This window comes from Chenopodium quinoa, unplaced genomic scaffold, assembly GCF_001683475.1.
Source record: "Chenopodium quinoa cultivar QQ74 unplaced genomic scaffold, ASM168347v1, whole genome shotgun sequence".
NCBI classification, from domain to species: Eukaryota; Viridiplantae; Streptophyta; class Magnoliopsida; order Caryophyllales; family Amaranthaceae; genus Chenopodium; species Chenopodium quinoa.
The window spans coordinates 1,984,309-2,100,698 of record NW_018744537.1 but is presented as its reverse complement, the minus strand read 5'-3'; the positions used below and the strand labels follow the sequence as shown (position 1 = coordinate 2,100,698).

Below are 116,390 nucleotides of genomic sequence, written 5' to 3'. Positions count from 1 at the left end.
GGTGTGACAAGAGAAAGTGGAAGAATTTTTAACTTGAATGAGAGAGGGCCCTAGCTCAATTAGTTTTGAATTATGATGGTGAAAGTAAGATAAAGGTAATAAAATTGTAAATAGTTCGTGCCATAAAGGAAACTTATGAATATTCATATTACGCACTAATCAATTTACCTTTGACCTAAGCAAGTCGCATAAGCTACACAATGAATTACTTCGTGGATTTTTTTTTTATTAGTTGCATTTTTTCGTAAACATTTAGATTGTACATTCTATTTGTCACAATAAGATTGCTGTTTCGGGGTTTTTTGATGTGTCCTGCGGGAGAGTTACAACACCGAGACTGACCTCCAGCTGTCTGTACCTGCAAAACAACGGAGACTCCCAAGGGTGGGAGTTCCGCCTCCGACGATCAAGTTAGAACGTGTTTGAGGAGTATAGTGCGGAAAGTAATAACCCCTCCTGAGTCGGGAGGGTTCTGCAATGAGGATTGCTCGGTTTATAACCCCTCCTAGGTCAGGAGGGTTTGGCAATGAAGATTGCTTGGTTTTTGAGAGTATTGAATGTGTATTCAATGTATGTTCTCTATATTGTGTATTGTGTTTTTTTATCTTGTATCCTTATAAATGAGGATGGCTCCTCTATTTATAGAGAAGGAGTTCAATCCCTTTCTAAGGTTTGGTGACACGTGTCAGGAAAGGGTTGGTTCCCTTTGGGCCTCTCTAAGGGTGACACGTGTCAGCAGGCTATTGGGACACATGTTGCGTTAACAGTGGTCCGATTGTTAGGGGGTTTTTTACCCCCAAACATTAGCCCCTCGGAAGGAGTAATCTCACTTAGCAGTGGGATTGCTTCTTTCGAAAACGCGACTGCCTGAGCCTCTTTGGTCAGCATTTGTCTAGTTCAATTTGGGGAGAGATTTGATTGACTTGGAAAATTTGATACCTTGAATGGTATGACATTTTCCGAGTTAATCAAATCATAATAATGATTGCCGCTGAACTAGACAGATGTCGACGATTATTGCCTTTAGCCTCACTATGCTGATAGCCCTATCCTAGGCGGATTGTCGGCCATCACGTGGAAGTTTTGCAAGCAATATTATATGACCGTTGGCCTTTATTTTGATCAATTAGGCCATTGGCCGCTTGTTTGATCATACGAGGGCATAACCTTTTGGGATGCTTTGAGCAACGCTGGTTATGACATGACCAAGATTTGATGTGCCGGTTGTACTGTTTTGCAGTGAGGAACCGGTTATATCTTGGTTACAAGGATCATTTCAAACAACCGGGAGTTATTTTTAACGTTAGCCGGTTAAAGCTGTTTGAGTTATGACCGCTAGAACAATGTACCACCCGGAAGGGAGATGTTCTCTTCGACGAATTCACCCGAATGGGCGTCGCCGGAGGCCTGAGTTTTACAGACAAATTTTTATTTTTGATCATCCAGCTGTTTAGCCTTCGTTTGATCATTCAAGTGCATAACTGTTTGGGATGCTTTAAGCAACGCTGGTTATGGCACGATTCCGGTCGTTGGCCTCAACAGGATCATCCGGCCATTGGCCTTCGCTTGATCGCTCAAGTGCATAACCGTTTGGGATGCTTTAAGCAACGCTGGTTATGGCACGATTCCGGCCGTTGGCCTCAGTAGGATCATCCGGCCATTGGCCTTCGCTTGATCGCTAGAACAATGTTCTTCCCGGAAGGGAGGTGTTCTCTGCGACGATTTCACCCGAATGGGCGTCGCCGGATGCCTGCTGGAGCAGACGATTTGTTTTAAATTTTGTCGCCTACACATTGCACAGGCGGTGGTTCTACTTGAGCCTGCTCAACATACTTTTTTAGACCTTTTGCGATCAGTATGCTGCCGTTAAGGGAGACTTGAACCAATATCAAATGTTTTCGAAAAACCAAGTAAAATGCGGTATTGAAAACTAAGTAAGGATGTACACAATACTCGTACTGAGTCTGTTAGAATGGTACCTTCCGGTGGAGAATGCCAACATGCTTGACGGCATTGAAGTGCCTCCTGCTAACTCGTGATACCAGGCTCTTCAAATGGTGACAGGCGGCCATGAAATGCCTCCTGGGTTAGCAGGATCCAAGAGATGGATTTGATTCTCCGAGAACACAGGCGACTCTTTGCTGAGGATGGTACCTTCTGATGGAGGATTTTCGTTAATATGCCGGACGATATTGATATGCCTCTTGCTGATTTATGATACCGAGCCCCTGAGGGCGTTGGACGGCCATGGGACGCCGAGAATTTGAGCTCAAGAAACATTTTTGATCCCAGATGATACAGGCGGGTTTCCAGGCCAGCTGCTTGCTTGGCACCCAGGCGGCACCCTGAAGCTTTGCTTGATGATACCCCAGACGGCTGATTCATCCGGCATGGGCTTAACCCAATTTTGCTCGGCTTCAGCCCATATACATACAGTCGGCTTTTATGGGATGCCTTCTGCTAACCGGGCTACACCAGGCGGAAGTCATCCTGGTGCTTGCTAGATACCCAGGCGGCACCCTAAAGCTTTGCTTGATGACACCCCAGACGGAAGTCACCCAACTGCTTGCTAGATACCCAGGCGGCACCCTAAAGTTTTGCTTGATGACACCCCAGACGGCATGGGCTTAACCCAATTTTTTTTTTTTTTTTTTTTTTTTTAATGATTTTGATAAATCATTATTTTAATTTCAATAACAAATCATAATAATGATATAGTAGCACATGATTTGATGTAGCATTACATTAATAATTAATAAATTACGGAAGTGGTACTTAAATCATAATAAAAATCTTAATCATGATAAAAAATCATGATAACAGATCATCCTTTTTTGGTGCCTTAGCTCATGCCAAGACTGAGCATTCACCACCCATCCGGATTGAGATATAATCGCAAGGCTATGCACTCGCCACCCATCCGGATTGAACACGGCCGCATTGACTATTCTACAACCGGCTCTTGAAGCAACACAAGTCCGGATGCGTAAGCTGGGAAGGAACTATATTATTGCTGCTATCACTCCCACGCACCCACAACCGGATGCTCATGGCTGATTGCTCTTGATGTCGGCTGTGTAGGCGCTAGGGGGTTGTGGTTTTGAATACGCACAGGCAGCCGGAGATGTTGCTAAAGCAGGCCGGCTGCTGTGCTTATTTCTAGAACACTCATAGCACTTGCGGAGAATCAAAACCACGAGACTTTGCTCATGCGCATACAGCCGGTTTTAGCCTCTTGGGCGGATGCATGGTGGTTGGGTGAGAACCGGCTGTGTCTATTGACAGCAATAGCATTAGAACCGTGGTGCTTATGCGTGATAATTCCAGCTGCACATGCTTATCCCGTATATACACAGCCGGATGCGCGATTAGAGTTGGTCGGCTGCTGTGGTAGGGATTGTGCCGGTTGCTGCACCATATACCGGCTGGTATTGCTGCCGTCTGCCATCTTATGGATTAAAGAAGGTGCAGCTTTACCAATACCCAAGATCAAGGCGCTGGCTACTTAAGCTCTAGCATCCTTGTACAGCCTTGCCTAATTACAGCCGACATAGGGCCATGGGATGGTGCTGGCTAGTTACAACTGGCTTTAGCGTTTGATAGATTCCCTAGCTTGTTATCCGGAATTGAAGCTGCATAGACCTCCTTGCTGTAGCACCATGCGGCTTCCATGCCGGTTGTATCTAGCCGGATGCCATGTTGCAGTTGTGGTATTGAGACATACACCCACAGCCGGCATTAATGGTGTGATGCATACATGTATCACCCTTCCGGACAGCTCGCGGCTCTACTCACATTAATACAACCGGCTTGGCATTGGGATAGTGCCGGATGTACCCACTGAGTACAAGGCCGGACGCACTACTCTGAGTACAAGGCTGGCTGTAATACTTGAGTACAAGGCCGGCTGCACTACTCGAGTACAAGGCTGGCTGTAATACTTGAGTACAAGGCCGGCTGCACTACTCGAGTACAAGGCCGGCTGCACTACTCGAGTACAAGGCCGGCTGTACTTCTCAAGTACAAGGCCGGCTGCACTACTTAAGTACAAGGCCGGCTGCACTACTTGAGTACAAGGCCGGCTGCACTACTTGAGTACAAGGCCGACTGCACTACTTGATTCCTATTATTTGCTCAAGAGTAGCTTCCATCAAGCGTGATAAGGGGCGGCTGCCCTTCAACGGAAGATGCCGGATGCCCTCCTTAGGGAGGAGCCGGGTGTATTGTCTGCTGTAAAGGAGCTTGTGTTGTGGCGCTTGTGCTCAATCAAGAGGCTCTTCTACGATTGCCGCCTGAGATGTCGACATTGCCATTTATGGGAATCAAATGCGTGCTTTGACTTGCAAGCACCCAGCCGGTGAATGCCGCTTGCAATACATAGAGCTAGCTGACGTTCGCAAGCATGCTTGAGCCATGCGGTATAATGCCACTCGTGTATGCTCGAAACAACAAGCATGTTGTAAGCATGCTTGAGCTTTCCAATGATTATGCTAATTTCAATCAAATGCCGGCTTGTTTACGCATAAACCCACAGCCGGTTTTGCTTGGGTGTCGATTGTAAGCTGCTTATACAAAGCATACACAGCCGGTTTTACTTGGGTGCAAATTGCCGGTTGTATGCATATCTTGTTAGGTGCATGCTTCTCTCATGGTTGGCTTCAAGGGCTGCTTCCACACAACCAAGCCCCATACAGCATACGCAGGAATTAAGCTTATGGCTGCTTTTATGATTGCCGGCTGGCTTTCATTGCAATGGAGAATGAAGACGGACGAAGCACATAATCTAGCTCTCATGTACACAGCCGGATGCTCATGTTGCCGCTTGACTTGCTTGAGCTATACTCAAGCCACACATGCGTAAGTAAAACAACATGCGGCAATATCCACAGAAATCTCCACACATATGCCGGCTACATATGCGGCAATGGGGCTGATTGCTGCTCTTATAGTGCCGCCTGACCCATGCTTATGCTTTACAATATTGAAACATGCACTTATAATCGGTTGTAATGGCGCAACGAGTGCCACCCAACCAGTTTTGCAAATTAACTTGCAATTGTGTACACACAAGTGGCAACACTGCCGTGTGCTTGGTTAGGCATGCGAGAGGTTGGATGTTTCATAGCCAAGTCCTTCACAGCCGGTTTAGGAGCTTGCCCTGTGTATGCCTTGGATTGAAGCATCATGATTCAAGCATCCACAGCCGGAGAAGTCTAGTCGCCTGGCTGCCGTTGAGCAAAGTGCCGCCTGACTGGTACATCAGCCGGGTACTTGGGTGCCCAACTCATGCGTGATGAAGATTGGCTGACATTCGCAAGCATGCTTGGCCAGGCGGTGTAAGACCACTTGCGTGTTCTTGAAACAAGCAAAACGGATGCATGGCTGGAGACGAGAGTTGCGTTGTGACTAACGCTACAACATTCTCAGGAAGGCAAGACATGCGTGGCTTTTCCGCATGGGTGGGTAGTGCTTGGCCAAGCGCTTAGCTTGCTAGGAGTCATTTTGCTCAAACACTCACAACCGGCTTAGCTTGAGCATACCTACAACCGGATTGATCAATTCGATACTCCAAGTGGCTTTGGTTTGTACACAACCGGGTTTAATCGTTCAATACTCCACAGCCGTATTCATCCATTGCCGGAGGTGGAGGCTAGTACGGCTGCAATTTTGCAGGCAATGAGCCTGAGTTTCTTTAGTGTTTGATTGCGAAGACTCAGACGGTAATGGTACCGGCTGGGTTCTCTTATCTACCCTCACAAATTTCTTTGCCTAGCTTCCGAAGACACAGACGGTAGTGATACCGGCTGGGTTTTCTTGGCTATCCTCGCAAAAATTATTATACAAAGCCGGCTTGCTGCTTGAAACAGGGCAGGTGACGCTTGTGCATGCTGCTTGCTTGCCGTTTGCGTGTGAGGAGATGAGGGATGGATAGTTGGAATGGTTGCCTGGTTGAAATTGCCGCATGAGGTATCACTACGGAATTTTATTATAAATGGGCATGACGTGTTAGCTTGCACATGATGCAACATATGCATACGCAAGCAGTTGCAAAACGAACAAGAGAGGGGGCTATGTGCACATTGCCGCTTGCATAGGCAATTTTAAGGAACATTCGGCTATGCACATAGCTCATCGTTTACATACAAACATCAATTACACCGGTTAGGTTGGCTTGCGTATTTGTGCTTGGAGCTAGCTGTGCGTAGCCTATTCTTCACACACACAGCCGGAGTGAATGTGATGCAATATATGCACACACAGACGCCTTGCAAGCAGACGGAATAGCTGGAAGGTTGGCTGCCTGGCTATGTGCGTGAGCTACTTGCTGAAGGTGAGCAACCATACACTCACAGGCTGCTTTTTTTTTTTTTTTTTTTTAAAAAAAATAATCATAATAATGATTAATCGATAATCATAGTAATGATATGATAATCATAATAATGATATGATTACAAGTATAGTTAACAAGCTTGCCGGCTGACCCTTGAGAGTTGGTCATATGACGCTTATAACACTTGACACAGTTCATATTACGCCTCCTGAGTCAGGAGGGTTTTATATGACGCCTCCTCTACTAGACAGTCGGCCTCACGACGTCTGAGGTACTTGACCGCCTGTATATAGCCTGCTGCGTCAACATGCCGACTGATTGAGAGGCTGCCTGGGGCATGATGCCGCCTGACCCCTGAAAAGGTGTCGGCTGCATGCATGGCTGTCCACACGGCATGTATGGCTTGCTGAAGCACATTGTACCGAATGAATTCTGAGGGCCAGAAGGGACGGGCAGGCCGTCTGACTAACCCCCTCGGCTTGATTGTGAATGCCTCATTTGAGGTTTTTTGATGTGTCCTGCGGGAGAGTTACAACACCGAGACTGACCTCCAGCTGTCTGTACCTGCAAAACAACGGAGACTCCCAAGGGTGGGAGTTCCGCCTCCGACGATCAAGTTAGAACGTGTTTGAGGAGTATAGTGCGGAAAGTAATAACCCCTCCTGAGTCGGGAGGGTTCTGCAATGAGGATTGCTCGGTTTATAACCCCTCCTAGGTCAGGAGGGTTTGGCAATGAAGATTGCTTGGTTTTTGAGAGTATTGAATGTGTATTCAATGTATGTTCTCTATATTGTGTATTGTGTTTTTTTATCTTGTATCCTTATAAATGAGGATGGCTCCTCTATTTATAGAGAAGGAGTTCAATCCCTTTCTAAGGTTTGGTGACACGTGTCAGGAAAGGGTTGGTTCCCTTTGGGCCTCTCTAAGGGTGACACGTGTCAGCAGGCTATTGGGACACATGTTGCGTTAACAGTGGTCCGATTGTTAGGGGGTTTTTTACCCCCAAACAATTGCCTTGAATGTAAGAATTGAAACTTTTGACCAAACTCGTTTCATGACTTTTTAAAAATGATAAGAGTAATAATAATATTTTATTCATCTAAATTAATTGAAACAGTTTGATTGACATACGTAAACATGTATAAATTTGACTTTTAATATTTACAATTATATTATAGTACGAATTATTAAAATTTTTAATATAGTTAATTTATACATTAAGAATAATAAAAATAAATAAATATAATATAAAAGTCAAATTATTACGATTAATCTGAAACAAGAGTGGTAATAGAATTTGCATGTGTAAATGTATGTGATCAATAATACAATTACTACTTACCACGTACAACCCTTTATTGGGTGGAAGTAGCTATCTAATTTTACTACTTTATTATTCTATTCTTTCTTTCTTTTTGGTTTAACTTATACTTTACCCAAAAGTTTTAGAAAATTAAAGTAAAACCACTACCAATCTCAATGGATACCAAGTTACCAACATAGAAACTTGGCCCCAAATAGAAAGACAAAGTTAAAAATATAAATAAAAATAAATAATTAATTTTTTCTAATGGAAAAAAAATTCAAAATTCAAGTATTTACTCATTAGATAAGAAGAAAAAAAAAAAAAAAAAAAAAAAAAATTCTCCTCCTTCAATAATGGGGAATCGATGACTTTATTCCAACATATAAGTATGGAAATTAAATTCTGGAGATTTATTACACTTCACTCGCTTCAATTGATCGTGAACCATTCAAGTCAAGAGGACCTTTAAGAATTGGGCATGTGAGTATGTGACCATCGATGAAAGGTGGACCATGAAAGAGACAGGTGCCCTAATTGGAGAATAAATAATGAACACGACTTTCATCGTACCCTCTTCTTTTTTTAATTTAATTTAATATTATCAGGATTTTTATTTGCTAATCTTACCGATAACTTATTACTCCATCTAATTTTTTGCCTGAGCTAACTACTCCCTTTATCCCTATTTTTTTTACTCCATTTGACTGTGCACGGTCTTCAAAACGCGTCTTAAAACGTCTATATCTTTATTTCCATGCACGTAAAAATTATAAAAATGTGATATTAATTAAATATACAATGAGACAAATATAACAAGACTAATCATGACTATGTTATCTTTAATAGATTAACAGTAATTTATGGTTAATGTTTTCAAAATTTGACCCAAAAAATGGCAATGGGGTAAATATAAAGGGAGGGACGGAGGGAGTAAGAGTTAGTTCAGTTCACCTAAAATTTGCACATCTGATATGATATGAAATTATTTGAAATGATCTGATATGATATGATGATATAATCTGATTAATTAATTTGATCAAACTTTGACCTTATGTAAACAATAATCTATAAAGAAAAAATATGTAAATTGTGTCTTATTAGATTCGTATCGTAATAATATGTATTTCATTAATATGTAATTTTTATAATTTTTTAAATCACGAAATTAAATATATTTAGCGATAAAAACCACACATAAAACGATAAAGTATGTCTGAACTTACTTTGTCTAATCTGATTTGATATGAACTTATTTTTTTAACCTGATCTGAAATAAGTAAAAAATAAGGTGAATTAAACATCACCTTAGCTTTATTTTAGCTTGTTTTTCCTAGAATCAAATTTTCTTTAAAGATAAATCATGTCAGTGTATTGGTAGTCATAGGTTTTAAGTAGTAGTAAGACTGTTCAATAACTTTAGTAAAAAATTGAGTCAGTAAATAAATACGGAGTATTAAGTTCAAAATAGTCAATACAAGTTCAACAAAAACAACTAAAGTTCAATAGATATAATCATGTGAAGATACATGGTTGTAGTGGGAATAATTTATCGATTTTAGTAAAATGACCAAAATTGTATAAAGATTAGATCGAGTGGTCTTTTGGCAGATAAAGCATATTATGAAAAACACACGTTGCTCCTCACCTGATTTAATAGTTAGAGTATAAAACATATTTATTGAAAGGCAAATCACGTAGCAAATTAATAACATCGCCAATGCAGGTCAGTTAGTTAACGACCATATGGATATTTAACCATGTAATTACTAGTAACTGTACGCATGCATGTAGCCTATTTTCCATTCTTTCTTCCTAGCACATTAGGAACTTCCTTTGTGGGAGGGTTTTCTAATACGGTTTTTCTAATGGGTGTCCATGGGCATACATTAAGAAAACAGATTCTCTATAAATATTTGGTAATGAAGAATATTTACGAGTTAAAAAAAAAAAAAAAAAAAAAGTAGTTCTAATAAGTTTTAACTTTGTTAAAAATTCTCTATATTAAGAAGTTAGACTAAAATAAATTGAGAAAAGAATTTCGAAAAATTTGGTAAATCTTGTATTCTTGTAATATCATAAAATAATGAATAATACCTTTTTAAAACTTGTAAATATTATTTAATATCAAATTATTTATAAAGAATCTATTTTCTTAGTATGTGGTCTTGGACACACGCTAGAAAAACCATTTTTCTAATATTCTAATTTTCAATTCTTACCTTTTATACAAAATAATGAAATAGAAAAAAGATGGCACGGAGATGCATCGAGGCATGACGTTCTTGGATTATACATTCCTTAAAACGGGAACAAATTGTTAGTCCCTTTTTTCAAAGATTGCCCCATTCTCAATTTTCATTTTATTAAAAGTTGTATTGAATGTATAGGTAAATTAAATTTGCTTTCTTAACATGTGTGATGAAAAAAGAATTGAGAAAAATTAGGACATGCATACATGCTAATATAAAATAGAAATTAGACAATTTTATAAGTAGAAGTTTTTTTTATGAGATTTTTTTTTAAAGGGGTGAGTCAATAAGAAAAACGAGGGTGGCGTACTATACAAATTGACAAAAAGGGAAAATCAATCAATAATAACTATAATAATAATAATAATAACTATGTATTAAAAGACACACCAATAATGACACGTGTTATTTTCTAGTGTGTCCCTTAATTTTATTTATTATTTTTTTTTTTTTAAATTCCATATAGAAATTAAACAAATTTTATACATAAATAAAAGATTTGATATGTCCTTCCACGGTATATATTGCCAACTATAAACTTAAGTAGAAGAAACATTTAGATTTTATTAACAAAAATAAAAGATTTGATGTGTCTTTTCACAATACAATATATAGTCAAATGCGTATGTACGTTAAAATATATTTTTGGCAAATAGACTTTTTTTAATTATAGATTTATTATAATATTTATGTAAATTTTTTTATGTAGTTTTAATTTAAAATTAATTACTCGTATTAAAAACTATCGTGCATGGTACGGTACCTAACCTAGTTTATAATAAAAAAAAATAATAAAAAAAAAGAATATTAAATAATTAAGGAAGTTGGTTAATTAATTAAATTGAGGCCAAAATGACGAGCCATTATGGATTGATTGGATTCCATGTCGTAGGTGAGGTTAATAAATGTAGTAAAAAGAATTTCCCAAATAATAAATAATGTGTTAATAGGAAGATTTTTTTTTTTATTATAAAGAAAAAGAAGGAAAATGTATCTTCTAGTACTTCATCCGTTTTTTTTTTTTTTAAAAAAAAAAAAACTACACTTGCTAATTTCGTCTGTTTTTATTTTTATTTTTTTTAAGCTACATATCCTCTTTTGAAAAACTTACAATTTAATAATATATATTTACCTATAATGTCCCCACTCTCTCTTACTTTATCGTTTTTCACTACTTCAATGGTCCCCACTCCCTCTTACACCACTTTATTTTTCAATAAAATAATATCCTTATCTACCCCACTAAGGTACTAACATCTTATTTTATTAAACTTCCTAAAACTCCGCGCAATTCCAACTCTAACTTAAAAAAAAAATGAAGGGAGTAATAGAGTACTTCTTCCATGAAAATTCTAATGTAGTCTTATGAATTTTGACTACCACAATTTTTTGAAAATGGATGGTTGAGATTATTTGTTTTTTGATTTATTTTTAATTAATAATTTTAATAAAATATCATGTTTTAATTATTACATATATATTTTCTAGAATTTCAAAAATGTTAAAAAATAATTTCTAGAAGATAAAAATATATTTAAAATAATTAAAAAATTATTTTTATTAAAATTACTAATATAAAATAAATCAAAAAACAAATAATCTCAGCCGTCCATTTTACAAAAATTGTGGTAGTCAAAAGTTATAAGACTACATTAGAATTTCCTACTCCCTTCGTTTCGTAACAACCGCAACGCTTTACTTTTACTCGTTTTATAATAATTACAACATTTTCTTATTTGGTAAGGACCCACTATTATTTTATTATCTTTCTTTATTACTGTAGGGAATATCTCAAAAACTCAACTTTGAGCCCCACTGTGATCATGCATTTAAGCATGGTAGCATCCAAAGGGGAAGAAGCTAGAGCAAAAGAGTCGCCAACAAGTTTTAGGAACTTGTAAACCGTCCACGGGTGTGAAGGTTACACCCCATTCACGATCACAGAGATCGCTAACTCTATAGTGGTCCTGAACCATGACTGGATATTCGGGGATAATGGTACGAATCCAACCTAAAAGAGATTGAACCCGCCCTAAAATAGGCCTTTACTTTATTCTTATGATATTCATATGCGTTTTCCAATCAACATAAATACATTAAGTTAATCCTAAACATATTTAATCTATTTTGTTTGATTATTAATGCACAAATAAATCTATTATTGGCGATCACTTGAATTAAAATCATATTAACCTAAAACAAATTATTAATTATCACATTAGGTGTGATTTCAAGTACAAATTCCCTTTAAACCTGCAAGAAAGGGGCGTGATTAAGCAATAACAATAATATCAAGCAACATAATATTGACACAACAATCATCATCATCGTCATAAATAGCAGTATCTCCAAAATAATATTAGCAAGATCCTAGGCATGATACTAAATGGATTAATAACAAATTCTATCATGTCACTAAATAAAAATCAGAACTTTAACCTAAACATGATACTAAAAAAAGCAACATGATATTAGAACTATTAAAAGCATCCTAACATGATACTAGGAATCAAAATCAACATCCTAACATGATACTATGAATTAAAATAATATTCTAAGCATGATTTCTATATTAAAAGAATAATTTAGTAATCAAATTACTCACTTTGATGTCTCGTACCTCTTTCTATCAAAACAATACACACGTTAGTAACTTCAATAAAATAAATCAAATGATAATTTAAAGAATAATTGAAATAAGGATTTGGGACCAAACCCTCAGAAATATCAATATTTCACGTCGAGGTCTAAGGCAACTTTGAGCTTGGCTAGGTGTATTCGAGTCTCACAAAGGACGTATGGTGTGTGTTTGATAAAAGGTTTAGGAAATCAAGAGGGAGAAGAAAGAATAAGCTTTAGCTTAGAGAGAGAGAAAGAGATGATCATTGTTGGTGAATAAAAACGGAGGAAATCGGCCCCTATTTATAGAGAAAAACAACCGAAAAGATCAGAAAACGAGTCGGAATCCGACTCGGAATAAAACAGGTTTCATCGCGTCGCGATATTCCCATCGCTGTGCGATGGATCCATCGTTACGCAATGATTTTCGAAAGATAAGATTCGTATGGAATCCGACTTCCAGTCAAATTAGGTTAGTCGAATAATCGTACTTATCCTTATTAAATCAGAATTAAACCTATTAAAAACACTTGTTTTATCCAAAATAAAATTCTTAATCATTATCCTTAAAAAAAAAAGAACACAACAAGAATTAAGCCTATTTCCGACGGAAAATATCCCCTCGGAAAATAGGCAATTTCCATCGGAAATTATCATTTTCGACGGAATTCCGCCAGAAACAGCCTGTCGGAAAACCCTTTGTCGGAAAAAAGGTCGTTTCCGACGGAAATGACGATTCCGATAGAATTTCCGACAGAACAATGGCGTCGGAGAATGGTGGCTGGGGGGGTGAAAAAGTCTGTCGGAGATACTCGACGGAATGAAGATTCCGTCGGAAATTTCCCCTTTTCCGACAGAAATTATCCGCCGGAAAACTCCCTATTTTCCGACGGAATATTCCGCCGGAAAAGGGGAAATTTTCCGACGGAATTAATTCGCCGGAAATGAGGGTAGTTTCCGACGGAACAATTCCGTTGGAAATGTGGGGATTTCCGGCAGATTTATTTTCCATCGGAAATCCCAACGTTTCCGACGGAATTGTTCCGTCGGAAAGTTCTATTTTTTTATTATTTTTTTTTTTGCTTCTATTTCGTCTCTGTATATTAACCTGTTCTTCGCTACTGCAATCTGTTTAAAACATAATAACATTTCATTTGAAAATAAAGCAATTAATATAAATTAATAATTGTAATTATTACATTCAGTTTTGTTAAACAACCTACATTGTATCTCAAATTATGTACAATACGTGAAAAGAAACAAAAAGCTACATGACGGGAAAAGAAGCCGAGCCTCCCCCACAACCGGGGTCGTCGTCCCAAGGGTCTCGCGGCTGCGGCGGCATCGGCGTGGAACATGTGAATGGAGTGTTGAGTCCGGTCATGCGACTCAACATCTCGTCCATCATCTCTTTGTTCCTCCGCTCAAGTTCCGCCATCTGAGCCTGTACCTGGGCCTCCATTTGGGCCTGCTGGGCCTGTACCTGGGCCTCCATTTGGGCCTGCATTTGAGCTTGCACCCAAGCCTCGATCTCAGCCATAACAGACGACGACGGGTGGTACTGCTGAGAGGACCTAGAGACTCGGGAGGATTGATAGTACAACTCAGCACCTCGACCAAGACCGCTTACTCGGCCTTTCTTGTTACGCCCGCCTACTGCATCCCAGTACAGTTCATCCTGGCTTTTGGAAGACTCCTGACTGCTTGCTTCCTCAACCAGTTTATGATATGTTTCCTGCAGAAATTAACGAGATATATTAAGAAATAAAGATGTTTCAAGAGAAAAGGGGCCAACAAGGGGCCAAAACGGTTCTACCTTGCCTATTTTTCACATTTCTTATCAAACTAACCTATAACTTGCACTAACATACCAATATAGCCTAGTTACAAGTGTTCATGCATTGAAAACGAACCTTAGAAGCATTTCACTAAGTTTTGGGACGCTATTCGTGATTTTCGAGGGAAAAGGGGCCAAAAAGGCTTCTACCTTGCCTATTTTTCACATTTCTTATCAAACTAACATATAACTTGCCTTAACAAACCAATATAGCCTAGTTACAAGTGTTCATGCATTGAAAACGAACCTTAGAAGCATTTCATTAAGTTTTGGGATAATGTTCGTGATTTTACCAACATAGCCTAGTTACTGAATTTAAATTTTAGCGACATTAAATTAATGAATTTATTACCGCAATCTCCTTGGACTTTTTGTTTGCCGGAACCTTTCCTTTTCCCGGCACATCCTTGAAGTGCGTTTTCAGGAACAGATCAGCAGCGGATGGCAGCCTCCCTTGGTTTTCCGCCGCCTTTGCACATAAATACAAATAAATCACATTAATTTGTAAACTTAATTACTGCAAAACATAAAACAACAAATCTCATATACTGACCATCCGTTTTGCATGCTGTACGGCTGATATGGAACCTTGGAAGTGGGTTGCCTCCACTTCATTCTCCATGGAACCGCCTCTTCGGTTCAGCTTGTTCTGTGTGGACCGCTTCTTGTACGTGTCATCAGAGTCAGGAATCTCCATCATCTTCTTGTGCACTTCCTCTGACACCCAATACGGTCTCGCACCTTTCATCTTCTTCGTGACAGTGTAAAACATGTCACGAAGGCGGGTACCGGCCCGAGCTTTAAATGCCGATTGTACCTGACTGTCCAGCTCCGATGACCACGTAAAATTTTGCTGCATAATCAAAACTCGTAAAACGTAACAACAAAATATTTTTCATATAGAATAATACTATTTGTACTGGTACATACCCTAAACAAGTTCCACCAATGACTTTTCGTGGCCTCGTCAACCTCTACATAGTTCCTCCAAGGCGTCGTATAGTGCCCCTGGATCGAACCGGAGACGGCTTTCTTCACTATTTGGTCATCAAACCTGTTTCAGAACAACAAAAAGGTCGTCGGTAGCTTTTGATAATTAGAAATATGAATCACGAAATGCATATAACAGTTGATGTAATATTCTTACCAGAGCGTGCCCGGGTCTAGGCGTGGCACTACATCCCCTCGTGCGTGCTCCGACTGCCCTGAGCTCCGGGGCTGTGACAGATCCTCATGCTGAGTAAGCGAATCTGGTACCTGAGTGTCACCCAGACCCTGAACAGTCTCAGAGTCATCCTCATGCTGACTGTCTGACACATGGCACGAGGGGTAGGGCTCAGATCTTCGCGTCTTCCTCCCCGAGCTATCTCCCTTTTCTTCCTCCGGCCATGCTTCCCTACAAAACAATTCAAGGATCAAACATAAAGACATAAATAGGTTAACAGTTACATTCCTCATATCAATCAATACAGCTATTCATTACAATCATTTATTATAATCAGTAATATTTTTCATTACAATCACTAAAGCTACTCATTACTATCACTACTGCTACAATGATCACTACTGTTATCATCGGTACTATCATCAAAAACAACAATGTCTTCCTCATCCTCTTCACTGCCCTCTTCGTTGTCACTTGAACTGACGCTTGATTCGTCTTCAGAAGCAGACACAATATCATCGTCCTCACCCTCGGAGACAACAAATGCATGACCATCGTCCCCGTAGTCTGGGATATCAGTCGGTGGGCAGAGTGTACTACATTCCCGTGTTTGTGTTCCTTGCAAGAACTCCGGGTCCATAGGAGCATCCACAACGGACCTTGCCTGCGTTTTAAACATAGCCCACCATTGAAACCGATCCCGTTTGAGGCTCGGATATGGTGCATAATATACCTGACCAACTTGATAAGACAACACGAATGGGTCATATTTGGGGAATTTCTTAGTGTGATTCACGTCAACAAGCTTGTATTGTTCATGTATGTTCATACCCCTACCACTATCCATCCAACTACACTTAAACAAGATGGTCTTGTATTCACGGATCGCACCAGTGTAGACAACTTCAATAATGTCTTGTAACATGCCAAAATACTCTCCTCCATCTTGACTAGACACACACACACCGTAATTGATCATGCCCTTATGTCTGTCGTAGTCTTGCGTATGGAAATTGAAACCGCTAACAAATATTCGGCTCCAAGTGCGAACTTTCTTGAACGGACCCATAGCCAAAGCTTGCAACACATCAAATCCTGGTTTCTCTTCAATTACCTATTAGCGGTAAGATAAAATTAAAATACGTCATATTTGGATTATTAAAATTGAGCTGGATTGTACATACAAAAGTCCATAATTATCCCTATACCTTGTCCCTAAACAATTAGGGAACTGTGTTTCGAATGTCTCCCATACAGCTTCTCTGCGCAAGGTAGGATGGGTGCTAAGAATATGGTCCTCAAACTTCCTGCTACGACAGCCAGAACTTGTTAATGACTGTGATCATATGATGGAAACAATTTAGTTACTGTCATTACCTTTCATATTCACCTAATATGCCACTGTTTGATAAAACAAATAAGTGTGCACGTTGAAATTCCTTTTCATCTGACCACCTTAATTTTCCCTTAGTTGACACACGACCGGTGTCCTCCGAAAACAGTTCTGGGATGTCATTGGTGTCGAGGAAGGTGTCAACATCAGCATTCACATTCCGACCCAGATCTCGGGTTTTTGTGTCAACTGACGGCTGGAAGTAATTTGAGCAGAAATTTGATATCTCCTCAGTTAGGTAAGCGCTGCATATCGAACCTTCAACACGAGCCTTGTTGCCAATTTTCCGTTTTATATGGTTCAGGAACCTGAAATTAAAGTATATTATGATTTTAAACGGTGAATTTGTGACTACTCAAAAACTAAATCAAGGGTTCAGTACCTTTCGAATGGATACATCCATCGATACTGCACGGGTCCAGCTAACTTTGACTCGTACGGTAACTGAATGGGTAAATGCTCCATGGAGTTGAAGAATGCAGGTGGAAAAATCTTCTCCAGTTTGCAAAGGATCTCGACTATGTTCTTTTCCAGCCGTTCCATGTCACTGACTGTGACTGTGTAGCAACACAAGTCTCTAAAGAATTGACTGATCTCTGTAATTGCATTCCAGACATGAACAGGGAGCAATTCTCTCAATGCGACTGGTAATAACCTCTCCATGAACACGTGACAATCATGACTTTTCATTCCGTGTATTCTACACGCCTGCAGATCCACACATCTGCTCAAATTGGAGGGGTAACCGTCAGGGAATCGCAAGTCACGAACCCACTCACACAAAACCTTCCTCTGACCCTTATCGAGGCAAAATGGGGCCTTTGGCATGACCTCATTCCCTCTGTCATCAGCCTGTAGATTAAGTTGAGGTCGCCTACAATATTTGGCAATGTCTTTTCTGGCCGAAGGTGTGTCAGAAGTTTGTCTTCTCACATCCATTACAGTGTGAAAGATTTGATCAAAGAAGTTTTTTTCAATGTGCATGACATCTAAGTTGTTACGAATCAGCAAATGCTTCCAATACGGAAGCTCCCACAGGCAACTTTGCTTGAACCACCCTTTCTTTTCCTTTTTCAACTCTTGCAGTGATTCGGGCCCATCCATGGCCCTCGGAAGGTCTTTCACACACTCCCAAAGTTCCGCCCCTGACATGATGTGCGGCGGTGCGCCTTTTTCAACTCTGTTTCTGCAAAATGCTGTTTTACTTTTTCGGAAAGGATGATCTGCATGAAGAAATTGACGATGACAATCAAACCACGAAACTTTTCCGCCATGCTGCAACCAAAATGCCTTGGTTTTTTCCATGCAGTACGGGCAAGCCTTCTTACCAGCCGTGGACCATCCAGACAACATACCATATGCAGGGAAGTCACTAATGGTCCATAGGATGGCTGCTCTCAAATTGAAATTTTGCTTCTTTGATATATCATAAGTACTTGCGCCAACTTCCCACAACTATTTCAGCTCTTGTATCAGTGGTTGCATGTACACATCTAAATTTCCCTTCGGGTTTTTGGGACCAGGGACTATCAGCGACAAGAACATGAACTGCCTTTTCATACACATTGAGGGAGGAAAATTGTATGGGGTCAAAATCACGGGCCAACAAGAGTACTGAACCCCGAACTTACCATGAGGAGCAAAACCATCTGTACACAGCCCTAGTCGAACATTCCGTGGATCCGAGGCAAACTCTGGGAAGCAGGTATCAAGCTGTCTCCAAGCTTCAGTGTCACTAGGGTGTGCCATTGTGCCTTTGACACGAGGATTATTTTCATGCCAACTCACTTCCTCTGAAATGTTCTTCGTTGCAAACATCCTTTGCAACCTAGATGTGATCGGGAAATAAAATAGCGCATTCTTTGGAACCAAGCTGCCTTTGAAAGTTCTTTTGTATCGATCACTGCCATACACTCTACATGTAGGAAGCTCAGCATCCTCTTTCCAAAACAACATACATCCCTTGGGGCATGCATGAATCTTTTCATGCGGCAGCTCCAACCCCTTAACAACCTTCTTAACATCGTAGAATGTCTCACCCAACCGGCTGTTGCCAGGGATCGCTTTTGTCAACAATGAAACGAACCCATCAACACACCTGTGCGGCAAATTGTACTCACACTTTAAGCTAGTAATTCTTGCCGCCACCTCCAAAACCGACATCAAACTCCCTTCATATAATGGATGTTCAGACGCCTTCAACAAATCAAGAAAACGCTTTGCTTCAGCGTTAGGCTCCTCCTCTTCAGTACCCGATCGATCATAATTATGACCAACAGCATCCATAACCATATCACGATATTCATTTGATTGGCCTTCTACTGAGGATTCAGGTAACCTTTCCCCTTGACACAGCCACTCCCAATAACGAGGAGTGAATCCCTTACTGTGTCTGGATCCTGAAAACGTCTGTTATTGCATTTAACACAAGGACACATATATTCATTCTTTGCAGTCTCACGATGATCTTCGCAAAACTGTATGAATTCCTCTACCCCTTTCAAGAACTCAGGCTTAATAGAACGCCCATCCAATCTATCATACATCCAGCTCCGCTCTCTTCGTTTCATGATTCTAACTTGAACAGGTATATATTCATTTCACTCATATTTAGAAGATTGAAATACTAAACTAACATATATACATTATACTAAACTAAACTAACATACATACATTATACTAAACTAAACTAACATACATACATTATACTAAATTAAACTAACATACATACATTATACTAAACTAAACTAACATACATTATACATACTAAACTAAACTAAACTAACATACATTATACATACTAAACTAAACTAAACTAACATACATACATTATACTAAACTAAACTAACATACATTATACTAAACTAAACTAAACTAATTAACATACATTATACTATACTTAACGAAACTAAACTAACATACATACATTATAACAAACTAAACTAACATATATTATACTAAGCTAAACGAAAATAAACTAACATACATAAATTATACCAAACTAAACTAACACATATTATACTAAAGCAAACTATACTAAACTAACATACATACATTATACCAAACTAAACTAACATACATTATATTAAACTAAACTAAACTAACATACATTATATTAAACTAATAACATACATTATAATAATATAAACTAAACTAATAACATACATTATACTAATATAAATTCAACTAAACTAAACTAAACTAACATACATTATACTTAACTAATATACATTATACTAAACTAACATACATTATACTTAACTAATATACATTATACTAAACTAACATATACATTAAACTAAACTAAACTAAACTAAACTAAACTAACATATACATTATACTAATAAACTAAACTAATTAAACTAACATAAAAACATAATTAACATATCAATAACCAACATACATTATGTTAAAAATTAAACTAATTAAACTAACATAATTAACATATCAATAATCAACCTACATTATATTAACAATTAAACTAATAAACTAACATAAACATTACAGTAACATTAACATTAACATTAACATTACATATTAAAAGTTAAACTAATAAATTAACATAAACATAAACTTTAACATAAAAAAAACTAACCGGATTTTTTGGTTGTGAGTTGAAGGTGGTGGAGCTTGAAGAAGAATGAAGCTTGAAGAAGAAAGAAGCTTGAAAAATGGAGCTTGGAGCTTCAATGGAGGAAGGTGAAGGCGTGAAGAACAAAGGTGGAGGAAGGTGAAGGCGTGAAAAACTTTCGGGAAAATCGAAATGAAATTAGGCAATTCTGGTTTTTAGTGCCGAAAACTTTCCGACGAAAATTTCCGTCGCAATTCCGTCGGAAATTCCATCGGAAAATGGTATCCTATGCGCAGAACCATTTTCCGACGGACTTTTCCGACGGAAGTCCGACGGAAAAGGATATCCCAGGTTCAACCTTTTTCCGACGGAAATTTCCGTTGGAATTCCGTCGGGAAAGGGTTTCTCCGACGGACTCTTTCCCTCGGAAATTTTCCGACGGATAATTCCGTCGGAAATGCTCTAGTTTTCCGACGGACCCTTTTCCCTCGGAAAATATGCCTTTTTGCGACAGAATATTTCCGACGGACGTATTTTCCGTCGGAAATAAGCTTAATTCTTGTAGTGAGGATATATTAGAACCTTCTAGAACAAATTACGTAAAATTTATTCATCAATTAACAAATTACGTAAAACTTATAGATATATTGAAATATATATAAGAGCTTAAGATAAGTTCTAATGGCTTTCGAAATATAATTAATATTAATGAACCCTCCACATGATCATTGGGTCCGCATATAAAGCTTGGTTGGACCCAATTTAGTATTTGGCGATAACTTATTCGTTATAACTCGGAATTGGGCTTATAATATATCGTTGGAAAGCTCTTTTCAAGCCCATCCAACTACACAATTATTGGACCCAAAATAAACTGGTTTGGACGTTTTCATAAATAGGACATGAAAAGAATGATTTTAGAAATTAAAACATTTTTAGAAAAAAGGGAAATTCACGAGACTTTTCAACATTTCACCTTGCTCGATAATCAATGACGTGAAAGGTACTCATCACTAGGTTTGGTTTTTGGGGAGACACAATCAGGTGTCTGCAATTACCAACCCCACTTACACTACATTTTTAATATTTCTCTCTCCTACTAATATTAAGTATATCCTCGGTAACTATACTTTATGTCATAAAATTCTCTTTTAGTCCCATCCTATAATTTTCCTAAATTTTTTTGCTACACCTAATGTTGTAATTATTATGAAACGGAGGGAGTAAAAGAAAAGAAATGCACATAAAAGTACTTGCCCATTGCGTTTATTGTCGACACTGCAATATTGATTTATGCCAAAATCGTCTCCATGGGTCTATGTCTCATTGAGTCATTGGTAATGCTTTGTCCTAACTACACCGTGCGCAGCTACGCTAGTACCTTTTTCTCATGTACAAAGATGAAATTATGTATTCTAAGCACATTTTATATGCTAAATATTTATAAATATATAAGAGTGACAATTATAAAAAGTTGATATTGTGAAAATATTTTATAAGACGAATCTAACAAGACCCCACATGATTATACTTTACTTTACGTATAAATTATAACATGTGGTTAAATAAACGTGATAAGTAGTTTAAAATTTCAATTGTTGCAATATTACTAGAACGAAGGAAGTATATACTGTATTTTTTTTATTTTAACCAACTTATAAAGTACTAATAATACGTTACCAATGAAAATTCATTACTATTTTAGGGTTGAAATTACATTACCAATTATAGTTTTTTTACAGGTATTTATAAAATTAAACCATATACATCTGCATCAAACAAACCATATAAACATTAAATTAATTTTATTACCTTACGATTCAAAATAAGACGCAAAATTATACACTCGTATCTTCATTCTTTATTACCTTATGTAATCATCATTATTTAACAAACGGGTTTAATATAAATTTCAATTACGGAGTACTTCTTATGTTCTATATATATATATATATATATATATATATATATATATATATATATATATATATATATATATATATATATATATATATATATTTTGGGTGAATATGTTCCGATTTAGGTTTTACACTTTCCTTCTACGTAGTATATCATGAAAAAAACTTGCGTGAACCTGGTCCACAATAATATTATTGTAGACTTGAGGTTTTTACACACGTAACTGGCGTTATATTGAACATAGTGACCCTAATTATAACATAGTGACATTCATTATTCATATTGACCGGTATATAAAAAATTTCATTAAGAAAAAAAAAACCCTTTAAGCTTTTATAATACCATAATAACTTTTATTTCAACATAATAACCTTTATTTAAATATAGTGTTTTTAATTAATAACACAACCATAGTCTCTTTAATGTTAGTGGTCCACAATAAATTTATGTGAACCAAGTTCATTTAAGAATTTGTACCATGGATTTGTCTCAAATCCAGTTTTACACTTCTTTTTAAATATGTCCCACTATTATTAAAATACATCTCTCAAAAAATCATGGTACCACCGTACACTTTCTAAAAAAAAAAAAAAAAAAACAATCGCCTTTTTTTACAACCGCATCTATTGTACATTTTCATCTAAAATAATGTACCATGATAAGTGTTAAAATTAATTTGGAACGGGAGGAATAGCTTAATTAACACTTCCTCTGTTTTTTTAAGTACATCACTTTTTTTTTATTGAGCACGTAATACGCTAAAGCAAAACGTTGAAAATAATATCTTTAATTATCATAAGGTATATATTATAAAAAAAAGTTGATATTCAAAAACAATACATAATTGAGACAATTCTATCTAGTACCCACATGATCACATGACTATTTTTTCTTGTGTATAAATCACTAACGTAATATATATACTTAAAATAAATTATATGAATAGTGTTAATATAATTGTCAAATCGAAAGATTTATAAATAACAGAGATAACTTAAGGTATGACTACTATGATACTCCCTCCGTCCCAAAATATTTTGGACGTTGGACCTTTTTCGCTACATGTATTGGTTTTGACCATAATTTTTTATTAACATGATAAAAACATATTTGATTATAAAATATGTTGTTAGATATGTATTAACATAAATTTTCATATATAATTTTTAAGAAAAAATTCATTAATATTTAATTATATAAAAATAAAGTCAAACTAGTGCATTGACATGTGTGCAAAGTTGAGTATGTCAAATATTCTGAGACAGAGAGAGTACGACCCTGTTCGTTTGAGCTTCTGAGCATAGCAGAGCAAATTTCAGCACATAGAGTAGATTATTAATACTTAGGTCCTGTTTGGCAAAAGTAGCGGTAGCGGGTAGCTTTTAGCGGTCTAGTAACGGGTAGCTGCTAAGGTAGCGAGTAGCTGTCAATTAGTAGTGGGTAGAGGTTAGCTGTCAAAGTGACGATTGATAGTATGAGTGTTTGGCAAAAGTAGCGGTTGCTATACTAAAATATATTAAAATTCATATAAATATTAATTAAAAAGTAATAAAAATTTTTCAAACGCTACTTGCTACTTCTAAACGCTACTATTTTTAACATTTAAGAAAAGCTACCTTAACGCTACCTCTATCGCTAATCGCTACTAGAATCGCTACTTTGCCAAACACTCTCAAATTTTTTCTAATCGCCTACCTAAAACGCTATCACCAAACAGGGTCTTAACAGAGCAGATTTTAACAGAGTAAATCAGACCACAAACATCTTAAAAAGAATAGAGACTACATAGGAAAAGAAATTCAATTCAATTCCCTCATCACTACACCACAGTTTTTTTTTTTAAAAAAAATAAAAATAAAAAAATTAATGCATGTTATGATATGTGCACAATAATTTGGCCTAAGGCTTAGGTGGTCGAAGCAACAAACTCTAACAAGAATGGTCCCCTCACGGACCATTATTTAAATACCCTTTGGATCGTGTGCAAATTAGGCTGTAGATCCATGCACTTTTCAGGTTTTATGAACTCCACAAGCTCAAATGCCGATATTAATATGGAATTTATTATATAGTTAAGGTATAATACTCTAATATCTATTCAATTGTTTGTTTTAATTATTTTTTATGAATATATGATGTATGATTGTGTGGTCAATGATTCAATGTTCTCAGCAAAGTCGGGGCATATAATATATTTTTATATTGACAAAAGGGCATATAATTTTGAGGACCACAACTAGCTTCTTTTCGTTTGAAAATAAAATTCACGTCAAATTATTGATATTGAATTCTCGTGACGTATCAACTATATATTTATTTCATTTTTTTTTTTAATTTGTCACTTTTTTTAATTATTAAGGTTGGTTGTCAGTGTATAACTTAACTATTTATTATATTTATCATATAATTTTTTTGAAACTATACAATGTGTAGTTAAATTAAAATTTGTAAATAATGTAAAACTCAAAATGTATGTATTGAATTGAAAAAAATAGATTTTTTTTTTGTTTTGGCAAGGTCTTCTAACCTCACTGCTTCATTTGTACTGTTTTACTATATCGTCTACATGTGGGTTATACACTTTAAAAGTGAGGGGGAAGGCGCGAAAGGGAAAGAAATTCCCACCCTTTAATTGTCACTAATTACTTAATTAGTGGAGATTAAACCCCAAACTTGATGTTAGAAGGCACAATTTTCCCACTAACCATGCTTAGTTTGGTAAAGAATGAAGGAGTTGGTAAAATTTACTCGCTCCACATTGCAAATGGGGCATGTTAAAGATATACTTCGTATAGTATATATAATTGTGTGGCATCTGCAGATTGGTTCTATTTGTATACTTGGTCCTCAATTTTTTTATTTTTTTTTTTTTATTTTGTAATCTTTGTATTTTTTTATAATTTAATCAACTATATTTGTAATCATAGATTCTTCGGAAAATATTATAAGTTGAGAAATTTTGGATTTTAACACTACGAAAAAACCCAAAAATGGTTTATTTTTAACACCTCCATAAAAAAAAAAATTATTTTAACACCAGACAAATTTTACAAAAATGGTTTTTACCACTACTTAACGGTCTCCGTTCAAAAATTCCGTAAATGGGGTCCAAAGTGACATGTGTCACCATTTTACTTGTTTTAAAAAAAAATTAAAAAAAATAATAATTCCTAAATCTACCCAGCCACCCCAGCCCCACCACCACCGCCCCACCCAGCCACCTTCACCCAACACAACCGCCGGCCAAACGCCGGCGCATCCCCTCCCCCTCCCTTACCCGATGCACCTAAACCCTCCCCCTCTGCAGCCCTAATCCGCCCCAAAATCACCCAACGACTAATGGTTGAAACCCTAATCCGCAACCCTCCTTCCCCAAAACGGCCACGAATTTGGCCATTAATGGCTGAAATCGGCCGATTTTGGGGCTAAGTGTTCTTAACCGGCCGTTTCGGCCATCAATGGCCGAATTCGTGGCCGTTCTTGGAGAACGACGGTTGTAATTAGATGGTATTGGGGTGGTTTAGGGCTGCGGGGAAAGAGTAGGGATGGGTTCAGGTCGGTCGGTGAGGGAAGGGGAGGTGGTGCGTCGGCAGCTGTGGGTCAAGGTGGAGAAGAAGGTGGCAGTGGTGGGGCGGTGGTGGGTCTGGGGTGGCTGGGTAGTTTTAGGTTTTTTTTTTGGATTTTTTTGTTTTTTTTTTTATTTTTTGATTTTTTTGGCCAATAATAAAGCGACACGTGGCTTCATGGCCCCAATTAACGGATTCCTAAACGAAATAAGTTTAGTGGTGGTAAAATCCATTTTCTTAAAATTTGTCTGGTGTTAAAAATATTTTTTTTTTATTTTTTTGTGGGGGTGTTAAAAACCATTTTCGGATTTTTGTCTGGTGTTAAAGTCTAAAATTTCCTATAAGTTATGATGTCTTGAAAGTTGTATGTGCGAAACACATCTAATAAGCTCTCACGTTGTGTGATTATAAGAGCTTATTCTGTTCACCTTATTTTCAATGATTTCAGGTTTAATAAATTCAAATCAGTTTAGTTCAGGAAAAATAAGTTTTGATAAAGGTTACTCAAGTACAAATTACAACTAATATAAGTTTTAATAAATTCAGATAAGTTCATACCACATCATATTACAAGTATAGATATTTTTGCTTAGAAATATGTGTGAAAAGGTCAAATAATTAGACAAAACATTATGATACTAAGAATTATATATAAATTGTTTCGGATGAAAACAATCGAATCTCGGAAGATCCTTTTATCTTGAGGGAACTTGGTCTCGGTCCGAACGACGCAGGAGCCGAGGGTTTCCTGCACAACAAATACACGTAAACTAGCCTCGGGGGGGACGCCGAGGAAGGCCCCTCCGATGCTTAAGTCAGTATATTAGAGAGAGAAAGCTGTGCAAGAGTTTAGTTGCTTGAGGCTTTATTGTCTTACCAAGGATTGACCAAATTGTTGGCTTTTATACCTTGGCTAATGAAGGAGGCGGATTGGGCCCGGAAGTCAGTTGGGCTGGGCCAAGCTGATTGGGCCGTTGACTGACCTTGACATGGCTTTGAGGATGTTGATTTTTGACTTTAGCATATTTGGAGAGTTGAACCTTAACCTTGGGCTTTTAATTGGATCATTCAGTGACCAGGCCCAATTGGACTAAATTGGACCCAAACAACTTGCCCCCCAGACCCGATTTGGAAGGATGACGGGTCGGGTTTGATTTAATCAGAAAAGGAGGGAAGTGAATGATTTGTTGATCCAAAAATGTGAATTTAAACTGTAATTAACCCATGATTAATGAGATAACAACAGTTAATGTGGATAATTGCGGAAGTTGGACGGGTAGTGGGCGATTTAACTGCAAGGTCGTGTGTTTAACGGCTACTTAGTGGGGTGCTTGAGAGAAATTGAAACGCAGACTCCTTGAATTCCCATTTCTGGAGATATAAATAGAGGCGCGTCTTCTCTCCCCACTCACTCATCAACACAAACCCAGAATTCTCAAGAACGCTCAAGAGCCCGCATCAAAACTTCGCAAATTCCCCGAGCATTAAGCTTAGAAGCTGAGACCTGTCACTACCAATTCGTAAATCGGCGGCTTTTGCTTCAGATCAAGGTAAATTCCTTTGATTTTATTTCATTTTTCCTCGACTTTGCACTCTTTCCCCTTTTTCGACTTTTTCCTTCGAAATTCGTCGATGGTGAGGGGAGTTAGAGGTGGAGCCCGTGCTCCAAGAAGAGCAAGGCTAATCCCCGATCCCAGGGACAGGATTGGGACCTGGAATGGACGAAGGACAGAGTCTGACCCTGCTGAAGGGGTTAGGGCGACTCCCATTTCTTCGGCTCCTCCTCAGAGGGCTGAGGGGGTGAGAGCTTCAGGACGGGATGATGAAGTTCCCGCTGTCCTTTGGGATATCCTCCCAGGGTTTTCAGAGTGGGAGGATGCCGAAGTAGCTTCGGCCATGATAAAGAACCGTCCCTACTCATGGTGGGTAGAGAACGCCGATCAATATCGATTTGCTGAGCAAATTGAGTTGCACTACGGCATTTTTGAAGCTGATGGATATTGGTGCCGAATGCCCTCAGCATCCGATAGAATCCATCGTCCACCCCCGGGGTATGTGGGGGTGTACACGAGACAGCTTCAGTATGGGCTGAGGTTCCCTTTGGACGTATTCGTCCGAGACTTGCTGATCCATTACAACATTTCCCTGTGCCAGCTGACCCCCACCAGCATCCGAAGGGTAATGACGTACTTATGGGTCTGCAAATTCTTCAGATACGTGCCGAACCTGCACTGCTTCAGAAAGCTCCATCGGCTAGTGCCAAATATTCAGAGTGGGCACGGAAGCCATGGTTCTGGGTGGTATCGGATTGAGTCTCGGCCCCCGTTCCTAACCATGTGGCCGAACGACTCTTCAGACAAGGACTGGAGAGGTCAATGGATTTGGGTTAGGGCGCCCACGGAGCCGAGCCATCCTTATGTTTTCAGCGCTCCCCGGTATCTTGCCGAGCCGGATCCTGATATGGGAAGTTTAGGTCCTCCCGAAGATAGCGGGCCAGACCCGAACCTTAATCAGCAGAACATCTTCGGCAAGCTGCCGAACCGGGGAGGCAGCGGCCGAATGCAGCATATCCCGGAGACTTGGCTCCCCGATACGCACTATGTTTTCCAAGAGAATATGCTGGCAGCTGTCGGCCTCAGCCGAAAGTTTAGGGATGGTAATCTTCTTCGGCTGGGGCCGAGGCCTTTTAATTATCTCTTTTCTTCTTTCATTTTGCTTTCTTGTGATGTGCCGAACTAACTGAATTGACTTCTCCCCTTTTCTTTTTCAGAACGGGACGAGACCAACGTCGGCATTGATTACGCTCGCCTTGGCGTCAGCCGAGAACGAGTCGTAACTGATCGGGCTCCCCCTATCACTGAACCAAGGCGCCGAGAGGTTCACCTAGACTCTTCCCACTTCCAAATTGAGGCTGTTGCTCTGTATCAGAGGCAGAAGCCTTGGTGGAAGAAGAGGGATCCCTTGTTTCAGCTGCTGGAAGAAGAAGCTGAAGCTGCCCGCACAGCCGAAGAGGTTGCACGGGTACTTGAGGCTTGTGAAGGAGGAGAAGGGTCCTCCAGAGCTGCTGAAGCCGAAGCTGCAGCTAGAGCAGCTGAAGAAGACGAGGCTTTGCTGAAGACCTCGGTGAGTTTTTAGACAACTTTTTTCTTTTCTTTTCTTTTTTTTTTTTTTTTTTTACTCACACTCTTCTTCCCCCCTGTCTGTTACAGTCTGAAGAGAGTAACAGACACAGAGAAGGCAAAGCTCCTGTTCGTCCCGAAGATCAAATACAAGAGTCTTCAGATTCAGATATGGACGAGCAGCCCCTTCTGAAAAGGCGCCGAAGGATGGCCATCATCGGCCCTCATGATTTTCAGCAGAGGCCGATGACCATCGGCGTCGCAATAAGGGAACCTGAGGAAGGCAATGGATCGCCGAGGGTTCCCCAGCCAACACCCCAATCTCCTCAAAAGACCCCTCCGCCACCTCCTGAGATGGAGGTGGATCAGAGAACTCCCGGACCTAAGGGAGGGGTCCAAGAAGAAATCAAGGAGAGTGCTGCTGAGCACGAAAATAAAGATGCCGTGATGTCAAGTGCTGAAGGCTTCACGGCAGATATCGCAAGAGAGGTTGAGGCTTTCGTCCTCACCCCTGAAGAAGAGGAGGTCATAGTACTTGACTCCTCTGAGAAGGACGATGCTGAGACAACCAAAGCTAATCAAGCTCCATCGTCGTCCTTCCCTTCTTTCCAGACTCTGCATTCTGGAGAAATGGGTTTCTCGGCCCCCCGAATTCCAATCCCAGATCACATCTGGGACCTCATATGGGGTCAAAACCGAGAAGGAGCTGCAGCCTACTTCGGCAATTTTGCTGGCATGTCCGAAGTAGACAGGGCAAGGATCTGGTCGCTGAAGGCCACTGCTGGGATGGGCGAATCCAGTAGATCAGTTCCTGACCCAGCCAGGTCTAACCAACTGCTGATGATGCAGGTAATTTTCCTTGCCTTGATTTCTTTCTGAACTCAACCTTTCAGCTATTATTTTTTACTTTTTTAACTTGTGCCCCTGTTTTCAGTTCGTGCACAATCAGACTCTCACTGTAGAGCTGATAGATTCCCTACAAGATAGGGTGGACGCTGCTGTGCACGAAAGGAAGGTGGCTGAAGAGGAAGTTAAGCTTGCTAAGCTGAAGCAAGCAACAGCTGAAGAGAAGCAGCAGGAGGTTGAGGAGTACGGTAAAAAAGCTGCCGAAGCTCTGAAAACCTTCTGCGATGCTATGGAGATGGAGGTTTTTCCCCCACTGATGGAAGGGGAAAAATTCCTCCAGGAGCATATGGGAGTGGACGTCTCCAAATTCAAGGCTGCTATTGAGAGCCGAATTCAAGAAGGAACTGCTGCACAAGCTGAAGTGCAGCAGCGTCTAGAGGCTCTTGAAGCCAGCCGAATGGCTGCTGAAGAGTTGCTCTTGGCCAAAGACGTCCAACTCTCAGAGGCTGCTGCTGCTGCTGAAGCTCAAAGAGCTAAGCTACAAGAGGCTGAGGATCAGCTCACTGCCAAGAAGGAAGAAATGGTCCAAGTTCAGGCCGAGGCTTCCCGGGTTCAGCAAGAGTTTACCGAGCTGAAAGGCTCCTCCTCCAAGCTCGTCGATGAGCTGAAGAGATCCGAGGAAGACTTGGAGGAGACGAAGAAGAAGTTGGCCGATGCTGAGGCTCTACTCAAAGTCCGTATCTATACCCAAGAAGAGTATGAAATGGGTTTTAGAAACGGGTTCAGAGTGTGCCGAAGGGTCTGCCTTCATGCTGAGCCGAAGCTGGACTGGTCCAAATGTGCTGAATGGGTCCAAGATCCCGAAGACCCTCACATGAAGTATGCCACTCCAATCGAAGCTGAAATCCTTAAGGCTGAGGAAGCCGAGGAAGAAGCTGAGAGGATGGAGTTGGAGGCTGAGCAGAGGGAAAGGGAGGCTCGGCAGAGTGCAAAGCCTGCTTCTTCTGCTGCTGGAGCTGAGACCACCATTGGGCCCAATGAAGCTGATCAGTCTGATCCTCAGGCTGAAGCATAGGAACTCGGGCAGTCGTCTTCAGAATCTTGCGGTTCATCATGCGCTCAACTTTAGACTTGCCGCTTTCTGAATTTTTGCCTTTTGTTTTTTTTTTGCTTCAGCTTGCCTTATCGTACAACAGCTTATTATATTTTTATTTTGCCTGTACGTATTTCGGCAGCTGTTACTTTCCGCTTGTGGGCGGCTGCCGACAATTTTTGTAATTCAACATTTTTATTTCAAAGAAGTTCACTTTCTCAGCTTTCTCGTGTATTTTTTCCTTCGCTCTACCAGTCTTCGCACTTTACTGCTTTCTTTGAATGATCTTTCAAATATTTGCTAAGTGCAGAACTTCGGCTAGCGAGAATCATTTCTGCTGAGACTTCTTTTTGCCGTTTGTACTCGGATGTTTTCAACTTGTGAAAAAACTGACATAAGTATCAAACTTCGGCTGAGCTGAAGGGTATTAGATCAGTTGTGCCATTTCTCTATTTCCCTCTGCCCCCCCAGAAATCTGAAGATGAGGTCTTCTGAATTCTGGAATGGCTGATAATTTTTCTCGGCTAAGCCGAGGATCTTTGAACACTTTGCTTTATTTTCTACATCTGTTTTTAAAGTACTGATTTCCCACCTGAGAGTTTTCACTCTAGAGATGGTACTCTTGTGACACTTTCTTCAATTCATCCAAGGGAACAACTATCCGAAACACCATGCCGGGGCAGCAGTTTATCTGAAGTACGAGGCATCATCATGCAATACTTCAGAGTTGCAACTACCACCCGGAACTAATTCATCCGAAGTACAAGGCATCACTATGCAATACTTCGGGGCTTTATCAGTTCCTATTTTTTAGGCTATGTTTCGGATAAGTCTATGGCCTTTTTGCCCAAAGGAACAGATTCTCCGAAGTACAAGGCATCACTATGCAATACTTCGGGCTTGTATCCTTTTTTGGCAGGTTTTACGGCTTGCCGAGGTACAAGGCATCATTATGCAATACCCCGGACAGCGCCGAATGAAACCTTGAATTTTTGAAAAACCGTAGAAAGCATAAAGACTTAAAGAATACACGCAATCTGAATGAATACTGGCTCGATGGCCTTTTTGTAAACAAAATCAGTGTACTTACATAGATTGTACTATCCGAAGGATTTACACATAGTATTTTTTGAGCACATCGGCATTCCAATGGTTTTTCAGCTCGGTGCCATCCATTTGTTTGAGTCTGAAGGTACCGGGCTGAAGCTCTTGATAAATTTCATAAGGTCCCTCCCAAGATGCTGAGAGTTTGCCATGAATGTGACTTTTTTGAACAGCTGCAGCATTCCTCAGAACTAAATCCCCAACTCTGAGAGGTCGTTGATAGACTCTTCGGTTGTAGGACTTGCTCATTCTGAGCTTGTGTGCAGCCATCCTTTCTCGGGCTAGATCTCTAATCTCGTCAAGGAAGTCGAGGGACTCTTTCATGAGCTGCTCATTTTCCTCGGCTGAGAAGAGATTCACTCGTAGGCTTTCTGAGCCCACTTCCACTGGAAGCACTGCTTCGGATCCATACACCAGCTGAAAAGGTGAATGCCCCGTTGCCTCCTTCTCGGTTGTCCGGAGTGACCAGAGGGTTCCCGGAAGTTCCTCTACCCACTTGGACTTTTGATCCTCTACTCTTTTTCTGAGAGCGTTAAGGATCTGTTTATTTGCGGCTTCGGCTTGGCCATTACTCTGAGGGTGGCAAACCGCGGAGTAAGCCAATTTTATCCCGAATTGATCAGTGTATCGGCGCAAGGGCAGGTTGTCAAACTGTCTGCCGTGGTCGAACACAAAAACTTTTGGGATGCCGAACCGAGTTATTATGTTCTGCCAGATGAACTGTCTGACAGTTTGCTCAGATATGCTTGAAGCAGCTTCCGCTTCAATCCATTTGCTGAAATAGTCGATTCCGACTATCAGCCACTTTCTTTTGTATGGGGCCTCGGGAAAGGGTCCCAGAATATCCAACCCCCATTGCGCAAATGGAAGAGGATTAAGAATTGGCTGGAGATCTAGGCATGGCCGATGGATTACCGGTGCAAATTTTTGGCATTTCTCGCATTTTCTGACCATGTTCTTTGCATCCGAGATCATTGTAGGCCAAAAATACCCTGCCCTGAGAGCTTTGTGGGCTAAGGTTCTCCCTCCTATGTGGTTTCCGCAGATGCCGAGGTGAATCTCTCGGAGAATATAGTCGGCATCCGTTGGACCCACGCATTTCAATAATGGAGCGGAGAAGGATTTTCTGAGGAGTTGGCCGCCGAAGACGAGGAATCGTGAACTGATCCGCTTTATCTTGGAGGCCGAATTCCTATCCTCGGGGAGCTCGTCCCTGAGTTTATAAGCCAGGATGTCATCCATCCAGCTCGGCTCGAGTGCAGCGCAGCAGATTGATATTGCTTCGGCTACACTCTTTTCTCGGCGCACCTCCACATAGACAGAACGGCTTAACTCAGTCAGAGTTGAGCTTGCAAGTTTGGAGAGTGCGTCTGCTTGAGCATTTTGACCCCTTGGGATCAGCTCTACTTCGAAAGATCTCAGCTTCGCAATTGTCGATTTGATCCTTGTGAGGTAAGCTGCCATTGAAGGCTCTTTAGCCTCATACTCCCCCCGGATCTGATTGGCGACCAGCTGAGAATCTGTCTTGAGGTAGACATGCTCGGCTTCCAACGATATGCACAGGTCTAAGCCAGCAATGGCTGCTTCATATTCGGCCTCGTTGTTAGAGGCTTTGAATGAAAATTTTAGTGCATACTCGAAGGTTTTGCCTTCGGGAGAGGTAATGACGACCCCTGCCCCCGAACCGTTCACGGTGGAGGACCCATCCGTGAAGACGGTCCAGATTTTCCTCCTTGCATCCAGAGTCTCCTGATAGGAGCACTCGGCCAAGAAGTCTGCCAAGGCTTGCGCCTTGATGGCTGTTCTCGGCTGATAACCGATACTGAACTCGGTGAGCTCGAAAGCCCACTTTGCTAGTCTACCGGATTTTTCAACCTTGCCGAGGACTTTCTCTAACGGCTGATCAGTTAGAACCGCTATTTGATGAGAATCAAAATAGGGTCGCAACTTCCGAGCAGCCACCACCACTGCATAAGCCACTTTTTCTAACAATGGGTAGCGCGTCTCGGCATCCGTCAGGGTGTGGCTGACGAAATAGATCGGCTGTTGAACTTTTTCTTCTTCCCTTAGCAGCACCGCGCTTACCGTGGCTGGACTGACCGCCACGTATAAGTATAGGATGTCTCCTACGACTGGCCTTGCCAGTGTTGGGAGTTGAGCCAGGTGTTCACGGAGCTGCTGAAAGGCTGACTTTTGTTCGTCTCCCCATTCAATGCCTTTTGAATTTTGGAGCTTCAGCGCCTTGAAGAAAGGGAGCCCTTTGTCTGAGGCTCGTGAGATGAACCTGGACAAGGCAGCCATTCTCCCGGCTAGACGCTGAATATCCCTTTTTGTCTTCGGCTCGGGGAGGTCTAAAGCAGCTTGTACTTTGGCGGGGTTTGCATCAATCCCCCTCTTGCTGACCATGAAGCCGAGGAACTTGCCTGACTTCACGCCGAAGACACATTTCTTCGGATTCAGCTTCATTTTGTATTTTCTGAGGGTGGCGAAGGTTTCGGCTAGGTCCGTGACATGATCTTTTTCTTTTATGCTTTTGACGATTGAGTCGTCAACATAAACCTCCATGTTTCGGCCTTTTTGCTCGGCGAAAACCTGATCAACCAACCTCTGATATGTTGCCCCCGCATTTTTCAATCCGAAGGGCATCATTCTGTAATTGTACAACCCGGAACTTGTTATGAACGCTGTTTTAGCTCGGTCCTCGGGGTGCATGAAGATCTGATGGTATCCCGAGAATGCGTCCATGAAACTGAGCAGAGCATGCCCGCTTGTCGAGTCGACCAGTTGGTCGATCCTCGGCAGCGGATAGGAGTCCTTGGGACATGCCCTATTCAGGTCCGTGAAGTCAACGCACATCCTCCAGTTACCATTTGCCTTCTGAACCATTACAACATTGGCCAGCCACTCCGGATACTGACAGGGTTCAATGAACCCAGCATCTAGGAGCTTATCGACCTCAGCTGCGATGTTCTGGTTCTTTTCGGCGGAGTAGTTCCGCTTTTTCTGCTTAATGGGTCGACTGGAGGGGTCGACATTAAGCCTATGGGAGACGAAGTCCGGATCAATCCCGGGCATTTCTGCGGCTGAGAAGGCGAACACGTCTCCACTGGCCCGTAGGAGTTGGACGAGTGCCGCACGGGTGTTTGGCTCCAGTGACGACCCGATGCTAACACATCTGTTCGGATCTCCTACGGTCAGTTCTATTGACTCGGTCAGGTCATCCGTCTCCATGCTCTTAGAGTTGGATTCCTCGAATTCCGGCCTGCTATCAATATTAGCAGACTTTCCTGACCGCGGCTGGCCATCAGAGTCGTTCGGCTCTGAGGCGGAGTCAGCCTTTTGGCCCCCATCAGATTTCTCGTTGTCTGGGGCTTCATTAGCCGAAACGTCTGAGCCTCTCGGCTTTTTGGCGTTTCGGTCCCGGTGCCTTTCCTCCCCATCGCCACGGTCGCCTCGGCGAGACGTGGATGGCTTGAGGTGATTGCATCGGCGGGCTTCTTTTTGACTGCCCTTTATTTTCTCGGAGCGTCCCTCGTCTGAAACGTATATCATGATTTGATGATACGTGGAGACGACTCCTTGAATGCCGTGAATGAGGGGTCTCCCCATGATCACGTTGTATGCAGATGGAGCATCTACGACCAAAAATTCGGCCATGATATTCCTAGCTGCTCGGCCTTCGCCGATGGTGACAGGAAGTGTAATCTTCCCGTCAGGATACGATGAAGAGCCGTTGAATCCAGACACCGGGTAGGGTGCGGGGGCCAGGTGCTCGGCTCCCATCCTCAGCTGGTCGAACGCTCCTCGGAAGAGGATGTTCGCCCCGCTACCGCCGTCGACGAGGGTCCGCCAGACGTTGCGGTTGGCGATGCCCAGAATGATTACTAGTGGGTCATCGTGGGGGTATACCACCCCCTCACAGTCTTCGGCTGTGAACAGGATGTTCGGCGCCGGTGACTGGGACTGCCGAAGCTCAGCCTGATGAATCTGATGGGTTAGACCCCTCAGTTGGCGTTTGGCTGTGCCTTGCGAGATTCCCCCGGAAATAACCAGGATGTCGAGGGACTCCTTGCCCTGAGGTCCCTTATCCTTCTTCCGAGCGAAGTTGAGGTCCTGCCGAGAATCTTTTTCAGCTTTTTTCTCCTCGCGCCTGTCCGCGAGGTATTGGCTCAGGTACCCCTTGCGGACCAGATCCTCAATCTGGTCCTTCAGCTGGACGCAGTCCTCGGTGCGATGTCCGGGTGAGTCATGGAACTCGCACCACTGGTCCTTTCCCCTCGTCTGATGCCAGGGAGGCAATGGACGAGGTTTTTTGAATCTCCCCTCGTCCTTCGTCGTGCTGAAAATCTTAGCACGGGGAAGGGAGAGTGGAGTGTATGAATCGTACCTTCCCGTGTAGGGAAAGTGTCTTTCCTTCTTCGGCTCGGCAGCAGAGGACGGTTCTGAGGCCTTAGCCTTCCCTTTCCTCTGCGCCGAGACTTCGGGCTGCTGCCCTTTCGGCTTCTCAATTCTCGGACGAGACTGAGACCTGGATCTGTTCCACTCCTCGGCTCGGATGAACCTATCCGATGCTTCCAAGGCTTCCTCCAGGGTCTGCGGGGGATGCATGACCATGAAGTCCAGGAACTTTCCAGCTTGGAGGCCGTTCCGTAGCGCGAACACGGCCAGGCCTTGATCCAGGCTTGTGATTCCGGATGACTCGTTGCTGAAGCGAGTCAGATAGTCGCGGAGGCTCTCGTCCTCCGCCTGCTGCAGACTCATTAGCTCTGCAGTGGTCTTCTCTCGGCGGTTGGCCGTAGAGAATTTGCTCTTGAACTTGTTGGAGAGGTCGTTCCAACCGGTTATGGAGCCTTCCTTGAGCCCTTTGGTGATCCAGGATTGGGCAACACCTTTGAGGGTCGTAGGAAAGTATTTACACCAGGTAGCCTCAGACCTCGGGTTCAGATACATGTGCCCCTCGTAAGAGGCAATGTGATCCTTAGGATCTGAGGTACCATCGTAAGTAATATGTGCCGGGATTTTGACCGTTGGCACATGCTCTTCCAGAATCCACTTCTGGAAGGGCGAGTTCGATGGAACCATGACCGCCTTCCCCTTGTACCCGGCCTCAGGGACCTCGCTCCCTCCTCTCTCAGAGGTGGAAGTGGTTTTCGTCCCCGGCTGAGACAAGGTTGGGTGGGGTCCGGTATCCTCTGGGAAGGTGAGGCGGCTATGCACACTCACCTCCCTCGAACCCAAGCGTTCATGAACGCTTTGGCGGGCGAATTCCGGGTCCTTGGAGGGCCCCATGGAATTCTGAGCTTCGGAGTGGTCAGAGGGTTGAGGGTTCCTCCTCCTCTCCTTACTGGAGTTTCGGGTGTCCCCTCGCCACCTCTGGCCGAGCTGTCTATGTGGTGGAACTTGTCCACCATCATCCTGACCGATCCTCCTTTTCAGGTTTCTCGGCTGGTGATCATCAGGCATCTGGATTGGAGCCCCTTGAGCTTTAAGGAACTCCATGCAGATGGCCACTGCTCTGGCCACTTCCTCGGTGGAGGGTCCGGAGGGAGGAGTCTCCCGCGGATGTGACCTGGACTGCACGCTATGGCGCGGCGGGGAGTTCCTCGCACCTGAGCCACTCGGTCTCGGGGATGGCCCCGGCTGCCGAGTGTGGTGCGAGGTGTTCTCCTCCTGGAGGCTAGGACCTCTTGAGGCTTCCCTTTCCGGAGAAATGGGGGCCTCCGATTCGGAAGAGGCTTGCTCCGGGGAGGGATAAACCGGCTGGCGTTCCCTCACCGTAATCCGGCCTCCTCCCTTCTTAGCCTTCTTGGAACTCTTTCCACTCTTAGTCATGGCGACTGCCGGAGTGTTTGATGACTGACGCGAAATTTAGTAGCGCTCCCCACAGACGGCGCCAAATTGTTTCGGATGAAAACAATCGAATCTCGGAAGATCCTTTTATCTTGAGGGAACTTGGTCTCGGTCCGAACGACGCAGGAGCCGAGGGTTTCCTGCACAACAAATACACGTAAACTAGCCTCGGGGGGACGCCGAGGAAGGCCCCTCCGATGCTTAAGTCAGTATATTAGAGAGAGAAAGCTGTGCAAGAGTTTAGTTGCTTGAGGCTTTATTGTCTTACCAAGGATTGACCAAATTGTTGGCTTTTATACCTTGGCTAATGAAGGAGGCGGATTGGGCCCGGAAGTCAGTTGGGCTGGGCCAAGCTGATTGGGCCGTTGACTGACCTTGACATGGCTTTGAGGATGTTGATTTTTGACTTTAGCATATTTGGAGAGTTGAACCTTAACCTTGGGCTTTTAATTGGATCATTCAGTGACCAGGCCCAATTGGACTAAATTGGACCCAAACATAAATCATTTAAGATATTATTCAAAGTAAAGTGTGTATGCCATTAATTTAGTCAAAATGCTGTAACTAAAAGGAAGAAGCCATTGAAGGACTACTTGTCTACTTGTGTATGTATTTTGCAAATTTAAATAGCATGAGTATACTAAGGAGAATGTGAGAGGATAGATTATTTACTGACATCGAGTATTAAGGGAGAATTGTATAAAGGAGATGATAATATAAGAAGCTCTCGAAAAGGCATCAACTTTGAGACAAAGACATTTTTCTTGTGTAAACATTTATTGAGTGCAATGTGAGCAAATACTTTGCGTACACCAATTAGCTAGAGAAAAAGACATGATATGTTGTTAGTTAATCAAATGGTTGACTTAAATATTTGCTCAACCTTATATATATTTTTTCTCTCTTTTTATCAAGTTGCTTGTCTTTACTTGAAGCAAATAGAATTGTCTTCCGAAGAAAAAGAAAAAACAAAGTAAGAAAGGAAAAAGAATAAAAGAAAGTCAACACTGTAGTTAAAATTTACAACCGAGATTAGTGGATCAAAGGAAGCAATATATATATATATATATATATATATATATATATATATATATATATATATATATATATATATATATATATATATATATATATATATATATATATATATATATACTTTCTCTATTTCACAAATATTGCAATAAAAATGAAATTACGCATTATAAAGCACATTTTATATGTTAAATATCTAAAAATGGTAAATGGAAGTGAGTTGATTCTATGATGATTAATTATACGAAGTATGAGCTTTAATATGATTAGATAAGAAATTAAACGACACTGCTTTTTTATAATTATATTTTTTAATTTTGCGGGCAAAATTGTTGGTGAATAGGTCATGTTTAATTCACTTTGTTTTTACTAGAGTAAAATATAAGTTCAAATCAGAAAAAATAAATTCATATGAGATCAAATTTGAAAAAATAAGTTCTTACATACTTTATCGTTTTACGTGTGGTTTTTTAACATATTAAAATTATATTTTAATAAAATACAGATTATTAGGAATCTAACAAGAACAACTAGATATAATTTTTTATTTATAGATTAATGTACACATAAGATCAAAGTTTGGTCAAATTAGATCAGATCAAACAAATTGATATCATATCAGATAAACAAAAATTAGGTGAACTAAAAATTCCTAAGTTTATCAAGTTTGTATAGTTGAAAAACTTGTTGTGGTTCTCATGTCAACTAGGGATGGCAATATTAAGTGGATATTCGCTAAACCGCTCCACCCGCTTTAAATAAATGGACAAAAACCCAAATTAAATGAATGAGAAGCAGGTGACGGATGAAGCGGTGATGGATCGGATCGGATGTGGATGATACTTTTTTCACCCGCTAACCATCCACCCACCCATTTAACATATATTAAAATTTTAATAATAAAATATGAAATGTGCAAGAAAATTACTTTTTTTTTTTTTGTTGCAAATTAATTTTTCAAACAATATATTGTTATTGTTTCCTTTTTTATTAATAAAATAAAAAAAATTATTGCATAAATAATCGAAAATTAGAGTTTATGTGATTTTTTTTTACTTTAATACTCATCCATTAGTCATCCGGTCCACCCGTTTTATCCGCGGATAATAGGTAAAGTAGGTGACGGATGGATGTGGATGGAGCAATTAGAACCATGAATGGATACGGATGAAGCTCCATCCAATCTGAATCCGATCCATTGCCATCTCTAATATCAACAAAGCAGTGAAAGAGCTTATTTTGAAAAGAAACCTATAAAGAAGCAAAATGTATGGTTGAAAGAACAAGAAAAGGCACATGCATGAAGATGCTTTATGCTAAAACAATTTTAAAATGAAAAGACATCTAGTTTAAATCAATAATTCTTATTTATTAAATCTTATTATTAATGTAGCAATGAAGAAAAATAAATCATGCATAAATCAACCTTTTAGAGAGTACATAATTTAAATTACGCTACTAGTACGTAGTCTACCACTCAATTTAGATGTCTAAACTAAACAAAAGCACACTAATGTGACATATCACACATACAAGTGCCCATATTAATCAAATGATATTAATGATGTGTTACGTGTTGAAGCTAATATTTTTGGAAACGACCTTTTGCGTTTGTCTTTAGTATAGCATAAGCTTGTTATCATTGATAATGACGTTTAGCATATGGTAGAGTAGAATAATTAACCTAGTATTTTTAAAAGGATATAAAAAGAAAATTATGAAAAAGGAAAAAAAGGCAAAGAAAGCAAAAACAAAAATGGACAACTTGATTGATAGTGGCAACCATTATAGAATAATAAATAGAGTATAAAATAAAATTAAAAAAAAAAAAAAAATTAAATTTAATTATTGCTCCGTATTTTTTTTTAAATGTACAAAAAAATTGAAAGGAGGACTATTTTTTTACTCGTGCACCTTATCTCATGGTATAACTTTCCCTTGTTTGGCTAAAATTAAGCATGCATGTCGCTGTCAACTTTGTCAGGTTATATTGAACGATAAATTGAAGATTTAATGAGTATATTAATTTCTCATTATGAGTTGTAGATAATGGTATACTCATTTTCTCGTATCATTTCTTTTATCGTTGAATTCGTGAGAAAATGGTAAATTGAAGTTGTATGAGAAAATTTCAGATTTCTTGTGACTTTGCGTTGTTGGTTTGCTCTAGTTCATTAATTATGTGTGTTTTATTTCTTGTTTTTTTAGAAATTGTAGATTCATTTTTTGTGATTTTCATTTCAATATTTTGACTTTTCATCTTTGTTACTACTCAGCACAACTTCATGTATTTTTAGATTCCACCATTATGAATTCTGTTTATGTAGAGGAGGACTCAATTATAATGATAGATGGATGGTGATATTTGAACTTGCGATTTTATAGTAATAAAAAAATTTCATTGCCATTGCTAAGAGGGTATTTATTATAGAATTTGGTAACACATGCATGTAGCCTACTTGAATTACATGTGTATGTGTGTATTGTGTGAGACTATATGTGATAGAATTGAATCCAACCCCCTTTCCATAATTTATATGCTAAGTTACTAACCTAAACTTTTTCTCATGTTTTTAGATTTTAGATTCTATTATTATATTTTTGCCAATACAGTGTAGTGTTGGAAAACAAATAAACAATGTAAAAACAAAGGAACGCCAGCTCTCTGGGGACAAGTGATTAATCACAATCCAAAATCGTTCTATCAAATGTTGTTTTGCTTTTATGTTTATGTACGACGTTAGATCTTATCAATATCATGATGTCATATGCATTATTTTATGCATCTCATAATTAGGGTCTTGTTAAGAGGTAAAACTAAACATTAAAACAAAGGAAAAATAACATTTCAATTAACCTAACTAAAGTTATTTTTTTGTTTGAGGAAAACCTAATTAAAGTTATTATTACTCCTTTAAAGTTTGCATTGCTAACAATTTTTTATTTTTTTTTTTCTAATTTTCATGTAATTTTCCTATATAAAAAAAAGGAAAATGATAAATGCAACCTTGAGCTTATGATTGCATATCAGAAGCTATAAGTATAATGTAAGAATAACTACTAATCATTAAATGCATTTATCACATGTGTTTTTTTAGTCATAATTATAAATTTCTAAATTTATATTCCCTTTTGCTCTTCTCGATCGTTTAAAATCTCATTGTGAAATCACACAAATAAAGTCAGAGTAGAAACAACGAAATGTCAAAAAGATTAGAGCGATGAAGTCCTATTTTAGGAAATACATGTAATGTTTAAGGACTGCATCTTTTAAAAATCTATAAAAAAAATAATATTATTTTATTAAGAGGTAGGCCTCACCTTAACTTTCTATCTCAAAAACATTCAAGGGTTTGGGAGCGCTAGTGAAAGCCATGATATTGAACCTTGCTCCAATTGTGTTAAACTTTAAATACTTTAAAAATTGTTGAATGAACATATGAACTCATAATCGTGACGTACATTATACTATTTGTTTCATCTACACATATGTTTTTATCCATGTATGGTGAGCTATTGAGCATGATGAGAGGAAGGAGGTTCACAAGAAAAATCGAGTATATAAAGAACAATTGAAATCGTGAAATTGGTCATGTATCACCAAAAATTTAAATTGAGATGGGTCCAAATGGTTGTCGACAATCATAGCTCAAAGAAAACAACCGTGATAATGAGAGTCTAGCCCTTTTGTCCTTATTATTATCAAAGGTTTGGGGTTACAAATTTTTGACATAAGGTTTTGCCTCTAATTTTGAGATCACAAACTAACTCAATGAGGAGAGTACGAGTTTAACGTAAATTTTGTATGCGATTATTAATTTAACGAAAAATTAATTAAATTCCACCCTAATATAAATAAGAAAAATGATAAACATAACCCTAAGACCTATGTATAAAAAGCTAAAAAAGGAAATATTAAGGATAAATTAACATAAATTACACAGATCTGCGCGTGATTTTGTCATGAATTCCCAACTTAATTTCAGTAGCAAGTATATTTAATGCTTATATATAGCTCTAAAATAATTATATATAGCCCTAAGGGCTACATATATCATTACTTATAAATAAAAGACAATTAATAATAACAAGGTTGTTTCCCTACCTTATAAAAAGTAGGAGATTGCTCTTATGAACAGTTAATGGATCTTTATACCCCTCAAATTGTTAGTTTACCCTTTTACCCCCATATGTAACTTACACTTTTCCTTGGCAAATTGTCCGTACATTCTTGCCCATTAATGAGTTTTGAGCTTTCTCTCTCCTTGAGCTCCATATCTGTTACCTTCCTTCCTTGAAGCACTGATCACTGTTAAGCATTATTTAACTTTCTATTTCTTCTCCATCTTTTTTCACCAATAACCATCTCCATTGAATTACTTAATTCCACAATCCCAAAATTTCTAAATCAAGAACAATTAAAAGTAAATTGGGGCCGAGAAATCGCAAATTTCCAAATCAAGGATCATTAAAATCAAATTGGGGCCAAGAAAAGTTGACATAACAAGAAATAATCCAAGAAATAGCTGGAAAAAGAATAAATGACAAGGACCTTTTTGCGGTCGACGGGTTGGAAATGGGAGAGGGGAAAGGGGGAGGCGGTGGCAGACGAGCTCTTTCATACTCTCATCATTAAGATCAACAAATTCTCTCCGTTGAACTTCCACAGTGCAGTTTCTCTACTGCTACTAGAGAAAGCTCTATCGCAATACGTCCTACTAAGGATAAACAACTACATCATGAAAGAAGGTATGGGATTCGTGTGTGGTAGTCTCAATTCATTCCCTCATGCGCATCTAGTGCAGTGCCTCTGTAATGTTCATAAACCCTATCCTGTTTAGACATATAGCAGCCAGAAAGAGAAAGCAGCTTTGAGAACTAAGAAAGCAGTCTACAGGATAGACCTTTGCTTCGCTCTTCATCCTTTATGGGGCTCCGCCCTCCTGACCGGAGTGCCGTTCACTCGACTTCTTAAGCGGGAAGTACTTGTTCCCTTCACCAACCAAGCTTTGGATTTAAAAATCGTATGTATATAAGCATAGAAAGCGCACCGTTTTGATATGGCAGTTGAAAATAGATCTGGAGAGTTTCTCACTCCAACGAGCCTAGGTAGACTTTGTCCACTTCCTATCAAAGCTCCAGTCTCCGGACTTGGCGGTAGGTTCTAGGAGGTGGATCACCGGCGGGAGTTTCTATTGGGTTTCGTAGAGTCCGACTCTACGCGGAAGAGAAACCCGCCAAGACCCGCCCACTAATTTAGGCAACTAAGCATGCAATCACTAATTAAACAACAAATTAAAGAGAGAAAGAAAAGACATTCTTACCCTTGACGCGTGCTTCGCTCGATTCTCGAGCTCTTACTTGAACCCCGCAAACGCGAAGGTCTCCGACGGCTCGTACCCACGAACCCGACCCGAACGGTCCAAGTCTCGAAGGTTAGTTGGACCCGACCAAGAAAAACTAGAGTTTTACGAGCTTAAGATTTTCTCACTTTTCTAAGGAGATGCCTTTTTAGTTCCACTCAAGTGTTCTTCCCATATCCCAAAATCTCGGTATTTATAGGGATATGAACCCTTGAACTCCCATTCATGATCAATGTAGGAGATTTGCAATTTTCCCATTTTAATTTTTATTAAAACAAAAAACAAAACTGCATGCAATCAATAAGTTACAAGTGGCAAGAGTAGGGGAGGGAGAAGGTGAGGACCACCAAGGAGGGGGGGGGGGAGGGGACCAACCACCTTGCTCCCCAAGGCATTTAATATGCCTTGGTCCCCACAAAGCCAAACCGGACCACTTGCCACTGTGGCTGGCTGGCAGCCTGCCTTGGCTGCCAAGGCTCCAAGTTGGCGCCTAGCACCAAGGCTGGGCAGCCTGGCCAGGTCGCAAGAATAAGCATCAGCCCAGTGCATGCGTGCTGCTAGCAAGCCACGTATGCCTGGCGTTGATGCTAAGCATGGCGTGCTTGCTGGGTGCGCCATCGCTAGACACAACACCCACAGCCCAGCATGCCGCTGCTAGGTGCATGGTGATGTGATGCCTAGCACGCACACGCACATGCACACACACAGCTTGCGTGGTGCTGCGATGCCTAACACGCACATGCATACGCACAGGCCTGCAATGGTGCTTGGTGCCTAGCACGCACACGCACACGCATAGGCCTGCGATGGTGCTTGATGCCTAGCACGCACACGCAGCGATGGTGGTGTGATGCCTAGCACGCACACGCATGCGCTGCGATGGTGCGTGGTGCCTAGCACGCACACGCACATCCCGCGATGGTGCTGGCCCTTGCTGTGCGCCAGCGCCTAGCAAGCTAGCAAGGCCTAGCCTTGCGATGGCTGCTGGGCTAGCTGTGCGCCAGCGCCTAGCAAGCTAGCAAGGCCTAGCCTTGCGATGGCTTCTAGGCTTGCAACGCGCATGCTAGCTCGAGTTAGCCTAGCCCTCGCATGGCTAGGCCAATGTAAGGCTACGGCATGACTCGAACTTGTAACTTAATTGATTTTTCCGTCTTGTCGAATTCTAAATTCGACACGACTTGCGACGCTCGGTCTCGACGCTCTAAGCTCGATATCCGGCATCTTTGTTCGTAAAACACTGACGACTCATCTAATTCTTCGGATTGATTCGTCGTCTCGGATCGGTTGTTCGATTGGGTTCGACCCGAAGGGTTCAGTCAAGATTAAGCTGTAACATTAATTGTACATGAATATTACTGATCGAAATCGGCCTCCATCTAGGCATTCCAATCACTTGACCTTACTGAAGAATTAGCTTTCTAATAATTCTGAACCCTCTATCGGAATAATATACTTGTTGGAAGGACACCATTCCTTTCAGTTTCTGGGAGGTGGGTCACCGGCTGGAGTTTCTAGGTGAAGTTTTGGTTTGTTCACTCACTGACCGAGCTTATATGAATGTGAGTATAAATGTTTCTTACTTTTGTTTTGTACTCATGCATTTACAAAGTATTAGCTTTTGTACTTAAAATTAGAATCCTATTTTGATTTCAAAATTATTAATTGCTTAGATCAGGGAAATCATATAAATAATGTTTGCCCATTTTATCGGAGATCGATCAGTTTGATTTTGTTCTTCTTTTTTGTTATATATATATATGGAAATAAAAGTATATTAAATACGAAGTAATATAATGCAAATTACATGCACTTCGTATATACTTTGTACTTCGTATTGCTTTATACTGTTCTTCATTTCTCGTGTCTTTGAATTTATGGTTTCGCCCAAAAGTTTTGATGTTCTGGCTAGAGTATTATTTATTCACCAAAAGCACATCATTATTTACTCAAACATCAATTTGGCGAGATTCCGCTCTTTTTTATGTTTCTTTGTTTTGATTTAAAACTTTAAGCAAGTACTCAAGATAAAAGCCTTATAAGGATCCCTAATTAATTTTCTTTCATTGCATTTTAAAAGTGAACATGATAATTCAGAAGTAGTTCTATGTAATTATTGATGTATCTTGTATGACATGGATTTCATTTAATGGTTGTGTTTCATTTATTTCATCTGCCAAAGTACTTGGCTTATGTCTTTGTATTAGATTCAATCTTAGGACGTATTTTTATTGTTCCTTTGATCATATCTTTATAAATTAAAAGTAATATGCTTCTTTAAGTTTTACCCCTGCTATTGTAGTACAAATTATAGTAAGATTTTAAGAGCATTCACATTTTTAAAGTAAAGATTGAGTTGATTATCTACAAGTTTTCAATTGCTATCAATTTCAAATTGTAATACGTATTACTAAATTTAAGTGGTACTGTTAAGCTCATTTGCAATTGTATTGTTGTATTTTAAGAGGGAGACAAATGAGGGGCTTTAGCAAGGATGTGGAGAGTTAATCAGATGTGGGTACATGAAAATGATTAATTACTTGAAAGTTGAATAGTGAATAGGGATGGCAATGGATTGGATTCGGATCGGGTGGAGTTTTACCAGCATCCATCCATCATTCCAATTGCTTCATCCACATCCATCCATCACCCGCTTCACCCATCATCCATATCCGTCCACCCATCATCCGCGGATGAAACGGGTGGATCGGGTGACTAATGGATGAACATTTTATGAAAAAAAATTTCACTTAAAAATTTAATTTATGGTTATTTTTACCATGAATTATTATTATTTGTCAAATAAAAAGGAAGCACTAACTAAATATTCTTTGAAAAAATTATTTTGCAACAAAATAAAGTATTTTTACTGTATATTTTAATTTTTTTTTTAATTAAAATTCTTAGATTAAAAATCTTTATATTTGTTAAACGGGTGGGTGGATGGTTAGCGGGTGAAAAAATCTTCATCCACATCCGATCCGATCCGTCATCCACTCCATCCGTCACCCGCTTTTCATCCATTTATTTCAGGTTTTCGTCCATTTATTTTAAGCGGGTGGATCGGGTTAGTGGATATCCATCTAATATTGCCATCCCTAATAGTGAATGATAATAAGTAGAATGATGAATTTGGAATTAGGCTATTTGCCTTTTCTTGTTCTATCTCATAATCTTCCTAATAGTGCTATCTTTACTTGGTGACTCCATTAGATGGATGAATATGAAAGACCTATCAATTAACTAGAAATTAAATGGAGAATTGAATAATAAAGTTTAAATTTTTTGATATTTAATGGGGGTTATGGTTTAATTACATGACAACATTAGTCACTGGACAACGAAAAGTAAGATTGTTGGTTTAATTACATGACATTATGACAACATTAGTCACTGGACAAAGAAAAGGTTGTTGGTATTACATGACAACATTAGTCACTGGACAACAAAAAGGTTGTTGCTTTATGTAGGTGTTTTTTTTTCTTTATTTTATGAATGTCAAAATTTACAACTTACACATAATTGTGTTTAAAGGACATTAAGACTAATGAAATTAATCTGATGATTGTGCCAAAGTAGATGTACTAGGAAGAAAGGAAACCAAATTGACTACGGTGGAAAGGGGAAGAAAGCAAGAAGGGATTCAAGGGAATTATCAAGGATAGACAAAGAGGCTACAAGTGGGGTTGCATAGAGCGTATTTTACTGCAAAATTAAACCAAATTCTTGGAAGCATTTTGTCCAATTTCATTTTAAGATTATCTGATAATTTTGAGCATTGTAAAATCATGTGTATCTGAAAAATATTATATATTAATGCCATTACTATGTATTGTGATGTACACTATACTACTATATGATGTACCTTGTTATTTTTAATTAGGTCAATGAGCGCAAAAGATATATTAGTACCATAAATTCCTATATAAAGTGTTAGCATGTTGTTACTAACACCGTTTGTTATCTTTATGTCAAGTTATTGGATGCTTTCTCTTCCTCATTACTATAGTATTTGGTATTTTCGTGTCAAATTAAATATCTTGAAGCCTGAGCAGTGTAGAGAAATTCCTTTACCAATCCATTAACTCCATGTGAAGTGCAAACACAAGCCAAGAAAAATTAAGTCGAAAGGGCTGACCAAGTTACGCGCGTTGGCTGCCCTAGTTCCTAACAAAAAATTTATACATCATACATCACTCTAAAAGTACTTCAATTACATATAAGTAATAGAGTGAAAGTCAATTAATGTTTTGATTGGTGTTGGTACTCAAGAGCTAGATGTAAGTGGGGCTAGTTAAGTAGGTTACCCGCTCTAATGTGTCTCGATTTGGCGGGTGCTGGGGCGCGAATGAGAATAAAACTATACCTGCCAATCGCCATGGGTGATGGGACGGGGATGAATATTAGGTTGTACCTGCCCCATCCTACCCGCCCCAATTCGTACTCATCCCATATCCACATCCACATATTTTAAAAAATAAAATATATACTTTTATGCTTTTAAAAAAATATATTAACTAAACTACTGTAGTTATAAATATAATAGATTTTAATAGATTTATAGTTGTAAAATAAAGAAAAAAATTGCATAGTATTAACTTATTAGATGGTTTTTTTGTTATAATATATTTTATGTAGAATTTTTGTATATTGGAAGCGGGGATTAGGTGAGTGTGGATATCCAAGTAGAGGGTAGGGCGGGAATAAGTTTAAAATTGTACCCGCTTGGGTGGGGGATGGTCAATATCCGCCCCGCTCCATTAATAATTTAATATCCCTAGCTGAGTTCAAATTCCGTCCATATCACTGTCTGTTGTGACTCTTCCTGAAAAAAAATAAGGGAAAGAAGTAATGGGAGGGTGTAGGTAGACTTACCTTAGCTAGCCAGTCAATTAAAAGCCCAATACAATCTATCCTCGATCCAAGTTCATTTTAGCCCAAATCAATTTTTAAATAAGTCCAATGTTGTCCTTGGGTCGCAAAAGTCAGAAGCCTACAGGTCAAAGGCCCAAAGGTCTACGGCCCAGCCGCCCACCCAAAACATTCAAAATGCAATTTCAAGAAAAAAACACAGACCTGGAATTAAAAGATTTTTTTTGTTGTTGTTGTTGTTTATTTATTTATTTATTTATTTTTTAAATTTTTTTTTAAGGAAAAGGTGATTCTAGTAAAGCTGTATTGTAAGACTAGTCTTCACAAAATATAAAGTAAAGAAGAAAAAAACTTATAAAAAAAAGTTTATTAAATACGGTAGTAAATTGAGAAGCGACAACGAATTTACTTAAAAAGTTGTATGAAACAATGCAGTGGTGGAGCCAAATTTTTTTTGTATGGGGGGCCAAATCTTATACTTCCTTCGTTCTAGTAATATTGCAACAATTAGACTTTTGGACTATTCATCATGCTTGTTTGACCATAAATTATGATTAATACGTAAAGTAAAATATAGTCATGTGGGGTCTTGTTAGATTCGTTTCGTAAAATACTTTTATAATATCAACTTTTACAATATAGTCATGAGGACACTAAATCAAAATTAAACCAAAAAATTGTAAGGCACAGGATTTGAACCCAAGATGAGGAAGACAAGATGAATCTTACAACCTAACTAAATCATCACTACTACAACTAAGCATATGTATATTATTGCTACCTATAATTAATATTTACTGCCAAAGAGGAGGCCATGGCCCATACCAATCTTCCTAACTCCGTCACTGAGAAAATGAATTAAGAATATGTCGAATTGTCGTAAAAGTTAGGAGATATGTTCATGTCGGCCAAACATGTCAAACAATAACTTGAAATTAATAATATGTTTTATAATCCAACTAGATTAAAAAAATTAATCCTCACTTCGCACATGCTTAAACATCAATATCGCAAAAGATTCTGGCCATTAGTCTATTGTATTGTATGGAGTATAAAAATGAAATACTTGTATATAATGGACTAATTATACAATTTGGTATGATCGACCATGAAATGGATCTGCAATTTCCGAAGCTATATATTTATCAGTATTATCACTTACTTTCTTATGGTTACAACATTAATATTTGATCATATGATCTCTTATCTTATCGCGCTTAATGATAAACTATTACTTATTGTATTACTTTTAGGTAAAAGCTAACGAATGTTCTGGAGGCGTTGTATAAGATAATTTAAAGTGGAAATATCAACTTGAAATGAACATTAATAACACCAATTGACGCGTGATTTTGACATGCTTTCTCAAATTAATACTACTTTTAAAAATATTTTAAATGCTTATCCAATGCCCCGAGGACGTTCGTTAGCTAGATTAATGGATTCATGTTAATGCACACAAACTTTGAAATAGAGCAGGTGTATATCGAAAACAAATTAACTCAAAAAAAAAAAATTACTTTGATATAAAATAAAAAGTTGTCTAAATTTTTTTGTTGATAATTAAATTTATTTCTTAAAAATTAATTGTAATTTACTTGAATAATAAACAAATTAATTGTAATTTGACTAAAAGTTATCCAAAATCATCAAGAATTGTTTTGAATAACACTTGATTATTTAGTGGGAGAATTTTTTATTAGAACGGATTCACCGTGAGTCCATCCACACAAACAAAAACAGGCCCCTGCTCCTCTTTTGCATCATCATCACTTCAATGGTATGTTTTCTCTCTTTTGTTCTTCATTACTACATTTCATGATCTCTTCAATTTCGTCAACTATTACACGTTTTCCTTTGCTTTTCAGATTATGAGAAGGAAACAAATTATATAAAAGGCGATGAATCTCGTCTTCGATTGTTGCCAAACCGATCTTCTTGATTACGATTCCATTATCGCCACCGTCTTCGATGTGTCTGGTGTTTTAAGTTTGATATTTCTTTTTTATTTATTTTTATTTCTGACATTATTGTTAGTCGCTCATTTGGGATAATTAAAAAAATCATCATCTAAAAATAATTTTAATTTTCATTTTCATTTTGAAATTTTGTGATTTGTGAATCTGAATGAAGAAATTTGTTAATGACATTAGTCTTTTGAGTATGTGTTTGATGCAAAGGATTATCAATCTTATCATACCACTAACTAAGTTTTAGAGTTGCAAAAGATAATGCTAAAGCTAAGGTATATCGATGAATGTTTTTGGAGTTTTAGTTTCATTTGAAACTAAGTGATCTGAAGTTAATATATTCGTCACAATTGTTTTGTATGAAAAAAAAATAATGTTAGATATAAGATTATTTATGTCATAAATTAGGTTCCTATTGTCAGATATTAGATTATTAATGTTAGATTACTATTGTTAGATACTCTTTTCTTCTCTAAATGATTTTCCCATTTAACTTTTCACGGTCTCCAATACGTGTCTTAAAACTTCTATATTTCTATTTTCATACGGGAAAAAATAATAAAAACTTGATATTAATAAAATATACAATGTGATGAATCCAACAAAATCTCACTGAAATTATTTAGGGACGGAGGGAGTATTAGATTATTAATGTCAGATATTAAATTGTTAATGTCAGATATTAAATTATTAATTTTAGATATTAGATAATTAATGTCAGATATATTAAACTCCCAGTATGGTTTCAAGCAAAACGTTTTGTTTAATGGAACACCAAATATATGGTTTCATGTTTTCCAAAGCACGACAAAATTTGATTCATTTACAGAGTTACTCCCTCTAATTATTTTTATTATTTGTTTCTTACGCGGAATTTTGTTTTGAAGCATTGAAAAATCGTTAAAGTAGTAAAGTCCTCTTGAGAATAATGTTTTAATCTCTCCAACTTAAAATGATATTTTTGATTATTTTATATAACAAATTAAACTATGTAAATTAATAAACAATCAAATTTATATTTTTGGAGTGCATATCAGCGCATAACACCTATTGACAAATGAAGTGTATAGGAGGACAGAAGCGTAATTTACCGAGCATTAGAAAACTTGAATATTCCACTTAACTGTGCTAGTGGTATATTTTCGGAGTATTAAATGTACCATTAAAATCACATTGGTACATTTAATCAAAGTGGTACGTATGTGTTGTACTTTGAATTGTACCACTAGAAAACCAGTGTCATCTTATACACTTTCTAAGCACATAGTTGCTATGCGCTAATACTTATTCATACTTTTGTGTTGGTCAATATAGTCGTATTCGATAAAAGTATTAGTTTCAAACAAGAAAAAAGCTAACGAGCGCCCGGGGCGTTAAATAAGAGTACTAAAAGTGGAATATTAAAGTAAAATAAATATTAATTACACCGATCGACACGTAATTTTGGCATACATTTCAAACTTAATATTATTTTAGGTTATAAATAAATTAGTTATCTAACTCTCCAAGGACGCTCGTTAGCAACTTTCTTTAAACAATACAAATATACTTAGATTCGGTAAATATCAACATAACTAGGTGTTAAAAAAAATGGTCAAAAACAAGTTGGCTACATATGTATTATACATTCAAATTAAAGTATTTTCCTTGCTTATTACGAGTACCTACAATAATAACCGAGAAAACAAGTAAAGAGTAAAGTTATAGTATTCATTAGTACTTGTATATAATTCAACAAAACAAGTTAGCATATATGTGTCTGTGATTTAATTCACATGCATAAGCTCATTATGTTCAAGCAAGCAATAGTCTAAACAGTATAGTTGCACTCAAACTTTTAGCTTTGCTTCAGCATAGTGTTTTTCTTACCACTTTGTGGCTTTTACTTGGTAAATTAGACTAATCAGTTATTAAACCTTCTATGTAATCTCTATTGTTTAAAATATTGATCTCACTATTATGTAAATAACATGCACCATATTGGACAGAACTGTAGAACATATCTTAAACTAACATATAAGTATACCTTTAACTTAACAATAAGGTTTCTAATGAATCATGCATGTATTTTTTTTATTTTTTATTTTTTTTCAATCTTTATTTTTTAGGCAAATGGATGAAAGAGAAAGAGGGCATTAGTGATGGTGACAATGAAGGAAATGGAGGAGGCCATATAAGGGTTGAGGTAGCAGGAGTAGGTCAGAGGCAATAATGGTTTTTTGCTTTGCAAAATGTGGAAGTGTTTTTGAATTTGTTAAAGGTGTTCTTTGTTGGTAAAATACCTGTCGATTCTAATAATAAAACAAATAAGATGAACGAGAAAAAACTTGATTGACGATCTCAATTATACACCTGTGCCGCAGGAACAGAAGCTACTACATTAGAAGCGAAATACGCCACCACCAGTACAGGTTTTCTGATGACGCACGCCCCCAATGTTAACACAACTCTCCTCGTAATTCGTGTAACCGAACCCAAAGAGTGGAATTACTCAAAAACGATACAGATCTCAAAGGGTAGGTTTGTGTTTGTGTGTTTAGGTTTTTCAATAATGAAAAATAACGTATCTCTGAAATAAGGGCTAAGGAGTAGTATTAATAGGAGAAGAAAGAAAAAGAAACAAACAAGGAAAGCCTACCACGCAAAGCCCATACCCACGGCCAAGCGGGCTATAGCTCACTAGCGAGTGAGCTATCGCTCGGCCTTGCCGCAAGGCTGTGTGAGTAGCGAGCTATAGCTCACCCGCATGCGAGCTCTCGCTTGGACCTGCCGCAAGCTATTACAAGAAGTGAGCTATAGCTCGCTCGCACGCGAGCTCTCGCTCAGCCATGCTGCAGGCCATCCGAGCATCTGAGCTCTAGTTCTCTTGCTAGCTCGGCCTTGTGTGGTTCACTAATATTGCTTGCTACATCTTTCTCTCGCTAGCTCCTTGCACACATCGACACCAAAGGTAACACCACTCACTTAGCCACACTCCAATTTAAATTACAAGGATTATTACTCCAACAATCTCCCCATTAATGCAAAACGGTCTGAGATCATGACATCTGAACAGTAAAATAAAAGGTTAGGTACTTAAGCACTAGTATCCATAAGGTCTGAACTAATATCTTAGTGACACAAGTATTCAACACTCTTCTGGTGAGTATCCAAAGGTTTGAACTCCCAGGAGCGAGGAAGGAACATGTATCACATACTTTACCTTTTGAGCTTGAGCAATTCCGCCGGTCTTGGCCAACACATTGGACTCTCATGAGTACTTCAGGAAAACAACACCACAGTTTTCCCTTGAAGGAGGTCACCCCTCGTACTCACGTAGGTGTTCCGTCTGTGTAATACTTACATATTCCCAGCATATCTAGGGTCTTTCCCTGCAGGCTTAAAACAAATTCAAGCACCTTACAAACCCATGATTCTTTATGCAATGGAATAAGAACATTAAGAACGTAAAGTTCAACCCTGTCAACTCGACGGGTGCATCTATCAATCCATTGCTCAACGAGCTCTTTGGCTAGATGCATTAAGGGATACTCCCAACCTCAGTCATTCGATACCACTATCTTTCCCTACTCAAGCAATATCAGGGCTAGTGATCCAAGTCATTTAAGAATCACTATCGTTCCCTACTCTCGAGAAACTGGGCTAGTAGTATTAAGAGCAAGTAACGCTCAACCTTCCACCTTCTTATCAATCCTACTCTAAGAGCCACTGGGCTAATGGTCTTAAATCCGCTTAAGAACCACTATCAATCCCTGCTCAAAGAATAACTGGACAAATGACATTAAGAGCCACGCTCAACCTCACCGTATCTACCTGGTCAACAAACCACTCAAAAGTGTTATAGATTCAATACACACAAACAGTGTACAACCAATAATGAGTCAACCAAAACGAGGCTTCAGACTCATTCAGAACAAAAGTTCAAACAAATTAAAGCACTTCGGTGTGTCCATGTAAGCTGTCTCAATTGACCACCCAACTTGGGTTATGGACATATTAAGAGCACTTAAAGCTCAACCTGTAAACATCAAGCAACAAGTCTACCAAAGTAACTCATAACCATAAAAATTAGAGGGTTATTAAGCCAGATACCTTCAAAACTAGACTCAGAATTTAAAACTTCGTCACTGGAATAAATTAAAACACCACACAGGATCTTAAACACATTCCCTTAGACAATCAAGCACTCATCTGTGCTTCTTCCTTGTATAAGGACCTGCTTGATTCTTCTCTGTTTTCACTTACTCTAACATGAATATCACCTCCACAACATATGTCTAACTTTGTCACTACCTCTGTATTTCCTGACAACATACATAGACACTTGTGAAAAATAATGTAGAGAACATGAGGATCAACTTACCCCCACAATGGTCAGCCTCCCAGAGATTAATTTTGCAACAATCATCTTCTTGACACACGTCATCCAATCTAATGAACCTTGCTTCATAATGGATAGTGTACAACAATTTGTTTTGCAACTCACTCGAAACAGAGCACCACCCTTCATCATGTAAAAACCATACACTGAAGAGTTTCAACTAATTGTCGTTGTTCATTCAATCATTGTCTTTAGATCTTACCAGGACAGGTACTTGAGAATCTTTCTCACTTAACCTTCATCCTTACATTACTCAAAGCTCAAGCAATAGTTGAGTAATTCTCTCTTGACAAATAGAAGAAACGATGAATTTCCCAACAAAACAATTTCACTACTAGAAATAGGCCATTTTTCGACGGAATTTTTCCGTCGAAAACATCGAAAATTCCGTCGGAAAACAGCCTGCCGACAGAATTTCGTCGGAAACTGTCTGTCGCAATACCCTTCATAGGAAATTCAACATTTTCCGAGGGAAATTCCATCGGAAGCCACTATTCCTACGGAATTTCCGACGAAATCAATTCTGTCGGAGCTGATTTTGGCTTTAAACGAGTGTCCGTTGCAATTTTCCGTCAGAAAAATTAATAAAATAAAAAAAAAATAGCCCCACCCACCACCCCCACCACCAGCCCACCCCCCTGCCCCCCTACCCACCCATACCTCTACCAGACCACCCCCTGCCCCCCTACCCACCCATACCCCTACCAGCCCACCCCCCTGCCCTTAACCTCAGAACACCACCTCCATTATCCCCACAACCCAGATCCCCACCCACGAAACCCCCTAACCCACAACTACCCACAACCCCCCACCACTACAACCCCTAACCCACTGCCACCGAAATTCCTAACCCACAACCCACCAACACCGAAACCCCCAACCCACACCACGAATTACAATCGAAAAATAAAACCAAAAAATCGAATTACATGAAACAGGAGGAAAAAATCGTATTATATGAAAAATCGAATTAAAGGAAAAAATCGAATTACACGAATTACAGGAAAAAATCGAATTACATGAAAAAATCGAATTACAATCGAATTATAATCGAAAAAACCAAAAATAAAACCCACCACCACCTTGAGATGAAAAATAAAAAATCGAATTACATGAAAAATACGAATTACATGGAAACCTTGAGATGCTCGTTGGTTGTTGGTTGTCGGTGCTGCTGGTGTCGTTGGTTGTTGGTGTCGGTGCGGTGTTGGTGTCGTTGGTTGTTGGTGTCGGTTGTTGGTTGTTGAGGACGAAGAAGGAGATCGAAGGAAGGAAACGAAGAGGAAAGAGGACGAAGAAGGAGAAGGAAGGAGAAGGAGAAGAGAGAGAAAGAAGGAGAGAAGAGGCGGAGAGAGGAGGAGAGAACTGGTTTTAGGGTTTTGTTTTTTTATATTAATAAATTCCGACGGATTTTAATTCTGTCGAAAATGTAATTTTCCGATGGAATATTCCGACAGAATTAAAATTCGTCGGAAAGTTTATTTTCCGACGAAATATTCCGTCAGAAATTAAAATTATTCCGCCGGAAAACCAACACAAAAATTAACTCTGGCTTAAACATGATAAACATAGTTTACCAAAACACTTTCCCTACATCACGTAAAAGTGATTAATGCGTACCTTTAAAGATTCATGGCTTACCACCCAGAACCATACCGCTTATCTCACTGTCTCGTACTTCTTTCTTAGCTTTGAGCTATAACACAAATATACATCTTTATCTCACTAAACAACATGCATGTGAAGTAAACAACATATGATCATTCTAGTATATGAATACTATCAATGCAAACCACAGTAACATTATACATGCATCAAGAGGTTCAATATACACGCCAAGAAAAACTTAATGTAACAAAGTTTGGGTACTTACAGTTGACCCCCACTCACCATACATATCACAAAGGATATATCAACATGAAAATACCTCATCTTTTAAGTTGTCACCTGTGCATGCACTTTAAACACACACTCTTGATTCATAATCAATCATGCTAGGAAGCTTGAACAACCTTACTGCAAAACAGATAAGCTTAGAACCAAAACGGTGAGATACAAAAGTGGGTAACAACAGTATAAATCCTGATATCATGACATCTTACCTTCAACCTCTTTCCAATCAACCATTTCAACTCACCTTGAAAGACACTTTCAACTGATGGATTCATAATAGCTAGGCAAGATATACTATTCTCAAACATATAAGGCTCAAAAGGAGCAAACATTCGCATTAACATGCTCTTTTCCACAACTAGTTAATCATGGTCTATTCATATAGTTCAGGATTTTTCATCCACCACCACTTGAATACATACCACACAATAGTCCATCTATACCTTTCAAATAAGAAAGTAAAACCAAGACAGTACACAACTAGTTCAAGCTTTAATCAAATACACCTTAGATGATGCACTCATCAACTTTACTAGATAGAAGAAAGCTTAGGAAGCAAGAACAAATTCTATGAACGAGAAAGACTAACATGTCACATGTCATAAGAGGAAAACATATGCTTGAGACATTTCACATGATTCGATCAAATCAAGATCATACATGATAAACATAGCAGATATTCAGCATATACATCACCCACAGTCCCACAAGCCTTCATGCTTTACATGAAACACATATAGAAAACAATACTTCACAATTGGAAACCCCCACATCACGTATACCACATGAAAAATAATCATGACTCAGGTAACAAAATTAGGGAGTGACATCCAATTTCTTGGGTGAACTACTTATAAAACAAATAAATAGCTGAAACATATCTGCAACCCCTACAATACAAACATTCACAGAATATAGATATTAAAGACATACGGAATTCTAATTCCCATCCTTACCTCATTTGGGGCACTTAACACTTTAAACTTGCACGACCTTTCTGGCTTTGTTAAGTCATACATTTTTCAACTGCTAACAAGCATGGTGATAAAACCGGTCTCGTCTAGACCATCAACTAGAAAAAGTAATTGCTACACCTTTAGCAAATTAAACACATTTCAAGTTCGTGAATAAATCTAATTTAGATCACAAGAATTAATATCAATAGTTCTAAATCCCTTTTTAAACTAAAAAAGGAGACTCACTAGCTCATCACATGCTCCGTGCTCAACAAAACATTGTCCATGATTAGGATTATAACAATAAAACACTATCATAAGATAGAACACATATCATCCCTAATCCACAAGGACAAATCACATTAAAGTCCATGAACATAAATAACTTATCATTGAACAAAAACCACATTAGCAGAGGTAAATTACTTGCAAAACAACAAGTCAACAAGTAAATAGCTACAGATAAAAGTCTCTAACGGAAACCTTCCTCCTCAAAATCACTCATCTACTTGAGTATAAACAACTTACTAGTTTGTCTCAAAAATCTAACTCAACCCACCCCCACATTGCTCTGCAATACTTCATAATAATAAATTAAACATACTCGGGGCACATAATACTAAACATATATATTATGTAGAGTTAGAAATTACTTAAATAAATTTGAGAAGGAACTTATTTGATATCAAGCACGATTGACCGTGCAATGCGTCTCCTCAATTAGTTGTAGAACACTTTTACGAGTTTTCGTCAAGTCAACTGCTACGCACTAGACTCCAACCGTGACCAAACTTGCTGCTTGGAAAAAACCAAAGGGCTATTACGAGCCTTGGTAATCACCTCCTCACAGCTGCATCCTTTGATACCGTCGTCGTCCACAACACCATTGCGGAACATTGGTCCATGAATCTCATCCAAAATAATGCCATCATAAAATTCATTTAACTAGTAAATCACTATTAATAATCTAGTCTTGACACCAACATCACCACGGCATATATCTTGATTCTTGAAGCCCAACTCCAATTTTAAAGACCCCATGAAAACGGCATTGGAGTAGCATCATAACCCTTTTAAATTTGATGAAATTATGAGATTATTATCTTGAAATATGAAAACCTATGTTAAAGGTCCACCAAAATCACAAAATAAGATCAATTTGGCTTCTTTAATCAAAGATCAGCCGACAAATTAAGGGCTAATTGTCGACACTTGTCATTATCTAGATATGCAACCAATCATGATGTAAAGGCAATAGCTTCTGCCGATTAATTGTATCAATTTATCAGTTTAATAAAAAGGTACTTGCTAACCGAACATCCCCTTTTCTTGATACGATTATTCATCCGAAAAAAATATAATCTCCATCTGGAATTGATTAATTCAGAAATCAATATGATAAATAATATATTATTCAGGAATTGTTGGTAAAATATCTGTCAATTCCAATAATAAAACAAAGAAGATGAACGGGAAAAAACTTGATTGATGATTTCAATTATATAGTTGTGCCACAGAACAGAATCTACTGCATTAGAAGCGAATTACGTCACCACCGGTACAGGTTTTCTGATGACGCACGCCCCCCAATGTTAGGGAGTTGTTATTTATCGCCAACGTTTTTCTACTTAAAGCCCACATTTTGTAAAATTTTGACAATCTTGCCCTTCTTTTAATTTTTACCGAAAACGAAATTTTCTCTCACCAAAAATGTGGAGCAGCACTGGATTGCCGAGGGACACCGAAGAGCCGTCATCGTCGGCGAGATGCAACGGAGAGCAGTCATCGTCGCCGGAAAACAAGGTACGTAACCGTTTCAAAATACGAAGTGGCGGCTGGCGTCTTGCCGGGAAGCCGCTGCCGTGGGTGGGGCGCCTGGCCAGGACGCCGCCACCATGGGGATGGCGCCTGGCAGGGAAGCCAACCCCATAGTTGAGACGCCGCCACACGTGTATATATACATATATATATATATATATATATTTATTTTAATTTTATTTAAAGTTTTGTTTTTGTTTTTGATTTTTGTATTTTTTTTTTTGGTTTTTTTTTTTTAATTTTGATAAATTTGAAATTAAATGTATGTTGATAATTTTTTTTTTTTAAAAAAAAAACAAAATTTAATTTGAAATTATGTTTGAAATATGTGTGAATAATTTATTAAAAAAAAAACAAAAATATGGTTTAGTTTGACATTATGTTTTAATATGGGTTAATTATTTCCAAAAATAAACAAATGTATGTTTTAATTTGTATTTGTGTGAATACTTTTTGTTTATCTTTTTCATTTTTTTGTTTGTTGTTTATATTTTATTGTTTTTGGTTATATTTTTTGTTTTTGGTATATTGTTTTGTTTATGTTTATATTTTTTTTTTCAAATTTGTTAATTTTTTATTGTTTATATTTTTTTTCTTCAGTTATTTGTATATTCTTTTATTTATTTATTTTGTATTTACTTTTTTGAAGTTCATATTGTACGTTTTAATAAAAAAATGTATGTTTTAATTTGTATGTGTGTGAATACTTTTTTGTATAATTACGTGTTAGTTTTGTGTTAATTATGTGTAAATTTAGACATTAAATGTATTATGCGTTAAATATGGAAATGATATTTAGAAATTTAAAGTTTAGAAATTACTTTTGTGTTAATTTTGTGTCAAATGTATTAATGTAATTTAATCCTTATGTGATTATATTTATATGTTATTGTTGCAGGATTATGGTGGAGACGGAAATGATTATAGTGGGATTTTTGTACATGATGGTCTGTTCGAAGATGCTCAACAAGCGATTGATTGGGCAAAATAGGTTACAATTAGATAAGGTTTTTGTTTAGTAGTAGCAAGTCATAAATCTCAACGGGATGGTAGAATGGATCGCATTTTGAGATGCGACCGTTATCGCAAAAGGGAGGAACGAGATTTCAGTCAAGCGATTCAGTTTGATACAAAGCGGAAAGGTTGTGGGTGTCAGTTCAGAGTAAAGGTGGGACAACAGCAAAAGCGTGATGGTTGGGAAGTGAAGGGTTACGGTAAATGGGGGTATCACAACCATGAGATGATAGTATATGAAGTGGGTCATCGACAGTTAAGCGGCCTAAGTCTTGCTGTGAAACTAGTTGTAAAAGAAATGAGTGATGCTCAAGTAAAGCCTGCTAAAATATTAGCATCTGTGTTGGAGAAATTTCCTGAAGACCAGCCAAATCGAAGACATATCTACAACGTCAGACAGAAATTGAGGTTTGAACGGTAAGAGAGAAGGAACCCTATACAACAGCTCCTACACCAGGCACAAACATGTGGTTACCTGTACTGGTTTGAATCTGATGAAGACACATCGGAGGTGACTCATTTGTTCCTTGTACATCCTGATTGTGCTGATATGATTTCGTCTTGACCATCTGTGATTTTGATTGATTCAACGTACAAGACAAACAAGTACAAGTTCCCACTGGTTGAGATGGTTGGGATGCTCTAACGAACCAGAACTTTCTGATTGGTTATGCAGTCATGAAGGATGAGACGGCTGCGAGTTACCGTTGGGTGTTGGAGAAGTTGAGAAATTACATCGGCCCAAATGTTCAGCCATCGGCCATCGTCAGTGATTGTGAGGGAGGTCTCTTTGCCCCTATAGCGGAGCTGTTTCTGGAGTCGAGCCATTTACTGTGCACATGGCACATCAACAACTATGTGAAAGTCAAAGCCTACAACCTTTTCAACAAGAATTTAGATTCAGCAGAGAGATTGGTAAATGGTAGTGGCGGAAGATCTTGCAAGCTACCACGGAGGCAGAGTACGATCGAGCCTTGGATAACTTCAATGATGCGTACCAATGGTGCCCGGCAATCGTAGACTATGTGATGCAGAAGTGGGTACCTCAGAAGGAAAAGTTTGTCAAATATTTGGACAAAGCAAGTTCTTCATTTTGGAAACACTACAACATGTAGGGTTGAGAGTGCTCATAGAGCTTTGAAGGACTGGATTGATTCTTCCACCTTTACTCTGAATACACTGTTCGAGAGAATAAACAAGGCTATTGATACTCAGAAGAACGGCATCAAGAACTCTCTCAAGGACTCCAGACGGCGACATGGCATGATGTATAGCCATTCCATATTTAATATTCTCCATGGTCGTGTGTCACATTACTGCTTGGGGTTGATTCTGAGCGAGCACAACAGGATGAGGGAGTTGGGTGATGAAGTGGCTATTCGATGCGGATGTGCTATATCAGCGACTCATGGACTACTTTGTGTATGCACCATTCACCGCGTAATTATGCAAGATAGGGCGTCGTTACATGTTGATCAGGTTCATCCATTCTGGCGGACGCTCGTTATCGGAGATCATGCTGTTCCACAGATGGTCCACCGTGAACAGGAGGAGTTGGAGCAGTTTCGTTCGATGTTTGACCAAGTGTCCTCCAGCCACCCTTCAATCATTCGTAGTGCTACCCATGTACTTCATGACATGTTCAACACGTCGTGCTTGGATCACGAGGAACCTGAAGGGGTCGAGCGACCAAGGGGTCGACAACCACGGCGGAACAAGAGTGCATTTGAGTACATTCGTGGTCGTGGCCGTGGTCGTACATCGTCATCAAGTGGTAGCCAATCTTCTTCGTCGGTGAATATGCCCGGCACAGGTACGGTACTTTACTTTAATTTACTTTTTAGAGTGTTTGTTTAGTTTACTACTGACTTGTTAATAGTGTTTATTGATGTGTGCAACAAGTAGAATGGACATTGAACATTTTCCATATAAGGACATGATCGATGCCATTCTTGAACGGGTGGAATGATGTGGTTGCAGATGGTAACTGCGGATTCCGGGTTATGGCTGATGTGTTTCAGATGGGTGAAGACAACTACGGTTTAGTGCGTCAGTTGATGTACAGTGAAATCGCCTCAAACCAAGGTGTTTATCGCCATGTGTGCCAGGACTTAGATAGGTCTCAGCAGCGTATCCGGTAGGGAGGAGGACCTTGCGATCAAAATCATTGGTTCGACGTGCCACTTGATCTCTTTGCCGTTGCAAACATCTATAAGTGTGCAGTCATGCATTTCGGCCTTGGTTTGCATAGTCGAGCTTATTATCAATGTACCACGGTTCTGCCTTGGTGTTCGCGTGAGATCGTCACCAGACCGGTAAGAGAGGTTGCTATTGGATTTCTGGTGCCGTCATACAGACATTTCATCCGATTAGACCTGTCACCCGATTTTCCGATCCCACCGATCATACCAAAGTGGTACACCATTCGTAGAACAAGCGTAGAGGGTTGGGATGCGCTGTATCATGCCCAGGTGCAGCAGTGGAACAATCTAGTTGCCATTTAGGTTTTCTTGTGTACACCAACATTTTCTATGTGACCTTGTATTGTTATTGCTATTTTTTCTCCATTTATTTAATTTTCGTATTCTAATTTATATCTTGCATGCACACTAATTAGAGCTTAAAATACTAATTATAAAAACTAAAAAGATAATGTCGAATTCTAAAAACTTAAAATAAAAATTTCAAATGTTACAAACTAAAAAGATAATGTCAACTTTTACAAACAACTATGATAATGTACAAAATGTTATATAAATGCACTGCCCACAGATCAGTAATCCCTCTGTGACGCCCACTGCCACTGCTCAAGGGCCCGTTCCAAATCATCAATCGTCGCTCTGCCTGATGCATCCGTCATGCTGTCTCTCTTTTCGAAAATTCGTGGTGCCACCTGCGTCATCTTTCCCATCCACTACACACAACAAAACACATAAAATTCAATAATGACGTATTATATGAAAAAAAAACACAACAACAAATGTTTTATGAGACGTGGCCGGTGGCACATCATCATCATCGGTGTCGTCACCGTGGTGGAGGTCTTTGATCAACCTCGGGTGCGAGTGCTGGTTGTACCACTCCATGTAGTGCTGGTCACACATGGCAGTCACCCCAGTTGGCGGCCGCTGCAGCTGCTCAATCCATATGCGGGCAACCATCGGAAACTACTCCCACGTGGCAATCATGCTTGCCAGCCATTGGACGACGTACTCCTTCGACAACGCAGATCGGACCGCCTTACTAGGCCATGCTGGTGGAGGAGGAACAACTTGGACAAATCCAAGCTGGCGAAGACAGCGCTGCGGCATGTACGCCTCTGCGATCTCACGATACTGAATCAGTCCCGTGTAGAGGGTCCTGGGTACCCTATTACTAGGGTTTTGGCCGAAAGGCATCCAGTTCACCTACACATTTTTTAAAATTAGTAAGATTCATACAATAAACGCATCAAACTATAAAAGTAGAAATAATTTAAACACTTTACCTCTAATGGGGACATCCTGTCAAGCGATAACCGTATAAATCGCAGGCGATCAATGGACTTCTTCTTGACACGCCGACTCCACGCACAAGCACGTGGCTGGCCATCCCCAATAGGAACCGGGTCGCGGTGTGGTCGAAACGCAGGAAAATACTCGTATATCCAGGTCTGTAACAACGTCAGACATCCAGTGATACCTGGCGCATCAGCACGACTCAAGAATCCTAACTGGCGATACATATACGCCAACGTAGCCGACTCCCAAGAAAACTGGCCTACTTTGTCGGGCTCACACGCGTCAACTATGTCGTGTGGCCTGAGCTTGTTTCCGCTCTTATCCGGAAACAAGGTACACCCGAGAAGAAGAAAAACATATACAACCAGCTGTGTGTCCTGCGTCCTACATGCAGTGGGGTGCAAACATTGCTGCAAAACGGCTGCGATCTTAACACCGCTGTGATCCCACACACCGCAGTGATCCCACACACCAAGTGCCGCTGTGTACAACGCAGCCCTATCCACCGCCAACAGCTCCGCTAGTAAATCTACCTGATCCGCATCAGTGACAACAGATGCTCGGTTTCCCTCTACGGGAATCCCAAGGATGGCCTCGACGTCATGCAACATGATCGTCATCTCACCGAACGGAAGGTGGAAAGAGTTTGTATCCGGCTGCCATCGCTCAACGAAAGCTGTGATCAGCGTCGAGTCAATCCTTTCGTGCTTGGTGGCAGGAAGGTGACTCACTCTAGTGCCCCTCAATCGGCCGACCATCTCGCTCTCCTCCGGCCAAGCATCAGCCCAACTACACAAAAAGTTACTAGTCTTTTCCCAAGTTTGGCATTTCAAAATGCTTGTCCAAAGCCCTCTCCTGGTCCTCCCAGATACGGGTAGCGATGTGTCCTAGAAAGATAGGAATCACACTCCCGTCTACAGGTCCCCCAGCCACCTCACCCCTCACCACCCAAGATTCATTAACGACCCTCGACCGTTTTCTGCTTACCGTAGACACAGTGGACGCAGAAGATGTTAAGATCTAGTAATCAATCTACCCTCTCTACCCTTACGCACATCTACCCTACGCGTCTCATACATATCATCAAGTCTCTAACTGAATGGACCGTAATCATCATATGGTCCACTCTGATCGTCGACATCCTCATCTGCATCCTCCTCCTCTTCCACCTCTTCCTCCTCATCACCATCATCATCTTCATCATCCTTAGAATAGTGTACCTGTTCTCTATGAGCCGAGGCCGAAATACCACGGGATCTAACGTGTCTGGGCCCCGAGCTCTCCATTGATAGATCGTACTTCTCATAATGTCCATACTCTTCCCCGCACCAAGTCCAAAATGCGATGCCTAACTCCATGTAAATAACGAAAAATAATAACGAAAAAATTCAACAAAGTCGAAAATGCACACAAAAACAAAAAAAACACCAAAACATACAATATGAACTTAAGAAAAGTAAATACAAAATAAATAAATAAAAGAATATACAAATAACGGAAAAAAAAATATTAACATAAAAAAAAATTAACAAATTTGAAAAAAAAATATAAACATAAAAAAAATTAATAAATTTGAAAAAAAAAATATAAACATAAACAAAACAATATACCAAAAACAAAAAATATAAAAAAAAACAATAAAATATAAACAACAAACAAAAAAATGAAAAAATGAAACAGATAAACAAAAACAAAAAAAATCAAAAATACAAAGAAAAAACCAAAAAAACAAAAAAAAAAGGACAATAAAACAAAAAATAATAACCAAAAAAATTGAAACAACACCCAAAACAAAAAAAAAATGATAATAATTCAAAAAATAAACAAAAAAAAATATGGAAAAAAAATCCAAAAAAAACAAATTACAAAAATTTAAAAGAAAAAAAAACTAGAAAAAATAATGAAAAAAAATAATAAAACGAAAATAAAAACATTTAAAAAAAAATGAAAAAAAAGGAGGTGGCGTCCTGGCCAGGCGCCGTCACCGTGGCTCTGGCGTCCAGCCCAGCCGCCACCGTGGCTGTGGCGTCCAGCCCAGCCGCCGCCACCTCTCCCGATTGTTTTTTTTTTTATTTTTTTTTAATTTAAATATACCTTTCCATCACGAAGCCGCCTTCCTCCTGCCATCGGTGTCGCCACTTCTTTGCCTTGCCGCCTCGACATTTTAGAAAAAAAATTTAGAGAGAGAAAATGACGGTAGAGAAGATGAGAGCGTGTTTTTTACTTTGAGGGAAAAAGTGTCATTTTACTTCAAATTTGTGGGCTTTATGTAGAGATTTGCGGGCGATGTTTAGTAGTTCACCAATGTTAACACAACTCTCCTTGTAATTCATGTACCCGAACCCAAAGAGTGGAATTACTCAAGAACTATTCAGATCTCAAAGGGTAGGTTTGTGTTTGTGTGTTTAGGTTTTTCAATAATGAAAAATAACGTATCTCTGAAATAAGGGCTAAGGAGTAGTATTAATAGGAGAAGAAAGAAAAAGAAACAAACAAGGAAAGCCTACCACGCAAAGCCCATACCCACGGCCAAGTGAGCTATCGCTTGGCCTTGCCGCAAGGCTATGTGAGCAGCGAGCTATAGCTCACCTGCATGCGAGCTATCGCTCAGTCCTGCCGTAAGGCATTGTGGGCAGCGAGCTCTAGCTCTCTCGCATGCGAGCTCTCGCTCGGACCTGCCGCAAGCTATTGCAAGCAGCTAGCTCTCGCTCAGCCATGCTGCAAGCAATCCGAGCATTTGAGCTCTAGCTCTCTTGCTAGCTCGGCCTTGTGTGGCTCACTAATATTGCTTGCTACATTTCTCTCTCTCGCTAGCTCCTTGCACACATCGGCACCAAAGGTAACCATACTCACTTAGCAACACTCCAATTTACATTACAAGGATTATTACTCCAACATTCTTTACATAGCATAATACATACTTATCTAACAGTTAAAGAATAGAAGGAAATCACACAAAGTATGGTAGAAAAGATACGATTGATACTTAATACATAATACATTGAAATAAACATATAACAGACATAATAAAAGCACGAGTATCGTAACTAGAGGTGAAAGTTTGGTCTGCGGTGTGGTTTATAGCTCAAACCGAAACTAAACCATGTTAATTCGGTTTTGGGATTTTCAAACCACACCGCACCATATTACTATTGAAATCGAACCAAACCACACCGTTTAAATCCGGTTTTTGTAAAAAAAACCAAACCACACCGCAATTTTTTGGACCTAGTAATTTGGACCTTAATTTGCAATTTTTTATGGGCCTAATTACTCGAAACCTGTTTTTGGGTTTGATTATCCAAAAATAAAGCCAACAAATGTCAAATAATGAAATAACAAGTTCTAACTTCTAAAGAAGTAATGATAGTGACTTAGTCTTACAAGGCCTATAATTTGGATATGGGTTATATTTCGGTTTGGATTTCGGTTTTTTCGAATTTTCAAATCCTTAAACCGAAACCAAACCACATTTTTTTTTCTCAAACCAAACCGAACCATATTAGAAAAAGAACCGCACCGTATTTCTAATTCTGTTTGGTTTTTAACCGCATTAGTTTCACCCCTAATCGTAACAATTGGAATATTTCTGGTACAATTGTTGTACAAAGGTATACAAGGGTCCTCTCACAAAGGGGGGGGAAACAAGGGGATTTTTTTGGAATTTTTTTTTAAAAAATAAAAATCAATTTGCAATTCTGATTGGTTGAAAGAAGGGTGTTGTACCACATGGCATATACAACGGTTGAAAATGATTTTTTAGCGAAATTGGATCAAAGCATTTTTTTTTTTTTTTTGAAAAATGATTGACATATCTCTAATGGCTACATAGCTATAAAAAAAAATAAAAAGAAAAGAAAAAAATAACACATTGCACCATTCTATGCATGATTTTGTCATAAATTTTCAATTTATACCGTTTTAGCTTAGAAAATATAATTTCATAATATAACTCCCTAAATTTTATAATATAACTCCCTAAGTCCTTATGTTTCTATTTATATAAATCCTATTTGAAAATTATGTAATCTCTCGATAAATCTATAACTAAAAACATACTTATGTATGATTTTTATTTGTTCAATTCAATTATACTTATAACAATAACCTTTGTGTACATCTGGTTTACAAATTACAATTAGTGTATTGAACAGTTTTAAGTAACTTTTAGCCAATTTGGGGGTAATTTTTAACCTCAAACCTAAAATGATTTTAAGTTTTTAATGTATATAGACAATGGGATAAGATTTATAAAGGTAACATAGTTACTTTTGCTGATTTTCTTTTACATGTTTATATAGGGTTACTTTAGATTACTTTGATATATATTGGGGTAACTTTTGTTTATTTCGAGGTAGTTTTTGATACTTCTAGTATAAGACAATTTAAGTGTACAATATTTATTGCACACCCAAATTTTTGAACATAGTTTGTGTAAGTATAATTTTACAATATATATATATATATATATAATTTTTTTTTAATTTTTTTTTTAATTTTTATTTTTTACAAGAAGAACAATATCATTAATAATAATAGACTTAAATGATAATATTAGGGTTCCAAGAGAATAAGGGCCTATTCAGTTTAACTTATTATTCAGGTAAGTTCAGTTCAGAAAAAATAAGTTATAATAGGAATTACCAAACTATGGAGTACAAATTACAACAAAAATAAATTTTGATAAAATCAAATAAATTCAAATAAAATAAGGGGCCGTTTGGTTTGCATAGGATAAACAAAATGGAATGAACTAAGGGGAAAAAAGAGAATGGAATGAAAAACCATTCCATGTACAATGTTGGTTGTTTTTTTTTAAAAAAAAACAGAATGAAACAAACCACCAGTTGAACCACCACACCACCACCATATAACCACCTATTTCCATCACTTTGAAACCTATTCCAGCCACCAACCCACCACCCAGCCTCACTCGCGGTACATCCCCCACCCTTCCCTGCCCGTCCTCTCTCCCCGAAAAGCCCTCCCCCTCCCCTGAAAACATTCACCCACCCGCGAAAAAACCCTAGAAACCCCTTCCCCTCTTTGTAAAACCATCGGCCACCCTTCCCCCTACCCTCGAAACCCTAGTTGCTAGTGGTGGTGGTCAGATCGTGCGCGTGGAGGGTGGTGGTGGTTGGAAACGTGCGTGTGGAGGGAGTGGTAGTGTGGTGTTGAAAAAGTGAGTTTGAAGGAGATAGTGGTCGGAAGGAGGCTAATCGAAGTTCCTACCGGAGTCTTCATCGCCAGTGGCCATTAGTGGTTGCTGCCGGCGGCCTTTAATGGCTGCTGCCGGTGGTTTTGGTTTTTTAGGGTTGAGGAGAGAGAGTGAAGGTGATGGCCATGAAAAGGGAATGGAAAAGGCTGGGGGGGGGGGTTTGGGAATGTGGAATAAAATAGGATGAACTCAAAAATAAAAATGGATAAAGGGAATGACAAAGTGACGAACAAACAACAACAAAGGAAATGAGGCCTATTCATTCCCTTTCCCTTTGATTATTACACCCAACTAAACGGCCCTTAAGTTAAGTTTAAATAAGTGAAAAAGGTGAATATACACACTTTCAATAAAAAAACTAGGGAGTAGCTCGGGTGTTGCCCCGGGTTACTATTATTGTAGACGTGCAATCGATAATTTTTCTAAAAACATTTTAAAATTGTAATTGTCATTGTCAAACTAAAATTGAGTTGTTTTTTAGTATATTTTATTTTAATTAAACCTTGTGGTTTGCACTTATATAAATTTTGTTACATATTAATAATATACTTGATAATTGGCTTAGATGGTGAAATGGTTATTCTTGTTATAAGAGGTTGAAGATTCGGTCCTCCTCATCCTTATATTTATATGCATTCAAAAATTCAATAATGTTGTTATGTTGGAGGGATTAAATGACACATGACCTTGGTATTAGGAGAATTTTTTATTTTATTTTATTTTTTTATTTATTTTTAAAACAAAAACCACTATGATACAAAAAAATAATAAGCCCGAGAACATGGCAAATTTTTGAACAGGAGAACCCAAAAAACAAACACACGCCCATAATTTTGTCAAAATTTCGTTTCTATGTTATAATTTGTTAATTTTTTGTTCAAATAACTGGTGTTCAATTCTTCAATTCGTTGATTTCCCACGAAAATTGATGCCGGAATAACCAATTTAGGGTTAATTGATGCGAAATATTGGCAACATTGAGATAGTTTTCCCGGGTTAGGGTTTCCAATTTCCGAATTTTGATGCAACAAACCTCAATCAAATTGAATTAATTAGACATGAGCAGATTATCGTTTCGACCTCGTCCTCTGGACATTCATAAGAAACTCCCCATTGTTAAATCTTTCAAAGATTTTGAAGATGATGATACTCCAACTTCTACTCGAAATTCCCAAATTTTACGCTATGCTGAGCCTGAAAATGAGGTATTATTCATTTTATTAATATCCCAGTTAATTTATCTCTTTAATTTTTCATGGTATTGAATTTTTTGTAATTTTGTTGAACTTCTCATTTTCTGTTGAAATTGGAAATTGAAGAAGTTGCTAATTGAGCTTGTTAGAAGACTAGAAGTTGATTAAATGCTTGTGTTATGTTATGTAGTGATGTGTGTGAACTTCTGTTGTAGGTTCAACATGTTCCTAGTAAGAAGACTGCGGCCGAAATACCGACCCCGGAATTTGTTGTTGTTGATACATATGAAAGGGATTACTCTCGCACATTTTCCCAACCAAATTCATATATACGTGCAAGAGGAGGTTTGTGCTGTGGCTTATTTACTTCGCAGTTTATTCAAGCGCGCATATTGATTGAAATGCTCGTGTTAGACGTGTATATAACCTGTTGGATGGCTATAGCTACTTGGGTGTTATGTTTAAAGGACAATTGGAAGTCATTGAAAAGCTTTATGTGTCCACGTTGGATATTTATGACAATTTTTATGGATTTCGAGTAATGTAGGTTAGTGTTTGTGAATATCTGCAGCGCGAGCTGAGCTTGGTGAATTTGTTGAGTATGACTTGGACATGGAGGATGAGGAATGGCTTCATGAATTCAACAAAGATAAGAAGATTCTATCACCTGAAAAGTAATGTGATAAATAACGTTTCTTTCTTTTAACATTTGTGTATTTTGGGATGAGTACATTTAGTGATTCTTTGTGGTGCTCCGTGTATGGTATTTTTGTATTTGTTGTACATTAGTGAAGAGATGAAAGTTCTTTTTATTAGCATACATGATATATGTTTGGTATCTAATTATGTTGCCCTGCTTATTGTTTTAGACTTGAAAATCTTCTCTTTAAGTTGGAGGTTCTCGACCATAAAGCACGGGAAAGGGCAGGTGTTATAGCACAAACACTGGGTTCCGCAATTCCTGTTCTTCTACATATCGATGCTGCAGTTGAGGTATGGGAGGTGGACTGATGGCTGTACTTTTCATTTGTTTTTTTTTCTTTGGCCTTATCCTAACCATGCCTTTTTTTAAGTTTAATTTCCCATGATGGAATTTGTAGGCCCTGCAATCTCAGCCGATAAAGTACGCTGTTCTTGAATCTGTTTATTGGTACTGGAAGGAGAAGGTATGCAGTGAAATTCTATTTTGCAGCTTTAGTAGTTTGATCTTCAAAATCCTATGTTCCTGTAAGACCTTCCAGTGTAATACCAATTAGTTTAAATGGTGTGATGGTATACACTGATCTAGTTTGAGGAGGCTATGGAAAGTACTGAGTGTTTTCTTTTTATAAATTTTTTAGACTAGTTTTGTAAGATTTTAAAAAAAAATTGTATGGTATTTGATGGAATCACATTGTCATTGTAGACCATTATTTTACAGCAAGGGCTGTTATAATATGTTGTGGAAGCCATTGAGCATATCAGTTCAATTGAGGAAAACTTTATACCAAGGGCTTGTTTCTTATTGTTATTGTTTTCCTGTTTTCAGTTTTTTTGTATACAAAATTCCAAAATTAGAAAACCAGAAAAGGTGCTTGTCACTTTTCCGTTGTCATTTTTCTAAATATTCATGATTTCAATAAGTTTGACTAATTTTTGATTTTTTATATGACATATATTGTGTGACTTTCAAAAACAAAAAACCAAAAAACTGAAAACTACAATGATACCTAATGAAGTAATGAACCCTAAGTTTTTTTTTTTTTTTTTTTTTTTTTTTTTTTTTTTTTTTTGATAATAATAGAGATTACATTTGAGAGACACCAAAAGGGTAAAGAGGCCATGGGAGGAGAATAAACTCATGCCCTTGAGTTATATGAAGCAATTTTATCTACAAAATGAAGAAAGTTCCAGTATTTCTTAAAACCTATATCTTGATTCCAGTGATGCAGAAGTGGAGAAGCCTATATAAATGAACTTAAAACCTTGAGTTCCTTGACTCAGGGAAGCTCTATCAAAAATAATCTGTTGGTTTTCTTCTTTCCAAGTGTGCCACTAAATTGCTAACATGCCATCTTCCACCTTTCAACTCAGCACATATTAGTATATGTCATTTGGTAGTCTGTTAATGAAGCTGAATTCAACTCAGCACATCGTATTATTCAGTTTAAACTATATCTAGAATACCACTTTAGTTGCAGAAGTCTTGAAATTAAGTAACACCAACTTACTCTGGTGATAGCACTTACATTTGACAGCTGGCATGAGGTTTCATTTCTTTGTTAATTGTTATACTTTGGTCAGATGTATTTAACACAATTTATAAATGAATTTGGCTGCAGCAGATTCAGCATGGTTAAAACTAGTTATCCATATTACATCTGCATCAAGAATGATAAATTTGTACTACATAAAATTAGGTGCATTATAGGAATGCTCACAAGAGTCACAACTGTAAAAATCTGACACACGATAGTTTGTTTAGTCTCTGCTTCTGTAGGACTCATATTATTTACGTTCATGTTCCATTTTATATCTTTCTTAATTGAGGTACAATTCTGGCACTATAGTACGTTATGTAAAATTACTTTATTTATTTATTTTTCCTTTCACAGCGTGAGCGGTGGCAGAAGCCTATCCTTAGGCGCTTGCAGGTTAGTCTGAAACCCCTTGCTTACAGGAAACAATACAGCTGTATGTGTTTTCTGTGTTGTTTAGTTTATGCATTGCTGCAGGTGCTTCTGACAACATTTCACTGACTACTACTAAGCTCTTCTTTAGAGCTGGAACAAAAACTTTGCCTAATTTAAGTGAATCATATATTTGAACAACTCTCTTACTGAGTTTGGGTATCTTTCTCTAGAAACTGGCACTTTCCATGTGTGATGGGCAGGAAAAGAGTCCAATTCATGTTGGAAACTGTGCAGTCAGGCTTACATTGCTAGTTCAGTAGTTTTGTTCTTATACTGATTGATTTGATTGTGATTCTTCACAGCCACCACCTCCTGTCAATGATACAAATCCATACAATGTGTTTAGGCCAAGAGAGAAAGCCCACAGACTCCATACAAGAAGGGTGCGTACCTGAACTATTAATGCATTCTTCTTCAGGATATCAGATTGTTCATTTATCTTCAACATCCACTTTTATATTATCGTAGTGTAAAAATAATCAAATCGTATTCCTTTTACATATAGATGCAAAGGAGGGAAAACAATGTGCAATCTTTTGAAAAGCTTCGTCAGGTAAGAAAACCTTATCCATGGTTCAGTCAGTTTTACAGTATTTGAATTAGTCTAAGATCACGAGGATGTTTTCTACAACCTAGAACCAAGAGGAACATTGTTTTTGTTGAGAGTTTTGTGGTGGTGGCAAGCATGTTTATGCTATTGATTGCCTTTGGTAGTCTAGAGATATTGGGAAATTTTTTTTGTTGAGCAGTTCATTTTGTTTTTCTTTTTTCCCTGGCAATTTCCTGAGGAGAAAAATCTGACTGGAGTTTTAATACCGTTTCAGGTCAGACGCAACCTTGACCAAGCGAAGACCATCTTGGAAGCACTGATAAAGGTGTATTTCCTATGCTACTTGAGTTTTTTTCCTTGGATTGTTTGTGTTTCTTGTTTTTGATAAAGCCTCTTTTTCTTGTGCTCCCTTTTACTTAAATCCCTGTATTTTGGATTGTTGTTGTTGTTACTTCTTATTTATCAGAATTCTGTTTATATATATATATGTTTTTCTCTTCATGGATCATTGGTTTCCTTTATCTCTAATCATTTATGACTGTGTGCAGAGAGAAGAGAAAAAGAGAGATGTTATGGAGAATGAAGTGAGCCTTCAGAGGATACAATTGAAGTACAAGGTACTTACGATGTTCTATTTAATGCCTTTATTTGAAGTAGCTCCTATAAGTGCAGTTGCATTTATTGCAAATATATTGTCGTCTTTGGTATCATAATTTATCTGGCCTATGTTAGTGATCTTCAATTGTAATTTATCGTCCTTTTTGGTCCAATGAGAAAGATTAATATCATAATTATTTATCTGGCCTATGTTAGTGATCTTCAATTGTAATACACTGTCCTTCATATGCTGAGCAAAGCCTAGTCTTTTTTTTTTAAAAAAAAACTGAATCTGTTGTTTAGTGTGCTATGCTGTAAGAACCGAGGATGATATTAGTACCAAGAGTACCCTTGCTGCTCTTTCCGTTGTATGATTTTAAAGTAATATCATACTGTCATGAGAGAAGTGAACAAATGACGTCAGGAATCCGTTGTCAAAAATAAATAAAATAATTAAATTGAAGCATTGATTGAACACAATCCAATTCTAATTGATTGAAAAATGCCTGTTGTGCCAACTGCCTCTGTACGACAATAATTACATGATGTCTTGTTTCTGTAGCATGAAACTGAGCTGCTTGAAGATAGCTTTATCCTTCCGTCGTTTCAACCTTTCTCTAAATTTGGCTCAAGTGAAGATGAATTTATGGATTCAGAAGATGCTGCAAACAACCAGCTTCCTGTCCAACCTGGTAGAGTACCAACTCAGTTTGTTGATTCTAAGCCTGTGATGGTTCAGGCAGGAAGCTTGAGACATGATTTGAGATGGCGAAATGTAGCAAGCAATTGGATACGTAGAGTGGTAAGTGCATGCCTGTGATTATAATTTTCTATCTTTTAGATTTTCAAATTTGGCTAAGTAATTGTTACGCCCATTTAAGCATACCTAGTTACCTACCCTCATATTGAAGGGTTGTATTTTGTCCTTTGTCCCTAGTTGATATTTAAATTGTTGACTGCCTCAAAATATGAGAATGCTATCATCGGAAGTGCAATGGAAGTGTGAGCAAAAGGTCAACACGGTTGTCTTAAATGAGGACAGAAGGGAATCTTTTTGTTATGCATTGTGCTTTTTCTATATTTCCCTTTTGATTGGGGAGTCTTTTGCAGGATCCATTAGAGCCAGTTATGGCGTTTACCAAGCCTCTTGTTCCAGAGAAGCTGGCAGCTGCTGGAATTGCACCCCCTTCAGATTCAATTGTGCCCCCTTCAGATCCCTCAAAGTCTTCTGGTTCTGCAAGATCGCATGCATTTCGTGGGAGAATTGGTCGAGGGGGAAGAATGATATTTGATAGATGGAATCCACTTATGCATACACCAGTTAACTGTGGAGATTCCTTGTACCTGTCTCCGAGACAACAGCCCTAAACACAGTTTTACGTAGCCAGGCTAGTCTGGTTTGAGCTGTTCTTTGTAAAAATGCGGGAACCAAGTTGTCGCTAACTTGTCCTTTGCCAATCCAGCATCTATTAAATGCTAATTTGCTGTTTCATCAGTTCATCACCCTTGTACCGGCAGCATGCAGTCCTTTTTGGAAGGATTTTTCTAAACCGTTAAAGTGCAGTGGAGTCATCTTGCAAATTGAAGGTATGCATATTGGTTTGGAAGAATATGATCGATCCACAGGAACTAAGCGACCTACTTAAATGCGGGGAGCAGCTTCCTGATACTTTGTATTACCACTGTATTCTATCAACAAATGAGCAGTCCCTTTGATGATTTGTTGGTATTGTCATGCTACGTCAAAAACGTAGGTGAAACTACATTGTTGTTATTGCACCTCTTGTTTAAGTGATTGAACTTAGGCTTTGTAAAATTGGAAACGAAAATTTCAATTAAAACATGATTGGCTGTGTATAGCTTTGTAGAATAGGTGATTCATGGTGAACTATGTCGTCATGTTTGCAATTCGGTATAGCTCTATTTAGTATTCCAGTGCTTTGCAAGCTGTGAAGTTTGTGAATTATTTGTGATTTATAACTGTATGCTTTATTCTAGTTTCTTCTCTTTGGTCTTATGTTGTATTCTTTACTGAAAACTATCTGCGATCACAACTCAAAGCTAGGGCCAATGTTGGAAATTTGTCGGGGTTCACATGGAAAATCAGGCAAATTTGTAATATCTCGGTATCTTTTTTAATTGCATTAAATAAAAAAAAATTAAAAAAAAAAAAAGGTCATTGGACCCTAAAAAAAAATGGTAGTTTGTTTTAATTCGGATATTGGATTGGATCAAAACTATACAACTATACATCTAATTGGCATTGGATTTAGGAAAAATTCGATTTGGATTGGACTCAACTTTTAAAAATCGAATTCCAATTTAGATTGGATTGGATTTGGATCAAATCCAAACCAAACCAAACATTGAATTCACCCATAGCAGCTCTGTGGCAGACACTTCAGGAGGATTTCGTGATCAGGGAACCAATGGTCAAACGCTTGGAGATGCAAAAAGAACAGTACAGGAAGGATATGATCAATCGGGGATTGTTGCCTAGAATGGCATTTGGAATTAACAGAGACGGTTGTGGAGAAACTGTAACCATTTCTTGTTTTATGGTGTGTGCTCTTGTACTGCCTGAACCAGAACCTGTACAAGAGGTCCGGTTTCGGGTAGCAAAATGGAGAACTTGTTGCAACAAGTTTCGATTTTGGTTCTCACTTTTTTGGAACCAGAACCTATAGGGTACCCTGTAACTTGATAAAAGTATCACTTAAGTTTAAATTATACACCAACTATAACCTATTTTTTTAAATAATAAATATCAAAATTATAATTATAAATATATGTATTAAATTTACTCAACAATCACTATTAGTTTGTTTTATTTGCGAGTTATAAACATTATAAATTAGTGACCATCTAGTTTTTTTTTATAAAAAGTTCTGCAAAAAATTATCAAGTATATCACAAGACAGGGTACCCTGAATCGGAACCGGAACCTATAGCTGTTCAACAGGTTCCGGTTCCAGGAATTTTAACAGGGTACCCTATTACGCTCACCCCTAACTGCAATAATTATATTCGTTTCTCGGTTGAAAGACATTAAGAGAATGAGATCAGCATGTAAGGATTCTATATATGGTTCCTCTTATGTTGTTCTTGGATGTAAGTTTTGAGTTTTCTCAAAAAAAAAAAAAAAAAAAAAGGAAAAAAAAGATTTAAGTTTTGAGTTGTGGTGCAAAGTGAAAATATGTCACTCCCTTTCCATCATACTTTCCCAGCTATCCATGGATAAGGATTCTTCCAGAGTTCCTGTGCTTACTATCATATTTGTAACAGCGTCGCCTGTCGCCCTTGCTATCGTATTTGTTAGCATATAGGTAGTATCGGAGTATGTAGTAGTTCCAAGGTGTGCTTTCCCTACAAAAAATATATTTGTATCTTCCATGAACAGATGATATATGCAGGGAATAGGCTTGCTGGCTCTGTTTTCCTAACCAACTTTCACCAACTCTTGATTCATTCCTTATGACCAAGTCAATTTTCCTCCTATATAAACCGCAATTGTATTGATGCAGGCGTATAGCCAAGCTACAGATCATTTGATTAAAATGAAGATTGGTATAGGTGTAGAAAAAATGTGAATAATATGAAAAATAAACATACTAATACTAATATAGCAAGTCTCTAACAAGAAGTCGAGAACAATTCAGATTAGGTCGGAAGTGTTGACACGATCACAATATCACCTTACCAAGGGCCAGGAGGGTACACTTGTGTTATCACACGATATATATGACAAAAATCCAATCTATGTATTATAGAAATGCTTCTTTTGTAATGTGTATACATCAATACAAGCAGTTTGAAAGAAAGACTCTGGAAGTAAATTGCCTAGAATTGAAATGGAGAATCAAAGAAACGCTATGTAATTCTGTGGTTTTGTACATATAAATATTTATACACACTGAGCACAACTCGGTGCTATACACTTTTCCATTGTAAGATCTATCACTCTTCAACAGGTTTAGAAGATGTTTGACTACCACTATAAAAACAAAGTCTTAGTCCCAAAATGATATGGGATTGGTTAACATGAATTGTCACAAGGAATCATCCACGAAAAATGAGAAAATGGTGTTTGACTGAAGCAGTAATAACTATGAGAGTATGGGTGGTTTTGGAGTAAAAAAATGGTATGTTTTAAGTTTTTAAAGGGAACACGCAGAGTCCAATCTCAGACCATTGAGTTTGTTACTGCTGCAAACCAGGGCATCAGAAATGCTGCACCCTGACTGCCCGAGTCTTTGCAACCGACCATTTCTGCGGTGATGTATGGAAACTTTTCTCTACCTCATATCTGGATAAACTTCTTCACCCACCGCTAGCCATGAATTTAATTCCTTGTTTTCCAGACTGCACTTCTCAACTCGCAGCAGTATTCCAAACAATATTCTTCCCTGCTTCAAATAATTCAATTAGCCATTCAAATTCAATAAGATAAAGCATAAGAATTAAGTACATATTCAAGTAGGAAGCTATGTCCTACCTTCTCCCGCCTATATGATGCTAAAGTTGCCAAAGGTTCGCTTGTTTTGTGCACATGTTCTGATTGATGATCAAAGTTGATCATCTGGCATCGGTTGCATCCTCCTAATGACTATCAGAAACATATAAACAATGAGTGGTAAATCGATTACATCATATGACTAATGGACATTAAGTTGATGCTTTGGATTTGTGAAACTCTCAAACAATGAAGACTAACAAAATAACATATTAAAAGCAGATTGTTCCAATGAGAACTTTTAATAACAAAAATATTCATATTTAATAACTCATACAAGTAGGGAAGACCGGAAGTGTATCAGGAACTTATTTTTACTTTTAGATTCAATTGAAAACACAAACTTACTGAAAAATACTTGCTCCCAATTCGAATTCCTCTCCATAGATCTTCATCATATGGCTCTCCCCCGGATATGAGAAGGTTGGGGCGGAATCTCATTGGGGAAACCTGAGTAATTGGTGCTTGGAGAACTTGAGATGTTTCTATAGCAAATTAAAAGAAATAACCATGATCAGTTAAATGATGTAGCAAACATATTTCATAATTTTTGTTGGCAGAAGATTGCTATATTGATAATAAACTAGGAAGTCATGATAGAAAATATGGATGTGGAATAAAACGAGCTTTGCCACAAATCAGTCATAGCATTGCTTTATTCCTGAGCACCATCCCGAGTACAAGTAAATAGTAAAAAAGTTTTAAAATTGCGATTGAAATCATAATTATGATTGCATGCACAAAACCAGACGGTATAAGCCATAGATTACCAACTGCAAAAGTCGACTACTGGACTAATTGAGAAGTCCAGGATAAGGATTCAGCCATACCAAAGATAAAGAACAGAATTAAACATCACATTCAATATTTCATCTGATATACTGTGAAGGCTGAACATCCAGCAGAAGTTAAGTAGGCTGCTAGACAAAAAACCAAGAATAGTGTCTAATTACATAATTTCAAACTGTAGAGGACCAAGTCTCAGTCTGGTTATCCTTAATTCAGAAAAAATCAGATCAGATTATTTGTACTAGTATTGGTCTTCAGATTCTAGAGAAGGCCAGAAAAATAGATTAATGTTAGTTCAATTCATTAATTTTAGCTGAGCCGAACAGAGCTTGATTGCTGGCACAAGTGGGCTGAGATGAAACAACAAAGTCAAGAACAGAATGTATTCAAGTAGGTGTACAATGAGCGCAAGCCTCATTCAGGTACCTGCAATCAGGCTATCCTCTGATACTAATTTTTACCAAGCAAAGTACAATAGTTGGGAATTTCAATAACTAATGGGCAGTTGATGTGTAAGGAAATTTCATGATTAAAAGAGGAAGAGAGGGGGGTGGGGGGTGGAGGTGACTAGTGAATTTGCTTGCTTCGACGCTAGAATTTGATATTTGCTTCTCAGAGGTCAAAAATATGTAAATATAGCTGCATTTGACTCAGTTTTTACAGCATAGCATACTGAACAACAGATTCAGTTGCCAAAAAAAACAGAATAGGATTTGTTCAGCATATGATGAGGATAGGTGGATGGAATATAAGTGAATTGTTCAAATACATACTTGATTTTAATCTATCGTTGAGATCCATAACACTTGCTTCGGATATGAGCAAGAATTGGGCTTCGTTGACAAAATTTAATGAACTCTCCACATCCCTGCACATGCCTGCATTTCCCTGTTTGTTTATATAACAATTTGAAGCTGAGGATCTCCAAAGAATGCATGGGCGCGCAATAGCATTACTAAACCAGCTGTTGACTTCCTGATCATAACTCTGCACTTCATATCTGGTAATTGTCATTCCACCTCTTAGCATATTATTATGTAGTCTTTCAACAGGACAATTGAAAACAATTGCTGTAACTTCACCCATCAAGCAAAGATAGAATAACAGGATCATTGTTTGGTTGCATATACTTAACTAAAGCTACTCAAACATTTCAAAATGAGTAGGGTAAAGAAAGCAGCAAAGCACCAATTGGTGAAAAAAAGATGAAACGTATATCTCCAAAGAAGTGGTGTTTCAGAATTTTGCAATTATTAAATTGGGTATATATATTCCATATCTATTTAGAAACCAAGTTATCCAAGGAAGGAAGACAAATGGCAGATTAAATAAAGTATGTAATAGCACAAAGCCTATCCTATAAAAGAATTTGAACCAAGGGAAAGAAGAGTAGAATAGTGTCTTTTTTTAAAACCCTTATTCTAGTAGTATTATGCGTCGTATATGACTGCAGTTATCCCGCTTGGGTCAACATAACCCTACCTTGATTACAAAGATCAAAAGTATGAAAGAACTCAGACTCAAATCTTTAATAAGCTTGAAAAGGCCTTGTAAAAGTTAGGTTAAATTTAATTAACCTGGAAGGACAGGAAAGGTCACCATATAGACGAGAAGAAATTGCGAGAGGTCATTATAGGAAGTAATCAGTATTTAGGATAGAATGGATGAGGTCTTCATTATATGGGAGATGTAGGAAAAGAAGATAGATGATGTAAAGGCCTAAGACCTGTTAAAATTGGCTGAATAGCACTACTGTAGTCCGTAGGTGTGAGGTGACAAAATAAGGGATTATGTAGTACAAGATAGGAAGTTAGAACAATACGCGCCACATTTGTGAGGATTTTATTTAATCAATTACCGTTTCTACTTTCTAGACCAAATATTATCTCAATGAAACACAAGAAAACAAAGAACCTCAACCAAAAATATAAATAAATACCTGTGGCCGTGCATATCCATCTCTTCCCTTCCTAAACAGTATGACACTGATTTCAGGAGAATCTGGAGTTTTGTTTTGCATCGTGGTGATTCAACAAATAGGATACCTTGACTCAAGTCTATAAATGTACTTATAAGACTCATTTCTGGGGCCTGCAAAAACCAACAAAAGACAATTGAACACTATGATGCTTTATCCCGATAGTAGAAAGGACATCACTCTTTTTAAAGGGAAAGCACAAGAAGGAAGCACATAAATCAGTTGCCCAGAACTAGGGTTTCCAATAATCTAAAGGAAGGGAATATCAACTTAAGACTCATGTATATAGCCTCATCAGTAACAAGACAAAAAAGAGAGGGGGGGGGCATTCCAGAGATGTGGTATAAATCATGCCCATCTTGCCGCAATCACAGCAAGTAAGCAAGATGAAATCTCAATTCAGTTTTCTTTAAAACAAAGACAGAGATGGAGCACAAAGGAACACGGTTCTAGTGCAGAACAAACCCAGTAAGTAGCAGCCAATGCCATGCTACAAGTATGAAATGTATCACATGGTCACAGATATATCACAGAATGCCATCTTTGTAATCCATTGCAAGACACCCATTCTGTTAAGTAATGGCCATTTTTTTTCTCCATGATCAAGACTTGTAATTTATGATCAGTCTTGAAGGGGTAAACAATTATAATTTCAAAAATGATCCAAATCTTCAACCTTTGCTGCATTTCACTTCCAAGTTCAATAAAATTCACCAAAAAACTACTTCTTGAACTCAAATTCTTTAAGATTGTAGAATGTTGGAAGAAATCGGAGTTAGAAAGAGGTGGTTTAGTTCATGTGACATGTATGCTAGAGAGAAGAGGCGAAGGGGGAGAGAATTTCTTCAATCTCTACCTATCCATTTCTTGAGCCACATGATTATAGGCCATGTTCCTTAATAGTTCTGAGAGAGAGAGAGAGAGAGAGGTAAAGGAGTTGATAACAACAGAGGTCATTTCAGCTACTCTAAATATTGTTAATGATTTTCTTAATCTTTGTAGTTTGATATTCTCAAGATCAGAAGATTCATAACAAAGAAGAAATTCTTCTGACAAGTGATCTCCCAAGGGCCCAACTGCCCAACAAAAAGCACCAGATCAATTCTCGAATGTGGACCACAGTAGTAAAGAAGCAACTGCTACTTATGCAAATTCTATCCTAACTTGAACCTAAACTACACAAGAAAATCAATTTGAGTACATAGAGTTCAATTATTGAGGAAAACTTATCACTTGTTTACGCATGATTGTTTTAAGAATTAAGAGTGCCTAGAGGATCAATTTCTTACCTATTACAATGTACAATTATTGTAACTTAAAAGAACGAAAGCAAACCTTTTTCTGAGTAAGAATTTCCCCACTTGGACTTCTCAGAAGCCATTCTCGGTCATGTAGCAAACCTACAATAAGAAGGAAAGCACAGGTAAACAGAAAGGATTGCTCAAGGCGATGACAATTGCATATAATTCAAAGAATAAAATGTCAAAGTTAGCCTTTGACATGTTATCACCTCCAAAATAAACATCCCTGGAAACCAAAGATCTCAACAACATAAGGAATTATATACCTGTTTTGCTTAGAGGCCAACTATCTACACAAAATCCTGCACAAGATTTTATTGGATAAACAGTGATGGACTTCAGATACAAACCCCTGGATCTCTCCATTTTCTCTGAACCTGCATCCAAAAAAATTTAAGATGATGCATCACAATAACAGCAGTGTAGGAGAGAATTAATTTACTTGTGAAACTAGTGCATACTGCATAGTGATGATGAACGGCAACGTAATGTAACTAAACTATATAATCCAATCATAACTGGTGTGAATCTCCCAGTTTTACGAAGAAATGAACAAGAGTTTTTCAAAAATATAATGACCATTTCATACATTCATTTGGTGATACAAATTCATCACTGACTGAGACATTGAGTGCACATTAATGACAACAATGCAACTACTTGTCTAATCATGAATATTTCAAAGGAACAGTAGCAAAGTTGCAAGGATCAACCTTCAATCAAGAAAATGTCGGACTCCCGTAGAAGACAATTATATCTCACTGGAATAGGCAATACCACAAAGGAACTTACTAGAAAATCGACTAGTTTCTGCATAAGATAGCGACATGTGAGTATTGCAATAAGGAGCTCGTGAAAAGTGAACGATATTTAATCAATCACAAGCCCAACATCCTTTTAAGGGAACATAAAAGAATCTTCTAATTTGAAAGATATATCCCATTAAGTATAATGCAAAATAAGAGGGGCAATAGAAAAAACTGAAGATGGGAGAAAATGTGAGTAATGTTATTTATTTATTTATTTCAAAGAGAGAGGAATGCAAACACATGAAAAGGCTCAAAAAAAAAAAAAAAAAAAAAAAAAAAAAAAAAAAAATTACTGAAAGTGTTAAATGTGGTCGATCCATCAATAAATCAAACAACATTTTAAGCATATTTAAATCTGATAAAGCTCAAAAGGGATAACTGAAAGTATTTTTATCCCTTACACTACTTTTTTTTTTTTTTTTTTTTTTGAAAAATCACTTACACTATATTAGGAAGAAGAGATTAATTAATTTCCATTAAAGAGAATCAGATTGGAGAATTCCCATCACCTTCCGCCTCTGAAACATTGGATGAATTCTAATCCCACTAACAAAGCTTCTACCCCTGATTACCTATCCCTTGACGGACTACCTTGCATATTATACCTTATTTTCTACTCACCTAGTGGCTCTTTCAGAGACTATTAAAGACAAGCTGCCTATATAACTTTACTCTGCAATGATCAGTTGTAGTTTTAGTGAGCTCATGCTCTTCTGTGATGATAATACATGAGTTATCATTAAGACCAGATAATGTCTTGCCATCTTGGGGCGAAGTTATGGTTTTAGAAAAGTTCTCATTCCACACACGAAATGAAACCTTTCTCTCATGTTGGATTAGGATGAAGGCAGCAACATCACAGCCACTGAGAAATTACTTATTCATTGTAGTCACCTTTTTTTTTTTTTGAAGGAAATTCATTGTAGTCATCTTAATTGCTGTTAACTGGCATTTCCCCAATCCATCATCATTTTCACATATCGGAGACTCATTAGTCAAAATGCAATTAGATATAAAACAATTTTCTTGTTGACTTGCAAGGCTGCATATTATTACCTTAGCTTCCTCAAAAGTTGACATGTAGCCAAAAGACACTCTAACAGCTCCTGTTGGCTTTCCATTTACCATGTCAAAATCATCCCAGCAGATATGACCAGCCTAAGTAGAAGACCAGGTGGATATTATAAATGGATCAAACGAAGTAATGGTCCACACATGAAAAGCACAATAATGGAATACCTCAACATTTGACAGGAGCTCTGTGTGAGAAAGGCCAAGGTACTTCGCACAGGCACCAGGATTACAAAAACATCCTGTCTACAGGAGAAAAAATTACATCAGAGAGCAACCCTGCATACAGAGTGCTCAGCCCAAAAAAATGAAAAAAATTATGATTAGAAGAAAAAAGATACATTGCAAGCAAGATTTTTTTTGAAGTTTCTTATTATCAACTGAGTTGCTTCTCCCCACACTATCTTGACATACATCACAAAACTAATCAAAGTACTCATGTAAATTTGACACGTGTAGATTGGCCAGTATTTATCTTCACGACTCACAAACCTAAAAGAAGGAACACAGGACATAGAACCTAACTGCTAACAAATTAGTTGGAAACTAAACAAAAGAACAAGTGTTTCAGGTATTTTACCCGCAGCTGAATTCCAGATAGAGAAGCCAATTTCTCCACCTCTCGATATCCATACCAAGAGCCATCTGGCCGTTTTAAGTTGAATGAAACTATCGAGCCTTTCTTCTCAGATATCTACATAATAGCTTCAGAGTTATACACTAGAAACAAACACTAATTTACAATCACACTCACACACATAAAGGTAACAATGCACAGATGCTTAATGAACAATTAATACTCAACATAGCAGTTAAGATTATGATAATCATCAGCCAGGCCAACAAAATCCTCACCCAAACCATAGAATCATAAATCCACTTATCTAACAACCACAAAATTCCATGTTGTGACAGGCTGACGCTTCTCCAGCACCCCCACACATAGAGGAAAGAATAACAAAGTTTTTTCTATAAAAAAAAAAAGTATCTTTTCACTTCACTATTAATGCTCCAGCCTCAATCAAAATATCAAATAAGTTATCCTTGTAAATAAAATGCTGAAAATAATTTATTTATCTTCTCTAACAACAGTCTACCTGTCCATCATTGTTGGCTTTCTTTTGAATCTCTAATGATTTTACAGGCTTGGTGTACTGGTCATCTATATACTATGTCATAGAATAGATAAGACCAACTGACCAAGGTACACTACATCGCATGGTTGTATCAATTACGGAGTATTTACTTTTCATAATAATAAAACAAATTTCGGTCAATCTGGGCTCATAGCTTCCATTTTTGACAATTCATCCGGCTCATTAAAGAAACTCTAGCCTCTTCAGGGCAGAGTATGCTGCCTTTGAATATAACAAGTGGAAGACGAGCATCAAATGCATGTCACATCACCAATATGTTTGCAGAATCACATATATCTATGTTGTAACTTATGCTTTGATTGCATCTTGCAGAAAAAAGTCTACTTATGAAGTCAAACTTGAAAACATTTCAGATAATGCAATAAGGGGCAGAAAAGGTAGGATAGAGGAGTAACTTCCTATTTTTTTTCTCCAAACCAACTTGAAAGAATTTCTTTATTAGTTTATATAAGACTTATTCATGCAATTCCTCAAATGTGTAACAGAAGATCTAAAACTCTAGATAAATAATCCAAAAGTAGTTTATACTGCTATACTAACCATGCTGTTATCTCCATAAATTATGCACGCATCTGCTCCATTATCATGCTTCAAGCTGGAGAGTACTCTCCTCAAATTTGTTGCAAGAGAAGAAGTGTGCCTTCAAACAATAAAGTCAGTATGTCACTATCTTATCAGAAATACATTATACAAAGTACATTATTAATTGCACATCTCAAAACAAAAGTTCAAAATACAGCACTCTCACCAGCTATTACCCAACACAGTACATAAGTTCCAAAAAAGCACCAATAACATGTCTGAATGAAAGCTAGGAAAAAGTACCCGATCACATTAAAAAAGTATGTGGCCATATAATTGGATTTTACTAATAGCAAAGAAGATCCATTAAACAATTTAAAGAGTAGACAAAGGGGAAAAAAGAAAAAGAAAAAAAAAAGGAGAGAGAGAGAGAAAGTGGTGCTGACAGCAGATAAACTCTTGATTTTGCCTTTCTTTACAGTTTAGAGACGTGTTAGTCAACTTGCTGACACTTTTTTGGCACTCAGATACTGTTTGGGGTTCCAAAGAATTTGTTTGATTCCAACAACTTCTCTCCGAGGAAATTTCAAAGGAACTATTTCAAGTTTCAACACGTGACAAAATTAATCTCTCTGAACATCATTTTGGCTATTCCTGGCTTTGCAACTGAGTAGTGTTCAAATTGAAATATATCCCCAAATAATACACATAAGTTTATTGCAACAATCTCAAGAACCATCCTTAATATATTTTATACACTAACAAAGAAATCCTTAAACAATACCTAGTTGACAACATATTAATTGCACATAACTAGAGGTCTAGATTCTGTAAAATCAAGTCTGAAAGGAAAAAAATGTTTCTTTCTGGGATAAAAAAAATTCCATACCGAGAGATTGAAGAAATAGTATGGGTGTTTAACGCTCTGAAGCCATGACGAATGGAAGCAATGCTTATAAAAGATGCAGTTCCGTCCTCAAAAGATTCCTCAATTCCATCTCTGTGCTTGACAAAGTCCACATCAGCAATTGATGCAGCTACAGTTCCTGCAATGATACTATGATTTTAACAATATATATATATATATATATATATATATATATATATATATATATATATATATATATATATATATATATATATATATACGGCTCCTGAAATAAGTTGTAAGACAGTCTCTGGTCGCCAAGAGTAAGACTGCATACATCTTGACCTTCCTAGACTCATATCTGGCTTTTAATAGGGCACTCTTGCCCTAAAATTGTTATAGATTTAGCATTCCTCCAATGAGGACTACCAAGTCACCCCACAGCCACGGTGCCAGATGGGTGATAGATAAAGCCAAGTGAGATGATGAATTGATGACAACTAAAATGTCAGCCATACAGGAAAATTCAAAAATATATTTAAACTACATACCCCCACTAAAGTAAGTCTTCTTCAGCAACTTTGCAGCTTCTGAAATCCAGAAACAAAAATGACTTAAGACATACATTTACTTTGATACCATTGTATTTATGCACTGTTCATACTGCACAATATGGACAATTCATTCAATAACTGCAGATAATATATAAAGCCATACAAAATTGTAAAGAATGTAATCACAATTCTAAATAAAAATTTCTTACTCTCACTAGGGGAAACTCCAATTATAGCTCCTACATATTCCTTTGCTACCAAAATGACATACACTGCTTATGCACTATACCCTTTAATATGGATAATATATACTATCTCCGTTTTGCTGAGTCTTACTCAGTTATTGTAGCTACGCAAACCAAGGAAAAGTAAAAATGGGGACCATACATGTGGGTACTTTTGTATTAAAGAGGAGAGAGATAGAGAGTAAGAGATTTATTGAATAAAATTGGGCCCCACAAAGTGAGGTTGTGAATGATAAAAAACAAATAAAAAGTTTTCATAAAAGGAATAAATTAAAAGTGAATAGAACTTAAAAAAAGGATGAAAACAGAAAGTGAGTAAGACTTAGGAAAACGGAGGTAGTTATAGTTCGGACTAAAATCACAGCATATAATAAATATAAGCAAAGTGAATCATTATCTCACTAAGGCTATTCAACTTTTGGCTTACCCAGATTATGACGAAGGGGAGAGTGGCCACGGGAGTGTTATGTGACTATAGCATTCCCCTATAGTTGAAAGAGAAATTCTACCATAAGACTGCCATAAGACCAGTGTTGCTCTATGGTACAAAATGTTAGGATTCTAAGGAGCATATTAAAAAGATGGAGGTTACGGAAATGCGCATGTTAAGATGGATGTGCGGGAACACACTAAGAGAAGGAATCAGAAATGAGGTTATTTGCAAGAAAGTGGGTGTTGCAGGCATTGGAGACAATCTAAGGGAAAATCGCCTGCATCGGTTCGGGCATGTAAGACGGAGACCCGAGGGTGCACCGCTACGAAGAGTGGAAGAGTGGGACCATGGAGGGGTTAAACGAGGGAGAGGGAGACCGAAAATGACTTGGTTGGAAGGAGTTAGGAAGGATATGAAGTACTACTTTCGTTTCATATTTTTTTGCAACTTTGGGGTATTATTTGTGAGGTATAAAATATTCCAAAGTTGCAAAAAATATGAAACGGAGATAGTATATGGGTTTGCATGAGCATGAGGCATTTGATCGTAAGGGATGGAGGAGGAAGATTTTTGTGGATGACTATACGAAATAATCATTTTTGGTTCATGTAGCCGACCCCACTTATGGGATTAAGGTCTTGATTGATTGATTGTTGCTCCGCAGACTTTGTAAGTAGTAACTATCACACAACTCAGTAAATGAAAGGGTCAATCAATTCATTCGTTGTCCAGAGCCCCAACAATAATTAAGTCAAGAAGCTATTATTCACTCCATCCCAAAAAGATGACAGATAACAAAACTAGGCCATAAGGAATAGTATTTTTTCTTAAAGTTCGGTCAAAACAGCATTGGATCTATACATATAAATATGCGAAGAAAGAAAAACATAAATGATTCCTTCTTATTCTTTTTTCACTCCCAAACATATGGAACATTATGGGATAAATTACTTCATAGAAACACAGTACCAGTTAACAAAAGATATCATACATCTTCATGTCTCAAGTTTCAACTTGTATTTCCATCATAATTACACAAAATAAAAGCAAAACAATGACTATCTTACAAACCCTTCTGTCATTTACAGAAGGCCCAGAAGTCCAGAACTTTCCCTCACGTTATCACCCCCTTTGTGATCATCCATTTCTCTTCTCACTCCAATCCATCAACTGAGAAAATTTAATGGTAAATACTCTCAATACAATAACTCTACACAATTACTTACCATTTCGGACAATGAGAGCACCAAGCCCGGTCGGATAGCCAAATATCTGTTGACAAAAGAAGAAATGTGAAATGAATCAGCAGTCATCTACATACAACACTAGGAGAAATATGATGGCTACCTTATAAAATGATAGAACAACAAAATCAGCTGGATATTTCGATAAATCAGGTGGTTCTGTTGCACATCCTTTGGCAGCATCTATCAAGACAAGCCAGCGACCCCTTTCCAAAAGAATATCCAAACCAACAAATCAAAATATTCTACATGAAAACTATGAGATCCAAAATAATAGCACACTTGAAGGAAGGGGGGTGTGAGGGAGGAGGATTACTATACTTGGATGTCATGGAATTATGGAACCAAACAAAACAAATTTTTAAGGATCCAACAAAGTTTCACATTCTGCTAGGAACCCATATATGCAAAAATACAGTACAAATCATCATTGGAAAAGATTCAAAAGAGTTGGCTGGCTGAAGTGTGGAAGATACTCTTGTTGGAAATTTGGAGGTACACTTGAAATGAAAGAAACCAACAGGTCTTTGGAGGCATAGCCTCCCTCCTAATTAAGAATTTAATTTCCTTTTACTATAGGTTTTTGAATAGCTAGAATAAGGTATCAAGTACTGAGAGATACTTGATATTCCTTGATGTTGTGGAGTAATTGCTCCATGGTAGTTTGATGTCATGAGCTTTTTTTTTCCTTTGTGCTCTTTTTGTACATAGGTGACATCCCCTTGGAGTCTTTTACATATATTTCAAAACTACATATTAAAAAGTATACAAATTCCATCCTTAATCCAAGCTGTGACATTCTGTATGGACAAGTTTCAAAATCTACAGTTCCCCTACAATAGTACAATCACATAGCCCAAAATTGGATTGGCATGCTGACCTTCAGTGGATCCTACACCACTTATTCTTACTAAATCTTATGTTACTAATCAGCATACACACCAAATGTTAAAGCATGATAAAATCCTCTGGACACTCTAATCTCAAAGTATCTACTCCAAGGATGCCCAACCACCTCATAATGCAAGAACTCTAATTGCTTATCTCACAACTCCATAGACACTGTCCAACATCAAATAAATGCACTTGTTAAAGGACTGAATTTGAAGATTCTTATCAGTGCTAAAGAATTAAGCCTGCCGTGCCAAACATGCTATTTGCAAAATAGTTTTCCTTCTTCAAGCCTTAGCTTCCCAAGGAGGCTACAGAAAACCCAAAAGTTCCAAATTAGAGAGGATGTCATAAGTTGTAGATAATATAAAGCATTTTACAAGAGAAAATCCCATATAAATTTCCTTAGACTTCCATACTCTGAGATAGCAGGAGTGACTGCTTGCGAGTGCATCCAAACTGTAACACTAGAGTGTACATAACTGCACTAAATCACCCAACATCATAAAGAATCAGATGGAAGAGTAAACTGCCACAATAATCCCATTAGGTAGATGTTTTAAGACACCAAATTTCCAGAGCAAGCCTCCCTCTTTAGATGTGTAGGCTAAGTCCCACCCAGCAAGATGGCCCCTTCTCTCCTCCCAACCCCGCACCAACAGAAGCATCCCATAAGTCTTGTCAATATCTTGGCAAAACCTTGGAGCTCTGAAAAGGTAGAGGTAATATAAAGAAAGATCCAAAAAAGGTAAGAGTAGACAAGGTGATCTGACCACCAGAGAGAAATTAGCCCCCTTACAATGGTTCCACCCATCAAATTTCAACCACTTGATCCAAAAAAGATGTGCTCCTAGGATTACCCCTAATCAAAGTCCAAGGTAAGCAAGAAAGACTTTGAAAAACGCAAGCAACAAGAAAAGAAAACTTGTCTAGAGCATGGTAGCACAACCAAGCTACAGAATTTGGCTTCTATGTTAGTTCATTCTAAGTCAAAATTTTCTATTGCTCAGACTATAGCAGCAAAACAGACAGCCTTCTTCGTATTTCTAGGCTTCTGTGCATCCTCAAAGTGATCCTTTATGATATAGAGTTGTTTATAAGAGCACAAACAGGATTAAATAGCATGGAAGATACAAGAATTAGTAAGACAATTCTATAATCCACACACCATCTAATCAGATTAACTGATACAGTATGGTAAAAACCATGCAATATGATAAAAAGTTGCCATACTTGGTCAGGATTGTATCATTAAAAGTGTCCTCTGACTGCTCCTTCAAAGCTCTAATTAAGTCAAGGTTGAACCTCATGCCAGAGAAATTGCATTCTGATGGAAATGCAAACAAATGACGTGCATTGCCTGCATAATATGCAGCCAAAAAAAAAATGTCAAAGCCAGCCTAAAAATTCAGAAACTTGTCAAAAGAAACCATTACTTATGGCAAGAAGAAAGACCCACTAACTAGATGCAATATGTAGGGTTTAAGCCCACATCCAAACAACACAAGCATGAACAGTAAAATACAGAGGAACTAACGCATGGGTGTGCCTATAAAGCAGGGTAGCAACAAGTTGAGCTAGAGCTTCATATACTTGGGAAAAACCTTGAGGCAGGGCCATACGTTAGGTGGTAAGGCCTTAGGCCTATGGCTTTGTTCGAAGTTCGGTTTTCAGGGACATCCTCAGAAGCAATTTTGATTAAGAATTCCAGCAAATTTATATAATTTTTGTGTGATGTTATCTCCTTTGTTAAGTTCTACTTTTTTTTGCCTTTCCATAGCATGTAGAAGAGGTCTCGTAGAACTAAATTTCCTAAATGGCTTTGCTTCTTAATCCTATTTGGAAATCAATCTCAAAAAAAGAAAAATTCTAGAGCATGTGATTGAATTGTTGGAGCCTATAAACATATAGGCATTTGTGAAAGGTTAAATTTGGTGAAATTGTGATGATCAGCAATGAAAAAAAATACTACCTCCATTCTTGAAAGTTGAAATCGAGTACAATTTCTGTTTTCATCCATTCCCTTGAAGCCTTGAATTGGTCACAGATCCTCTTTCATCCATTTTGGGTAATATTTTTTTTATACTTTTACCCTCCTTACCCACATGCAACACTCTTTCCAATCTTTTCTTAGACAAACCTCACTTATAACAATTTTTATCCTATATTTAATTAGATAAACTCCACCAATACAATACTATTGCCAATACAATTTCTTACAAATAAGTGAAATAACCCACTTGCAACACTCTCTCCCACCATGCTTAATCTTTGTATATATAGCAAGGAAGAAAGTAAGTGTACTTTTTCCACAGTATTATATTCATTACTATTCCTATATTATTTTTACCATTTTATCTTTCGCCTTAAATTCTTGATAGCAAGTGGCTTTGGAGCTTTGGTCAAAAGGTTCAATCATCAAGCTAAAGTTTTGACATTCAAGGATTTAATGGCAAAAAAGATCTTTTCTTCATGGTGTGGTAGTGTAACAATAATACTAAAACTAACAAAAAGAATATGCTCTTTTTTATTTAACATGTATTCTAGTATTCTTAAAAAATTACATTATTTGGTTTGTTCTGATGATAGTTGTCTAGCTAATTTGTCTCTGTACGGTTTGATCTCATGGGTTGGTAAAGAATAAGAAGTAATTACTTTTGATAATGAAAACATTGTAGGCCAATCCCATCACACATGGGCAAGATGATCCTCCTTATTTCCATAATTCCTGAGTCACTTAATATTTATTACTCCAGACACAAGTCATTTAAGTCATGCCATATCCATTAGTCCCTGTATCCTTGAAGATGATTTTTTTAAAAAAAATTAATAAAATCTCTCATTTCACTGCTACAAAATCTGGTTTAAAGCAACATTGGAATTGTCCAAAAACAAGCTCTGCGTAGATGGAGAATATTTTTAGTAATATAAATCAGTGCAGCAAATGATGTTTTCTTATGTTTTATCAAATGCAAAGAATCACCAATTCACAATAATGAGAGGAGAGAAGGAACATTACATCACTGTAACAGAGTATTATTGCATTGGGTTGCAGATTTTTGGTTTAACGTCGCCCAATTCCTAAGGATTAAATTTTTTCAATACTTTGGAGATTTTGAATCAGGTGACAAGTGACATTATGGGCATCTTTCATGATACTCCTATGTCTCTCATGGTATAGGATTGAGGTCAAGTGCTTTCTCTATAGATACTTCTACCATCATTTCCTTTTCTCTATTCTCTAATACAAATTTCACCAACAATGAACGGGCTGTACACAGTGTCAAGGTTAATTTTTTTCTACATTAGTCTTTCCTAACTCTAAAGAGGGGCATTGTTTCCTGCCAATATCCAATAATCATTTATTTTAAGGAGCAATAAGCCCAGTCAACCTCTTGCCATATAATTTTGTCAACAGTTTACAACTTTCAAGCACCTACACAGGTTGGAAGTGCTTTTTTAACGCATAAATGACATCATCAATGATATCACCTATGTTAATCGGACACAGATACAATCACGGAGTGTCGGGATCCGTGTCTGAACCTTCACTGCGCACTCGGGACACTTCCATTAAGAGTGGAGAGGAAAAAAGAGGAGAAGCATGAAAAAAAAAACACATCTTGTTCGAAGACCACCATTGATATAGAGAAGATGGAGAGAAGTAGAGTGCCATTTATTGGGAGAATTTAACGAGGAAACAATTAAATAAAAAAAATAGGGGTGGACGTAATGAAAAATTTAAAGCTTTTTTAATGTATAATTTATTTATATAAATTTAAGTGACGTATTGAAGTGTCCCCGTACCTGTGTCCAAATATCGAACAGAGTCCCCGTGTTCTAAATTTTGGAACTTGCCGGATCGGACACTCGGACATGTGTCCGTGTCCGACACCCGTTCCCGAGTCCATGTAACATAGGATATCACTACTTTCACTAGTAAACATGTCCTAACCTGATATATTAACATGAAGACAACCTAGACTCATCCATTGATCATCCTTTAATACTGAGGAGTATTTTACAAAGTGTAATGTTTTCACGTGCAATTTATTCAATCTAGTCTACAGAGTGCCTGCATTTATAAGCTTATACTACAATCTTTATAATGCCATTACCTTACCTATAGCAATGACATCCGAACCAAATCAAACTTAAAAATTGTAAATTTGGATTCCTAAAGTTTCACAAAACATAAAAATACCTGGAAAGTCTTCTTTAATGCTTCTATTGGCATTCCTCCTCTGTATATCATGTTGTGCCACTTTAAACAAAGATTTCTGGTCAGTGGAGGATGTGTCCTGATCCACAAGTTCCTCTACATCTACTGCAACAGCTATAGCTCCTTGCCTCAGAGCATATCTATTGAGTTTAACCCCAGATGTCAGCAAGAATAGATTGAAGGGGTACAAACAGCCAATGGTAAAAACAATAACCAAAGGTGTCAAGCATACACTAAACAATGTACTTTGATCATGTAGATACAACAAAGACAAATATGTCATATTAACTGCTTGTTATTAACAAACATAGTCAAATATGTAGCAGCAGATAAAGGTTAAGAAGTTTTTCTAGTACCCTTTTTGGCAACAAACAGAAGAATGTGAAAAAAAAAAAGAAAAAAAAAAAAAAAAAAAGAAAAGAAAAAAAAACCTTGCACAATTTTTGACACATATTACTTTCCAAAGAACCTACTGATAAACACATACTATGACCTAGGGGTTTTGAATTTTGATTAGAAAATCGGTAAGTCAAGTTAGTCAACCACATAAAATATGTGAAAGTAAGTTTTCAAAGATTGAATAAGTGATCTACAGCTAAAAGAGTTCATTATAAGCATCCATACAGTTAAAAAAAGTCATTTCATCTTCCCAAACACATAGAGTATCCAATTCATCAGCACTAGCACCATTGAAATATATGAATATTCTTTGAATAATCAATACAATAATGACAATCCAAAATTATAGCTTTCTCCATACACCACAAGTCCACAAACCCCTGTGAAGGAAGACCAGAGAGATTCATAAAAGGCAGTTGTAATAGATAAGATTCCACTACAAAAAAAAGCTGATTACACCGTATCTTATATCCACTCAACATAAAGATATTAATGACAGGAGGAACCACATGTAAGATATGGCACTACTGAAAAAGAACTCCAATCTAGCATCTGAACCACAATGCATGTACAAAGGAACTAAAAAAAAATAGCACAGATTCCTTCATTAATTTAGGCTGGTAGAGGATAGTGCATACTCTCTTATCCCAATGACGCTATTATGATTCTCCATTGTGTACATGAAGTGGCTTTGATTGCTCCAAGGAAAGGCCTCTCCAACCATCTTTAAAGCAGCTGTTGCTCCAGAAGTGAAAATGCACTTGTATTCTTTTGCAGATGCATTACAATAATCTAAGACCTACCACACAATATCATGATCATTGGAAGATAAAAAGGCCTAGGATATTTATAACTCAACGACATCTAAGGCTACAAGCTCAAAAAAACTATATATATGGCTGGCCTAAAACTTGAGTTCAGTTTTAAAGTTGGTAGATAGATGAGTCAATCTACCTGTTGACGACATTCTCTTATGATTTCAGAAGTAGCCAAGCTGGAGTCACTTTGGCTGTCTTTATTCATCCAACATTAAGAAAAATGTTTATGGTATTTCAACTCAAAAGCAAGTAGAGTTGCAGCTGATTGATCCTATCTTTCATGTTTGACCACAACAACAAATCATAAAGAGAACACAAAGACAATTTATAAAAGGTGAGATACAGCCTGAATTCTTGGTCTATTTAGAAGAAAAAGATTATGAAACATCAAAACAAACAAATTATAGGTCTTTTTGAAACACCATGCAATCTTAGCTAACAGCAGCAAGCCAGCAGCCTAAATTGAACTTAAACGCTAAAGTAGGATACAAGAAGCTTATATCTTTGAGCTAAGACCTCATTTTTGTAAGATGATCATCATGTCATATTAACTAATCATGCCTCATATGATGTCTTGTTTAGCAATGATTCTTTTTGTATTAATAAAGCTAGGACTGGCCAAGTATTATGAAAAGTGCTATGTTGACATAAGGAAAAACATATATATACAACATTAATTACGGAGAAATGCAAAGTTAGTTCCTTGCCATATATTGGAAAAGGAAATAGGAACGAACTGTACCCTTTTCCCCCATTAGTGACAAATTTTATAATGTTGGTTAGTACTATAATTCCATCAAAGGACATAATTCCAAAATAGCAGGACCTTCCGAACTTTTGAGCCGTTAATCATCAACATAAATGTAAGAAGCAAACAACATCATCACCAACAATGTACAAACAAACAAGAAAATATCAATAAGCAAAACATAATTAAAAGTCAGCACAAGCATCGGATACGAGGATTTCCATAAACATTCAAAGTAAGGTCCTTGAAAATTGCTTCCATTTGTAGCTCAGAATACAATGTAGCCCCAGCATGATCCAAATACACAGTATCATTATCTACAAAAACCACAGTGACAATAGTAACACATCTTGGTCAATTATTAAAGTTTACTTCCTAATTAAAAATAATCAATAAAATTTTATTTTTAGAAAAATGAAACCACAACCTAATCTCTTGAATTCAGTGGCCCGAATTTCGTCAATAGTTTTGGGACCATCCGGGTACCCGTAATCCTTGCCAAATTCTCTCAAGAATTGCTCTTTGTCCATTTCCATCACTTCACAACTACAAAAACTCATCAAAAAACTGATTTTATTTGCAATTCCGGATCGATTGGTGTCATTAATGTTTAATTAAGCCTCAAAGTTTCGACTTTTCGACTCATATAGTTCGCCCTAAGTGTTGCATATATCATTTTCCATAATTGAAGTGCAACGAATATATACTATAAACTAAAAGAAACATTTTTCGAGCATGAAATGAATTGAAACTTAAATATTATTGAGATGAACTTCAAATTGCAAAAATCAAATTAAATGGATACAAAACATTAAAACATAATCTTACAAGGCATAAAAACAATTGAAATTGAAATCAAAATTGGCTACAAATTAGTGAAACTCACCGGAAAGTACAAAAGAGTATTGAGATAGTGAAGAAGAAGCTGGTGAATTAGCGTAAATTGATTGAAAATTGCATGTAATGAAGAAAAATTATGTGGTGGAGAAGATGAGGAAAGGGCGTTTGAGGCGGTGTCGCCGCTGAATTTGGCGGCGGGGTTTGAAGTAGAACTGATTTGCGTGGGAGATCACAATTTTGCTTCCTGCGTTTTAACTTTTAAATAAGTGAAACGCTAAACATCGCCCGCAATTTACCATATAAAGCCCACAAATATGATATGATTTGACCATTATGCCCTTTTTCTAAAATTGAAATAATCTCGGTGTAAAAAATGTGGAGCCGGACGCCGGAGGTACGTCGTCGTCGACGGAAAACGAGATAAGTCACCGTTAAAAATCACGGTTTACCGTCGGAGTGGCTTTGGCGCCTAGGTTGGACGCCCAAACCGTAGCCTGGACGTCCAAGCCGGACGCCAGAACCACCAGAATGGCGTCCAGCCCAGACGCCCAGACCACCAGACTGGCGTCCTGGGCAGACGCCACTCCACTAGGTGAGGCGGCCCTGCCAGGCGCCAGTCCAGTGGCTGTAGCAGCCCTGGCAGACGCCACCTTTAATAATTAATTTTTTTTTTTCTTTTTTGATTTTGTTGTTGTTTTTTATTTAATTTTTTTGTAAAAAAAAAAAACGAAAATGATTTTTTAAAAAAATTCGAAATGGGTTTTTTGTAAATTAAATTTGAAAATTCGAAATAGGTTTTTTTAAAATTAAATTTGAAAATTCGAAATGGTATATTTTTAAATTTAGTTTGAAAATTCGAATTGGGTTTTTATAAAAATTAAGTTTGATTATATATAATTATGTTTTTTTTTGTGTTAATTATGTGGAAATATAGAAATTAAATGTATTATCCGTTAAATGTATTTATTGTAATATATAATTGATGCAGGAATATGGTGGAGACGGAAATGATTACAGTGGGATATTTGGACATGATGGTCCATTCGAAGAAGCTCAACAGGCGATTGATTGGGCAAAACAGGTTGCAATTGCAGCTGGATTTTGCTTGGTAGTAGCAACTCATAAATCTCAACGGGATGGTAGAATGGATCGCATTTTGAGATGTGACCGTTATCGCAAAAGAGAAGAAAGAGATTTTCGTACAGCCACTCGGTTTGACACAAAGCGGAAAGGTTGTGGGTGTGAGTTCAGAGTAAAGGTTCGACAACTACGGAGTCGTGACGGTTGGGAAGTGATAGGTTACTCTAAATGGGGGTATCACAACCATGAGATGATAGTATATGAAGAGGGTCATCGACAACTGAGCGGCTTAAGTCCTGCTGCGAAACTAGTTGTGAAAGAAATGAGTGATGCTCAAGTGAAGCCTGCTAAAATATTAGCATCTGTGTTAGAGAAATTTCCAGAAGACCATCCAAACCGAAGACACATCTACAACGTCAGACAGCAACTCAGGTTTGAACGGTCAGAGGGAAGGAACCCTATACAGCAGCTGCTACACCAGGCACAATCACGTGGTTACCTGTTCTGGTTTGATTCTGATGAAGATACAGCGGAGGTGACTCATCTTTTCCTTGTGCATCCTGATTGTGCTGATATGATCAAGTCTTGGCCATTTGTGATTTTGATCGACTCAACGTACAAGACAAACAAGTACAAGTTCCCACTGGTTGAGATGGTTGGGATGGCTCCAACGAACCAGAACTTTTTGATTGGTCATGCAATCATCAAGGATGAGACGGCTCCAAGTTATTATTGGGTGTTGGAGAAGCTGAGAAACTACATCGGGCCTAATGTTCATCCAGCAGCCATCGTCAGCGACTGTGAGGGAGGTCTCTTTGCCCCCATAGCAGAGCTGTTTCCCGAATCGAACCACTTATTGTGCACATGGCACATCAACAACTGCGTGAAAGTGAAAGCCTACAACCTTTTCAAGAAGAATTTGGAAATGGCAGAGAGATTGGTGAATGGTAAGTGGCGGAAGATCCTACAGGCTACCACAGAGGAAGCGTATGAGCGAGCATTGGCTAACTTCAGGGATTCGTACCAGTGGTGTCCGGCACTGGTGGACTATGTGATGCATCAATGGGTCCCTCACAGGGAAAAGTTTGTCAAATATTGGACAAACCAGGTACTTCATTTTGGGAACACTACAACATGTAGAGTTGAGAGCGCTCATAGAGCTACCAAGGACTGGATTGATTCATCGACCGCTGCTTTGGATACACTGTTCGCTAGACTGAACAAGTCAATTGAAACTCAGAAGAACGACATCAGGAACTCTCTAGAGGACTCCAGACGACGACATGGTACGATGTATAGCCATTTTATATTTAAGATTCTCCAAGGTCGTGTGTCGCACTACTGCTTGGGGTTGATTCTCACTGAGCTGAACAGGGTGAGGGACTTGGCTGACGAAGTGTATACTCGGTGTGGGTGTACTATTTCAGTAACTCATGGATTACCTTGCGCATGCACCATTCACCGCGTTATTACAGAAGAAAGGGCGTCGTTACATGTTGATCAGGTCCATTCATTCTGGAGGGCGCTTGTTATTGGTGAGCATGCAGACGATCAAACGGCCGACCGTGAACAGGAGGAGTTGGAGCAGTTCCGTTTGATGTACGACCGAGTGTCCTCCAGCCATCCTTCTATTATTCGTGACGCTACTCATGTACTTCATGACATGTTCCACCCGTCTAACTTAGATTATGAGGAACCCGAAGGAGTTGATCGTCCTCGAGGTCGACAACGACGGAACAGGAGTGCGTTTGAGTATATCCGTGGTCTTGGTCGTGGTCGTTCTCGTGGTCGGACATCGTCATCTAGTCGTAGTCAATCTTCATCGTCTGTGAATATGCCCCTGAGAACTGGTACGTTTTGGTTGTTTTTATTGCACATAGTTTTAAAGTGTTACTCCTGCCTTCTTAACTGTCTATAAATAATTATATGGTGAATAGGAAGAAACGATGTTGATCAGTTTCCGTACAAGGAAAGGATACCTGCGATCATCATGTCGTACTTGGAAGGGTGGAATGATGTAATCGGAGATGGTAACTGCGGATTCCGGGTCGTGGCTGATGTTTTTCAAATGGGCGAAGACAACTACGGTTTGGTGCGTGAGTTGATGTACAGCGAAATTGCCTCTAACCGAAATGTTTATCGTCATGTGTACCAGGATGACTTGGATGGCGCTCTGCGGCGTATCCGATGGGGAGGTGGACCTTGCGGCGAAAATCATTATTTTGACGCGCCACTAGATCTGTTTGCCGTTGCAAACATTTACAAATGCGCAGTCATGCATTTCGGCCTGGGAGTGCATAGTCAAGCTTATTATCCTTGTACCACGGTTCTCCCTTGGCGGTCGCGTGAGACTGTCACCACACCGGTCAGAGAGCTAGCTATTGCGTTTCTTGGGTCGTCATACAGACATTTCATTCGACTAGACATGTCAACCGATTTTCCGGTGCCACCGATTATACCTCGGTGGTACAACATTCGCACAGCGAGCGTAGAGGGTTGGGATGCGCTATATAATGACCGGATCCACGAATGGAACACCCTAGCTGCATTTTAGTTTTTCATGTTTACATTCTTTATTTGTAATCTTATTTGTACGTTGCTCTTTTAATGAGAACATTAATATTTTATATTGTATTGCTTACTGCATTCTATATGTTGCATGGGTAAGTTGCGCGGATCCACGAACGGTTATATCTAAAATGTTACAATTTTACAACATAATGTCCAACATAATGCTCTATAAATAAAATACAATAACCATCAGTAATCCCTCCTCGACGACGACTCCCACTGCGCAAGGGTCTGTTCCAGACTATCAACAACAGCTCTCCCTGTTGCACTCATGCTGTCCTTCTCAAGAGAGAGTTTCTGTACGTCTTGCATTATCTTTCCCATCCACTGCATACAACAAAAAACAGAAGATGAAATACAATAACAACAAATAAAACTTAATTAAAAGACAACGATAAATATAATAAAAGACATACCGCTTCCGTGGCAGTAGGCGGTGGCACATAATCATCATCGCTGTGGTCGAGATCAGCGATCAACCTCGGGTGCGAATACCGGTTGAACCATTCCATGTAGTAATGGTCACACATGGGAGTAACCCCAGAGGGCGGCCGCTGCAACTCCGCAGTCCATAAGCGGGCCACCATCGGAAACTGGTCCCACGTCCCGGTCATGATATCCGGCCATTCCACGACGTACTCCCTCGACGATGCAGGTCGGACCGCCTTCATCGGGCACGCCGGGGGAGGAGGGACAACTTGGACAAATCCAAGCTGGCGAAGACAACGCTGGGGCATGTACGCCTCGACGATGTCACGATACTGAATGAGTCCCGTGTACAGGGTCCTGGGTACCCTAACACTAGGGTTCGGGCCGAAAGGCATCCAGTTCACCTGTACAATAACAACATATAAAATTTAATAACATGAATATAATATGTGCAAATAATAAAATCGTAGACTCTATAAATAAACGTTACCTCTAAGGGGGACAGCCTGTCCAGCAATAACCGTATCGATCGGAGGCGGTCAACGGACTTCTTCTCCGAGCGCGGACTCCACGCACAAGCACGCGGCATCCCCTCATCAATAGGAACTGGGTCACGATGTGGTCGCAATGCAGGAAAGTACTCGTATATCCAGGTCTGCAATAGAGTCAGACACCCAGTGATACCTGCCGCGTCAGCCCGACTCGCAAATCCTAGTTGGCGATACAAATACGCCAACGTAGCCGATCCCCAGGAAAACTGGCCTACACTGTCGGGGTCACACGCCTCTACGATGTCGCGTGGCCTGAGCTTGTTTCCGCCGCTCTTATCCGGAAACAAGGTACATCCGAGGAGTAGAAAAACATAAGCACTCAGCTGTGCGTCGGGCGTCCTACGTGCACTCGGGTACAAACACCGCTGCAACACGGATGCGATCTTCACACCTCCGTGTTCCCAAACACCTAGCGCCTCGGTGTACAGTGCAGCCCTGTCCACCGCCAACAACTCCGCCAGCGTATCTGCCTGATCCGCATCAGCCACAGCACGAAGTCGTTTACCCTCAACACGAATCCCCAGAATGGCCTCGACGTCATGTAACATGATCGTCATCTCACCGAACGGAAGGTGGAAAGAGTTTGTATCCGGCTGCCATCGCTCAATGAAAGCCGTGATCAGCGTACTGTCAATCTTATCGTGCATGGTGGCAGGAACGTGCTTCACCCCAGTGCCCTCCAGTCGCTCGAACATCTCGCTCTCCGCCGGCCAGGCCTCAGCCCATGTTCGCAAAAAGCTACAAGTCTTTTCCCGGGTATGACATTTCAACAACCCCGTAACTGAAGGCCTCTCCTGGTCCTCCCAAATACGGGCAGCTATGTGTCCTAGAAAGCTAGGAATCACACTCCCGTCAACAGGCCCACCGGGCACCTCACTCCTAACAACCCAAGAATCATTACCGGCCCTCGACCGTTTCCTGCTTGCCCCAGATACAGTGGACGCAGATGATGTGCCAGATCTACTAACAAACCTACCACCCCTACCCTTACGCACCTCCACCATATGCGTCTCGTACATGTCATCAACCCTCTGACTGAATGGACCGTAATCATCATACGGTCCACTGCCATCGTCCACATCCTCATCCTCATCTGCGCCCTCCTCATGCTCCTCCTCCTGGTCACCCTCCTCAGCATCATCATCGTCATCGTCATCCTCATCCCGACGGTGGATCCGTTCTCTACGAACTGAGGCCGAAATACCACGGGATCTGACATGTCTATGCCCCGACCTCTCCACTGAATAACTTCTATTAAGAAGCTCTATATTCTTCCCCGCACCATGACGACCCTACACAAAATTTTAAAATATATAAACATACAAAAATTTATACGATAAATAATCATCATCGCAAATCAAATAAACTAAAAACATACAAATAATTGTAAACAAAATATAAACGTAGAAAAAATACAACGAAATTGAAAAAATTTATAAAAATAAACAACAAAATATAAAAACAATTCAAAATTATATTACAAAAAAAAAAAAAAAAAATTAAAAACAATTTTTTAAAAAAATAAAAAAAAAAATAAAAAAAAAAATAAAAATTGGGGGGGGGGGCGCCCTGGCTGGACGCCCAGCCAGCGGTGGTGGCGCCAGATGCAGACGCCGCCACCAGTTGGCTGGCGCCTGGGCTGGACGCCATAGCCACGGCTGCGGCGCCTAGAATAAACGCCACACCCGTGGCTATGGCGTCCAGCCCAGGCGCCAGCCAACTGGTGGCGGCGTCTGCATCTGGCGCCACCACCGCTGGCTGGGCGTCCAGCCAGGGCGCCCCACCGCGTTCACGGCGGTTTTTCCCTTTTTTTTTTTAAACAAAATGTACCTTTCCTCCTTGGGACATCCTTCCCTCCGCCGCCGCCGCCACTTCCTTTCCTTGCCGCCTCGACATTGCCGTTATTTGAATTTTTTTTTTTTTTTTAGAGAGGTTGAAAGAAGATGAGCAATTAGAGTGTGAGTGATGAGACTGTGAGTGTTTTTTTTAAGGTCAAGGGCAATTTTGGCAAACCAAGTGAATTTTGTGGGCTTTATGTAGTAATTTGTGGGCGATGTTTAACAAATCCCTAAACATCGCCCGCAATTTACCATATAAAGCCCACAAATATGATATGATTTGACCATTATGCCCTTTTTCTAAAATTGAAATAATCTCGGTGTAAAAAATGTGGAGCCGGACTGGCTCGCCTGGGGAGACCGGATGGCAGGCCGGAGATGCGGGGGACGCCGGAGGTACGTTGTCGTCGACGGAAAACGAGGTAAGTCACCGTTAAAAATCACGGTTTACCGTCGGAGTGGCTTTGGCGCCTAGGTTGGACGCCCAAACCGTAGCCTGGACGTCCAAGCCGGACGCCAGAACCACCAGAATGGCGTCCAGCCCAGACGCTCAGACCACCAGACTAGCGTCCTGGGCAGACGCCACTCCACTAGGTGAGGCGGCCCTGCCAGGCGCCAGTCCAGTGGCTGTGGCAGCCCTGGCAGACGCCACCTTTAATAATTAATGGGCCATGGGATCTAATTTCGAAATAATTGACACAGTTTAACTAAGCACACGATTTAAAGTACTGTACAAGTTTAATAAAGTACATGCATTAGAAAAATATTTTTAATGAAAAAAAAAACCAAACAAACAAACATACTATAAGTACTAATTTTTGTAATTTTATTGAAGTGTTTCACCGATAACATTTGAAATTAATGTTAGTAAATAAAATATGGTTAAAGTCAATTAAAAGACGAAAATAGTAAGTCAAATTGTTCAATTATTATAAAACGAAGATAGTGAGAGTGAGAGATAACTCAAGTGGTTAGAGCTTCTCTCCCGATTTCAGGAGATCTTGGAATCGATTCTCATCACCTACCCTTGTGGCTCTTTAAACACCAAAAAAAAAAAAAAAAAAGAATAGTTTATGAAATATAGCGTACTACTACTACTACTACTAATAATAATAATAAGGAAAAATTGCCTGCAATAATTCCACCTTTGGGGCGTCCGCTAAAAATAATCCTATCTTTGGGTTATTTTTAAATAACCGACCTTTAAACCCAATTCGCTCAAAATGGTCCCAACCAGTCATGTAACTTGTTATAACAAGTTACCAGACACGTGGCAGTCTGTGATTGGTCAAAAAAATAAAAATAAAAAATTTTAAAAAGTTTTTTTTTTATATAAGAAAAAAAAAAATTATTGATTATTTTGAAAAAGCCCCCCACCAGCCCAAGCCACCTCCCTGCCGCCCGTTCCCGCCGGCCGAGCTGTCAGACTCCCCTGCCCCACAGCAAATCCATCCGTCTCTATTGTCACCGTCAACACCAACACCGACCAGTCAACCACCTTACTCCTTCTCGCCACAAGCAGACCGAGTAGCAACAAATCAAAACCCCAACCCCAATAACCCCACTATCGACCCGCGAAAACACCCAGACAACCCTGATTAGAGGAGATTTCAACTAAGGTGGGGGTATGGGTGAAGGTGGCTGAGGTCGCAATTCAGGTAGGGTGATTGGGTGGTAGTTTCGGTTCAGTTGGTGAAGACAATAGTGGTTTGGTAGGTGGTCTCGGGTTGGGGTATGGGTGAAGGTGGCTGAGGTGGTGGACCGGTGGTGAACTGGAAACCCAATCCTAACCTTAAACGTCTTCTCAGTCCCGATCCCGACCCCCTCCCCTTCCTCTGTTCCGATTTCGGCAACTCTCCCCTTCCCCCGACCCTATTCCGGCCTCCCTCCCCTTTCCCCGGCTCGAGTTCTGCCACCCACACATTCCCCCGCCACGATTTCAGCCTCCCTCACTTTCCCCTACCCTCGATTTAGGCCGTCCGGACCACCCACAATAGTGATGACGATGACGTGAGCTTCGATCTGATGGTCGCGGCTGGTGGAGGAGATGGCTGGGGCCGACGACAACACAGTGGCTGGGACTTGTGGAGGAGGTGGCTGGCTTGCTGTCGTTTTTTTTGTTTTTTTTTTTTAATTTAAAATTTTAGACAAATTGTATAGTGACACGTGTATTTTAAACAAAAAAAATACATTTTTAACAGGTAACCGGTCACTTGGAACCATTGTGAACGGATTAGGTATAAAAGTCGGATTATTTTAAAATAACCCAAAGGTGGGATTATTATTAGCGAACACTCCAAAAGTGGGATTATTTCCAGCAATTTTTGCTAATAATAATAATAAATCTATTGAGACAAAGAAAGATGATATGAGATGAGAACCATGTGATAAGAGAAATATATAATATCAATATACTAACTCTTAAAAAAATATATTGGGAGCAAATCTCATCTGCATCACTATGTACTTATAAAGTCTCTTGTTGTAAACAAAATTTGGCGGCTTGACTAAGACTGTATAACATTGATCACTAACATGTCGAACATGTAATTTTTTTCCCTTATTTGTTTCAAATTGAACATTACTTACAGTGGTTGTGAATAGCTTTAGCTGTTGAGCATCACTAGTTACTAGCTAGCTGTTAAGGTAAGGGGTGATCAAAAATTGGTTCGGACCGAAAAAATGGACCGGACCGAACCAAATTAATCGGTCCGGTCTCTGGGTCGAAAAATTTATTTTCCCGGTCTTCACTTCGGTCTAGTTCAAAACCCTATAAAAACTGGTCTTGGATCGGACTTTTTTTTGCTTAAAATTATACATAAAACCTTTAATAATGATTAAGATTATCCTTAACAAGCTTGGAAAACTTTAGTCGTATGAGCTTTTTTATACTAATCATACAAAAAAAAAACGTTAAAATATTGTTTTTCCTTTATATTTTTTCAAGTTTTCCATAAATTATTTAAAAATTAGGAAATTTTTTATAAAAATTCTAAAACCGGTCTGGCTTGGGTTGTGGACCATTTTTTCAGTCCGGGTTCGGTCCTAGCTTAATCGGTCTGGTCTTCATTTCTTGAAATTGAAATGTAATCGTTAAAAGGGAACATAGGTATAAAATAACAAATGTAACCCTCTTTCAGGGACGATGAGAGTCGCAAATTAAACCTCAACCTAGCAAGCTCTTTTTTTTTTTTTTTTTTTTTGTCAAGTTTAGTTGCTTAATTGAAGAGAAATTTTGAAGTGAGGATTGGATAATACTAATCAGTTGATGATGAGAAGATTGCAGAAAATACTATTTTGTCTTAGCTTTTTCAGACAAATTAAGTTCCGATTGGTTAAAACAAATTTAGATAATTGAATAATTCAAAATAGGAAATTTTGTCAACAACTATCATTTAAATAACCACTTTTGAGAACAAGTACCTATTAATTTATTTATTTTTGAAAGAACTACCACAAAAACACAAAAAGTTTAATTAGCACTACCATTTTTGTTTTCAGGCAAGAATCTCCGGTTGGTGGGGTTTACTTTATACAATTTCAATCAATTGCGGTAGAGACAACAATGAAATTTAGTGCCCGAACACATATAGGTAAATTATCTTTAATTTCGCATTGTAGATGATTAAATTTCTCAATTGAATATCAAAATTAGGGTTTATGTCAAAAAATTAAATTTAGGGTTTTATGAAATTGGGGGATTTGGTGCAATTGAATTGTACTACCCAATTTAAGGTTAATGTAGAGACAATTTTGTTAGTTCATATGAGTTTTTTGGACGGAAATTTAATAAATTGGGTCTCCTTAACCGGAAATTCTTGTCGAAAATCAAAGTGGTAGTGCTACTCAAACATTTCGTGGTTTTGTGGTAGTTTTTTCAGATTTTTTTTAATAGATAGTTATTCTCAAAAGTAGTCATTTGAATGGTAGTTGACAAAATTTCCTTCAAAATAAGTTCAAATAAAATGAGTTTATAAAAGTAAAAACAAAAAATTGTTTTTATTTATACATATTCAAATAAAATCACACACAGCTAATATAAGGTGAACTAAACGGACCTTAATCACAATTCACGTGATTAGAATTAAAAAAAAAACATACAAATATACAATCAACTAAAATTTCCTTTGAGAGTGAGGGATAGTTCAAGTGGTTAGAGCTTTTCTCCCGATTTCAGGAGATTTTGGGATCGGTTTTCATCATTATCTGCCCTTGTGGCTCACTAAACAGTGCACCAATAAAAAAAATAAAAAAAATCCATTTTTTTTTAATAACAACTAAAATTTCTTTGTACCCCATGTCTTTCCTGTAATAGAAATAATTATATAAAATAAAATCACACCTGCGAAGGGTCATGCAAAGACGACTTTCTTAAGACACGCTAGTAAGTAGTAACCCACGTGTTTTATATATTTATTCGCTACAATTTAATATTCAATTCAAATCTAGAGTGCTTTTAAGTTTGTAAATATAAAGTAAATCATCCACTAATTCATTTCCATTCAACAACTCTATTTGGCAAACCGGCATTCTTTTCAAGGTAAAACATCAACATTGTACATTTTTTTTTTTTAGAAATTTCAAATTGCATCACTAATCTTGCATTAAATTATTTACTTAATTAATTACTTGCTAACCTCGAAAATCCCTTCAACATGACATTTTAATCAGTCATTAAATTTACATGATTTATATTAATTGCGCATGTGCATCTCGAAGAAAGATAAATTTGTTAACTTCCTTGATTGTCGATGCAGTTTTCTTTAGCAAATTCATGAACATGTTTTCCGGGGAATGGTTATCTGATCTTGTAAGTTTTTTAACCTACTATACTTATAAATAATAATTCATTCTAAAAAAATATGTATATATAATATAGCAAAGACTAAGGATGTTCAGATCATATTATAATTATATAGTTCTTGTTAAATAATAATGATTATTATAATTATTTAGGTAAATGAAGATCCAACATTGATAATGGATGATTATGAATGATGATGAGCTCTCATAGAAATGAAGATGTGTTTGAATTTGAAGAAATTTATCGACTGCCGGATGTGATCTTTGATACTAATAATCCGACCTTTACTAAAGGTAACAATTTTGAGATCACACCGAGTATTGATCGTAGTTGGAGATCATCTGGACAGCTCATATGTTTCGGGAGCTTGTCGGACTTTGAAACTTCTAACCCTAAACTTAGTAATGGAAGCAAGAAGAAGGTTGGGTCAACTTCGATTAATAATGAGCATGTAGTTGCGGAGAGGAGGCGAAGGGAGAAGATGACTCAAGGGTTTATTGCTCTCTCAGCCCTAATTCCTGGTCTCAAGAAGGTACATATACTAGCTAGTTTGTAAATTATATACCTGCAAGTAAAAGCATGCTTTTAAATTAAAATTAATATAAATCATGGTGCACCTTTAATTTAATTGATCACCTCCCAAAAATTCTAATGGATTCTTATGATTTGGATCTTTAATTTTGGATTGGAATCAATTTGAGAAAAAAAAAATAATAAATCAATTATCTTAATTATTAAGACTAAATACTGTTGAGCATGAATTGTTTTTGTTATTTTTGATTGGAATTCAATTGGGAGTAATTCAAAACAATTATACAACTGTAATTATTAAGACTAAGTAAATATAGGTGAGCGTAAGTATAATCTATAATCACCACTTCAACTATATATTATACACCCATCATTTATAATAACTAGCTAGAAGACGTATATAGCTTAATACTACCTCCATTCTTGAAAATTGTTTACATTCATTAAGATATTCAATATAATATTGTATGAAAAAAATTTACATAGTACGGAGTATAATAAAGTTGAAAGTTGAAGAATATTTATCGAAAAAAATTTAATAAGTACCCACATGACTATATTTTGCACCATACAATATTGCCGAGAATAATTCAAGGTCAATAGCTTTGGAAACATATTGAAATTTTCATCGGTAACAAATTAAAGGTAGTATAGTTTTTGAATTGAAAAGTGTATTAATACCAATACTTTGAGAAAAATTTTGAACACATTGCCTCTATGTTATTAGTATTAATTAGGTGGTGACTACTGACTAGCTATAAGAGGGTGAAGGAAGGGGATTGTTCAAGCTTATTAGACTTGAAATTTTCCAAGAAAATTATACAAAAGCTAGATATGACATACTATGAACCAATGGATGTACGTATTTCATTCATTAGTTGTCTTGGGTAAATATAATAGATGCATGGTTTTGGTTTTTTTTTTTTTTTTTTTTTTTTTTGAAAGGTAATAGATGCATGGTTATTATACTCTAAGTAGTGTTTTTATAAATATTGGGGGTATAGTACACTGCTAAAAGCCCCCCTATCTCTAAGCTTTTTTCTATATATGTATCTTATTTTAATTCCATAATAATAATAATAATAATTACCACATCGGTGTAAGTCGTTTTGTAGGCAGTAAGTAATTAATGGTAGAAATACATATGTCTATGGACTATGGTATGTAATGAACCTTCATCTCCAACCATATCATCATATATGTTTGTAAGCATATATTTTACTTACAATAATACCATTTAAGTAACTATGTACTTGTCTTTCTCAGTCAAATACACTTCTCTTCTCATTAGATCCCATAAGCTAGGTTAACCGATATATTTTCATTTAAATTAAAATAAGTTATATCGGCGTACCATCCAAAATAAATACATACTTCAATTTGAATAATATATAATGTATTGTATTATTAAATAATGCAGACGGACAAGGCATCTATCTTGGCTGAAACAATTGAATACCTAAAACAACTTGAAGAACGAGCCAAAGTTTTGGAAGAGCAGACATCAAAGAGGACAATGGAGTCGGTTTGTCTTGTTAAGAAGAAACAAAGGCATACTTTAAATGATAATTCTGCAACTTCTTATTCATATGATCATCAATACTCCAATAAAACTATAAATTTTGATGATAACTTGGAAATTGAAGCCAAGGTTTTAAACAACAATATCCTTATTAGGGTTCACTCTCTTAAGATTCAAGGCCTCATTCAAAAGATTATTGAGGAAATTGGAAACCTTAATATGATCCCATTAAACTACCAAACCATGCCTTTTGGAAGCTATGACATTACTATGACAATTGTTGCTAAGGTATGTTCATTTTTATTTTATCAATTTCGCCACCTTATGTTTGTCTGAATGAATTGATTGTTATAATGGTTATGATATATGTAGTTATAAAGGATACGTACAAACTCTAAACTAAAGTTATAAAATACTACTCAAATATGATCCTATTAGTTTAGAAATTTATAATAGAACTATGCATTGATAAATGTCATTAATTATATATTTGATATATGTTTTAGTTTTTCTATTTATAATTTATATTCGGCCATTAGATGCATATATCATATTATTATATAATGATGAATTATTTGAATGAGGCCTGAGTACAACTAGGCTATGTTCGGTTTAATCAAATTAGGAAAATTCAAATTAAATTAAATCAGATTCGGTGAACTAATCATAGCTTGAACAAGTTAGGAGGACCAAATAATTATTTGGCAATAAGAAATGATTAATAAAGGGGGGGGGGGGGGGAGTAGATAAGTGGAGTTAGTGGGAGTGCATTAGATTAGATTATTATTTATTAAGAGGTTACAACGTGGAAATAATTAGTCATAAAAGGAAATATTCTATATAATATAACAACATTAATGGATGGACTAAAATGGAAGCATTCGATCTAGTGATTGTGTGGGAGAAAATTACGGATACAAATTAGTAACCACAAATAAAGATTGGACAATTTTTTCATCCTAATTTTCAACTTAAAATTATTTTCCTAAAAAAACCCTACTTATCCATGAAAAATGTATAGTAATGCCCCATAATTTTCTAGAGATTAGAATGTATTATCAACAATAATTTAATCTTGATCTATGAAATAAAGAGATTAGAGCCTTGCATACATTTTGACCTCTTCAAGTCTTCAACCATGAACATGGCCGTTTTTTTGTTTTTTTCTTTTTTTTTTTTGGACGCAACATGGCCGTTTTAAATGTATATTGAGGGTTCTAAGCTACTCCTTACTATATATTGCTCCCTAATATTTGAAAAATGAAGTTATAAAGTATGCAAAAGTAAATAGTTGAATAAAATTAAAAAAAAAAATTATATATGCTATAATTAAATTGAAGAGGCCAAATTGAAGTAGTCCAAGGAAAATTGTCCTAATAACGCAACTCCGTATATAGGTACTCCGTATCTCCTTATTAAAACTAACTGTACTCTTTCTAGTTTTTTGGGTCCTTTAGTTTCGAGGCCCTATGATATGAAATATGACTTGTGCACACCATATTCTACAACCTCAACCATGAACATGAAACTAATATCATCAACCATGAACATGTATTGCACATATGCAAGTAAAGGGATCAAATTTAGCTTATTTACGACCCTTTAAATCTATACATATTATAATCATTTTCTTTTTGTCGAAAGGTATTGATATTATTTTAAAATTAACGGTTTGTAAACATGAATTTCAGGCGAGTGATGATTTTAGCATGACCTCGGAGGGTTTGGCAAAACACTTGGGAAATGCTCTCCAAAATATTATATCCCTAAATGTTTAAATTAAGGAAAATGATATACATAACCCTTAGGGCTACATATAAGCATTATATACACACTATAAAATTGTATAAAGTTAGGAAATCATAAATATATAAACACTAATTACACTGATTTATGCGTGTTTTTGTCATGAATTCCTAATTTTATACAATTTTCAAAAGTGTATTTAATGCTTATATATAGCCCTTAGGGCTACATATAGCATTACCCTTAAATAAATTATACCAAAACACATGGCCTTTTGTCGTTTTGAAGTCTCTTCCCGAGTACTCCATTATGCATATTTATTTCTAAGCTTTGATTTTTCAGGGAAAATAAATGTAATTTGAAGACTATTTGACCTCAATTCTTTATGGAACTTTGTAGTTTTCTTGTTCATTATGTGTTGAGCCCTAATATTGTATATTAGTCTTTGGGCCAATGTTTAAGGCCTAATATGTTTCTAGGTTGTAGAAACAAATGAAAAGGTAATAGTTACATGATTCATTCCTTTCCCTCCTTTTATTTGTATTTTGGAACTGTAATTGTATGAATTTGTGTACTCTTTGTATGTTATTGTTGTGCCACGCATAGTTCCACCTTCATATCCTACCCTTGGATGTGGTTGCTGCTATTTGAAGTTGTTCGTAGGGGGGTGGCCTAACTGTGCATTATATGGATCATACATACCATGTCTCGCCTTCCATCGGAACCGTGGATGTTCCTTAAGCATAACAAATATGACCAGTGTTGCACCTTAAGTGATATTAGGTTTTCATACCAGGTGTGGACCAACCCCATGCTAGTTATGGCATATGTACTTGTTTACTTGTTCAAATGTTGTACCTAATGCATAGGTTGTAATTGTAATTGTAATTGTAATTGTTATAAGCATAAATGAAGTATGATGAATGGGTTGAGTCAACCCCGAGTGCTTGACACTTGCTATGGATATAGTGTGGCTAAAGTGCACACATTAAAGAAAACCATGTTTAATAAATGAGAGTCCTAAGCTGGAACATTCATAGTGGGAAAAAGCCCACAGCTTTAGCTGAGTTGGTTCATCTTAAATATAAGTTTAGACCAAATATAGTCTTTGTCTTAGAAACGTTGACAAACTCAATCAATAGCAAAAAAATCTTAAATGCTTTACATTTTTTTGATAACAAATTTGTTATTGAACCAGATAATCATGCAGGTGGGATATGGGTTTGTTATTGGAACGATGAAAATATAATTATTGGACAATTTAACTTAAAGATCGATGTGCTCATCTACACATTACGTATAAGCCTTTAAATAAAGATCTACTTATTTTTGGCATATATGGCCCTGCACAAGAAAATGACAAGAGCCCTTTTTGGGATTACTTGGAATGTTTTAGTAAAAATATTCAACTTCCTTAAATGGTTATCTGCGACTTTAAGGAAATGCTTAATTATGACGATAAAATAGGAGGGCGCCCTTTTGCAAATCATCAACTTAAAAGACTTCCTCATTTTCTTAATGTAACAAATGCTATTGATATTCCTTGCTTGCAGAATGCTTTTTCATGAAAGCGATGTCATGGAAACAATACAATTTACGAGCGAATAGATAGAGTTATAGGAAGTCGTGATTTTTATAAATATCTTTCCAACTTGTAAAGCTTCTTATTGTACGTTTACAGTGTCCTATCATGCTCCTATGTTCTTTGATTCACAGTTTAATGAGCGAAACTACGAGCCTAGGCTATTTCGCTTTCAAAACTTGTGGATGTTAAAAGAAGAATCTCACTCTATTGTGAAAAAAGTTTGGCCTACTCCTATTACAGGCTCTCGATTTTATAGGATTCAACAAAAGATGTGCAGGGTAAAGACACATTTAAAACTTACAAGAATGGGCAAAAAAGAGATATGAAAACAACAACAATAAGCTAATAGGAAATGAGGAAAAAATAAAGCAACTCGAAAATAGTCTTCTAGTTAACATATAACATAAACAAGTATAGTCTTAGAAAAGTAAATCGAACAATATAAGCTAAGAAAAAATGACGACAATTAGTAAATTGTTTAATGGGAATAGTAGATTATACGATATGATTAAGGCTTTGTTCTTTCTTACTGAACAAAACTAAATGATGCTTAATCGAACAATTTTCTCGGCTTGAAAATAATGATACGCAAACTTAGCCATTTCTTGGCATGCAAAATAAGACTTTTTAATTATTTTTAAGGATCAAAATAACCTCCAAAATATAAACTGAGCAATTTTTTTGACTCGCAAATTAAGAAATTCTAGAAAATAGGTCTTTTTTAACATCACGTGTGGGTCAACGCCGAATTCCGGCGATCAACTCCTGGATTTTGGCTTAAGATCCCAAGTCACAAACTAAAACTCTTTATAAGGTTCCTTTTTGCCACCTTTTACATAAAAGGTCATTTATTCACAAAATGGACTACTATACATAAAGTTATAAAAGGTCATTTCTTACAAATTTTCCTAGTATTAATTTAACCCATAGAGAACAAATCACAGGATAATCCGAGATTTATAATACTACCTCCGTTAAATACTAGTTGTAACTTTAGAATATTTCATACTTCTCTTACAAATAATACCCCAAAATTACAACTAATATCTAACGAAGGTAGTATAAATTGTGGAGTAAAAGCCACAAAATGGTAGGAAAAACACTATGTTGACGCAAAGCTAAAAGGTTGAGTAAAACTATATACTGTTGTTTAACTATTGCTCGAACGTGATGATCTTATGCATGTGAAATAAATCACAGCCACACATATATGCGAATTTGTTTTGCTGAGTTTTTTTTACTAATAAATACGAGTACTACGTATAATTTCCTCAAAGAAAAAAGAAATACTTCGTGTGTTAAAAAAAAAAAATTAATACTTCGTATTTATTTTATT

General features: G+C 37.8%; 3 protein-coding genes across 5 annotated transcripts; 2 read left to right on the top strand and 1 right to left on the bottom strand.

Annotated features, from left to right (window-relative positions):
- Positions 1-70,534: 70,534 nt before the first annotated feature.
- Positions 70,535-77,012, top strand: LOC110698613 (enhancer of polycomb-like protein 1). Its single transcript, XM_021876076.1, has 12 exons — positions 70,535-71,188; positions 71,392-71,521; positions 71,748-71,850; positions 72,046-72,169; positions 72,277-72,342; positions 73,771-73,809; positions 74,151-74,231; positions 74,354-74,401; positions 74,673-74,723; positions 74,947-75,015; positions 75,558-75,797; positions 76,106-77,012. Exons 1-12 carry the CDS (start codon positions 71,042-71,044, stop codon positions 76,361-76,363), a joined length of 1,356 nt encoding a protein of 451 aa, XP_021731768.1. The 5' UTR covers positions 70,535-71,041; the 3' UTR covers positions 76,364-77,012.
- A 1,847-nt stretch (positions 77,013-78,859) lies between these two features.
- Positions 78,860-98,657, bottom strand: LOC110698612 (molybdenum cofactor sulfurase-like). 3 transcript variants are annotated; one of them, XM_021876073.1, is made up of 23 exons: positions 98,444-98,657; positions 97,982-98,103; positions 97,770-97,874; positions 96,946-97,004; positions 96,630-96,790; positions 95,575-95,732; positions 92,604-92,730; positions 90,583-90,685; positions 90,462-90,507; positions 88,555-88,593; positions 88,025-88,181; positions 87,154-87,253; positions 86,037-86,150; positions 85,625-85,702; positions 85,442-85,543; positions 84,290-84,386; positions 83,843-83,953; positions 83,611-83,675; positions 82,237-82,388; positions 81,071-81,297; positions 79,857-79,993; positions 79,491-79,601; positions 78,860-79,401 (listed from the first exon to the last, which is right to left on the bottom strand). In XM_021876073.1, the coding sequence occupies exons 2-23, from the start codon at positions 98,091-98,093 to the stop codon at positions 79,291-79,293; spliced, it is 2,472 nt and encodes an 823-aa protein (XP_021731765.1). In that variant the 5' UTR covers positions 98,094-98,103; positions 98,444-98,657; the 3' UTR covers positions 78,860-79,290. The 3 variants fall into 3 exon arrangements, with proteins under 3 accessions (XP_021731765.1, XP_021731766.1, XP_021731767.1); XM_021876074.1 differs by having other exon boundaries at positions 97,985-98,103; XM_021876075.1 differs by lacking the exons at positions 78,860-79,401; positions 81,071-81,297.
- An 11,171-nt stretch (positions 98,658-109,828) lies between these two features.
- On the top strand, positions 109,829-113,501 carry LOC110698882 (transcription factor bHLH25-like). The gene is made up of 3 exons (XM_021876392.1): positions 109,829-110,202; positions 111,622-112,011; positions 113,415-113,501. The coding sequence occupies exons 1-3, from the start codon at positions 109,861-109,863 to the stop codon at positions 113,499-113,501; spliced, it is 819 nt and encodes a 272-aa protein (XP_021732084.1). The 5' UTR covers positions 109,829-109,860.
- The last annotated feature ends 2,889 nt before the right edge of the window (positions 113,502-116,390 follow it).

Coding starts and splice junctions, on each gene's coding strand:
- LOC110698613 (XM_021876076.1), top strand. CDS start 71,042: ATGAGCAGATTATCGTTTCGACCTCGTCCTCTGGACATTCATAAGAAA. Junction 71,189..71,391: donor ATGCTGAGCCTGAAAATGAG/GTATTATTCATT, acceptor CTTCTGTTGTAG/GTTCAACATGTTCCTAGTAA. Junction 73,810..74,150: donor CTATCCTTAGGCGCTTGCAG/GTTAGTCTGAAA, acceptor GATTCTTCACAG/CCACCACCTCCTGTCAATGA.
- LOC110698612 (XM_021876073.1), bottom strand. CDS start 98,093: ATGGAAATGGACAAAGAGCAATTCTTGAGAGAATTTGGCAAGGATTAC. Junction 92,731..95,574: donor CATTAAAGAAGACTTTCCAG/GTATTTTTATGT, acceptor CATATTATGCAG/GCAATGCACGTCATTTGTTT. Junction 83,954..84,289: donor CGACATTTTCTTGATTGAAG/GTTGATCCTTGC, acceptor TTTTGGATGCAG/GTTCAGAGAAAATGGAGAGA.
- LOC110698882 (XM_021876392.1), top strand. CDS start 109,861: ATGATGATGAGCTCTCATAGAAATGAAGATGTGTTTGAATTTGAAGAA. Junction 110,203..111,621: donor TAATTCCTGGTCTCAAGAAG/GTACATATACTA, acceptor TAAATAATGCAG/ACGGACAAGGCATCTATCTT. Junction 112,012..113,414: donor CTATGACAATTGTTGCTAAG/GTATGTTCATTT, acceptor CATGAATTTCAG/GCGAGTGATGATTTTAGCAT.